The following is a 144,179-nucleotide window of genomic DNA, read 5'->3' as shown; positions in this document are numbered from 1 at the left end:
CTGTGATGATTTTGAAAAGCATTCATCTCAGACAGAGAAACTTATAAGGTCATCTTCTTCAAAACTTTTACAATATTTTATAAATATCAAGCAAAACATTCCGTTTCAGTCTTTGTTGTTCTCTTACAAGCCATTTCCCAATTAATTATGTACACTTCTTTTGGCTGTAAAAATAATTTTGAAATATGTAAGCTGTTCTGAAAACCATGGTAGATTATAAAAACATCAAATAAACAATACTACTAATAGAGAGGCTGAGACAGGAGAAGCATGATTTCAAGACCATTATGTTGTACACAACAGGACACTGTCACGTACAAACAAGCAGAAAGTGTATATGGATTGTTCAATATTGGACATATTTCTCCAATTACCAAATTAGAGAGACTACTGGGTGACAGCCAATAAATTTCTAATTCCTCATATTTTTGAATTTCAATCAATTAGGACATCTTGGTAATATTAATTTTCATATTAAGAGATATTAAGGAAAAGTGATTGTTACTTCCTGTTATTTTTGTTGTTAGAGGAGGAATTATGTTTGTGTGTGTTTGATGGAAGGTTACTTTCTTGCTTTTTCTAGGATGTAGTTTCCCTCATTGTGTTGGTGTTTTCCATCTATTATCCTTTGTAGGACTGAATTTGTGGAAAGATATTGTGTAAATTTGGTTTTGTCCTAGAATATCTTGTTTTCTCCGTCTATGGTAATTGAGAGTTTTGCTGGGTATAGTAGCCTGGACTGGCATTTGTGTTCTCTATGGTCTGTATGACAGCTGCCCAGAATCTTCTAGCTTTCATAATCTCTAGTGAGAAGTCTGGTGTAATTCTGATAGGCCTGCCTTTGTATGTTACTTGACTTCTTTCCCTTACTGCTTTTAATATTCTTTCTTTGTTTAGTGCATTTGCTGCTTTGATTACTGTGTGATGGGAGGAATTTCTTTTCTGGTCCAGTCTGTTTGGAGTTCTGTAGGCTTCTTGTATGGGGGGTTTTCAGAGGGGTAGAAAAGGGGATACCACTTGAAATGTAAATAAAACAAATATCTAATATTTGTTTTCTATTATGTGTTTTCTAATTCTAATATGTGTTTTCATGGGCAATTCTTTCTTTAGCTTAGGAAAGTTTTCTTCCTAAACTAAATTATAGAAGATAACTTCCTATAGTTATCTTCTATAATTTTGTTGAAGATATTTACTGACCCTTTAAGTTGGGAATCTTTACTCTCTTCTATACATATTATCCTTAAGTTTGGTCTTCTCATTGTGTCCTGAATTTCCTGGATATTTTGAGTTAGGGGATTTTTGCTTTTTGCATTTTCTTTGACTGTTGTGTTAATGTTTTCTATGGTTTCTTCTGCACCTGGGATTCTCTCTTCTATCTCTTATATTCTGTTGTTGATGCTTGCATCTATGACTCCTGATCTCTTTCCTAGGTTTTCTAGCTAGGTTGTCTTTCCTAGGTTGTCTCACTGTGTGATTTCTTTATTGTTTCTATTTCCATTTTTAGATCCTGGATGGTTTGGTTCATTTCCTTTATCCGTTTGATTGTGTTTTCCTCTAATTCTTTAAGAGATTTGTGTGTTTCCTCTTTAAGGGCATCCAGCTGTTTACCTGTGTTCTCCTGTATTTCTTTAAGGGAAGTTATTTATGTACTTCTTAAAGTCCTCTATCATCATCATGAGAAGTGATTTTAGATCTGAATCTTGCTTTTTCTGGTGTGATGGTGTATCCAGGACATGCTATGGGGAAGAATTGGGTTCTGATGGTGCCAAGTAACCTTGGTTTCTTATGCTTATGTTCTTACACTTGCCTCCTAACATCTGGTTATCTCTAGTGCTACCTGCCCTTGCTATATCTGACTGGAGCCTGTCCTTCCTGTGATCCTGGTTATGTCAGCACTCCTCAGAGTCAAGCTTTTTCTGGGATTCTGAGATTCTGGGATCCTGTGATCCTATGTTCCATCCTGAGATCCTGGGTGTCTCTGAGCTCCTGGAAGTCAAGCTGCCTCTGGGACCCTGAGATCCTGGTGTGACCAAGCTCCTGTGATCTTGTAATCCTATGATGTTGTCATCCTGTGATCCTGGGTGTGAAAAGGCTCCTGGGAGTGGAGCTTCCTCTGGGTGTTGTGGGACTGGCTGTGCATGCCCAAGGTCTGCTCAGATCACTGGCCCGGACAGACCAGAAGGCCTGTTTTAGGTTTTTTTTTTTTTAATCTCTGTAGGGGAAAACTCACCAATTTTATTGGCCCTTAGCATTTTTTGGGCCGGGGCGGGGGAGGGGGGTCCTTCAATTACCTCTGCCATTTTGAAAACATTATTTTTTTTTTAACTATTTTCTACAGTCTTTACTAATTTTGTTTTGCTTTGCTTGTTTATGTTTATCTTGCTTTTATTTTCAGGTGCCAAGGCAGAAATTGCAATTGTTAAGTAGAAGTCTTCATCTTTTTATGGTCGCATCTGTGAGTGGTGGTGCATGCCTTTAGTCCCAGCACTCAGGAGACAGAGGCAGGTGGATCCTTGAGTATGAAGCCAGCCTTGTCTACAGAGTGAGTTTCAGCACAGCCAGGGCTACACAGAGAAACTGTGTCTCAAAACAAAAAGGAAGGAAGGAAGGAAGGAAGGAAGGAAGGAAGGAAGGAAGGAAGGAAGGAAGGAAGGAAGGAAGGAAGGAAATAGAAAGGAAGGGAGGAGAAAAGAAGGAAGAAAAAAGGAAGAAAGAAGGGAGAGAGGAAGGGGGAGAGAGAGAGAGAGAGCTGTAGTTGTTTGTAGCCACAAGCTTCCCAAGAAGTCCACACATCTTGACATGTTTTCCTTCATCCTTATTCATCGTGAAATTCATCATAAGCTGTCTGATGATTCTTGTTTCTCATCCACTGCTGGCCTAGAACTGTTAGTGAGTTCCCTTATATACTTGACTCCCCCATCTTCCTTCCTTGTTTCTTTCTAATTCCACACTGCAAATGATTCCAATCCCTTTGTATTTTTCATGGCTTTTTTTTTTGTCTGTTCCAAAATGTTTTCTACTTGACAGAGCTGTGTATTCTAGACATTTAGTTTGTTTTAGTTGCCTTTTATCCAGCACTACCCTATAGCATAAAGTACTTCCCATTTCAATGAATTCCCTTTGGATTTGTTGATGAGGGGATGCTTTGAAAATAGGATATGAGGTTTATTCTCACCTCAGAAGGACTCTCACCATTTCTCTCTTCCGACCCTCTTCATAAGATGCCTGCCTTATCATTTGAGCCTTAACAACTTACCATCAAAATTTCTACTGTGGTAAGTTATAGGTGAGCTTGAACTTCCTTTGTTCTACTGCAAGGAAAGTTAGCTCGTCTATAAGGAATATCAAGCCTGCATTCTTACTTGCTTCTTTCCTTGGGCAAAATCTCAAGGCTCGGCTCTGCTCTGCTCACAGAGAAGAGAGGTCATTACTAGTTCTCTAAAAATGATAACCTGATTTTTTTTGTTTGTTTTGCAAGATTCTAGATCACTAGTTTTAAACCTGTGGGTTGTGACCCACATTAGGGTCCCAAATCAGACAGCCTGCATATCAGATATTTACATTGCAATTCACAATAGTGGCAAAATTATAGTTATGAAGTAGCAACAAAATAATTGTAGGATTGGGGGTTACTACATGAGAAACTATAGCAAACAGTCACAGTAGAACCACGGTGATGGAGCAGTAGCCTCTGGAACTCAACTTGCCTTTTCTGGTGTAGAATCTTGGCTCTAACAGAAAGATGGGATAAAGGCAATCCATGCCTCAGTATTTACCATGTAAGGCAATCTGGATACTGAGTCTACCCATGTATTGGGCAAGGGACAAAATAATTTCTGATCTTTTGATTGCAATTGACCAAAATTCAGATTTTGTAGCCTAGAGTCATGTGGGAGGCTAAGCAACGTAAAAGGCAGCCCCTTTAGTAAGACAGGCTACCTTTGGCTTGGAGGTACAGGAAGATGGAGCCTTGCTTGTTCACCTACAGTGACTAAACTGAGCCAGGGGCAGGGATGCTAGAGTTCTGGGTGGGGATATACAGGTTTTACTCCTCTCGTTCAAATCCTGGAAGTCACTATCTATCCTGATTTTGTATTACTTTTCTGTAATTTCTGTAGGATAAAGGGAAGGAAAAATGCAGACTCCCCTGTAGGAACTAAAGTGATAGGAAGATAAATGTAATATTTGATCATAGACCCTAAGCCCAAACTGATCTCAGATCTAGCTCTACAGATACCATTTTCTGCTTCCTGTCACTGATTCCTATGGCATGGGGTCAATAATGCATAGCTCATCTTTGTGTGTGGGAACTAAATGTCTTAACAAATGTAATCAGAACAGCCTTGAAAATTTAATCAATTCTAAGCAACATATGTCACAATTATTATTTTGTTTGGATGTTTCTCTGACTAGCTCATACATCCTAACGCTGTGAATTGCAGACATAGCTGTATATTAGGCATTTGACTGAAATAAAATAAAAAAAAAAAGGAAAAAAACACTCAGAATTTTGATGGTCCTTACAAAGTTCCTCACATCACAGGCACAAAGAAGAGGGCAAAGTCCACAGGTGATCGATCTCATTCCGTGTAAGGACCGGTCTGCAGGAAATCATATAGGACTCACATCTCAATTTTTTAAAAAAACTATTTTTATTTAATGTATACCATGACCAAGGCAAATCTTATAAAGAACAACATTTAATTGGTGCTGGATTATAGGTTCAGAGATTTAGTCCATTGTCATCAAGGTGTGAACATAGCAGCATCCAGGCAGGCATGGAACAGGAACAGGAGGAGCTGAGAGTTCTACATCTTCATCTGAAGGCTGCTGGTAGAAGACTGACTCCTGGGCAGCTAGGACTAGGGTATTAAAGTCCACACCCACAATGACACACCTATTCCAACAAGGTCACACATACAAATAGTGCCACTCCCTGGACCAAGTGTATATAAACCATCACAGGTAGTTTGTGGGTACAGCCATTATGTAAATGCTTGTACTTAATGAGGCCAGAAGAGAACTTCAGATCCCCTGAAATTGGAATCACAGATGGTTGTGAGCCTTCATGCAGGGGCTAGGAACTGAAACAATGTCCCTTGTAAGAATAGTAAAAGTTAACTGTTGAACCATCTCTCAGTCATTCCCCCAAGATCTTTTATTTTTCAATTTATTTTTATTGTATTTTTGTTTCAATTTTTGTACTATGGATTTTTATTATATGTAAGTATGCTGTAGCTGTCTTCCGATACCCCAGAAGAAGGCATCAGATCTCATTACAGATGGTGGTGGCTGGGATTTGAACCCAGGACCTCTAGAAGAGCAGTCAGTGCTCTTAACCACTGAGCCATCTCTCCAGCCCTCTACTATGGATTTTGATCACACTCTTCTCCTCTCCTAATTTATTCTATAAATTCCCCACCAACCTGTGTTCCCAACTTCATATTTTCCTCTTTCTTTCAACATCACCCCCCCCCACACCATGGAAATCAAAACAAGACAAAAGGACAAAAAAATACCAAAACAAACCAAAAAGCACACCAAACAGAACAAAACTAAACATGGAGTCTGTATTGGTTTGGTCATGAGGCCTTCGCTGGAGTGTGGTTGGCTGACCCGGTGACCTGTCTTTGGAGGATGCTGATTGCTCTCTTCCCAGCAAGTGTCAATTGAGACTAGATTCTTGGTTTGGGTGGGGGCAGTGGGGAGATGAGGAGGGGAGACTTTGTGTCCACTTCCCCTTCTCAGTGGTGGGACACCAGTTGTTTGCTTTGAACATAAGCAGGTCTTCCTTGTGTGTGTTTGTCAAGGTCTCTGTGACATGTTTATGTGAACTAGACCTGTTGTATCTGGAAGATGCTTTTTTCTTAGAATCATCTACCACACGGAGCTCTGACAATCTTTCTGCCTCTTCTGTGGTGTTTCCTGGGCCTGAGACAAGGAATTTGATAAAGACATCCCATTTAGGATTGAGTGCTCTAAGATCTCTGTGTCTGCACATTGTCTAGCTGTGGGTCTCTCTATTAACTTCCATCTACTGCATGAAGAATCTTTTCTGACGAGCGGTGAGTAGTGTGCTCACCCTAGTGTGGTGGCTGTGGATTCCTGGTGGAGAATAATTCTGCAGATTGGCCATGTCACAAAAGATAGAGATGGTGTCGAAGGCAAAGTTGAAAGGGGCAGTAAACTCTGGGTTCCTTCTAAGAAGACAAGTCCCTCAGAGGGGGAGTTGAGCTGGGAGAACCTGTTTCTCTCAATTTTTCAAAAAACTATTTACCTAATGGCATTGTTCAAGTGAAATTTATAAAATGTGGTCATTTCATTCATTCATTCATTCATTCATTCATTCATTCCATCATTCCATCATGTAGTACTCCTTTGTCAAATACTCTGATGAAGACATTTTGCCAAAAATTGCAGAGTAAATAAAATGGAGTGAATCCCTCCATAAATTCACTTATATCTAAGTATGTAGATATAAGTCACAAGTACCAGGAAGGTCATTCAGTATGAAAATGCTCCATGACATATCCTTAGAGGAAGTTCTTCTTAGAAGAGTTCCAAGTTTTCTAATAAAATTACTCCAAACATAGAATGCACTTCTTCCCGGAGGAAGATAAGAAATTCCTCTCCCCTTCTTATTTTTGAAGATTCTAGGGTCTTTTGGCTCTATCACATTTAAGATAAACATGCCATGGAAAAATGTGTTTCCTCCAAGTTTTCAAAGCAGTCAGAGATGCTTCCACCACATGTTCAGTCACATAGATTCCCCTGGCTCGAAGGCCTGGATACAGATACCATTTATTCATCTGTTGCTTAAAAAAATGATATACACACAGTGCCATGGATATTTTTAGAGAAGATATTAATTTGAGAGAACACCTATACACTGCATTACTAAGCTCCAAACAGGTTCAACTTTGATCAAAAAACCAAAAAGGTGATGTAGCTCTTGTTTGGATTTAATAGAAGGAAAACAGAGCCATGCCATTCGCATCAAGTATTCTGTAGAAAGAATGTGAAAGACAGTGAAGTTATCTGTTCAATCCTCAGCTTGAAATGCATCTTTTCACTAATCAGATATCCCTCGATCTCTCTTGTCCTTGGGGAGAAGGCAATAGAACAAATGCCCAGTGAAACCGTAGTTGTTTTAGGTTGGAAGTAGGTGGAGAGAGACTCCTACTCTCCATGTCTTGGCAGTGGACTTGCTGGGGTATGGCAGTGAGCCACCCATATATTATGTTAATAGACTGAGGCAAAGCAACAACCACATATGTGGCAAGGTCACTAACCCCAGAAGAGCTCACTGTGCCCTCAAGAGGAACATGGTTCCTCCCACGTTCCCTGGCCAGAGCCTATGTATCAGACTTTGGGGAAAATGTGGTTAAGGGCTGGTTCTTCTTCTGAAATAAACATTTTTCCTCTTGAGTTCATGTCTACTTAAGTATACACTCAGTCCCTTAGAGAGAATGCATTGCTGGTTTCAAAGAACTATGCATAAATTGTTTTGAAAGCAGAAGGAGGGAGGAGCCCCACATCTCCTCCCTAGATTAGCAATTGGACCTTGGAAGGAGTCTGACTGAGTCAAAGACACAGAGACACAAATCTTTCTTGCCCAACACTTTAAAACTGAAATGAGTTGTATGTGCCCATAGTCACCCAGAAATCTCACTTCTGCTCATTGAGAAATCCCAGGCCTTCTTGACAATTCTGCTGGTCTTTTCTTAGGTTTAAACCTCTTTCAGGATGGACTGATGTTCTTTGTAATCCAACTTCAACTGCATAAAACAGTGCTCTGAGCATCTCTTTCCTTTATTTGAAATTACAATGTATTCATTCCTTCTAGGTTCTTGCAAGATTTCATTCAGCTTAGGCCTTTTACATTGATATTTTTAATGTAGCAATCAAATTTTATTTATTTTGTTTATTGAGTTGTTGGTATCTCCATATAATTTGCTGCCAAGACCAGTATGTTGGCATGCCAATGTCCTCTCTCAGCCATGGTCAAGAGTCATAGTTCTGTGAATGTTTTATTGTGCTTTTGGAGACGTGGGGTTCTACAAATAAACTCCTTGGTAGAAGGATTGGTAATAGCGGCCTCAGAAAAGCACTAGAGTACCACTTTCTCCTCCCTGCCGCTTTGGATCTACAGAACTTTTCTAGGAATATTGTAGCCTCAAGATACACTAAGACACATTCTCCATAACATTCCTTTGTTTGGTGTTGAGCACACCAATGTAAAGTTTCTCAGCCTACAAATGCCTACAATGCAATGAAGTCCACATCTCCAACAAAACCCGTCTTATTTATTCCAAGATAATAATCTCCTGCTGGTATATGAATACTAAGCAAGCAATGCTGGAGACATTATGGAAAATGAATGATGCACCCAAGCTGAGTTTATTTTCCAAGCTGGAGACGTGGATCGTACAATAACTTTCCACTCTTGCGCTGTCCCTATTATTCCAAGTGATTGATGTGTGTTTAATGATTTTTATCTGATGTGTCTGGGAGCTGTGGAATTGCAATCACTTAGGCCAGCCAGCACAGGCTTCTTTCTCTACAATGAAACTAGCTTGCTCCACAAAGCAACGATACTGCTTTTAAAAATAGTCAGCCTGGGGCTGGAGAGATGGCTCAGAGGTTAAGAGCACACTGACTGCTCTTCCAGAGGTCCTGAGTTCAATTCCCAAAAACTAGATGGTGGCTCACAACCATAAAAAAAAAAATCAAACCCACAAAAAAAACAGCTTACCTTCTGAAGAGCTACTGTGCCGCTCCTGCAACTTGTAACAGACCTGACTGTAACAGATCAGACTGTGGTCCCTGAGCTCTCAGTAGCATCTGATTTTCTGTCAAATTTTTCTGCATGTGGTTTTGTTCACATGCTCTTAACACCACTTTACAGTATATTAGAAAGTTCTGGTTGTCTCCCCCATTCTCAAGAAAGGAAAATGGAAACATAGCTATGCAAGGCCTTTGTCAGTCACAGACTCAGGACCACATACTTGAGATTATGGCCTTTCTTAATTTTAGCTTCATGGACTCTCCATCCCCTGTCCTCCCACTGTCTAGTATTAACATATCCACAAATATGTGGAATCACTATTTAATATGTTAGTTGCACTCTAGTTTTATTGCCTAGAGCAAATCATGTCTGAGAGCTCACTTCTCTGTTTCTACTTATTTATGTGTATGGGTCTACATGAGTTTATGTGTACCTTGTGTGTGCAAGAGCCCAGAGAGACCAGGGAAAGGAATCAATCACTTGGGGCTAAGAGACACAGGCAGTTGTTAGCCACTCTGTGGGCTCTGGGAACCAACCAGGTCCTTTGCAAGAGACTGGAGTGCTCTTATTGGCTGAAACATCTCTCAACCCCGCATTTATTCTTTTATTTGACTTCCCATCTTTAATGCTACCAAGAGGCCCTCCAACTTTCAAGCCTAGAAGACTCAAAGCCTGAAGAACAGAAATACAAGAAGCTCTGTCAAGGGTTGTATACAATATACCACCTGCTGAGTCAAACCTCTTCAGCACAGATTTCCTCCAGTGTAGCATCTGTCTCCCTCTCACTGACTCTGATATCCTCCTCGGGCTCACACATTATTCATATTTAGGATGCTTCCTATGTCTTCATGTTTAATCTCCCCCGAGACCATATTTAACACTTTGCCCTCTTTTCTTCTGGAACACAATCCCAGCTGTGACCTCCAGTTCACTCCACTTATTTGCTATGGTTGTAACTATGCTCCTTGCTTCAACGTGAGTATATTGCCATGATCAGTTTATATTACAATATTCTATTTCTCAATTCCCAGCCATGAAAATCATTCTTAAATCCTAGTCTGGTCTTAGTATGTCAAACTTAATGTCAGAGATCCTAAAGTCTAGTGCTCCCGATTTTCACTATAAATCAAAGTAGATGGGGGATACTTAATATTCATGTCTGCTGATGTGTGTAGTTCTCACAACACCTTTATTGACATGTTCTCCCTGGGAATGGAAGCTGTGCAACATATACAGTTGTTTTATTTTGGTGCTCATACAGATAGAAAATGGACGATCAAAGCCAGGAATTCCTCCAAACAGGATGGGTAGATGCTCTTTCATTCTTCCTCTTTTTCTTCCTCTTCCTCCTTTTTCTTTCTTCCTCTTCTTGTTCTTTGTTGTTGTTGTTGTTGTTGTTGTTGTTGTCGTCGTCGTCGTCATCATCATCATCATTCCTCTTCCTTTTCTTCCTTTTAATCTTTTCTCATATGCTAAGTTAAAAGTCTTATAGATATGTAGTTCCAATTGCTAAGAAGCCAAGGACAGAGGAGAGAAAGCACAAGTAGAGGTGAGTCTGCACCTGTACGAGTCATCCCTCTAAAGCTTCAGAGATTGACTGAGTCATGGCTCTAGGTCTACACAATAGGTGTGTAGTCTTTACTGACTAGGCAGCCTTGTGATCCCTGGATTCTGCTCCCTCTCTGGGACTGCTACTCTCTACATCCTATTATGACATCTGACATCTAGCCTTCCTAGAAAGGAAACAGACAGTACTTAGCTCCATATGGTTAAGTGAAATACTGGGATTCCCCCATGTGAGGAATTTTGGTGTAACTGTCAGGGTAGTTAGTATTTGACATTAACTTTGGGACCACCTAGCTAGGTGCAAAAATCACCCATAGAAGTAAAAATGTATTCTCTTTTACCGATTAGAGTCTCCACAGAACTTTCTTTCCCACGCCAGCATCATTGATGGCTGACTTTCACAATTGTGAAGTTCAGGAGGATTTTGCTTTTAGTTAGCATTGCAGATTCTTTTCTCCAAACATGAACTCCTCAGATAACTGTGTCAGTTATTTCAAGAGTGTGAACCGTCGGGAATGGCACTCTGGCTCAGCAATGAACTTCAAACAACACTGTGGCTTTCAAAAATTCTTCTGAGTAACAAATGCATACTTTGCAAAAAGCTGAAACAGTCAAAGGCATGTAAAATTGAGTTCTGAGTGGTGTGCCACATGTCTCTAATCCCAACACCTGAGAGGCAGAAGCAGGTGGATTTCTGTGAGCTCAAGGCCACCCTACTCGACAAAGTGAGTTCCAGGACAACAGAAACTTCACCATGAAACCCTGTCTTAAAAAAGAGAGAGAATGTAGAAACAAAACAATGAAGTTAACTTATAACCCTAATAGCTTCCTGCTCTGAGCGCAGTTACTGGTTAGATACATCACTACACTTTTTTTTTTTTTTTGGCCACTAGTGAGCATTGAACTGCTATCTGATGTCACTATAAACATCATTACACACAGAGATTTGTGCCTGTGTCAGTTTCCTATTAGCTACAGAAGAAAATTTAAAAATCCAATTCAGAGGGGTTTTTTACTTGTTTGTTTTTCTGATTGGTTGGTTTTGGTTTTCGTTTGGAGTTTGGGCTTTTTGTTTAGTTCTGTTTTTTGTTTTTTTGTTTTTGTTTTGTTCATTTTTGGTACTGAACATTTACCCTACAAAAGGCTGTACCAGAGTATGTTCCCACCAGTTTTAAATAATCACCCAACTTAAAAAGTAATGTCAAAACAAAATAATCATATTTGATTGGTCAGTTTGGGGCTGGCTTTTCTTGAGAGGTTTCTGTTGGGGCACTTTGCCTCTGGGAAAGAATTCTTCCTTCTTTTCAAACTGATTTATAGTCATCAAATTTTAAAACTTTGCTATGTGTTTCAAATACTTTTGCTCAATACATTCTATTTGTAATTTAGTTATATACATTTTTTCCCCTTCCCAAGCAAAAGTTACCATCTTTAGAAATAAAATTTTCAGTTACATGGTGTGGTGGTCTTTGAAATTTCCTTTTGAATTAAAGTACTGTGAAGCTAAATTTGCTAAAACCACATTACATTTCAGTTCATAAATATTTGTTAAATGCCTTCACTTCTATGTTAAATACGGGGCTGCAACCTTCACTGCTGATATCATTCTTCACTCTAACATCAACCAAGAATTGTAGTAATTCATGATTTCAGTCCATCTTCCCTCGGCAGAATGACTTTAAATCAAATTTGAACTGTTTTCAACCATGTACTTCATTTTCTCGCTACTGAGATGAATCTGTTGCAAATATTTCACATTCCTCTTTAGTTGTGGACACTGAAAAGTGTGCTTTCATGCAATGAGGATAACTATTGAGTCTAACCAAAGATCACTCCTTCTTGTTAGCCACTCCCCATTCCCTCCCAGATAAAAACTGCTGCTCTCACTGACCAAAGAGAGGACCACAGAGAAAAGGCCTAGAAGAATAGACTACCATCTAGAGCCCAAGCTATGAGGCCAGCCCCTGGAGCCCAAACATAGAAGTACACCTGAGCCTCAAGATAGCTGAGGACAGGCGCAGTAAAGTCACAAGAACCAAGGTACTCTCTTCTTCATTTCCTCTCCTCTCGTCACCCCATCCTCCCCTTTCTCTCTTCCTTCTTCTTTCTCTCCTCTTTTCCCCTCTTCTCTCTCCCTCCCTCCCTCTCTCCTTTCCTCCCCCTCCTTTTCTCTGTGCATCTGTTCCTTTCCAATTTTATTCTCTTTGTTCAGACTTAACCAGATGATCACATTAAACATCAACACTTCCCTCACAATGACTGAAAGATGGGATCATTTCAAGGTTACACTTTCAGAGCTTTCTGACTCAGTATTTGGGGCTGTAAGTACTTAAGGTCAAAACAATCTTTTACTTACATATTTGTTCATTCATTCATTCATTCATTTTTAGTCATTTTTAGTATTAGATAGTTTAAGCTTTGTGCATATTATACAGAGAGGATTAACTTTTTATTAAAAGTGTTTATATAGACAATTCAAGCATTTTTTTTTAATTTCTGACCCGCAAGTAACACCAGTATAGCACAAGGCATCCTTGGTCATAGACAGTAACCAAAGTTGTTGAGACACGCTGATTTTAACAAGACATTAACGAAATCTATAAGCCAACTCATCCTCAACTATAAAGCAAACATAAATGTGATTATATTTAAGTTGTAAAATTGCAAGGGACCAGCCGGAAGTCCAGCCATCAAGGAGATCCTAAAGCCCCATGTGGTCTCAGACCACGCATTGAGAACCACCATTTTGAACCACCATTTTATGGCTTTTGCGCATTCCAGTAGCAAACTTTCTTTTTAAAATGGCATAGCTTTGCTATTTGGTCAATATCTCCTCTAGCTTTGCTTATTTGTCACCAGATCATTGTCTTTCTCTAAAGAGAAATTGAATTTAAAATGTATTTTATTGCTTTCCCTTTCAAAAATCACATACAAAATAGTTTATAATGATTAATAGCAAAAACTTTATACACATCACCATGAAGACAGAATAGCTATGGCAAAGAATACAAGGAAATGGTCAATGCACTCTGCTTTATTCCACACTACTTTTCCTGTGACTCCCAACTTTGAACTTGAAACTGAGCAGCAGAAGTAGCCATTAGCAATAGCATTGTACCAAAGGTTCACGGGCAAAAAGACACTCGGAAACCTGGAATAATTATAGCAGTGAAGAAGAGGAGGCATTTACATAGGATGGATTCCAGATCACAGCAGTGGAGCAAATTTCTAGATTTAAGATCCTACCTATACAGGCAGGAAGCTTGATCATGGAATCTGGAGAAGTCATTGATTCATGCAATGATTTATAAGTGTTCCTCCCCAAGTAGATCCTGCTTAAAGAGGAACCAGGACACCCAAGTTTTCTGTCGTCTCTGTTGTGTTAGTGTTAATGTTAAAAGAAGGTAATAGAAAGCTAACCACAAGAGAGAGACCTAGGCTAACAGGGATTACATATCTAACCCTAACCCTAACCCTAACCCTAACCCTAACCCTAACCCTAACACATAACAAGGAAATAGCAGAGGGAGATCTAGGATCTGTAGCAGACCAGTAGTCTTTTTGACTCTATATGGTCCACCTCAGAACCACATGTTTAAATCAAAACATGGGGTTTTGATAGTGAATAGTTTCCTTTAAGGCCCTCCTGGGTCTAGAATACTCTTTTATCCTTCTAAGGCATGACACACTTCCTATGATCTGAATCAGACAGTTTGGTGCTAAAAGAAGGTAGAACATGGTGTTAAAACAGTCCCTGCATAAATAACAACTTTGTTTTTCTAGCAGAGGTTTCATGGACTCCTTACTGGCCTTGAGCTCATCTTGTAGTTTATGATGAGTCTGAATTTCTGATCCCCCAGTGGTGTCTACAACCTGAAAGAGAGGGCTATCTGTGTGCTAGCATGCTCAATTTATGTTGTGCTGGGGATTCATGCACACTGGGCAGACACTCTAACAATTAAGCTATATTTTCCTAACATTTTTTTAATCCTCTAAATCCCTATCAGTCATGACGCTGATCAAATAGTTTCATTCTCCCTTTCTCAAACCCCAGTGAAGAAAAGAATTGTAGATCTAGCTATTAGGTATAATATATGTACATATTTATATAGGTTGTAATATAATCTATATGTACAACAAAAACACTAGGTTTGAACCAATAAAGAATCCCTACAAATTCCTAAAATTATTCCATACAGAAAAAAAAATGTCAAGAGACTTGAAGAGGTATATCATATATACATGAAAATGTGTAAGTAAATAGCCAGCAAAGCAAATGCAAATTAAGCCAGGTGGTGGTGACACATGTCTTTAATCCCAGCACTCAAGAGGCAGAGGCAGGTGGATCTCTGTGAGTTCTAGGCCATCATGGTCTCGAGCTCAGGTTCCAGGACAGCCTGGGCTATAAAGAGAAACCCTGGTGTCTGTGTGTGTGTGTGTGTGTGTGTGTGTGTGTGTGTGTGTGAGAGAGAGAGAGAGAGAGAGAGAGAGAGAGAGAGAGAGAAAGAGAGAGAGGAAAATTAAATTAAACCCACAGTCACAGTGAAGGGATGCATCTATTAGCAAATCTAAAAATAGATAGATAGATAGATAGATAGATAGATAGATAGATAGATAGATAGATAGATAGATGAATGGATAAAGAGAGTCAGACAGACAGACAGACAGACAGGCTGATAAGAATCTCCCATATCCATTTTATCTGAATAATCAATTATAACTGTCCAGGTTCTTTCAATGATAATACGCCTGCCTGGCCCTCGCCACTTCTGCTCACATGGATTCACATGGATCTGATGAGTAACTAGAAAATCTCAGCAGTGTGGAATGTTTTTGTATTTCTCCAACTGTCTTTTTTGTTGTTCATAGTCTGACATTCACTATCATCACCTATCACTATGGATAGATACTTATTTTCTCCTTGCAATGATTGCCTATTACATGCAAACTAGCCCTGAAAATATATAGAAATCATTCGTTACAAAAATCTTGACCTGATAGTGGACTGGCATTTTTGTAGTCTCTGCCCCTCCCCCCATCTGAGTGTGATAATCCCATCCTGTAGCCTACTAGAATGTCGCACCACATGTTGACAAAAACATTCCCGGTTAGGGGAGAAAAAAAAAAAAAAGAGCAGGCATACAGGAGAGGGAACAGACAGAAACTAAAACTGTGTCACATGTTTGCAATTCAAAACATTTGCTTCCTAATAATTCATTCCAAAAGCAGAAGAGGACTTTAATCCTGTCTGTCCTTACAAAGGATGGTTCTCATCATCCAATTTAAACTTTTATTGTGCCTCTCCGTCGCTTTCTCACATTGCACTTTGACACTTCATAATCAAACACCCATTTGCTCGAGCTTAATACGTGACATCATAAAGAATAACTGTCATACTTTGAGACAGACCATAAGACAAAGACATTTTGTTTCGGAACCTCAAAAAGAAGGAAATACAGAACAAGACTCATTAGCCGAGACATGGAATTCATCCTGAGAGTCAAAAATGCTGGTGTCAAACTTACAAGACTTCTTTTGCAGTTTTGCTTTCTTTGAGTTGTACTATCTGCCCGGTTGTTTGGTTGTTTGTTTTGTATTTTGGATTTGTATATAGTGTGTGGGTTCACTAGGTAGCACGTCCCAAAAAGATGTGTGCAGTGGGAGGAACCCAGGGAGGTGCTCTGTTCATTTCCTCCCTGAGTCTTCTAGCTGGAACTTTGGATAAAATTCTCATTGTCTGGCATGTATGATACAAGCACAAATATCAGCTTTTTCTTCTACCAACAAAGCAAGCCCTAAAGACTTTCTTAGACTTAAAATACCTAAATGTGTAGCAGGCAGAGGAATGTTATATTTCATCTGGTCATTTACTCCAGCCCTAAAACACAGAAAATTGTGTTCAGAGAAAAGAGATCAAAGAGTCTATGCTAATGCCTCCGCCAGTTTTCTGTTCATCCATATCCTGGCCTGCTTTGGTTGAATAATTCCAGCGCTCAGTTACTCTTTCACTGTAGTGCAGAGTGAAAGGTAAATTGTTAACACATCTCAGTGGGGCTTAGGATTGCTGATCTCCCCTGATCTCTGGGATGAGGCTGGGAATCCTGTAATTAAAGAACCTGGCATGATCATACTTTATCATTCCTTTATTTACTCTTGCCTTAAGAGATGGGATCTCCTCTATGTAGGCCAGACTTGCTTTGAACTCTCCAGTTTCCCTGCCCCAGCCACCCCAGTGCTGAGATCACAGTGTGTGTCATTTTACACAAATCTGCTGTGATGTGTTCTGAGCAATCCTACATTGCCGTCAGTTCCCATCCGGCCTTGCTTTTCATCTCTGACATTTTCTTCATTTCTACCACTCACAGTCACAGAACATTTCCTGTCTGGACACAGTTGACAAGGGCAGCCATCACCAGGTACACAGGCTTGGGCTGTAGTTTATGATGCTGTTGTTGAATATTTGTCTGCACAGTTGAATTTTGTTTTGTTTTTTCAGGGAATCTCTCCAAATCGACTAGTGCAGGAATCCTAGTTATAATAAGAAGATGCATATAGGCAACCTTTCACAGTTACCTCACTTGTGCTGGCTAGGACTGGATTTTAAGTGCTCTTGTGTGTGCAAAATGGAATATCATGGTTCTTTATCAGTTGTTGTGTTTATGAATTATGATGGGCTAAAAATGAAAGAATCACAAGATATGTCCTAGAAGACTGTTTTGTTGTAAGGTGAAGAGGAGGTAGAAGTGATGGCCAAAGCCCCTTTCCCCAGCTCAGGATGCACAGAAGGGAGGATCACATAAGCCCAGAAGTTCCCGACAAGCCTGCTCTAGCAAGACCATCTCAAGTTAGGTAGCTAAATCATTAATTAATGTTTCCATTACAAATTAGGTAAAGCATGGGGAAAGTGGTCAAGAAGAAAAGAAAGAATTTCCTTCAAGTGTCAGAAGATAAAGTCTTCATTAAAGCCAGTCCATGAAGTTTAATCCAAGAAAAGGCCAGGGTAACGGCTTAACCCAACATCCATACACATCTTCCGAGGGATACGGTCCTGGGCTTCTGAAGCGATTCTCTGAATTTACAGCATTTCACAGGACTCTTCGCAATGCTCAGCAATCATTTCCAGCTGTTTCTCGGACATTTCCTTTACATTCCACCACTAGGAAGAAAGAGAAAAAAATCCCTTATGCCAGTGTTTGTAGATCATAGAATTAGCTATAAATCCACTCCATAGTAGTCTGTAACCCTGAGTTGTTATTTCACTGTTTCTATTCCGGGCCAAATCATAGTAGTTTTTTTTTTTTTTAATTATAGAAAGAAACAAAAAGGCTCTTAAAAGAGTCTAAGGAACTTTCCTTGCCTATGTCATGAAAACTCACTGATTCACACTTCCTTAATTAGTGAGAGGGCTGGTTTGCAAGCCATTGAATTTTAACGTTTATACTTTTAGCATGCAGAGAAGCATATGTGCATGTCTTCATAGGAATGATGTTTTGATGTATTTGTTTGTTTGCTTACTGGCTTTGTTTATGGTGTTACAGATCCAAACCAGGGTTTTGCAAGTACTCTTATGGCCCCGGCCTCCCTACCTTAAAACAAAACAAAACAAAACAGTCTCACTAAGTTACTCCGTTTAGTCTTAAGTTCACTCTGTAGCTCAGTTGTCCTGTGACTTTTTTGGGGAAATGTGAACATGCCAAATTAGGGGCTGAGTAAGGACTAATAGACCAACAAAAGCATTCTATTCTACCTATTTCTAGCTTGGGAACTGGTGAATGCACTGGAGTCCTTACAGTTAGGTGAGAGGTTACATACAGGAGCATGGTGCCGAAACTGCAGTATATCATCAAAACCCATCTCAGAACCTGAGATAACGTAAAAGCTGCAGGCTGTAGGCAGCTCCCCCCAAGCGTTGTCTCTCTCCAGAATTTCCAGATTGCAATCTTGTGGAAAAGTTCCTTAAGTATTGTAACTTTCTAAACTTCCTGCATATTGTTCCTTTAGCTTTCCAAGTCTTAGGAGTCTTCTTACACCTCAGAGAGAATTTTTCAGTTTTGAAGAGATCGGTAAGCAATGACAAGCAGGTTTGAACTCACCATCCTCCTGCCTCAGCATCCTGAGTAGCCAATTACAGACCTGTGTAGCTAGGCCAGACTGACTGTTTACTGTAGCAGAGACAGCCTAGTGTCTGAAGTGTGTGGCAAGAATTACTAGAATAGAGTTGGAGACTCCTGGGCTCACTGACAGTCTGTGAGGCCTCAGGTAAGTTTACCTGAAGTGGAAGGCTGAACTAGATTTGGATGAATGTGTGTAGTGTGCAGAGATGCATTGCATTCCCTCTCACAGCTATTTGCTCGTTTGTACACTAAACTTTACGCTCTCCCCAGAAGCGGCTTTCTTCAGCACATTTCTTAGCACATTGTTTCAAAGAGTCTCCATCAATCTGCCAGACTTTGCACATGATCTCAGACATATTTATGGAACTAGATGACTGAAAAGATTCTTCCAAAACACTGCAGCTCCATATGTTGATAGAGTCTTAACTAACAGACTTTAAAGAAAATGCTTAAAAATAAGCAGGGCATAGCGACCCATGCCTATAGTCATAGCAGTCAGAGCGCTGATGCAGATGGATGGTAAATTTGAAGCTACCTGATGACTTGGAGGCCAAGCTAGTCTGGGCTGTGTAGGTCAAAAAGGAAATGAAAAGGAAGGGAAAGGAGAGGAGAGGGGAGAAGGGAAAATGGAAGGAGGGGATGGGAGGAGGAAAATGAAATAGGGTGAAGAGAGAAAAGAGGAGAAGGGAGGGGAGGAGAGGGGAGGGGAGGAGAGAAGAGGGGAGAAAAGAGGAGGGGAGGGAGGTCAAGTGGGGAAAGGAGGGAAGAGGAGGATAGGGGAGGGGAGGAGGAACAACAAAAGGTTGATGACGACATTGACTGTAATCTCAGCACTGAGGAGTCTGAAGCAGGAAGATTGCACTGAGTTCAAAGCTTGCCTGTGCAACATAATAATGCCAGTCAGCCACGGATCCATAGTAAAACCTAATATTTAAACAATAACAATCCTGTGTGTGCATATACATACATGCATACATACATGCATACATACATACATACATGCATATATACACGCATACATACATAATACATACATGCATGCATACATACATACATACATAAAATTAACCTGTCTCCATATCATCTTTACTCTTAGTGGCCACACACCTCTATTCTGTAATATATGCCTAGCTACTTTACAGGCAGACTCACCGAGCCTCTAATAACAGAACTAGCCTACAATGCAATTCATTGTTTTTCCTTCTCTACTAACTGAAAAACACATGTTATTGCTCAAAACCATGTATTCGGACTGGCTGATATTTGTGTAAAAATTTGAGTCTCAAGGGTCTCCTTAAAACATCAGTAAGAATCTATAGATTCTCTGGGAGGAGTTAGAAGGGGGAATGGGAGTATATATGATCAAATTGTACAAAATTCTCAAAGATTAATAATGTATTTTTAAAATAATATACAGCAAAAGAGCCATAAATACTTGGTAGCTTATAAACTACTTTCAAATTGCTTTATAAGTGTTCATGCCATTAGCTAGATTTATAAAGCTCAATGGTTTTCACCAGATAAAATATAAAAGGTATCCTCATAAACACAACAGTTCTCATTAGACTAGGAGAAAGGGGCTAGTAATGAATAGGACTAGTAACAATTATGAACCCAGTGGTCGAATCAACCAAAGAGAATTTTTTTTCAGCTTTCAAACACAGAACACATTGTGTCAAATATCCTTTAAGTCTTCAATGTGGTCAAGAGAATGTATTGCCTTACAAATATGCTTAGCAAATATGAATCAACACTGCTGTCCAAGATCCTTTCTGAAACCTCATTTGTATGACTTCCTTTCTTGAAGTAGTGTATCTATTCAAGAAAAAGCAATTTCCAGGGGGCTGGAAAGATGGCTCAGCGGTTATGAGCACTGACTGCTCTTCCAAAGATCCTGAGTTCAATTCCCAGCAACCAGATGATGACTCACAACCATCCGTAATGGGATATGGTGCTGTCTTCTGGTGTGTTTGAAGACAGCTACAGTGTATTCAAATATATAAAATAAATAAATCTTTAAAAAAAAACAATAACCAATATCATTACAGGTGTTGTCCAAATAAAATCTACACATTTTAAGAACATAAAGAAAAATAAAATGTGTTTCCTGATGATTGGATTTCCCCTCTCTTTCTGGAACCAAGAGATTGTTCTTTTTCACTTCATTCAACAAAATGCTGCTGGAGGGAAGGCAGCGCAGCAAGGATAAAGTACTTCCTGGATTGAGATAAGGACTTCCTCATTTAAGAAGGGAGAAAAAGCCAGGCTTGGTGGCCTAGACTTTTAATCCTAACACTCAGGAGCAGAGGCAGGCAGATCTCCTTAACAGGGACCACTGGATTACAGTATTACAGTCAAAAACCCTTAAAGTCACTCTTAGCTTGTCCCTTTCTCTAAATACTTCACTCAGTGTGTTTATCCGGTTCTGTTGGCTCTTGATTTACTTCTGACTGCTTATCATCACCAGCTTCTCTAATACCTGCATGGATTACACCTGTGACCTCCTAGCTTGTGCCTTCAATTCTTGCCCCCCCCTCTCTCTCTCTCTCTCTCTGTGTGTGTGTGTGTGTGTGTGTGTGTGTGTGTGTGTGTGTTATGACATGCTAGGGAGAAAACCTCTTCCTTAGGCTGGACAAATATTTTCCCTCTGAGCAATGTGCCTAGCGCTCCCCAGCATGTAGAACAGTGTTTTAGGACATAGCAGGTGATCAGTAAACAACTTGTAGAATGAAGAAATAATGGAATGGCTTAGTCAGCTGCCAGTATGAGTCAGGGATCAGAGGAAACAGCCCACTCATAAACAGTGAACTCCTAGGACAGGCTTCTCTGAGAATTTATATTAATTCTTCATAATTTATCTGAATTTGTCATAATTAAATTTCCTTTTCTCTAATGTGCATCAATGCCTCTTCTCCCCTCCCCCCAGCCAGTTTTACAGACCATAGCTTGCAGCTAGAAGAAAGGACTGCATAGTAGTGTTTCGGAAATGATTACGTAATTTCAAAATTTGTGCCACTGTCTCTCTTCTTCAGTCGCCTGCACGATTTCACAATCACCAAATAAGTTGGGATAAATGCCGATGAAAGCAATTCCATTTCGTTACTTACACACTTCTTTATGTTTCAGAGAAAAATTCCAAAAGACTGACTTAAAACAGGCAATAGTAGTGTACATTTAGAATTTATGAGAGGTTGCTGAATATGAAGGCAGTTTAGAGAAAGTGGGATGACACACACATATTTTAACAGATACAGTAGTGGGTCACATTTATAAGCACCGTTTTATCATTAGGTATTAAGATACCAAATCCACATTTCATCTTATACCCACATAAACCCTAATAAAAAAGAACATCTAAAATCCTGGCTTCAAAGCCAGGTATAACTCATAACTATAGCTCAGAACTATAATTCCTACACTCAGGAGGCTGAGGAAGGAGGCTTGGTGTGCACTGAAGCCCAACCTGGGCTACATTGTGTGTCCTAGGTGTCTACCTCATCGATAGCATAATAGTCTGCTTAAGAAAGAGAGAGAGAGAAAGGCAGAATGACAGACAGACAGACAGACAGACAGACACAGCAAAGAAAAGACAGGCTGGACATGGCTACCCATGTGATAATCACAGCAGTTGAAAGTAGGAGAAGGAAGATCTGGTTCAAAGTCAGCATTGGCTACACAGTGAAGATGAAACTAGCCTCGACTCCATGACACCTTGTTCCAAACAAAACAAAACAACAATAAAAACAAAGAAAGTAGTCACTTCAAACTAAACTCATTGGCACACACACACACACACACACACACACACACACACACACACACACAGTAGGATGGAGACTTCCCAGGGAGTAGGATTTTAGAGGAAGAAAAGAATGAGAAAGATGAATAGGAAATAGAAAGAGTAAAATTCATTATATACATGTGTGAAAGGACATAGCCAGGTTTTGAAAGTTTTGAGCAAAGCAGTGTTTAATGAAAAGACAAAGAATGATCTGATCTGGCCACCACCCAAGCTCATTGCCAAATTTGGTCAAAAACTCACTACATTCAGTGTGAAAATGGTAGATATTACTGAATTTGCATGGTAAACTAATTTCTGAGTTCTAAAATAATGATAATTAACTAAGTTTTTTCAAAGAAAATATGAAGAAAAGTTGGGATTATCATTATTTGTGTTGTTGTTGTTGTTATTACTATTATTATTATTATTAAGTTTTAAAGAACTTAAAAAGTGAGGCACCAGAACAAACTGTGAAGTACTTCTTTTCAATAGTCTATAGCAGAACTCGGATAGAATCTCAGAGCATTACAATCCAAACTCAAAATCCCCCCATCCCCCAACATCTGTCACATTATAGTGCATTTTAGCATAACTATGCCACAGAAGTCTCCTCATACTTAAAGGGAAAGATGTAAAAAAAAATCATATTAAAACAATGACATAGTTTGCTTTGTGAGGACTATTTGAAATTTGAATATTATCATCACAGTAAAGACAGCAAGATCATCAGGTGGTAAAAGTTCCTTTTTAAAGAGATGGGGGTGGGGCATTGGGTTGGGGGGAAATTGGTCCAGGTGGAAAGGTACCGTTTCAGTGAGGGAACTGCCTATGGTGTGATCTTCTTCTTGATGAGTGGTGTGATTAAGGATCTTGGGCCTTCACTTTCTTCATTTTCTGGTAGCCAGTTCCATCATTACCACCCATATATTTTATGCTCACTTTCAAGGTCTCTCAAGCCGGGCGGTGGTGGTGCACGCCTATAATCGCAGCACTCTGGGAGGCAGAGGCAGGTGGATTTCTGAGTTCGAGGCCAGCCTGGTCTACAGAGTGAGTTCCAGGACAGCCAGGACTACACTAAGAAACCCTGACTCAAAAAAAAAAAAAAAAACAAAACAAAAACAAAAAACAAAAAAAACAAAAAAAAACAAAAAAAACAAAGAAAACAAACAAACAAACAAAAAAACACCCAAATCCAAAAATCAAGGTCTCTCAAGTTTCTATGGAGGAAAAGAGGTACCTTACAAACATGCCATGGGGTGACCTGACAAAAATTTAAGTTATTAACACCCCAGATCCCAGTGTGGGAATCACAAGTGCCTATGTAAGACCTGTATGTTTCCATCATTAACTTAAGAATTAAAAATGGTTCTTTTCAATCAGTTTTTTAAACTGAGGATGAATATCAGAAACTTTTAACCAGAAAATAAATCAGGCTGACTCAATGAAACCTTGGCTTGCTTTAAGTAACAACAACAACAACAACAACAACAACAACAATGACCAGCTCTTCAGATTGAAGGACGCAGAGAGCAGTGTCCTTGTCCATCCAGGTCATTGGCCAGTCCATCCACCATTGGAGAGTGCATTGTACTGAACAATTCAGTCCACTGCAGGGATATCCAGCACTCTGACTGCCACATCTGTGCACAACAGCATCCCTAATTCTATGTAGCAGAACTGGAAGAGCATGATTGTCCTGTTTATTTTGCTTTTGCCTTCCAAAGATGGCCAAGCAAGGTGAATCAACATAGTTCAGTCGCTCATAGTGGTATTCACAGATATTCATGAATGAAAAAGCCGTTAATTCATTCTTTGGGTTCTTCTTATGGATGAAAAGAACACAAGGAACTACTGGGTTTTCAGAAGAACAAACAACATACCCATACCCAAGCCCATGCACAATGGCAAACTCTTCGCAGTCATTAACACCCAGGTACAACAGCTTCTTTTTTTTCAGAGAAATTCTTACCAAATCAACTTTTCGAGTACATGTGACAGAAAATAACGTGGTTGGACTGCATACTGGAAAAGGCTTAATAAACTGCTTTAACTCCTCTTCAAACTTGGCATCCAAGATACAACGGGCATCATCAATATCTATAAGAGCCTTGTACACAAACCCCTGAGCCCAGGATCCCACCTAGGATGGGCATGGTAATGTTGATTCCATTGATACCCTTCTGCACAACAATAGCATTAACAGGCCTGCTTCTCTAGATGAGAATGATGGGAGAAAATATTTCAGCTCAGGATAGTTCCAAAAACACTAGGTCATGGGATTAAAGTGTCTTTGTTGTTCTGAATCTCTAAGAGTTGACTATAAAAACAAAGGTTTGTTAACAAAACAAGCCAGAAAGAGAAAGGCTTGCTTTGGGACGTCTTTCACCCCAGAAAGCTGCATAGCACTTTTCGTACTCTTAAGAACAAAAGTATTTGTGGCATAAAATAAAATTGGGGTTGCCGTGTGTCCAGTTCATTAGATCCATGAGTGATAGAAACTAGATGACTCAACTCTTCGGGTGATCTTTTCTTAATTTGAATTGTCTGAATTTATGTGTCTCGAGGGCTCAGGAAGCTGAAACTAAAACCACAAAGTCCCTGCCCTACCTCTCCTGTCTTGGTGATGACTTATTTCTAAGATATTGTGTCAAATTAGTACAGCAAGATGTCTTTAATACAGCTGTCATGTGAAATTAACCACCTATTCCTCGGGGCTTTTCCTTGTGAAAGACGATAGAAGATCTTCTGAGACAATGAAGACCAGCAGAGGCATGGGTGGGGCAGGAGGGGCTGGGAGGTGGGGGGTGAGTTGTGGGTGTATATATGTGGACTGGGTAGTGAGTGGGGGTCTTCCCTTCAGGTGTGGCATGTCAACATTGGATGTGTGTGATGAGGAACATATCTAAAGCAATCTTCATTCCCCCACACTCTACATTTAACCCAGTCATGTCTCCCCCATTCTTACGGAATTAATAACGAACATTTTGCCAGATGCACACCACCAACTACGTTGTGACTCGCCTTTCAGTTTTAAAGGTGTTGCTCTCTTTCTTTCCCTGGATTGTCTGTGTGACCATCCTCTGGATATCGTGAAGCTATTTGCTGCCATGCCAAATGAGGAAACAGTGTTGTTGGTTGGTGTGTTTGTTTGTTGTTTGTTTGCTTTCTATTGACATGGCTTGTTGTAATCATTAATTCAAATCCCAAGACATCTCCCAAATCAGAAGACAGAATACAGAGACTGTAAATCAATTTCAACTGAGGAGAGGATGATGAGGAATCTTGGAAAATCTCAGAGAAAGCCAGTGTGTAGAGAGGCAGGGAACTGTCAAGGACGTAATGAGTGGTGATGGAAAGAGCCCCATGGGCCAATGGACATTTTTCTGGGCTCCATACTTGGGTCATGACCTAAATAACATAACTCCTGCTACAAAGGGGTCTGTCTAACTCAGTTGAAATGTGTACCCAAAGCCTTTTACCATGAATTAAACTTTTACCTCCTTTAGTGTGTAAGTGATTATGCTAAATGTTAGCCAAGAAAAATCAAGCACACCGAGAGAGACCTCATACTTTATAAAACACTTGACACTAGATAAACAAATAATCTTACAATTGACTAAGAGAGGAACATATGATATCTTTATAATAGAGAAAACATGGCCTCCAATTGAGGAAATGCCAGGATCCTAATACTAGTGAAAAAACTATCAGAGAATAAAAAAAAAAAATTACTGTATCTAAGGGAAGTCCATTTTGAACTAAGACAAAAGCATGTCACCAAGAACTCTTCAGTTCCAAATGTCCTTTCTTGGCCCTGCGTGAGAGACTAGAATCAGTCAAGTGGAAACTTTCCAGGGTTTCCTAGGTCAAAGCACAGGCCAAGATTTGCCCACTACGAGAAGCTTTATAAACACAACTTAAGATAAACTGGTGGTCAGTAACATCGCTCTGGTATCAGTCTGCCCAGCTGCAAATCCAGCTTCCATCACTCACTAGGCGTGTTGTGCTCAAGGAGGTTATTAATTTAACATTTGAACTGTACCTCAGCTTTCTCTCCTAGAAAGTAAAATGAAAAAGTTGTCTTCATAAAATTCTCATACAAATCAAAAGTTCAGGTATATTAAGCACTCAGCATATGGTCTTGCAGAAGTACCATAGAATATTTATTACCTAAGCAAGGCAGCAAAACAGTGGTGACATAAGGATGAAAATAAATAAATATGTTAATTAATATGTTAATTGAGTCTCCCTTGAGACTCAGACGAATTGGCAACAAATGTGTGTGTGTGTGTGTGTGTGTATACACACACACACACACACACACACACACACGAGTGTGGTTTTATATATGGAAATGACAATGAAAATTGAAGCAAGATAAAATACCCAAGGCATGGACTAATTGTCCATCTCATAGCTCTAGTATAAAGCAGATAGCTTAACAGAACAGGGAGCTCTTCGACAACAGCAAAATAAATAAATCTAAGTTAATAGTCCCAGTCCCTCGCTGCTGTGAAGTTTACTTTTTGACTTAGATGTTTCCAGCTGCAGTTATAGGTTGCCTTTTAAAAGTCTAGAAATCTATGTAGATTAACAATACATGGAATCCATCAGGTAACTTTGATGCAACGGCAAAATAAAGAATGGTGACTAACACAGCCCCATCTTATCTTTTCTTCCTAAAGTAATTAAGCTGCTATTTTAGGGCAGTTGATGCATGCCCTCTTCCCTTCCCATAACCTCCCTTTCCTAAAACACTTTTAGAGGTTTTGTTCATCAAGAGTCTATTTTAACTGCTTTATTCCCAGCATTCCTTTCACCAGCTTCAAACAATAATGCCCGCATCATTATAAAATCATCCTGTCCTGGAAGTCCTACCCAAAGCCTTGACCCTATTGGTACATTTTCAAGTTTCCATCCAGTCATTTCCATGAACTGAGACAAGTGTAGAGGATGTAGGGGACACAGCTTCTGCAAGACAGTCCCTAAGGTCTGTTTGAATGTGTTGGGCTTGATCCACTGGGTAAAGGCATGAGCCGAAAGTTATACTCTTAAAGTCATCAGCATGAATTTTTCTGTTGAGTTAAAGACAATGTTGGTGTGGTCAGGAGGTCAGAAGGTTGACAAGACCCCAGATTCAAAGCTGCTGTGCAGAGCATTCTTACATTTTGATGACATTGATTGAGTCAGTGCCTGGACAGTGCACAGTGAGAGAGTGCTGTAAAATGTTTCAGACAGCAGGCCTCACCTGGTACTGCAGGGCAGCTCCAGAAAAGAGCTAGAGTGGCCAGAAGCTACTTTTCTTAGGATAACTGAGACACCTTTCTTCACTTTCTTACCCCAGGACAGGGCTTGAGGTTTAGAGTTTCTCCCACCTACTCTGACAAGTTCTCTTCACTCATTTAACCTTCAGACCTGACAGATATACTCTCCTAGAGAGAATATGTTTTAAAAATTAAATTTCTAGAATTGGGGACAATATCTGAAAGATTCCTCAAAGCATTTGGATCTTCAGGTAAGCAATATCCTTACAAAGGACAAGAGTATATATATATATATATATATATATATATATATATATATATATATATATATATATATATATATATATATATATATATATTGTACTGGCTGGTTTTGTGTGTTAACTTGACACAAGCTGGAGTTATCAGAGAAAGGAGCTTCAGTTGGGGAAGCATTTCCATGAGATTCAGCTGTAAGGCATTTTCTCAATTAGTGATCAAGGGGGGAGGGCCCATTGTGGGTGGTGCCACCCCTAGGTTGGTAGTCTTGGGTTCTATAAGAGAGCAAGCTGAGCAAGCCAAGGGAAGCAAGCCAGTAAGAGACATCCCTCCATGGCCTCTGCATCAGCTCCTGCTTTTTGACCTGCTTCAGTTCCAGTCCTGACCTCCTTTGGTGATGAACAGCAACATGGAAATGTAAGCTGAATAAACCTGTTCCTCTCCAACTTGCTTCTTGGTCATGATGTTTTCTGCAGGAATAGAAACCCTGACTAAGACAAATGTGTGTGTGTGTGTGTGTGTGTATGTGTGTGTGTGTGTGTGTGTGTGTATGCTGGATGTGGTGGCACACACCCTTAATCTTAGCACTTCAGCAGGTAGAGGCAAGTAGATCTTTAAATTGGAGGCAAGCCTCCAACTCAAAGTGGGTTCCAGAGTAGCCAGGGATGCACAGAGAAACCCTGTATTGTAATAGTAACAATAAAAATAAAACAAAATAAATTTTTATGCAAATATTAAAATACATAATCCATAATAGTTTAGGGCTGTGAATCATGAAAGTTAATTATGTTATATAAAATTTTAAAGGGAAGGATGTCATGCTTTTAGAATTCAGATGGATATAGCACAACTCAGAATATTGGTTGGATTATGACAGTGGATCTCTAACCTGGATCCACAAAAGAATTTAATACATACAGAGATTCTGCAAAACTTACATCACAGATAACGTTAAATCAGAATTTTCAGAAAAGAAATTCCTACCATTAACATTATTATGAATATAAGTGATCTGATATGAAGCCAGGAGGGGGAACCAGTAGCATGAATGACCCTCCTTGGTGCCCTTGACCAGAGGCTACCAAGCACACCCGATTATGACATGGAAAGCAGACTCCTGTTACAGAGAGACTTAGATTTAACAGCTCTCCACTAGTGGGTACATGAATGAATTGGTAGGAGAAGCAATACAGTTATCAGGGATGGAAATCTCTATCTTTGAGAGTCTCTTAAGGCAAAACATTTCTTTTTTAAAAAGAATTATTTATTGTATGCATATGAGTACACTGTAGCTGTCCTCCCACACACTAGAAGAGGACATCAGATCTCATTATAGATGGTTGTGAGCCACCTCGTGATGGCTGGGAATTGAACTCAGGACCTCTGGAAGAATAGTCAGTGCTCTTAACCACTAAGCCATCTCCCCAGCCCAAAGCAAATCATTTCATTTGATGATCCAGAGTCATAGAAATGGTTTTGATACACATAATTTTGGTTTACTGAGCTGAAGCCTTAGCTGGGTCAGAGTACTGGATTCCAGGGTGATTTCATCTTTACTGAAAATATGACTTTGACTTTGCTTGATGCAAAACAACTCAAAGTTTGATTTCTAAATGGGCTTCCCTGGTTAAATTTACAAAACAGTGACGCCGCTTTGATGAAGATATGCCTTTGATGAGATTTTGGAATTTGTTGCTGGACATACTCTATGATTGCTCACACCAGGTCAACCTGAAAGAAAAGAGCAAAACTATTGCATCCTGGGGGATGGGGATGTGTATGTTTCATACAGGGTCCCATTATGTAGCTCAGGCTATCCTCAAACTCAAAAGCCTCCTATCTCAGCCTCCTGGTTGCTAGGATTATAACATGTACCATTGTCAAGCTTAAATGATTAGACTTTCAAACTGAAATATTGCAAGTAAGATTCTTAAACCATACCATGATCTATCACCCCCTCCTCTGCTCTCCATAGACCAATGCTTCTCAAGCTTTTTCCATTTGTGTCCATTAGATCACCTTTCTTCTCACAGGAGGTCTAACTCGCACAGTCCGTTCCAGAGTGGAGCTCAACTTCCTGATTTCCAACCTTGTCTGTTTCCACTGACCAGCAGTATTTCATTCTTTGCGGTTTTGGAGGCCTCTCGATCCATCCTTCCTCTATAATAGAAAATGTAGAAATATTCACTCTCTGCAATTTTCTTCTCCAGTCCTTCTGAGACCAACCTCACTTCCTGTTCAGGCAGGGGCTCCTCTACTGGAAGAAAATGCAACTTTTCACCTGCCCCTGACTTTGGTCAAGCTGGTAGAGTTTGAACTCACCTTGTTTTGTTCTAAAGTTAGCTCAGAATGGAACTTTTGAGAGTTCCTTAGTATTTCTAAAGTCAACACTACCAGAGATGCATGTCCCAGGGCAGAGGAGATAGTAGGTGTTTTTAAAAGTGCACTTCGATAAATACCTTGACTTCCCCTAGGACTTCTCTATCAGCCAGGACAGACATATGAATCAACAGTTGCTAGCCACTGGGCATGGTGATGCACACCTACTGCTCTTGCATTTGGAAGACTAAATAAAGGGAGAGGGTTGCATCCCAGAGCAGCCTGAGCTAGGAAAGGAAAAGAAATTTTTTTCCTCTTAACTCAGTGTATCATATATTTTTATCTATCCCAGCTAAATATTCAGCTTTTCTAGTGTGATCAAATCTGTACCCATCAACTACAACCACCTAAAATGATACTGCTGTGAATGTTGATCAAATACTGAACAAGATTACAGTTGAAAAAGAAATGGGAGCAACCGAAATGTTCCTGAGAAAATGGCCATTAGAACCAGAGAAAAAGATGCTGGACACTGAAACCTTGTCAGTCTCCTGGAAGCTGAGTTTGTACTCCAGAGAGTGATGGGTGAAAGGGGTGGGGGGAGGGTGAGGGAGGTTGGATTTGCATCTAAATGCACTCATTCTAAAGCACTGAGATAGAAGGAAGGACTCAAAAGAAGGACAAATTTGTGGAGGGACAGGGAAGGACCTAAAAGTGGTCCCTTAATTTGTCTTCGTTTAATTTACATAGTTTTTTCAATTTAGTATAGTTTATAGTTTCTATTATCAAAATTCATACTGTGTCTATAACTATACAATTCCTATGTGTAGGGGGACTCTGAAGAGTCAGTGTTGGAGCTGCTGTCTGGCACAGACTGGGCCCTAGGTTTGACCCACAGCATTGTCGGAAGCAGGAATAATAATCATTAGATAAATGTTTTAAAATACAGTCTTCCTGGAAGATAGGTCAATCATGAAATAAATATACAGTGTGCTACTTGATTAGGTTCTAGGAAATTGGAGCTGAATAGTTCAGAAGTTCTTTTTGGTAAGACACTGTCAGCAGACTAAATTTCAGCTGATTCTTCTTCAAACTTACAGAAGACTTTAAGTTGAGTAATGAATTATAAACGAAACATCACTAAGTGACCGTAGCTCTCCTCGGAATCTCACACTCGAGACGAGCAATAGAACAGGTGCAGTGTATTCCTCGGCAGCTGTTTAGAGATTTCTCCTACATCACCCGCAGTTGAGCCTAACTCTCTCTGATCCTATGCAAATCTGACTGAGGGTTGATACCAACACTCGTCCAATCAGCCAAGCGAGGCTTGTGATCAGACTATGTGACTCTGTGCATCAAGTCACTCAAGAAAACCAGTCTCATGACATCATATTAACCATTATCAGGCAGTCTGAAAACTAGATTTCAAACTATACAAACAATTTAATCTACCTTTTGAAGAAAATTTAGTAGTAAGGCTATTCAGAAGAATATATTTCAGATTATGAAAATTATTTGATAGAGATAATGAGAGGGGAGGGGTTACAGACACCCCTGCTTTGTATCTGTAATGTCTGACATAATTTTAGAAACCTAGATTTTTTTTTCTCCAAAGGTGTTTTCTATAACGAAATGAAATCAAGACGTGCTTGAGCTGACGTTTAGTCAAGGATAATGACTGAACTGTTCCTGCCTGCTTTTCCTGATGAGTCCACATTATAGAAACAGGCATCTGCATGATACAAGAACCAAGTCTCTAGAACCAGAGCATTTGTATCCTTGGTCTTGGTCTGGGACTCATCTAAGAGTAATCATAATACATAACACATACTAAGAAGCTATATTGTCTGACCAGTTTCCAATCAATAGGACTATTCATTTAGATGTCATCATTTAATACTTATTAGTTTTATCATTTTTGATCTGACTCTGGGCAAATAAGTCACTAACTCTGTCCAGACTTCAGTTGCTCTGGCTATGTGTAAGTGAAATCTTATGACACCCTCTATACATCTTCCCAATTCTAAGAAGCCCATGAAGAAAAGCACATCTGCCACTAACATTTCTTTTTTTTTAAAAAAGTGAGCTCAAGTTATGAATTCTGCTGAACAGCAGTCCTACTTCTGCATTTCACAACTTTCTTCAAGAACACAGAGCAGTGATTCGCTCTCATCTGTGCGAATCTCCAAAACACGCTGTCTAATATAGGTGCTGGATTAAAAACCCAGCTCATGAAAGACAAATAATGGTATGTTTTTGAAATAACAAAAGAACCCAAATGATTTATATAAGATTTTATTTTCACTTCTGCATAAGATATTGATGTTATTTTAGTGAATTTCTCAAACACTCCCTGTTGGTCAGGATGACAGCCAGCTAAGGGGACAAATTTGGGGAGGGGAGGAACCTGCCTTGGATCCTTAACCTCCCCCACCTACTGTGTGACCCAGGAGCCCTCTTCTCTGCTTGGGGGAGGAACAGTATGTAAGTATTGCAAAAGTCCTAGATCACAATAAGGACTTCCTTCCAAATGTCTCTCCACCACAGTTCATACATTGTAATTTTGGTTGACAGGGGTAACCAAACTAAACAACCACAGAACACACGTAGAATAACAATTCGCTGAACTGAATTGGACCCAGCTTGCTTCAGGTGTCAGCTGAGCTCCCGAGAAAGCAGTAGCTTTTCATTCTTTAAGAAGACCCTAAATAAGGACCTACAGGCCTTTTTATCCTATGGCGAGAATAGGGCTGATTAAGTTAAAAGGAGCACTGCCCAGCATGTTTGGGGCGTGGACTCTTGGGTAAAATAGTCCCACTTTCAAATGTGTTTGAAATAGCAAGTGTTCTGATGGTATAATATCCCTCCACACTTGAAGATTCACAGTGTAAAACAGCTGGTTAATGGCGGCTAAATCTGTACTGCATTCAGACATGAATATTTTCTGTATTCAAATCATCTTTCTGAGGAGAATTTGTCCGTAGAAACTTTCACCACAAATTGAGGAATGCTGTTGTTTAAAGAGACAGGAGAAGGTAGCAGCAAGCATGATCGGGTCTGTGTTTGAGCTAAGAGAAAGACATGATGGCAGTATTAGAAAAGAATGGGAAGCCAGTCTGTAGTACAGAAAGAAGTTTTGCATTTGAGTAGCCATGGTGGAGTGGACAGACATAGGAGACTGCTAGGAGAGGAAGCCATGCATAGGACAACACAGGGAAATCTCAGATAGATCCAGAGTTTACTGCTTCTACAACTGGACAGATGTGTCCTAGACATGGGGCTAAAGAGCAGAAGACCTGCATGGTATAGGAGCCCAATGCCCCAGTTAGACAAGTAGACGGTACAGTGTGAAGGGCCGATTAGGACTTCACAACATCAGAAACATCCATTTGCTTTGTTTCTTTCCATTTCAGACATGATTACTCAGCACTTATTTTAGCCAAAGTCTAATCATGGCTCCCTGGGGACACTAAGCATGTTTGTCCCTGAATGAATGGGGAGGGGAAGCCAACACAATGTCAGGCATGTAAAAAGAGAGTGTTAGCATTGCCAGACCATTCCTGTAAACAGACAAACGTGCATCTATACGTAGACCATAAGAGTGTTTTAACACAAATTCTTAGGAAGACAACTGAAACATTTTTTGTTATTGTTGATGCTTAACAGCTTCTAAAGGTTCCATTAAAAAAAACAAACAACACACACAAAAAAAACATGAAAACTGAGGGAAAATACAGAGAACTAACAGAAATATATTTATAAATTCAATTATGATAACCCCTCTAATTTGTAGGAGTAAAATCAGAAAAGAAAATAAGAAGAGAAAGAGTCTAATACAGTGCCACACACACACACACACACACACACACACACACACGCATAGTTCCAACTATGTGGGAGGCTAAAGTGGGGTTTTCACTTGAGTGGAGGGGTTCAAAATCAGCATACTGAAAAACATACATACACACCACACATACATACACACACATACATACACGCGTGCGTGCACAGCAGCACCACCACCAACATTACTACTAACCTCCTCTAAAGATATATTAATTAAATAAACAAACTAATGCTAATGGTATACACTTGACATCAACTGTTGACCTTAGAATATCTTCTGCGTATGCTCTAAGATCAAGAATTGACAAATGGGACCTCATAAAATTGCAAAGTTTCTGTAAGGCAAAGGACACCATCAAAAGGACAAATCGGCAACCAACAAATTGGGAAAAGATCTTCACCAACCCTACATCAGATAGAGGGCTAATATCCAATATATATAAAGAACTCAAGAAGTTAGACTCCAGAAAACCAAATAACCCTATTAAAATGGGGTACAGAGTTAAAGAATTTTCACCTGAAGAACTTCGGATGGCGGAGAAACATCTTAAAAAATGCTCAACTTCATTAGTCATTAGGGAAATGCAAATCAAAACAACCCTGAGATTTTACCTTACACCAGTCAGAATGGCTAAGATTAAAAATTCAGGAGACAGCAGGTGTTGGGAGGATGTGGAGAAAGAGGAACACTCCTTCACTGCTGGTGGGGTTGCAAATTAGTACAACCACTCTGGAAATCAGTCTGGCGGTTCCTCAGAAAACTGGGCACCTCACTTCCTTCCAGAAGATCCTGCTATACCACTCCTGGGCATATACCCAGAGGATTCCCTAGCATGTAATAAGGATACATGCTCCACTATGTTCATAGCAGCCCTATTTATAATAGCCAGAAGCTGGAAAGAACCCAGGTATCCCTCAACAGAAGAGTGGATGCAAAACACGTGGTATATCTACACAATGGAGTACTATTCAGCCATTAGAAACAATGAATTCATGAAATTCTTAGGCAAATGGATGGAACTGGATAACATCATACTAAGTGAGGTAACCCAGTCTCAAAAGATCAATCATGGTATGCACTCACTAATAAGTGGATATTAGCCTGGAAGACTGGAATACCCAAAACATAATCCACACATTAAATGAGGTACAAGAAGAAAGGAGGAGTGGCCCCTGGTTCTGGAAAGACTCAGTGGAGCAGTTATAGGGGAATACCAGAACAGGGAAGTGGGAAGAGGTGGGTGGGAGAACAGGGAGAGGGAAGGGGGCTTATGGGACTTTCGGGGAGTGGGGGGCTAGAAAAGGGGAAATCATTTGAAATGTAAATAAAAAATATATCGAATTTTAAAAAAAAGAAAAAAAAAGAATATCTTCCTTGTATTTGAAGAAAAAAAAAGGGAGAGAAGAAAAGAAAGCAGTGCAGAGACCAGGCAGGAGAGGAAGAGCGACACTGTGCACTTGGTGGTTTGCAGAGGCTGGTCCCAAACTCCAGTATTCCTGTGAATCACCTGCGGAAATGTCCGGTGTAGATTAGAGTCCAGGCTCCAGTTCTGTATCTCCGAGAAGCCCTGGGTGTCGCTGGTGCTGTGTGAGGTGTATAGGCATTAGATGACCCTGTCTTCACAGATCTGAAGAGCTCAGCATTCAGATGAGAGCTGTTCACTGAGTTAGCTGAATCAAGAGACAGTCAGAGCCTCAAGTCCCTTACCTCTGTTTCTTTAGGGCAGTTGGTATAAGTATTCGCTGAGAAGATTATGGTCAGGTACAGTAAAAGCATAGTTTATAAACAAACAATATTCTGCAGGATTATTAAAAGTGTAATTTAAAAACACTTTCTTGACATAACAAAATTTCATTTAAACAATCTTTTAAAACAGAAAGAATTTTTTTTTATTTTTTTATTTTTATTTTATTTTTTTTTGGTTTTGGTTTTTCAAGACAGGGTTTTTCTATATAGCCCTGGCTGTCCTGGAGCTCACTCTGTAGACCAGGCTAGCCTCAAATTCAGGCTTTGCCTCCCAGGTGCTGGGATTAAAGGCATGCACTACCACTGCCCGGCTCCAGAAAGAACATTTTGTTTGTGTTTTTTGAGACAGGGTTTGTCTTTGTAGCCTTGGCTGTCTTGGAACTCACTCTGAAGGCCAGGCTAGCCTAAAACGTACCTTTAAACACCAATTGCTACTCTTATTAGTGTCATGGAAGTCCTCATCCCAGGACATAGAAATCGAAAGCACTAAGTTGTAGGTTTAGGAAAATTCACCCTGTGGAATCACAAAAATCAAAGTGCATCAATGATTAGGCCTGAGACATATTAAAAAAAACACTGCACAAATATTGGATTTAACTAGTTAGGTCTCCTCAACAGCTGCCTGCTCAAATTCTGAACACAGAACATGTAAATTCACATAACCATCAACTTCATGTGAGGTAGCACAATCAGGACTGTCAGTGGAAGATGTTTAAACTGTGGCTGTGCACCACTTCTACAATAAAGCGATGGGTGGGCAGGTACGGGAACACTCTCATCGAGGCAGGGGAGGAGGGAGGGAATAGGGGGTTTGTGGAGGGGAAACTGGGAGGGGGATAACATTTGTAATGCAAACAAATAAATAACCAATAAGAATAAAAAGGGTAGGATACAAAAGTGGTTTGTATCCTGAAATTACAGATGTGTAAGTGACTTCAATGAAACAGCACCTAGAGTTGCGAGAATGTGTTGAAACGCAGTGAGGTTGGGAGTGGCCATCGCTCGGGTGTACTATGTATTGTGCAGGTCCCCCTGGAACGTAGGAGGGGAAATGTCCTTTAACAATAATGTAGTTATTGACGTCAGCGGGTCCGAAGTGAAACAATTCAGGGCTTTCACTTCACCCTTTTGCAGACAACTGTGCATTGAGAGCTAGGTTTATGTCAGACATTGCTCTAGAAGTTGAACAAGGGCCAAAAGTTTAAGAGTCAGTTACTGGACTTATACATGACCCACATCGACGTGAGCGTGACCGCAAAGCGATGTGAGCGTGACCTCCAAGAGGGGACTGGGAAAAGGACATCGTGTCAGGGAACTGCGCTGGACTCCAGCCTTGAGAGGGAGCTTATTGAATTTGAATTCATTTGGCCAAGTGAGGAGGTCATTTCTGGCAGCATCCACAGTAGCAAGTGTGGTTTTGGTTTTGTATCTTAAAAAAAATAAATAAATAAGACAAATGGATAGCAATATGCATTCACTGTGGTGAGACCAGGTGACGTCACAGGAAGATTTATGCAATCATATGATGATGCTGGAGGTGAGGAGGACAGTGTTCAGGAGAAATAGACATGTAAATGTATGTATATATTTATATTCACTAAAATATATTTATTGAAAATCTGAGGAAAATTAGCAGTATTCCTATTTTTAATATGATACCAGATGTTGATATCGATACATATGCATCTGCAGCAGGGTGCATATAAATTGTAGAAACACTGGAGAGGTCTAGAGTCACACTGTGTAGTTGTCTACTCTTCCACCCAAGAATTAGTGCTTAGCAATATAGGAGAAGATCTTTCACTGGGAACTTTCAGATTATGGAAATATTTACTAAAACTGACTACATCTATACACTCAAGACTTGGACTGTGTAGTTTCAGGCTGTAGGACCAGGTTTGGTCCCATCTGATTGATGATCTTCCACACGGATGCAGTGATCTAATAACTGTAATGCCGGGTTTGGGATGAACAGTCCATTTCTTGCTCCTGGGTCCTTATTTGTAGGTCCATGTTGCTGTGCGAGGCATTGCCAGCTCAAGCCATCCTGTCTCTAAACTGACTTCCCAGAGTTCTGCAGGACCCTCAAATGCTGATGACGGCTTTGCTGCGCCTTCTCTTTCACAGCTGCGTTTCCTTTGGGAAAGAGTGGTTTTCTGTCTGCTGTGGCAAGCAGTAGTCACTTCTTCTAGTAGTGAGAACTGAAACCTGAACCACCATGTGCCATTTCCTGGGTACTTCCTATTAAATATTAAAGTTCCCTTCTGTTCCCCCACAAAAGCTAGATTTAGAAGTACAGGTTCATAGACTAAGCATCAAGACGGAAGCTCATCAACTGGGCACTCTTGGATTAAACTAGATTTCAGTGCGCCAGCTAGCTTTCCTTTGTTTTGTGAGTGTGAAAGTTCTAGTACCAATCCCACAGGAAGATTGTAAAGCACCAATGCATTATTACATACAAATATCCTTACAGAGATGATTGGTGCCTGCCATTAACTTAATGTCCAGTGGCTATTGCGATTAATGTCTGTAAATCTTAATGTTTCTTAAAATCATGTAAATCTTGTATGCATTTCACTCCCCAAATAATTGTTTTCCCACTCAAAATAGATTCAAGTATTGCATATGTATTATCGTCACATGGCCACGTGTTGGAGATGTCAATGTGCTCTTACAAGAATGGCAGTATGAAGAATAAGAGACAAAGCCGGGCAGTGGTGGCACACGCCTGTAGCCCCAGCACTTGGGAGGCAGAGACAGGCGGATTTCTGAGTTCAAGTCCAGCCTGGTCTACAGAGTGAGTTCCAGGACAGCCAGAGCTACACAGAGAAATCCTATCTCAAAAAAACAAGAGAAAGGGAGGATACACTAATATTTAATTATATCTATTTCTTTTGTAGAGAAAAGAAACTCCCTGAGAACCAGGGAACCATAGAATTCTTTCAGTGTCTTAGGCAATTGACAAACCTAGAATTTCACTCTCTACTACTGGAAAAATAATAGGATAAAACCAGGCATATTTTTGCTGTTAACTTATAGAAAAAAAACCAGTCTCCTTTTTGGATTTATTTAATAATAATTCACTGAACATATTCAACTTGCCAAGTACAGAATTGGATGATATCTGATATGCATAGATAGATAGCTCATATATGTGCACATGTGTGTGTATGTACACATGAAAGGGGTAGTCACTTGAAATTTAGTACTCAGAAGAGAGAAGGATTATGAGTTGGAGGTCAGCCTGGGCTATGCAGCTAGACCTGCTTTTGTTGTTATGATCTTACAAAACTTCTAAATTATGAAATATGTCTATTATCATTGAGGAACTTCTGAGTGTGTAAACAAAAGAGAAGGAAAATTTTACAAAGCAATATGGTTTTCTCAGCATATCATGAAATCAGAAGGTTGCCTATGAGAAAGTAATGGATAAAACAAACCAAAAAGATGGAGAGTCGGAAAGAAATGAGATCAAGTCAGTTTAAACTGCAGAGTGAAGGGCATGGCAACCATACCAGGAAACATTTACCAACAGTAAATACTATTAAAATGGGTTTCTTCAAACTCTTCTTCCCCATTAAACCTAGTCCCACTGCATGGCTAATTTGGAGGCTACAGCAAAATGGTCACAATGGTCATCACAAGTCCAAAGACATCCTGAACCACAGAATGAGTTCAAGGCAAACCAGGACAACTTATAAAGACTAGAGGGCTAGTAATTTTATGAGAAAGTGGGAAATTTGTCTAGCATGTCTGAGGACCAAGATTCAGTGCCCAGTATGGAGGAAACATACACACATGCATGTGCATGTGTGCACACATACATGCACTTGTACACACACACACACACACACACACACACACACAAACTTTCCTAATAGCGTTCAACAAATATGATTAGGTACAGTTAGATGGCGTTCTTAGTTCAGTAAATCAGTGGTCACCTTAGAGACAAAGTAAAACTATAGTATTTGGTTAGAATTCTTTTTGGTCTTTGATGTTATAATTATTAGAGGAACTATAGATTCCATAGATGTGAACTGAAAATAAATGTAGAGCCCCAAGCTACAACTTTACCATTCTCTTATTATCTCGCTAGTGACCTTAGGAGCAGCATAGTCTTGATGAAGGCACTCTAAAAAACTGTTTTACCCGAGATCTTAATTAATTTTGTGCTTAAATTGACTAAGCACAAAAATTTAAATTCGCAGCAAGAAATGTTTCTTGCTGGGCAGTGGTGGTACACGCCTGTAAACCCAGCACTCGGGAGGCAGAGGCAGATGGATTTCTGAGTTCGAGGCCAGCCTGGTCTACAGAATGAGTTCCAGGACAGCCAGGGCTACACAGAGAAACCCTGTCTCAAAAAACCAAAACCAAAAAGAAGAAGAAGAAGAAGAAGAAGAAGAAGAAGAAGAAGAAGAAGAAGAAGAAGAAGAAGAAGAAGAAGAAGAAGAAGAAGAAGAAGAAGAAGAAGAAAAGAAAAGAAAAGAAAAGAAAAGAAAAGAAAAAAGAGAAGGGAAGGGAAGGGAAGGGAAGGGGGGGGAGGGGAGGGGAGGGGAGGGGAGGGGAGGGGAGGGGAGGGGAAGGGAAGGGAAGGGAAGGGAAGGGAAGGGAAGAGAAGAGAAGAGAAGAGAAGAGAAGAGAAGAGAAAAGAAAAGAAAAGAAAAGAAAAGAAAAGAAAAGAAAAGAAAAGAAAAGAAAAGAAAAGAAAAGAAAAGAAAAGAAATGTTTCTCAGTATTAGAGCATATGTGAGACCCTGGGTTATAAAATCCTCACACTGAAAAAAATCATAAATATTCTTAGCATGAATGTTCAGATACTTAAGGCTTTCCTAACTTTTCTCGATTTCAGAAACATTTATTCATAATTAAAACCACTCCATAATATACTTTGATATATTGGGGGGCTGATTTTAAGACAAAGTCTCACTATATATAACCCAGGCTGACCATTACTCTTCTTCTGCCTCTAGAGCACTGAGATTTCAATTCACCATTGTAACTGCCAAAAACATTCCATATATTCTAAAAACATGTGATACTGTCAGTAATGTTATTATTAAAGAAGAATGTTGGCACAGGAAATAAAAAACACAACTGTAAGACTGAATCAACAAGTATTTATCTAAAATATTACAATTGCCTCTGTAGAAAACAATGTAGCAGGAGATATATCCCCTCCCCCAACACGCATGCATGACTTAAGGCTTAGTCATGCATGTGTGTTGGGGGAGGGGATGTATCTCAGACTTTTATTTATTTATTTTTTGTCTTTTTCTTTTTCTTTTTTATTGATATATTTTTAATTTACATTTTAAATGATTTCCCCTTTTCTGGGTCCCCACTCTCCGAAAGTCCCATAAGCCCTCTTCCCTCCCCCTGTTCCTCCATCTACCCCTTTCCACTTCCCTGTTCTGGAATTCCCCTATACTCTTGCACTGAGTCTTTCCAGAACCAGGGGCCACTCCATTCTTTTTGGACATCATTTAATATGTGGATTATGTCCTGGGTATTCAAAGTTTCTAGGCTAATATCCACTTATCAGTGAGTGCTTACCACGATTGATCTTTTGAGACTGGGTTACCTCACTTAGTATGATGTTCTCCAGCTCCATCCATTTGTCTAAGAATTTCATGAATTCATTGTTTCTAATGGCTGAATAGTACTCCATTGTGTAAATATACCACATTTTTTGTATCCATTCCTCCATTGAAGGACACCTGGGTTCTTTCCAGCTTCTGGCTACTACAAACAGGGCTGCTATGAACATAGTGGAGCTTGTGTCCTTATTGAATGCTGAAGAATCCTCTGGGTATATGCCCAGGAGTGGTATAACAGGGTCCTCAGGAAGTGTCATGCCCAGTTTTCTGAGGAACCGCCAGACTGATTTCCAAAGTGGTTGCACCATCTTGCAATCCCACCAGCAGTGGAGGAGTGTTCCTCTTTCTCCACATCCTTACCAACACCTGCTGTCTCCTGAGGTTTTGACCTTAGCTATTCTGACTGGTGTGAGGTGAAATCTCAGGGTTATTTTGATTTGCATTTCCCTAATGATTAATGATGTTGAACATTTCTTAAGGTGTTTCTTAGCCCTCCGAAGTTCTTCATGTGAAAATTCTTTGTTTAGCTCCATACCCCATTTTTTAATGGGGTTATTTGGTTCTCTGGGTTCTACCTTCTTGAGTTCTTTGTATATATTAGATATTAGCCTTCTGTCAGATTTAGGGTTGGTGAAGATCCTTTCCCAATCTGTTGGTTGACATTTTGTCCTTTTGACAGTGTCCTTTGCCTTATAGAACATAAGCTATTGGTGTTCTATTCAGGAACTTTTCCCCTGTGCCCATGTCCTCAAGGGTCTCCCCCAGTTTCTTTTCTATTAGTTTCAGTGTGTCAGGTTTTATGTGGAGGTCCTTGATCCATTTGGAGTTGAGCTTAGTACAAGGAGATAAGAATGGATCGATTCACATTCTTCTGCATGCTGACCTCCAGTTGAACCAGCACCATTTGTTAACATCAATGGACTCAATTCCCCAATAAAAAGACAAGTATCTCAGACTTTTAATGTGGAGAATCCATAAACAAAGTTTCCCAGTTCCTGATTTAATGAAGAGTTCAGCTTTTATTTCTAGTTACAATGTGCACATATTGGAAATTTACTAAAGGACAAATTTATGTATCTTTCATACTAAAATCTTACAGAAAAGTATTTTCATTGGTTGGGTGCAAATATCTGCCTCTGACTCTTTCAGCTGCTTGTGGGGTCTTTCAGAGGGCAGTCATGATAGGCTCCTTTTTTGTGAGCACTCCATAGCTTCAGTAATAGTGTCGGGCCTTGGGGCCTCCCCCAGAGCTGGATCCCACTTTGGTCCTGTCACTGGACCTCCTTTCCCTCAGGCTCTTCTCCATTTTTGTCCTTGCAGTTCTTTCAGACAGGAACAGTTTTGGGTGAGAGTTTTCGATTGTGAGATGGCAACCCCATCCCTCACTTGATGTCCTGTCCCTCTGCTGAAGGTGGACTCTACATGTGTCCCCACTGTAGGGCATTTCATCTAAGGTCCCTCCCTTTGAGTCCTGAGAGTCTCTCACTTCCCAGGTCTCTCTGGTACATTCTGGAGGATGCCCCCAAACCTCCTACCTCCTGAAGTTGCGTTTTTCCATTCTTTCTTCTGACTCTCAGGGCTTCAGTCCTTTTCCCTCCCCCATGTCAGATCAGGTTCCCCTCCCCCACTTCTGCCCCATCCACTTTCCCTCCCAGGTCTCCCTCCCTCCCCACTTGTGATTGCTTTCTTCTCCCTCATAAGTGGGACTGAGGTGTCCTCACTTGGGCCCTTAGGCTTGCTACCCTTTTTGAGTTCTCTGGACTGTATCCTGAATATTCTGTACTATTTTGGTTACTATCCACTTATTAGTGAGTACACACCATGCATGTCCTTTTGGGTTTGAGTTACCTCACTCAGGATGATATTTTCTAGTTCTATCTATTTGCCTGCAAAACTCAGGATGTCCTTGTTCTTACTAGCTGAGGGGAATTCCATTGTGTAAAAGAACCACATTTTCTGTATCTATTCTTCTATTGTTGGGACATCTGGCTATCACAAACAAGGTCACTATGATCACAGTGCAACATGTACAGATATTTATACTCAACCAATGGACAGAAGCTGCTGACCCCTGTGGTTAGATTAGGGAAAAGCTGGAAGAAGCTGAGGAGGAGGGTGAGCCTGTAGGAGGACCAGCAGTCTCAATTAACACAGATCCCCAAGATCTCTCAGACACTGTACCACCAACCAAGCAGCATATGCTAGCTGATATGAGGCCCCCAACACATATACAGCAGAAAACTGCTAAGTCTGGGTTCAGTGAGAGAAAATGCACCTAATCCTCAAGAGACTGGAGGCCCCCGGAAGTGGGGAGGTCTGGTAGGGAGGGTGTAGGGTGGGGACATCTTTGTGGAGATGGAGGAGGGGAGTATGGGGGGGGAGGAGGTGGGAGAAGGAGGTATGGAACAGTCAGAGGGTGGACCAGGAGGGAGATAAAATCTTGAGTGTTAAAAAAAAAAGATTAAATAAAAAAAATAAAACAGGAAGATAAACAGGGAAAAAAGAAAAATGTTTCCTCCTTATTCAAAGCTTGCCAGGTATTGTACTGGACAAGATCTGGCATGCATAGATAGGCACTTAAATATGTGTACACTCACACAACACACACACACACACATATACACACACACACACTCACACACACACACACACACACACACACACATTTGCACACTTAAATCCTAGTACTCAGAAGAATGAGACAGGAGTGTTGTGAATTGAAGGCCATCCTGGACTACATATCAACAGCTTGAATCAACAGTTAATAGAATAAACTAAACTAAGGCAAATAACAATGGTGATACTGTTGCAATGAAAACTGAATGACGGAATGAGACCTGTCTGGCCAGAGGTTGGGTGTGATGGGCCCATGCTTGGCCAGATTTAGTTCAGATTAAAGTCAATGCATGAGAAGCAGTCCTTGTAAGAGTCCAAAGTCTACAAGAGTAGCTTGACCTGCTGATATAAATGCAGGAATCTCTAGTGTGTAAATGAATATTTAAACTGTGGGTTTAACTTTGCCTACAAGAATGAAGCAGGAAATGATTCATGACACACTGTCAGTGGTTGTTCTAACACGGGGTCTTGAAAGGGTGACAGTCATTAGCTATAACCACATTTTTTTTTCAAAACTAAACTTTTTAAACATCAAGCAGAATGCACGTGTGTTTAAAAATCTCATCTGAAGCTGTAGGCTAGCCCTACATAATTAATCTAATTAACATAGACAACATTTCACATAATTTAGAATGCAAGACAGATTGCCTGGATGGTCTTTGCCACTTCATATGGCCTAAATGAAATTTAGTACTAACTGGAAGCTATTCTCCTGAGGAGCCAGGTTGTCCCAAGGAATGAGTCACAGTTGGTATGTGGTCTGAAATGAATGTAAAGACACCAACTGACTCAGAATTAGTTTTTCCCGACTGCCTTCCATTCCATTCCCTTCCCTCTATACCTACCAGAGTGAAGAATGAAAATCACTCAGAGGAGAATTTCCCAGACATTCTGAATGGACCATCCACTGATTACAATAAAAGTTGTTTGTGTCTGGTTGGCCAAACTTAAGTTTGTTTTTCTGTACTGTAGAATTTGGCTTCTAGATTTTAACTCCCTGATGCTCTTCTCTCCGTTGGACCACCTGCTCTCCCTGGAAACTCCTTCTCACATCATAACCACCAAATGTGTCCGTACAGCCATTCTCAATGAAGATTCTTATTCTTTTTTCTGTAGAAATTCTAAAATATATTTGTTTGTTTGCTTGCTTGTTTTTATTTGTCTGGTGTGTTTTGTGTTGTACTTGTTGCTTTGTTCTGTTTTATTTTGCTTTGCTTTGTTTTGTTTTGTTTTATAGTGATGGCAATTGAGCCCAAGGCCTTACCCATGCTCAGTAAACACCATACCATTAATCCCCAGCCTTCCAAGGGTTTTCAAGTTTGTTCAAATTATACCCTCCATGCCTCTCGTTCTCCAAAGGAGTCTTCCATGCTTCCCTGCTTGGAATCACCGCCTTTTGGCAGCTCAACAAAACCATTGACTGCTGAAGGTGAATGACTGTAGGCTATGAGACAGCCCAGTGGGGTTCAAAGTGCTTTTTCATACCATATTGTTATATATTCAGAGAATAAAGCATTTGCTCCATTAATAAAGACTAAAGTTTAGTTTAAAGGCACATTTATAAAGAACAATTCATTACAAACCAAAAATTATCAACGTGTAGAAGAAATGGAGACTGTATAGGTCACTGTGTGCCTAACAGCTGCCTGCTCTGGTAGAAAAGAGGATCTGTTAGGAGTGGATGAGGGCTTTGAAAGCAGAGAGGAGATTCTTCTTCACACTTATTTCTTTCTGATTCTGATAAGAGAGAAAGAATACACACACACACACACACACACACACACACACACATACACACACACACACACACACACACACTCACACAGCTTAGTAATGAGATGACCAAGAGAAATGTTAGCTTCCCAAAAGATCATGAGGCCAACTCTATTTTTGAAAAGGAAGTATCAATTTTGAAAACTGGAAAGAAAACAGGAAGAAACCATTGAGAAAATTCAAAACAACCTCCAGCTACACACAAGGATGCATTTATCACAGCTGTAGAAGGTAGCTGGATTCAATTCAGGAGAGAATAGATTTTGAAAACATTCTAGTTAATTATACAAAGGGAAATTAAGTGGAGGGTAATTCTTTTTTTAAAAAGACACATTATTTTAATAATTGGTCTGCAACAGAGTTGCTCTGAATGATACAAAGAACTTTTGTTGAAAAAAAAAAAAGCTCATAAGCTTGCTTTGAGTGGGAAAACCAAGACTTCTACCTCAAAACAGTGTAGAAAAGGACTACTTTGTTAATAACTTTTAGGTAAGTTGTTCTTCACAAAAAGCTGACAGTCACTGAGTGTTTAGAATAGGGAAGAGAGGGGAAAAACAGGGAAGGAAGTGGAGAGGAAGAAGAGAGCTACGAAACAGGCAGGGAAGCAGAGCCTTGATCTCAGAGTTCCAGGAGGGATCCATTGGTAGGATGGTAGGACAGCCCAGAGGTGGTTACTAAACAGAGGGGTCCAGCCTTGACTTAGAGTCCTCTGCAATGTTTTGACTCTGCTCCCCTCCTCTACCCACAGGGAAACTGACTATCTAACTGTGGCAATGTTTCCATAAAATAATGAAGTGTCTTTATCCAAGCTTAGAATGGCCAGCAACGGACACACACAACAGCAGAGGAAGTGTGGTCCCCATGCTGCCCCCAACTTAATCCCTGAGTTTGCTAGAGAAAAGGAAACAAATGTGTCTTGAAGAATGGAGTCAAGTTTGTTTAACGTTAGAGAGACTCTAACGCCCCCCTACCAAGTCATTTGAGTTACATAAGCCTTCATTAATAGCATCTACTTTACCAGAGCATCATGGAGCAGAGGTGTGGTCCTAACTCCTGAGAAGCAGATGCAGGAAGTTCAGCAGTTTGAAACCACCTTTGGCTACATAGCCAGACCTTAACCCAGAAAACCAATAAATCATTAATGTCAGGGGGAGAAATTAGTAAAACATGAGTGCAGATATCTGGTATTGATATCTATAGAGATGAAAATATATGTTTACAGCTTGCACAAATTACTGTCTAACATTATCCTTGCTGAAATCTTTATTGTTTATTAAAGAGTTATAATCTCTCCAAGGTAAAAATGAATTAAGCCTCAGCTGGATTGTGAACTAAATGCCCTGTGTCCAGCAGTAGGCATCTAAGCAGTGTTATTGGCACACTCTTCAGCAAGAAAATCCTTATAGCCTTTCTGTGAAAGCAGAGATAATTGGTGACTCCCAACTCTATATGGTTCAGGAATGTTTGTGAATCGTATTCAAAATGTGGGTCTTCTATCCAATCAAAAGTTATCAATATTCTCTAAATACGTTTATATAAAGTTTCAAAGGCTTCAGCTCTCTTCTTTATTTTTAATTTTTTTAAGATTTATTATTTGTGAGTACACTGTAGCTGTCTTCAGACACTCCAGAAGAGGGTGCCAGATCTCATTACAGATGGTTGTGAGCCACCATGTGGTTGCTGGGATCTAAACTCAGGGCCTTCAGAAGAGCAGTCAGTGCCCTTACCAGCTGAGCCACCTCTCCAGCCCTTCAACTCTCTTCTATATTAAGAATTCCAGCAGTGTTGCTTAGTCTTGAAAATAAAAAGGCAGCCGGGTGGTGGGTGGTGGTGCACGCCTGTAATCCCAGCACTCTGGGAGGCAGAGGCAGGCAAATTTCTGAGTTCGAAGCCAGCCTGGTCTACAGAGTAAGCTCCAGGACAGCCAGGGCTATACAGAGAAACCCTGTCTCAAAAAAAAAAAAAAAAAAAACAAATCCAAACCAAAAAGAAAGAAAGAAAGAAAGAAAGAAAGAAAGAAAGAAAGAAAGAAAGAAAGAAAGAAAGAAAGAAAGAAAGAAAGAAAGAAAGAAAGAAAAAGAAAAGCGAAAAAGTAAAAAAGAAAAAGAAAAAGCTATGTTTTTGGAAATGTGGCTCCCAGGCATTTCCACATTTAAACCAAATTACGCTGTTCTTAAGGGTGAGCTCCCAGAATCCTACCTGATGTATTCCAGTGTCACAAGCTGGTTCTCTTTAAAACAAAAAATTACTGTTTTCATGTTAATGCTCTGTGGTTATGAAAGCAGTTTAAGTTGAGCTTGGCAATCTCTTCTGGAGTGTGTCTTCATTCTCAGTGGGAACAGTGTAATGGTGGACAGACTCTCCCTAGGTTCAAAGACACTTGTATCCTCCCTGTGCAGATCCATGCTACTCAAGAGATCTGAACTATATCACTTCGCCCCACTCTGTGTCCAACCGTACTCCTCAATGGGAAAGTTCAATGTTACTTTGAAACTGTTTCCAATGCTAACACATTACAGCCTGTAATACAGAGTGCTATTGGGAAGTCAGCACAGTGATGCACTCTGCACAAAGAAGGAAGAAGATTCCACTATCCTGAACAAGACAGTGAGAGTTTTTTTTTTTTAAAAAAAATATTTTGGCATGTTATTAGAACAGATAAATATTTCTTCTTCTATTAACAAGTTTCTGTTAAGCTGACTGGCTTGGAAATCCCTAATTTTTAAGTATATGTAGAGTAATATAAATTTACTTTATTAGAGGATACATAGATCTATTCCTGAATACTCTAAAATGTTTAAAATCACATCACACTATCGTACTTGAATATAGGGTAGATGAGCAATTAATTACCAGGATAATTCTATTTCTATCCAAATGTATTTCCTTCTTGTACAGCAGAGTGAGTTCAGTTTGTTAGTTCAAGGAATACAGAAAGCCACAGGAGTATGGTGCTGCATTTGCTAGAAGCTGAAGGGTCAGAACCGGAAAACATGTCCACTTCAGTCCTTTGAGATAGGAAGTTGAATCTGAAGTTATTATCATTTTAATTTTTTCTATGGAAAATTGTTTTCCAAAGAATAGAATAGAATTCTGAGCTGGGCAGTGTGGTGCACGCCTTTAATCCCAGCACTCTAGGAGGCAGAGGCAGGCGGATTTCTGAGTTTGAGGCCAGCCTGGTCTATAGAGTGAGTTCCAGGACAGCCAGGACTACACAGAGAAACCTTGTCTTGAAAAAACAAAAACAAAAACAAAAACAAAAAAAGAATAGAATTCTGATCATGGTTTTCCTGTCCCCAACTCTCTCCAGATCTTCCCCAGCTCTCTATCCACCCAGCACCATGCCCTTTCATTCTCTCTTTAGAAAACAAACAGACAAGCCAGAAATAACAATAATAGTAACAATAATACACAATCAACACACACATACACTGTAAAAGCAAAAAATTGGAAATCATAATACAAAAACCAAAGACCGGAAAGAAACAGAAATAGCCAAACAAAGCAATAAGAAACAAAAATCTACACAAATAATATTGAGTTTGTTTTGTGCTGGCCTTCAATTGCCAGGCATTGGACTTACTCTTAAGTGTGGTTAACATACCTAGTGGGATTCCATTGGAGAAAACAAATTTCCCATTTGTCAACTGGAGATATCTTTTTGGCTACAGAACGCTGTATACCCTTCTATCCCTCTCAGCACTGGAACTCCATATGACCTGACTCTGTGGAGAGCCTGTCTGTGCTGCCACAGTACCTGTGAGTTTATTTGTACATTGACCCTGTTGCATGTACTTTTGGACATCTATCCCCTCTGGTTCTAATCTTTCCACATTCTCTTCTGTATAGCTTCCTGAACCGTGAGGGCAGGGGCTGGATGAGGATATCCCAGTTAGGACTGAGTGTTTCAAAATCTCTCACTCTCTAAGCATTGTCTAGTTGTAGACCCTGTGTTAACTCTCATCTACTGCGAGTGAAAGCTTTGATGATGATCGCTGAGCAAGACCCCATCTACATAGGTGACAGAATGGTGTTAGGAGTCATTTATTGCTCTGTTTTTTTATTATTTATTTGTTTGTTTATTTATTTGTTTGTTTGTTTGGTAGGTTGGTTGGTTGGTTGGTTGGTTGGTTGGTTGGTTGGTTGGTTTTTCAAGACAGGGTTTCTCTGTGTAGCCCTGGCTGTCCTGGAACTCACTCTGTAGACCAGGCTGGCCTCAAACTCAGAAATCTGCCTGCCTCTGCCTCCCAAGTGCTGGGATTAAAGGCTTGTGCCACCACTGCCTGGCCGCTCTGTTCTTTATGCATAATAATAGTACTGAGTTTTTCTCTAGGCCCATCATCTAAGTCTCAGGTCTCAGGTTCTCAGCCACCAGAGCAGTATCAGGCATGGGTCCTAAGATAGTATTCATAAATATTGTAAGTTTTTAGCAGATAGCAGAACACTGTCTTTCTGAATAATCAGACTGTTTGAAGCCTTTTAATCTGATGTTTCAATGGGAATTTTTGGATAAATGTCTTCATGAGTCCGGACAGTGGTGGTGCACACCTTTAATCCCAGCTCTTGGGAGGCAAAGTCAGAAAGATTTCTGAGTTCGAAGCCAGCCTGGTCTACAGAGTGAGTTCCAGGACTAGACAGAGAAACCCTGTCTCCAAAAACAAAAAAACAAAAACAAAAACAAAAATACCTTCATGAGTACATTTGAAGATATGCATATGAATGGACATGACCTTCAATTTATGACCACATTAACAACATGTATGTTGTCTTCTAATAGGCCACAGATGATTAGCCCGAAGGTATTAGGACATACACAAATTACAAGCAAGACTGAAGCACTGTTCTTCGCAGTAGAATGCCCTTTGAAGTCCTGATTATGACAATAAAGGAATGCTAGAACACACTTTATAAGTGTAGCTTCTGCTATTCCTAGAAGACACAGACTCACAGCATATTCCCTGATGCTCTGGCTCTTACAGGTTCCCTTCCCCTTTCTACAGTGTTTCCTGAGCCATGGAATATATATACATATACATATATATAATAGATATATCCATTGGAACTGCACTCCACGGTTGTAATTGCAAAAATATAAAATATAAAAGAAATGATTTTTTTAAAATGCAGAATAAAATAATTTTATAAACTTTGAAAGTGAGAGAGAGAGAGCAAAACCAGGAGAAATCATGGATGTTCTACTGATATCCAGAAGAAGAGCAAAAAAAAAAAAAAAAATTAAATACCCAGAAGAATTAAGTTTGAAAATATAGGGAAAGGTTACCAAGTTTTTCAAACTTTGAAGTATGTTAAAAATAAAATAAATCTCACAGATGAGCAACCATGGTGAGAGGCACAAAGTCCTTCCTTCAGTTCCTGGATGCTAGCCCTGCCCCTGCCACCTACCCCCACTCCTCCCACTCACCCCCACCCACCCCCAGTGCTAAGAGAAGGAAAGGAATGCCTTCCAGTTAGGAAGCCATATCATAGGCCCTCGAATAATGTGCAGTGTGTCCTATAGAGTTCTGTGATGATCTGAACTCAATGTCCAGTTGTTATGCAACTCGTGGAAGCTGAGAGGGTTAAATAATAAAATATCTTTACTAGTTACATGTTCTTCAACTTCAGAAAAATTTAGAATTAGGTATCAAAATGTGTATGATGATTGAAACAATCTTATCGATGGTTCTAGTGACATACCCACATTTAGTAACTGTGCTCACAGTGTTGAAAAGATTCTGGCTCATTTATTAAGATGAAAAATGTACTTGATTCCAATTTTAAATGAGTAATGAAAGCTTAACATAATCGTGGTTTTAACTTATAAATGGTTTATAAAAACATTGAACTTGTAAAGAGGTTTAAACTTCACTATCACTTATAATCATGCCCTTTTAAAAAGACTTTTTAATGATGTGTTTTGGGGGTAGGATATTCTCTGTAGTTGAATTTGTTCAAGGACTTGGGTCTGAACCTCAAAAGCAAGCACGAAAAACAAGTTTGTTCTATATATATTATTTTTAAGTAGTATCTTACTGTGTAGCCCAGAATAGCCTCACAGCAATATTCCTCAGTTTTTCTGAGTGCCAGGATTGAAGATACATGCTACCACCCCGAGCTGAGGAAGTTTTAAGTTAAACAACTAACTCCCTTTTTAAAAATCTGAAGGCTGGAGCGCCTCAGCCATTAAGGGCTTGTGTTGCTCTTGCAGAGACCCCCAGGTTGATCCTGGACACCCACACTCACTAACTCACAACCACCTGTAATTCTCGTTCCCAGAGAGATCTGGTGTCACCAGGAATCATGGGCACATACAAACATTTAAAACAATAAAAATAAAGTCTTTAGTAAGTTAAATACTGAAAAGTCAATGTGAAAACAGCGAGAGATTTAGTCATCTAAATACACAATATAATTGCACATATCCAAATGTCCCATAACAGTAGTTAATCAAACTACGTGGTGGAGGGGAGTGAGATGGCTCAGTGGTTAATGATTGTTGTTCCCAAGCCTGATGAACAGGGTTCCAACCCCAGGACCCACATGACAAAAGGATAAGGCTGATTACTACAACCTGTTCCCTGACCTCCAGACTTACCCCCTGTCTTAGTCAGGGTTTCTATTCTTACAGAAACATCATGACCAAGAAGCAAGTTGGGGAGGAAAGGGTTTATTCAGCATACACTTCCACACAGCTGTTCATCACTAAAGGAAGTCAGGACTGGAACTCAAGCAGGTCAGGAAGCAGGAGCTGATGCAGAGGCCATGGAGAGATGTTCCTTACTGGCTTGCTTCCCCTGGCTTGCTCAGCCTGCTTTCTTAGAGAACCCAAAAGTACCAGCCCAGGGATGGCACCACCCATAAGGGGCCCTCCCCCTTGATCACTAATTGAGAAAATGCCTCATAGTTGGATCTCATGGAGGCACTTCCCCAACTGAAGCTCCTTTCTCTGTGATAACTCCAGCCTGTGTCAAGTTGGCACACAAAACCAGCCAGTACACCCCCATACTTGAGTCATAGCAAACATTTAGACACACACACACACACACACACAGAGAGAGAGAGAGAGAGAGAGAGAGAGAGAGAGAGAGAGACAGAGACAGAGACAGAGATAAAAAAGAGGGAGAGAAAGAGGAATAAGTAAAGTAAATATAATTTGAAAACAAAAACAAAAATGACTTAGGTTTACAATTAGAAATAGCCAGGGAGTGGTCTGTCATCTAGGAGCCCATTAGGACTGCAGCTCCTCATAAAACGGATTTTTTAAAATACTCAGGCTTACAAATATATAACGGGATCAGTGGGCGAGCTTTCTGTCAAAGTGAAAAAATTCAAGAGATCTCAGCTTCAAGCAGGGCCTGTGTCTTAGTGAGCAAGTGTGTGTGTGTGTGTGTGTGTGTCTAGCATGTTCAGGGACCTGAGCTCTAACACAGTACATGTCCATAGTTGCAGCACTTGGAAGGTGAAGGCAGGAAAATAGGGAGCTCAAGGGCATCTTCCACTACAAGACAACCTATCTCAAAACAAAACCACCTCACACCATCTGAAAAAGAAAGTTTGTTTGGGCTCAAGGCTCTGAGGTCTCAACTCAAGGTCACAGGCCCGCTAATCTGGATTCTTTGTAGCACAATGAATCATGGTGGGAGCGCTCAGCGAGGATCCTTGTTCACGTGATGACTTGATGGACTGAGATCGAAAGATCGAGAGAGAGAGAGAGAGAGAGAGAGAGAGAGAGAGAGAGAGAGAGAGAGAATGAGCCAGGATGCCAACCCAGATCTTTTAACTACACAGTACCCCTTTAAGACCCTGCCTCCTCTCAGTAGCCAATAGGCCATTGCTGGGGGCATTTTATTCAAATCATAGCAATGGGGATGTTATAAAATCTTAAATGATAACTTGTTAAAATTTTTTAGTAAATCACTTGTTAAATGTTTTAGCCAAAAATAAATGACCGAATGATATTTTCTGTAGAAAACATAACTTTCAGGGCAAAAACCATATTTAATAAAATGCAAAATCTTTTGGAACAAAGACCCTCACATTCAGTATCCACCATCTGTACTATCTTCATCAATTCAATAGCGCTAAGAAGTAAGCTTTTGTGTTTTAGACAGGGACTCACTGTTATCCCTGGCTGGCCTGGAAATCACAAGGTAGGTCAGGCTAGCTTTAAAGTTACCGAGGTGTGACTCCAAATGATGGATTAAAAGAGTACACCACCACCATGCAAGAGATACACTTACTTTTATTTTTTAATTTCACTTTACATCCAGGTTGTTGCCCCCTCACAGTCCCTTTCCGCCATATCTTCCTCCCCTTCTCCTCTGAGAGAGTGGAGGCCCCATTGGGTACCACCCCACTACATACACACACACACACACACACTGGCACATCAAGTCTCTGCAAGACTAGACACACCCTCTCCCACTGAGACCTGACAGGGTAGGTGAACAGGATCCACAGATAGGCAACAGATTCATGGTTAAAGGAAGACTACGTGGGAGGCCTGGGATGACCCTGTGTATGCTCTTAGGTTGGTGGTTCCATCTCTGAGAGTCCCAAGGGTCCAGGTTAGTTGACTCTGTTCGTCTTCTTGTAGAGTTCCCACCCCCTTCAGGGCCCTCAGTTCTTCCCCCAACTCTTCTGTAAGAGTCCTGAAGCTCTATCCAATGTTTGGCTGTGGGAGTATCTACATCTGTTTCAGTCAGCTGCTGAGTGAAACCTCTCAGAGGACAGTTATGCTAGACTCCCGTCTGCAAGCCTAACATCGTATCATTAATGGTGTCAGGGTGTGGTGCCTGCCCATTGGATTGGATGGGTCTCTAATTGGGCCAGTTATTGCTTGGCCATTTCCTCAGTCTCTACTCCACCCTCCCCTTCCCCCCCCCACCCACATTTCTTGTAGACAGGATAAATTTTGGGCTGAAAGTTTTGTGGGTGGATTGGTACATCACCACTGCTGAGTCTCAGCTAAGGTCAACCCCATTGATTCCTGGGAGCCTCTCCCACCCTGGGTCTCTGGCATGTCCTCAAGAGCACCCCTTCCCCCAAGCCCTGCCTCCTGCTAGCTGCAGCTGCCCCTAATGCTGGGAACAAATGGATCCCTGGAGCTCGCTGGCCACCTGGGCTAGCTACTCACTGAGGTCTGGTTTCAGGCAGAGATTGTCTAAAAAGAAGAACAGAGGTTTGCAAGTGGTAAAAGAAAGATCCCTCACACACACACACACACACACACACACACACGCATGCACGCATGCACGCACAATTGGGGGGCATGGGGAGAGAGAGAGTTTTACCTACAAATAATCACAAACCATTAAAAACTTGGCCGCTATGTAAGAAAACAAAACATAAACAACCAAAAAGATAAGAATCTAGACACTCCATTTTTAAGATTAAGAAAAGTCAGTGTCAAGTGCACTACTAAGATCTAGGGCAGGGCTTAGTAATATAACACCTGCCTAGTATGTACAAAGCTCTGGGTTCCCTCCCCACCACTCAATGTCACTGATCCAGCAATCACCTGGACTTAGCATCATCCACAGTCAAAATATCAAACAGGATGGGTTAAAGAGAAAGTCCTAATTAAACCAACCGACCTGGGTACGGCAGCATTTCTGATACCGAATTGTATAACATGGTGTCTTCAAAGTGAGAAAGATCTATCCAGATTTATCCCATTTCTTGCTCTCCAGTTGCAAATGAGAACATTTCTCTTTTTATCTCTGTAGTTTAAAGCAAACTTCTCTGATAGTAAAAGCTTATGAAAAAAATCCACAATGAAGGGTAAAAAAGTTCAACACTAAACTGAGAGTTTCGCCAGTACAGTAGTAATAGAGACAGAACAAGCATTTGATTTAAAATAACCTGTTAGAAAATGGCTGCAGTTCAGAGGTAAAGTTTATGCCTAGCGTGTGCAACACCTCAAGCTTGATCCTCAACACCACCAAAGGAATTTTAAAAAAGCTCAGAGTTAACAACTTGTTTATATATTAACGACATATCTCCGGTCAAAGCAACAAGAGATTGCTTTCCTGTGTACTTAGATGGGCTTTTCTTAGGAGGAAACACCTGATTCAGTTCCTGGGACTGAGTAGTTTAATCTCAAAGATCAGTTTACTCTCCGTGAGAAGGGATTAGCACTCAGACGTTTTTAGAATCCATGTTTTTAGCATTGCTTGTTTACTCCCCTGCTTTCATGACCTTTATTTTGGGGGGGAGAGTCTCTCATGGCTGTCCACTTAGAACTTAATAAGCCCAGAGAAAATTCTAGATTAAGAAAATTAAAATTCTTAATCCTCAACTCTGAAAAACAAATTCAGGTTCGAGATCTTAATAAAAGAGGTCTCAGTGGAGAAACACATGCAGCCAGAGTATCAGTTAAATTCTGTTTCAGGCTTGAGCTTTCCGCTCACCACTGTGTCTCCTGTAGACCACAGAAGTCGTGAACAGAAGTGCTTTTCTCTGCAGATACTCACTCTGGGTTTTCTCATGAATTGCCAATAGGAATACTTTTAATCTGGACTCCTGGGATCTCTCAAACACTGGACCACCAAACAGGCAGCACACACCAGCTGATATGAGGCCCTCAACACACATACAATAGAAGACTGCCGGTCTGTGTTCATTCAGAGATGATGCACCTAACCCTCAAGAGACTGCGGGCCCCAGGGAGTTGAGAGGTCAGGTGGGATGGGGGGTGCGGGTAGGGACATCCATGTGAAGACAAGGGGGGAGGAGGTATGGGATGTGGAACAGTCAGAGGGTGGACAGGGTTTGGTGGGGTGGGGAATAAAATATGGAGTGTATAAAAATATTTAATAAAAATATTTTAAAAATAAATAAAAACAGTTGAACGTGTGAGATTGCTACAACCTGTTCTCTCTAATAGCCACCAGTAGTTCCTTCTCCTTTAAATTGAGCATTCTTCAATTAAAAAACAAAACAAAACAAAATGTAAGTATTGGCCCTTACGTGACTGTACAGTTTGTTACTAGTAGGTTTTTGCAAAATCAGGGCTTTTACCCAGCAGTGGCTAGTTTGGGTTTTGGTTTTGGCATGGTGGCCTATAAGAACATGGAGGGCTTCTACTTTCCAAGTTTTCCTAACACATCCTGCAACAAGAATCCTGGATTTCTCTTCCCAGTATTTTTCCTCCTTCTAGCATGGTGGTTTGTGAACCCTTGTTAAGATGTGTCATGTTAACACAACCAAACACTGGGTCCAAGTAGCTTTTGCATTTCGACTTTATCATAAACTGGGTCAGTCTGGTAGAAGGCAGACTGCCTTGCCGTCTGCAGCCTGCCTTGCTCATTTAGAAAAGAGTAGGAATTGCCTACGCTGTTCTCAGTCTTCCTGCATGAACGTTCCCTCTTCATCTCCTAGCCAAAGGAAAAGGTGAAAGCAGTCGTCCTCTTGGGGTTATTGCCCTCCACACTTAGCACAATTCTCACCCAGAAATCCAGCCCCATCCTGTTCCCCTCACATAGTATAGATATCTGTTTATTTAACATGTACCACGATTCACATAGTTCTGAGAGACATCACTATTTTTATGTACGACTAAGGACCAAAAGATACCAATGAAAAATGTACGCAGAGGTGAGCGTGGAAGACCACAACCACATCTCAGCGCTCAGGAACCTGAGACACAAAGATTGCCAGTTTGAAGCCAGCCTGAGCTAGCTACGTAGTGAGACCTTGTCTCAAATCAAAGTTCCATGATTGTCATCAAAAGCATGATATATTTTAATGTAAGAGATGAATATAATCCTCTAACCTCTTCTATCGGGAACATCTTCCTGGCTGTGGTTTTCTGTACCTAACAGTGGAATGGAGTTAGAAGGGAGGTGATATAAACTAATCATTTCTGTGATGTTCAGACCTCTAGGAATTCTTCTGGAATGAGTTTGCTGTATTCCCTCCACCCTTTATTGTATTTCATAGTTTTGAACCTCTAACCACTTTCTCCATTGATTTAGTTACAAATAAAGTTCTTGTCTCTGGTGGTAAGGACTGGAAAGTCAGAGTAATTACAGTGCGCTACTGTTGCCTCTTCCCTTGGAAGGACCAGGTCCTCTGAATTGTCTCCTCAGGGAATGGAATCTACCTGATTGTCTATCCTGCCTCACCCCCGCATCCATCTCTCTAGCTGTGTCTGTGGTTTTTGCTTAGTGACCTGCTTCCGCTGGGCTCCCTACTTGTATGTGAGATCTTGATTTCTTTGCCTTAATAAAGTGACGGCTATACCATCACCCATATTCCAGCATGCATTGCTACACTCCGGTAGTTTACCTGCCAAAGCCTCTATCCTGTTCTCTTGCCTCCGAGGTTAACAGTCCTTTATTCACATCGTAAGTTTAGTGGGGGCTTGTCTCATTTGAAGAAGGAGCCCCAGTGTTGCCCATTGCCGCTCAGTTCTCTAAACGAGCAAGGCAGTCTGCAGACCCCTGAGGACCCTTCCTCTAACAGACTGACCCAATTGATGATAAGGTTCATCGGCAAAACATAGAGGGCTTGGGGCTCGAGTAAGACACGCATATGAGTTCAGTCTTCCTTCTTTCACTAAATACTGTATTTGCAATTTAAATTTGCAGAGTTTCAGCTCAAAGAATTCTCTTAGCACATACATGAAGTTGAACATATTTTCTGAGCCTTAAATTAATAAACATGGTGTAAACACATTGAGGGGTGTAGGGACAAACCCTCTCCTGTGAAAGCCACCCTGAAGAGTCGGGAGCTGACAACATTGGTTCTGATATAACATCTATTTGCGGGGGCGGGGGGGTGTTTTTGTTTTTCTGATTATATGTTGGTGGTATTCACCAAGTCTTCTAGTCAGAAGCCAAAATGGAATAGTTATGTATGAGAAAACTAGAGCCCATAAAATACCCATTTCTCCTTCCTCACTTCTCCCAGAGTGGGTTTGACAAAACTTCAATGGCTTTTTTTTAATAGAATCTCAGACTCTAATATTAAAGACTAGAACTTGCAAGCTTAGCTCAGGAGGGTGGAGACTGTGGCACTTGCAATGTCCTGGGTAGTGAGGTCCAGTGTCCTTATGCTCAATTGAACTGTACTTTTCCCCTGTAAATTCCATAAGTGAACCCTAAGTGGGGCCATCACCAGCAAGACTGCCAAGCAGTACAAAAGGTATTGTATAAAATCCTCAAAGAATTAAATTAATAATAAAAGAAATATAGACAGTGGTGATGCATACACACCTTTAATCCCAGCACTTGGGAGGCAGAGGCAGGCAGACCTTGTCTAGAGAACAACTTACAGGATAGCCAGATATAGGCAGAGAAACCCTGTCTCCAAAAACCAGATAGATAGATAGATAGATAGATAGATAGATAGATAGATAGATAGATAGATGATAGATAGATAGATAAATAGATAGATAAATGGATGGATAGATAGATAGATAGATAGATGCAATGTAATTGAGGAAACCAACATCAACCCCTGGTTGCTATACAATCACAAGAAAGAGAGAGAGGAAGAGAGAGAGAGAGAGAGAGAGAGAGAGAGAGAGAGAGAGAGAGAAGAAATGGTGGCTGCAGATGTTAACTCAGTAGGAGAGTAGTTGCTAGCAAGTGCAAGGACTTAGTGTTCACTCCCCAACACAGGAGAATGAAAGAGAGAAAAATATAATATTGATATATTACACAATGTTGGTGCAACATAAACAGCAACATAGTTATATATGATTATTTTCAAGTAATACGTAATATATATAATTGTAAGCACTATACTCTCACATAATTGGCAACGTAGTAGGTTTGCTTAAATGGTCATCACAGCCATTGGGGCATCAGTAAGATCTCCGTTATGACCGTATGCTATCACTGCTGTCGATGCAGTCTTGTTTTGACCAGAACAGCATCATACATGTCAACCCATGCTTCTATTTTAAGATATATTAAACATTAAGCTTACTGGATACATATGCACATGGGCATTTGTGTGTAGGTATTTATGCATGTCTGAATAAATACTATTTTTTCCCACAGTTTCACATAAGACTAACATTGGCACAGGTGATTTTATGTAAGGGTTTAGAGTGTACCAATGAAGAAAGGAGGTTAAGCTTGGGCATGTGGTCAAAGACAGCAAGCAAGGAAGGACACCGAGAAACACACACTGACAAAAAGAAACAGGCAGTGGTGGCGCACGCCTTTAATCACAGCACTTGCGAGGCAGAGGAAGGCAGGCGGATTTCTGAGTTCGAGGCCAGCCTTGTCTACAGAGTGAGTTCCAGGACAGCCAGGGCTATACCTCGAGCTAGCGATGTCAGGGCAGATTGTAATCGCCCTGAAGACTCCCCAGGGAGACTTGAGGTTGCCATCCATGTTCAGAGTACAACAACTGAAAATCCAGGTTTGTTTAAGTCATTGTTTCTAAGCCTTAGCAATGCAATCAAACCCCAGAAGTGGCTAGCAGAGACTGGATTTTATAATGTGTCTGCTTTGGATGAGGAGCAAACAGAAAAGTTATTTAACCTAAAGGACATACAGTAAAAGGCTTCAGGAAATCCCCTTTGCTGAAAGTCTTCAGAGCTAAGGTGGAAACGTTCTTGGAGCAAGAAACAATACTTCTGTCGATGCAAAGTGAGCTCGTGATCATGTGATGGGGGCGGAGCTTGGCTAGAAGAGCCTTGAGTTTTCCTTTCCTTACCTTTCTGTTGTTTTATTCATGTGTTTGCTCGTTTTATTTTTCCTACCTGTGGTTGTAAGGCTCCAAAGCAATGCTTCATACTTACTAGGTAAGCATTGTACCACTGGGCTATATCCCCAGTCTGACTCTGAGCTCTTTTAAGATCTCAAGAGAATGCTTTTTAGTGGCTTGGGGATGTTTTTCCCCCTTCTTTCCTTCCTTCCCTCCTTCCTTCCTTCCTTTCTCTCTCTCTCTCTCTCTCTCTCTCTCTCTCTCTCTCTCTCTCTCTCTTAATAAACTGCTTCTATTTATACCACTCTAAAAGCAAAAATATGTAATTTACCACCCTCCACCCATTTCAACTTTCTTCAAATGTAACTCCAGCTAAACTGATTGGCAATCTAATGCTCCAAAGCCTTCTTAGAGGAACTCAGTAACCACACATGTTAGTCCCAATAATACTGTCCCAGACAGTGATGGGGAAATGGAAATCTTACAAAACCAATTCCAGTATTTCCTGCTGGGCAAACTCTGTCATCCTCTAAAAACACTGAAGCGGGAGAAAGGAGGTTTGTGGAGTCTGATGTGGAAACATTTTTCAAAGCCAGGGCTGGCTGGGCCCGGTTGAGAGCACAGAGCCTGTCTCTTCCACAGAATGTGGAGCTGTTTCTTTTCTGTGGAAGGGTCCGCAGGCTCAGTTACTATTCCCACGTATGCTGCTGTCTCATCAGCAGTTTCTGTGGACTTGTATTTTAATTCAAGAAATGCTCCTTATTTGGAGGATAAATCAATAGAATTGGTCTACACGCTAACCTGCCATTTTTTCTCCTTTATTTTGAAGCTCTGTGGAAGTTAACTCCACCCTCCCATCCCCCCAAAAAAGTATTTGGAAAATTCCTGGCGAGGCCACTTGCTTGTTTTGTGAATGACGTTTGTGGTCATCTATAACATATATGGCATGTTTCTTCTTACTGCTGCCTTCTTCATGCATGTTTTTATAATTTGGGCATTTTTATGGAAGTCATTAAATCTTATTTGGCTTCAAGCTGGTGCAAAAACTGTAGAGAGACGGAGAGAGTCCTCCCTAGCTAGAACCCGGCGTGAGCATACATACCCTCATAAGCACGCACATGCACGCAGCATTCCTAACGCACATTCACACTGTTTCTGTTTGATTCAACTTTCCTGCTTGCGAAGTTCTCTCTCCTGCTCGCTTAACCCTCTCCCCTCCTCCCCTCCCCCACCTCTCTCTCAGGGAGGGAAATGAAAACAGCTATGATTTCCAGCTCACTTTAGGTTTGCTTCTAATAGAGGCAGCATTGTTCACGTGCCCAAGCCTCCTGCTCTTACCCAAAGTTAAGGTTGTATAAATGTTGTTCCAGGTCTTGCTCGGAACGATTGAAGTATTTTTGTAGACTGTCACCTTCCAAAACCATCCTTAGCACTTACAGCTTGAACAGCAAGTGGCATGGCTTGCTGACTTGTATAGGGGCATTCTTTCCCTGCCCCAGCCTACCTCCCCCAAAGGCATAAAGCTGCAGGGAAAATACTCTCCTGTATATAGCTCAAAGTTAGTGTTTAGTGGTTCCCAAATAGCAGCCCCCAAAACGAACTCCTTCTTCCTTTATTAAATCATTTTTATATAGTAGCACGGAACAACAAATGAACAATTTTAAGAAAAATCTTAATTTTCTTGTTGGAAAAAGTCTGTTAATACTGAGAGAATTGGGATTTATGTTCAGAGAACGATTAAAAGAAATTCTACAGATATTAGAAAAATAAAAATATCTATTCAGTGTTCCATGTGTGAACACTTCCTGGGTTTATTAGGTATCTGTGTTCACTGGCATATAGTCCAGTAATTTTGTCTGTATATTGCTAACAAGTAAAGGGTAGTTATATGTAAACATATTTAGATAGTATAATAATTATTCAATAAACATATATTAGGAACTCTTTTTAATCTGTTCTCATTATCTACTTGCTAAAATACATAAACTAATTATTTAAAATCATTACTGAGCAAATAATAATTTTCCTTTCATGTTGTAGGGTGTTTGGGGGTATATCTAGTCCAATGTCACAAACACAATATATAATCAATGCAAATAACCAGCATCTGTCTCTCCCTGGACTTTGATTTCCAATGTGAGTACCAGTTAAAAAATCATGAACCACTGGGCAGTGATGGTGCACGCCTTTAATCCCAGCACCTGGGAGACAGAGGCAAGCAGATTTCTGATTTCGAGGCCAGCCTGGTCTTCAGAGTGAGTTCCAGGACAGCCAGTGCTATATAGAGAAACCCTCCCCCTCCCCCAAAAAAATCATGAACCATGCCAGGATTAGTGACACATGCCTACAACCCCAGCATTCAAGAGGCTGAGGCAGGGAGACTTCTATGATTTCAAGGTGAGCCTCGTCTATATAGTAAATTCCAAAACAGCAAGACCTAAATAGTGAGACCTTGTCTGGGATAACAACAGCAGTAGCAACAATAACAATCATGAACTATACAAAGAACTATAAAATGTATAAACTTTAAGTCAGAGACTGGAGGTGTGGCTCAGTGGCTAAGCTAGCATGCAAGTGGTCCTAGATTCAATACCTGTCACCTTTTACGAGTCCATTGAATGCAAAACCCCAAGTTACAAATTCTCATACGCACAGCCAAAAGTGGATAATATCAGCTGCTTCGAAACAGAAGGTTTTACATGTGCATGTGTGTGCAGTGGGCACGCTATGTGTATGTGTGGTCGCATGTGTCTGTGGGTTTAACTGCACATGTGTGTGCATGTGGAGAATGAAGTTGAGTATCTTCTTCTGACATTCTCCATCTATTTGCTGAGGCAAGCTCTCTCACGTGAACCTATAGCTCACCAGCTTAATTCCTGCAGCTATTCATATTGTCCTGGTGATGCTGTCTCCACTTCCTCTCTGCCACAATAACACGCTGGCCACAGTAGCCTCCCAGCATGTGAATGGGTTCTGGGAATCCAAACTTAGGGCTTTACATTAACAGAACAAATCTTTTACCTAGGAGCCATCTCCCCCAGGGAAACCAGAGTTCTTCTAAGCAATGCCCTCACATGAGTGGCTTTAATTCTTTTTTTTTTCTATGACATATAAAATGGGCATTTTGCAAATCAGAAGAATGCTAATGTGATAGTAAAGATTTGAGGTTATAGATGGTCTTTTGCCATAGGATAGGCTGTGTGATGTTAGTACTAGACAGCAGATAAGCTACACCCCAGTCCAGTGTCTTTAGAAAAGAGAAAATAATGGTCAGTCACAAAATGAAGAAAGTCAAACTTTCATCTCCCTTGCAATGAATGAGTGGTCTCTTGACTTTATTTCCTCCCCAGTATTTGTGTTCTTTTGAGCATTTTAGATTGTATTTTTTTAAAAAATTCACTTAGTTAAATAATGAGCATTTTTTTCTTCCTTAGTTAACGTAATATTTTTGTTTTCGATGTGCATGATTTTATTTTATTTTTGTTGCTTTTTTACTGAGTTCTGATTTACATTACAATGTAGCCTGGAGGCTATTCAATAAAAATGAATTGCATAAATTCTCCAAAAAGAATATGTCAGCAGCAGAAGTTTTCTAATTCAAAGGGCAAGTTTTCCGCTTGATTTATATCCAGTTTTACTTTTTTATAAACAACCTTCCCTCCCTTCCCTCCCTTCCCTCCATTCCCTCTCATTCTATGGGCTGGGATGGAAGGCCACATCTCTCCATTTCACTCAGCAGTGTTCTGATTGCTGGTCATTCCTCAGCTAAGAAGAACCAGATGTCCCTCAAGTCTCTCCTAGACAAGTCTTTTACACAGAGCACAAGTATGTTGCTCTACTACCACCGAGAGCCTTACATGAGCCAAACACCATGCCAGCTAAGTCAGGAGGGGCCACCTTTAGATTACAAGGAATCTGTTTGCTTAGGAAGAAAATATTCTGGGCTGGAGAGATGGCTCAGTGGTTAAGAGCACTTACTGTCTTTGCAGAGGTCCTGAGTTCAAATCCCAGCATCCACATGGTGGCTCACAACCATCTATAATGAGATCTAATGCCCTCTTCTGGTGTGTCTGAAGACAGCAACAGTGTACTTATATATAATAAATAAATCTTTAAAACTAAAAAAGAAAACATTCTAGAGATGAGAGGAACTAAGTCATATTAATATATTCAAAGGACACCTTTGCTGACCGCACTAAAATATCTCAGGATATATATATATATATATATATATATATATATATATATATATATATATATATATATATATGTTTATACATATATAAAGGATATATGTATGTATATATAAATTATATATATGTATGTATATAAATTGTTTTATGCATATATGTACACATATATATGTATACACGTGGATATATATATATGTGTGTGCTTAAAACAATTTTTATTATAATTCCTTACAGATACTTAGAGATTACACATTCAGAGAAAAGAACATAGCTAAATCCTAAACATCTTAACAAATGAACACATTGCAGATAATTGGAAACTAGAGCAGGTTACATTAATTTCCTTTTTAAAAATTGGATTGTCCATCTGTATCTTACATTTGGTCCTCCCTCTTCTGCAATGGTCCTGAGCCTGAGGTACAGGAATTATGTTATGGATGTATCAGTTTGGAAGGGGCTGCACAACTCTACACTTTGATCAATTATGGCTTTCTGTTTTGTAAAGATTGTTAAGAACCAGAGAATATCCCACCAGCATGGCCACCTAAATGTGACTTGAACGTGAAAAAACAGCACATGGCAAGCTAACATGGAAAGGGGAAAGAGCAGGTGACCTCAACCACAGGTGAGGAACCACAGGTAGCCAGCCAAGGAACTCTAAGAGCAGGAGAAACAGTCTTCCCCGGGGAAGAGAAGAGCATGACACTTGATTATCCAATACCTATTGGTCAGCCCTGAGGAGATATATGCACAGCAGCATTATATGGACTGAGCAGATTACATACATGTACATACATACATTATGCATCATATGCATCATATACATCACATACACATACACAAACATATACATGTATAAGGTGGTTCATGGGTGGATTTGGAGAAAAGGAAGGGAAGATAATGGAATTATATTATAATTTCAAAAAATATTTTTAAAAATTGGATTTTCTGGATGCTTGGGGTTTTGTTTTTTGTTTGGTTGTTTGGGATAGGTATCTATTGTAGCTCACAGTAGCCTAGAATTCAATACATAGCCCAGTCTGCCCTCAAACTCTCAAACCCTCTGCCTCAGCTTCTTAGTAGAATTGCAGGTGTGTGCTACCATGCCCAGCTTCTTCCTCTGTGAAATGTTTTGCAGGTCACATCTTATAAGCTAGAAAGATTTTAGGGTAGGATAATAGGAGTCACAAAATAATATCCTAAAGCTGGCAACTTCACTAGCAATGAACATACTGCTAGGCAAAAGGTTCTTTAACACTGAGATCCAACTTCATCATCTGTTGGCTAGAGACATAACATTCTAACTTACAAGATATACAGAAGAATCAAACTTAAGTAAGGCTAGAGTTTGTTAAACTACAAAATTACCCATGAACAATTCAAAACTGGTGCCTTCTTCATCAAGATAAAATTGCCTGTCAAACAGTGGGGGCGTATGCCTTTTATCCTAGTACTCGAGAGGCAGAGGCGGGAGGATCTATGTGAGTTTGAGGCCAGTCTGGTCTACAGAGCAAGTTCCAGTACAGTCAGAGCTACATAGAGAAATCCTGTCTTGAAAGCTCATTAATGAATGAAAGAAAGAAAGAAAGAAAGAAAGAAAGAAAGAGAGAGAGAGGGAGAAAGAAAGAAAGAAAGAAAGAAAGAAAGAAAGAAAGAAAGAAAGAAAGAAAGAAAGAAAGAAAGAAAGAAAGAAAGAAAGAAAGAAAGAAAGAAAGAAAGAAAGAAAGAAAGAAAGAAAGACCTGTTGCCAAGTCCTATCAGCTTCCTGTTCCGGTCCCGCCATACAGAAGATTTTGACATTTATGCAACAAGAGACAAAAGAAAATGTCGGCGACACAATCAAAATGTAAAGCCCCGATGTCCAAAGATGTTTCGGAAAGCCAGGCTTCTTGGAACTTGCTTTGCACACAGGTGTCCTGACTTCCTGAAGCCCAAAAGGTGGAAAAACAGACTCTGGAATGTCTAATCAGACAAGCACGTGACACTGACACCGGCTGGCCTCTTCCTAAGGCCCAGGAACCAACAGACTTTGGACCTATTTGTTCTCCCCACTCCCAGTGGCTTAAACCAGACCGGAAAGCCTGGGTCATTTCGCAAATCACCTGACTTCAAGCTGAAATCAGTAACCCAGAGAAACAAGTCCGTCGGGAGCATAGGGGCGCCCAAGGGGCTTAGCTTGCACGTTCTGATAAGATCTGATGTTGAATGATTAATACCACCTTATTCATCCCTGACCCCAGGAGGTGCTCCTCTGCACACATCCAAACTCTGCGGGTGAAGGAGACACAGGAAAGAGCCAAAGACTGATCTAAAGAAGGAGGTTACAAATTTATCTCTAGCATCCAGCTGATAACCCAGCAGCAGCTAGCTATTAGAAAATGACAAGGAAGGAGGGAGAGAGAGAGGGAGAGAGAGAGAGAGAGAGAGAGAGAGAGAGAGAGAGAGAGAGAGAGAGAGAGAGAGAGAGAGCTTGATTAGTGGAGCTTGATCTGAATTTCCTATTACAGAATGCTTTATTTTTATAAACAAAAACAGAATTACACATTGAATCCAATACACATACATGAATCACTTTGCTTTGCCAAACTCGAGTGTGTTTTGGCTTGTTTTCCTATTTTTCTCCCTTTGCCTGTATTTCCTAGATTTGGGGTTGGGTAAACCAGATTATTTTAAAGAAACTTCAGCCCTCAGTGGTGGCGCACACCTTTAATCCTACACTTGGGAGGCAGAGGCAGGCAGATTTCTGAGTTCCAGGCTAGCCTGGTCTACAGAGTGAGTTCCAGAACATTCAGAGCTACATGGAGAAATCCTGTTTCAGAAAAAAAAGAAAGGAAGGAAAAGAAAGAAAGAAAGAAAAGAAAGAAAAGGAAGGAAGGAAGGAAGGAAGGAAGGAAGGAAGGAAGGAAGGAAGGAAGGAAGGAAGGGAAACTTCAAGGGATTTAGCTCAGTGGTAAGGTATCTTTTTAGCAAAGCCCCAGCGAGGTTCAGTCCCAGAACAGAAGTGGAATCGATATGTCTCATCTCACCCACAAATCCACTGTTTCTAATATGTAAATATAACATATTAATAATAAACCTAGTAGATGTTTACTTATATTTCTTTTTTTTTTCTCAAGACAGGGTTTCTCTGTGTATCCCTGGCTATCCTGGAACTCACTCTGTAGACCAGGCTGGCCTTGAACTCAGAAATCCACCTGCTTCTGCCTCCCCAGCGCTGGTATTAAAGGCATGCGCCACTACCACCCGTCTACTTATACTTTAATTTCTCCTTCTCAAAAATGCCTTTGAGCAATTGGTTAGATTCTACAAGACACAGAACTGCATGGTTTTACCTCCTCTCCACTCCCTTTGGTTGCAAGTGGCTGCAGGGGCAAATCTGTAGAATATGCCACATGCTGGGTTTGGCTGGGTTTGGCTGGGTTTGGCTGGGTTTGGCTGGAGTGACATGCTCCCTTACCCTAGCCTGATAGGTAAAGCTAGTGTTCAAATCAATATACTTCATATTATTTTTACAAATGACTGTGCAGTTCCTACTCTTTCACGGAAGCCATCTTTTAAAAAGCATAAGGCAAAAAGGAACAAGTGTGGCTTGTCTATACGCTCAGGATAGACCCTTGCAGAGTTGAGGCATAGCAGGGAAGTTCAGTGATACATTGCACATTTAATGCGTGAGACCCTGGACTCCAAAAAGCTTGCAAACATATATACTCCAAAGCGAAAAGAACACACCAGGTCTATATTCTAAACCGACTAGAAATCAGATTTTCAAATTGAGTAATGCTCTCTGTCTCGCTGTGTCTACCCATGTGTGTCTCTCCCTGCGTGTCTCTCCCTCCTCCATATTCCATGAGACACCACTCCCACTTTTATCTGAATTCTTTCAAGCTTTTATTGATCTACTCTGTGTTATGTGGCATGTCTGAATATCTGAACGGCTAGGTTATTACTTTTTGTATTTTAAACCACATGCGAATGGAATCATGCCTTACTTGTGTTTCCCTGTACCCACTCATTGATCTGCCCACTCATTCTATCTTTGCTAACTCAAACAACTCAGGGTATCTATCCATCTACACCACGGCCACCATAGTGAGGATAGTGAAGGTGTCTCCAGCCCGCAACACACCACAGCACCACAGTTTATTTCTGATACCACACACAAGCTTTTCTTGATTTTTGCTATTTTTTTTCCTAGTTTATTGAGACTGTATCATGTATCCCAGGCTAGCCTTGATCTAGCCAAGTGGGTAAGGCTGGCCTTAAATTCCTGATCTTCCTGCCTCCACCTCCCTGGTACAGGAACTACAAGAATGTGCCATCCTGCTCAGGTAGAATTCTTAACCACGTTTCTAGGAAAACGAACGGGAATTCTCCCGAGGCTGTTTGAAAAGTGAAATTTGTGGGTTTGGGGGTAAACTTGGCTTCAAATGTACTTGGTATTTTTAAAACTTTAAATGTTGGGAAAATGTTGTGCTATCACCAGCTTAGACCTAAGTGCTGAGAAGTACTGTTAACCCCTTAGGTGCCTTAGCTCATCTAATCTGATAGCATACTGGGAGGATCCTTCAGTATTTCTCTTTTTAGAAGTCAGTACTATTCCACAAGATTGCAAAGCCATGGAATTGGGATTCACACCGCAGCATACTGTGTCTAGAGCTATACTGAATGAAAATATAGTATAATAAAACAGCAAGACATTCTAGCTAAAGAGTAGTATACAATGGAGAAACTTTGCAGAATAGACTACAAGTGAGTCCATCCTCACAAATCATGACTGCAAAGACACTATTTCCAAAGAAGAAACATAGCCGGGCGGTGGTGGCGCACGCCTGTAATCCCAGCCCTCTGGGAGGCAGAGGCAGGCAGATTTCTGAGTTCAAGGCCAGCCTGGTCTACAGAGTGAGTTCCAGGACAGCCAGGGCTGCACAGAGAAACCCTGTCTCAAAAAAAACAAATCCAAAAAACCAAAAAAACCAACCAAACAAACAAACAAAAAACAAAGAAGAAACATTCTGAGGCACAAAGAAGATATTATTTTTAGAGAGGCAATTAGTCAATTCAGTTCATGTTTCTGTCTGTGAACGAGGAGAGGGGTGGGGTGTACTTGTCATAGCAAACCATCACCTACTCAGAAGGGGGTTTACACAGCTCTGCTGCAAGGCGTGAGGTCAGCCTTGTCCTAGCTGTCCATGCCCATTGTGATAAGGCTACACCCGGGTGGCTCTCGACAGCTCTTACTGACTGTGTCCTCTCCTGTCCAGTGGCCCTGATGTGGACACCGTTCCACTTGGCAATGTCTTTCTCATGAAAGGAAACTCTTTTCTAAGCATGGACAGCCAAACACAGGATACTGAACTCTAAAATCTTCTGCTGACCGCTAGAATTATGGTTTGTCCATAGCAGTAAGAGCAGAATAATTCTAGATCATTCAAGGATGTGGGTTATAGTCTGGCTCTGTCTTTATTTCGGTGAAAAGAAGTAAGTCAAGGTCTTTGTGCTTAGGAACAAGAATCCTTGGACTAACCTGTTTGACCATAACGTTGTGAGGAGAACAAAAGACCCAGATAAAAATCTCCCATTAAAAATGGGCAGAAAGAATGTGGAACGGCTATAAACCTTCAGTACTGTGGAATTTAACTTTATTTTATAGTATGAGGTCCTTTGATGGCCTACTAAAAGCTATAATGCACTTTTCCTAGGAAATGTGTATGCACACAACCCCCCACCCCACCCCCTCCACTTTCACCCCCACCCCCCACCCACCCCTGTGTTTCTAAACATTGGGGGAACTAAATGACTCTGGACTACATAAAGTGTCTTATTTCCACTTTCCAGTTATGAAGTGACTTTGAGTTGAGTGCAGTGGTACACACTGGTAATTCCAGCAGATGAGAGACAGGACCAGAGAGAATGCTTCAGGTTTAATGCTGGTCTCCTCCATGTAATGAGTTCCAGACCAGCCATCTAAGAATATAGAGTTGCGATCCCCATCTAAAGGCTAGTGACACATTTGGCTGGGACCCATAGTATGTCCTATAGTCTCAGCCCCGAGGCAGGAAGGCAAGGGATCACTTGAGTCCAGGAGTTTGAGCCCCATTCTGGTAGCATGGAGAGACCATTTCTCAAATTTATAAAAAAAAAAAAAAGTGTCCTTTGGGTCTTTGGATGAGTGCACCAGGTGCATCGTTTCTGGATTCAAAAGCAGCTGTTGCATTTCAGAATTGAAGTGACTAAGGTGTTGGGGTCTGTTGAAATGATTTGTATAAAACTGAAGGTCTGTAGACAATCAGGCCCCATTCTTCACAGTGGTGGTGCAAGAAGATGAGGCGGTCCCTCAGTGATGCTGTCCTTTATTTGAATATGCCCATTTCAGCAAAATTTACAAATCCCCCTCCCCCTCTGAAACCATCCTGTTGAAGCACTCATCTCGAAGGTCAGCCTTACAGTCAGTTCTAGTCCCATAAGCACATGGCTTCCTAATGATGGGCCAGATGGTATTAGTGGTGGAAATACATTTTTTCTTTTTTTATAACAAATCTTTTTTGAGACAAGTTTCTCTGTGTAGCTCTGAATGTTCTGAAATTTGCTCTGTAGACCAGACTGGTTTCATATTCAGAGATCTACCTACTTCTTCCTCCTGAGATCTGGGATTATTTCCACAACCTGGAAATAATTTCTAATAATGATAACCTTTTTCAAGAAAAACTCTGGGTTTCACATTTTTTTCCTGTGTTATTTACTTCACTTTTATCATTGTAGAATCCTTTCATGACTGTGGATTTTCTGGATTCTCACCAAAAGCCAAAATAGGATCAGGAGATAGAGTAACAACTGTTTTATAATTGGGTCTTGAAAAGTAGGACATACTATCGATCCCAGCCAAGGTGTCACTACCCTTTAGATGGGTCTCAATTATATATTCCTAGATGGCTTCCCTCTCAGAAGTAGACCTAGTAGATCAGTCCCAGATCTGATCCCAACTTTCAGCCTTCCTTGTGTATGTAATCATGGAGGCTATTGTGTATGTAATGCAGTTTCAATTTTCAAACAGCCACTGGGTACTTTGAGGTCAAAATGCAGGACAACTTCAGAGAAAGAAAAACTGTCCCCCATACTAGAAGTCTGTGAGTTGATGTCTTTTGTGGGTAGTTTTAAATTGGGAACAAGATAGAGTTGATAATTGCTTCCCAACTCTTCCCATGTCTTTCAAACATGGCTGGGAGCCCTGAACTTTGAGCTGTGTCTGCTATTCCATAGAAAGGGCCAGAGTAGGGAAACATAAACCTGTGGGTTTATGTCAACACAAATGGCTACTGTCAGCTCCTTTTCTTGAAAACAAACATTGACAGGTAAGGGAGCAGGAATAGAAGCCATCACTGGAGCCAGGACTGTGCCTGGGGCTTCAGAGAGCCAAAGAGAAATCATGGGGCTTTGATTGTATAGGAGTGTTCCTTCTTCTCCACTCTTCTTATCCGACAGAGAACAACAAAATGAATTTCCTCTTGATCTTGTGGGGGAGAAATATAGTGTTTATCAATGTGTTGGCCCCCAAACCTCAGAACCAGAAGAACCACACCAAAGTGTTATTGAGCAATAGATTCTAGGTACTTCACATACCTGGGATCCCTAAGCCTGCACCCAGGAGGCGACCTTCCAAAGCAGTTCCCGAGGTGACTCTTGTGTATGCTAAAGTCTGAGCAACCTTAGGAATAGTAATGAGTATTCTGAGAGTGTGTGTTGTGGTGTAACTGTGGTGTGTGTGTGTGTGTGTGTGTGTGTGTGTGTGTAGAATGTGTATATGTGTGTCTGCGGATATGTGTGCCCATGGACAGACATAAAGAACTGTAAACTCTGTTTCAGTTAGGCTTACTGGCCACAGAGCAATTAGTATCTGCCTGTCTTTTCTCCAACCCCCCCCCCAGGCTTTAATAACAAGCATGCACAGACATACAAACCTTTCTTCTTGTTATTGTTTGTTTATTCTATGGATTCAAACTCAAATCTTCATGCTTACATAACAAACATTCTTATCCACTGAGCTATCTCTCCATCCCTCGTTGGAAAACATCCTTCATAAGGATGTTTTGGGGGGGGGGGAATTTCTCCTGTACCCCTTCTTTTTTGTTTTGTTTTGGGTTTTTTTTGTTGTTGTTGTTGTTGTTGTTCTTTTTTGGATTTGGTTTTTTTGAGACAGGGTTTCTCTTTATAGCCCTGGCTGTCCTGGAACTCACTCTGTAAACCAGGCTGGTCTTGAACTCAGAAATCCACCTGCCTCTGCCTCTGCCTCCCAAGTGCTGGGATTAAAGGTGCCTTCTTTTTCTTATCATAAATCACATCATATGCATTTTCCTGGATTGCACATATGCCACTTCTATGCACCGATGCACCTCTGTCTGTGGACAACTCTCATTTCTCCACTTCCGTAGCTGGCTCTCATCCATCTCTCTCCCTTCAATGACTTCCCTCTCTACCAGAGCTCTGGCATCTACAGATCTATATTTCAACCTAGTTTCTATTCCCTTATAATCTTCAGCACATATCCATATCCATATACAACATGGTACATATAGGTGTTGCTATTTTTATTACTAAAATAGAAATTCTTAAAATTTCTCTGGTTTCTGGGTTTTTTTTTTTTTTTCACCTCACAAAACCTGATAGAAAAGCTTCTACACTCTTAAGTCTCAGCTTCAATTTGCTCTTTTCAGAGGTGGCATGTGAGTGACTCAGCACCGTGGGTGAATGGTAACGTGATTCCTTCCTGCTGATGGACACACTTTGTTCTCAGCTTCATAGTTTTTTGAACAATAAAGCAATCGGTGGGCTGTGGTGGCACACACCTTTGATCCCAGCCCTTGGGAGGCAGAGGCAGGCAGATTTCTGAGTTTGAGGCCAGCCTGGTCTACAGAGTGAGTTCCAGGAAAGCCAAGGCTACACAGAGAAACCCTGTCTCAAAAAACCAAAAAAAAATAAAAAAATAAAAAATAAAATAAAAAAGCAATCGGCATCTTTGTATATTGTCCTTTTGTCTGTCTGGTTCACAGGTTCTTCTTCATAAGCTAGAAAATGGGCGAAGTGGTTGCTATCAGTGTCCTTCCAGGACTGTGTGTGCTCTATCATTTTATTTGCATTGTTCAGTATATGTTTTGATAACTTGCAGTAGCTTACTTGCTAAATAAAACGATATTCATTTGAGTGATAATTCATATTAAAATACTCTTCCTTTACTGCTAGTCATTAGGTACAGGTATGTAGGTGGTGATGTGTGATCCGTTACATAGATATATGATATTGGATTGTATTTATTGTACTGTGTGTGTGTGTGTGTGTGTGTGTGTGTGTGCACTTGTACATTGTGTAGAACCAAAAGCACAAAATTAGTTCTTTGCTATCTTGTGTGTCCTGGGGCTTGGACTCTAGTTGTCCGGCTTTGCAAACAGCACCATCTTGCTGGCCCGATAGCGAATGTTAAATGTCCTTCATTTCATGGTGTTCCAGCTTCTCCAAGTAACCTAGTGTCCGACATCAGAGGCTCACTATTACTATACGCCACATGCAAAAACATTGAATCCTGTGGGTTTGTAAGGAATGTAACAAGAAAACAAATGTCAGAAAACAGAAAGACAAACAAAAATAAGCCATCTCGTAAGGTACAGATATTGTCTAAGAGAGAGAGACAGAGACAGAGAGACAGAGGGAGGGAGAGAGGAAGGAGAGAGAGGGAGAGGGGGAGGAAGAAAGCAGAGAGGGACTGGGATGAAGGAGTAACAAAAACAAAGACCAGCTCCCAACATTTGGTTATCCCTGTCAGCAGCTCAGTCAGATGGGATCTGTTTTCCTTCAGGGTTAAATATGTAGGATTAGTGGAAGGAAGGGACTTTTTGTAGAAACAACAGCCTTTTTGTTTGTTTGTTTGCTTTGGGGGATTATTTTTCTTTTCTTTCCCGATCTCACTTGACAGCCTTTATTTAAAAAAAAAAAAAAATGGAAACAAAGAAAGAAGGTCCTTACCAGATGAATCTCAGTCAATTCTTCTTCGATATTTTTTCCTCTTGGATGTAATTATCCTCCTGCTTCAGCCTCCAGAAGAGGTAGGACTGCAGGCATATCCCATCTTGCCATGCTTGCTTTGTTTTTGTTTGTTTGTTTGTTGGTTGGTTGGTTTTTCCCAGACAGGGTTTCTCTGTACAGCCCTGGCTGTCCTGGAACTCACTCAGGGTGGCCTTGAACTCAGAGATCCGCCTGCCTCTGCCTCCCAAGTGCCAGGATTAAAGGTGTGCGCCACCACCGCCCGGCTTGCCCTGCTTGCTTTGTTTGGTTTGAACATCTCTAAGTGTCCAACGAGCATAGAAGTGGACAGTGTTCTTGAGGCCAATACGATTTATAGTTTATGGAAAAATAGTGCAATTCAAAACGGGCAGTTTAAGGAGGCCTGGGCCGCAGGGGAAGTGGCAGGGGTGAGGTATAGAAGAGAAAGGGCCTGACTTTTGAGCTAAGAATCAACAGTTTAATCATGGAAGAAAAGACATACATAGGATAGCCTGCATAGGCAGAGCTGCTTCGAAAGCACATTCCAGGAAAATCTTAAGAGATTACTTTAATAATAAACCATGCATTCTTCAGCAAGCTGTCACGGGATTAACTACCCCTTTCTCGGCTGGGAGCACAGTCCAGACTCCACTGCACGCACCCCACCACAGGCAGGTTTTGTGCAAATGACTGTTCCTATGTGGGGACCTTGCTTTTTAAAAACACTGCATTTAGTTCTTTCCTACCTTAATTCTCTAAGTAAATCTTGGTGCTGATGAACATCGGGGTGGACTTTGGCATGGTTTTTTTTTTCTTTTTCTTATGTGGAGATGTTCGTTTCAGACTTATTGAAAAGTTAACAACTTAGATGTGGCAGGGAAACGGCACCTCCCCGTATAAAAAGAGTTAAATTTATTTTTATTTCCCTACATAATGTGAGCAGGACATTGAGCTACTGCCAAGACCAATATCAGCACCCTAGAGATATAAAAATACACTTCAAAACCAGAACTCTCACTTGCGGGCTCTTTAGGTTTCTGTTTAAAACAAGGGTGTTGGTTTTAAGCAGCCGCTTGGAGCCCACGGCTCACAAGCGAGCTCTTTGGGTCCATATCTTCTCTTCACACTGCAGTTCACAGCAGATGAAATCATCTTCTCTATCTGTTTCTAAGGCAAATCCCTTTCATCTAGCAGGGACAAGTTAACATAGTTTGATAATAATCTTTCGACTATATGGATAAAGATAGAGGGCACTTCCATGTTGAGAAATAATACATGTTTGTGTTTAGTCTTGCTTCTTTTGTGTTCTCAAAGCCCCTGTTTGCTTGAATGAACTACTTTTCTTTTTTTTCCCCCCTAATTTTTGAACCTTTTGAAATGACACCATTTCTCCAGACTTCTGGATTTGAGAGTCAAGGTGTGATATTCTCAAAGCTCACAGAATTTAAGTTCACGCCTATGTCTTGTGCCTTCACAGAACTGAAAAGTAGACCTCAGAAAATCTTTTATTTTTTTTTTTCAATCATAGAAAATTACCTCAGAGGAATATTGGAAGCACCACACACACACACACACACACACACACACACACACACACACACACACACACGTCTACTCTGCACACCCAGGTGTGGAAGGAATCCAGAGGTCAGAGGTCAGGAGGGGCAGCATCCTGACCAGCTGTGCTGTTGTGTCCCTTGCTCTCCCTGCATGAGGGCTGTTCCAAGCCTGACCTACTTGCAAGCACATTGAGCCACCTCAAATTACAGTGGCTTTGCAGCTGGGGCTAGGCATGGACCACAAAATGCATTCTTGGTGCGCCATAAGCCTGGTTTGAACCCTCGGTTCTCAGCGGTAAAAATGCAAATCCATTGTGTTGCTTACTCAATAAAATCAATTCGTTTCCATCCGAATCACAATTTGTCATTTTCATAGTCAGTTGGAAGCACATTCTGCTTCCAACGGGGGAGGGGAGCAGGAGAGAGAGGGAGGAAGAGGAAGAGCAGAAGGAAAAACAGACAAGAGGAGGAGGGATTAAAAAAAAAAGAACTAAATAAGAAAGTGGACAAAAACAAAACAAAACAAAAAACAAAACAAAACAAACAAAAAAAAAGATAAGAAAGTGGAGAAGCCGGGCGTGCACGCCTGTAATCCCAGCACTTGGGAGGCAGAGGCACTCGGATTTGTGAGTTCAAGGCCAGCCTGGTCTACAGAGTGAGTTCCAGGACAGCCAGGGCTACACAGAGAAACCCTGACTCAACAAACAAACGAACAAACAAAAACAAACAAAATACAAAAGAAAGTGGAGAAGAGGAGGAATCAGGGGAGGAGGGGGAAGGGGGAAGGGAAAGGAGGAAGTCAGGGAGGAAATCCTCCAAAAGCTTAATTTCTTAAATCCTAAAAAAGCACCACTGTCTCTGTGGATGTTTAACAAATGCCCCGGGCTTTATGCAGAAAAGAAATTGCGAGCGTCTATTAGATTCCCGGGGTCTGCTCTGCCAGGTCGTTCACAACTGAGCATCGCTGGAACAGTTTCCAATACTTATTCTCGTATCTCAATATTTTCATGAAGGGATATGAAATGCTGTAGAAACTAGCAGACAAAATCATGTTATCTACGTGTGGATGGATATACCCTGAAAGGAAATCGAGCATATAATGTGTTTATATCCCAAATGTAGATCATTTATATGGGCTATATGGATGTTAACTTGTGTTTAGGCCAGTTTAACAGAGAGAATATGTTCGTGCGTGGTATTAAATTTCAATATAAGTGAATCTTTTTACACTGGGCATACATAGATTTCCCTCCTATTTAAGCACATTCACATTTTCAATTAAAGAACAGTGCCTTTCTTTAAAGGTAACAATCCAGTCGCATGCCCAGCTTTAGATAGGACAGACTGGACCTGGGAAGGAAAAATCAGAAGCAAAGGGACCTCTTTGTTCCAAAGGCTGCAGGCCGTTTAGGATGAGTTCGCGTGCCACGCCACTCGAAGTGGCAATCCAGGGAACGGATCTGTGAAACGCAGCTCAGAGGATCCCATCCCTTTCCTCCAGAGTTTCCCTTTTCCTGTCCTTATGTGCACCCTTTCTGGCCCGAGGCAGTGTGGGGCTCCTGGCCCGGGTTGTGTGCACGCTCCTTTCTCTGGGTCTCTGCGATCGCCCCCAGCTGGCCGGGCGCACGGAGCGCAGGAGGCGTTGGATCTCGGTGGCTTGTAGCTCGAGTTAATAAACAGTTAAGTTTGGAAGACTCGGCAGACACGTTGAGGGGGAGTTACCAAGCCCAGGCAGCAAAAACATCCCGCCGCTGCATTCCTGGAGAGTCCTCAGCGCCAGCATCTGATTAGAACCATATCTCAACCCGGGAGTGGCCGCGCGGCTCCGAGGCTCCCGGCCGGCGGCTATTTAAGCGGGGCCCTCCGTGTCCTCGGCGCTGCAGCCTGGAGGCTCCGGGCGCGGGGAAGTCATGCTGGCTCCGCAGAGGCACTAGCTAGTCAGTCGGTGAGTAGCTCTGCCGTCCCCCCCCTTCCCTTCGGTTCCCTTTCTTTCTTTCTTTCTTTCTTTCTTTCTTTCTTTCTTTCTTTCTTTCTTTCTTTCTTTCTTTCTTTCTCTCTCTCTCTCTCTCTCTCTCTCTCTCTCTCTCTCTCTCTCTCTCTCTTTCTTTTTTCTTTTTTCTTTTTTGCGTCCCACTTCTCTCCTTTGCTGGCTCCTCTCTTCCCATCCCTGTCTTGGCTGCAGACCTTGGGCGCTGGGGAATCTTACAAATGAGACAGTGTACTCTGGGGAAAGCAGCGGGGTTTTGTGGCCTGACATCTGTGGAATGCTTCCAAGGAATGCGTTTTACCTTTGGGGTCAGACTCAAGGCGCCCATCCTGTGACATTTAGTGATCCCTTCCGTGTGTGTGTGTGTGTGTGTGTGTGTGTGTGTGTGTGTGTGTGTGTTGTATACACGCGCCCTAGTGCTTCAGGGCTTTGGGGACATCCCAGGGAAGACAGCGGTGTGGCTGCTGACCACCAAATTAACTCCTGAAGGATGTTCAGTTTTACTGTGCGACAAAGGCTGGGGACGTGTGGTCTGTGCCTCTGAGGAGCTATTTTCTGCTGACTGACAGCACGGGGCATTAAAAATGTGAACTTTGCCTTATATCAGCATTCCTAGGAAAGTATCTGCCCAAGCAACTTAACAAACTTGTTTTAAATCCCAAAGCGTTTAAATGCTGTTTCGTTTTGTTTTGTTTTGTTTGACTATTGTAAATTATTTGGAAGGATTAAGTAAGAATTCAAGAAGAGGGACTAAAATGTGTTTAAAACCTTGGAGACCCTGCCAGCCTAGCGGTTCTCTTTGCAGCATAGAGCTGACTGTTATTTCTGCTGCCTGCGGCTCTCCTCCACTTAATCCTGAGTCTGGAATTTAGCTCTGGAGTTGGTTTCAGATGGAAGCTTCGTGAATCCGAAGGGAAATTTAACTGGATTAAAAACGGTTTAAAAATATGGATGTTATCTCCACCCCCAGCACCCCCCTCCCACCCTTTCCTCTTTCTTCTTCGCCTGTGTTTGGAAGAAAGGGGGGGCCCTCTGTAAACGGAGAGGGGCAGAAACGAGCTTCTAGACACATGGAAAGCTTTAAAAATTATGGAGGGGCAGCTTCATGAATAGTAAATGTAGCTGTTGCTCTATAAAGCAACTGGATGAAAAAATTTCTGGCCCTAATCAGGCAAAGCGGGGAGTAGAGGGGTAGGAAGTGGAGGTAGATATAACCCCAACCTAAGGAATGGCAGAAAATTAGCCAAAATCACTTGGAAATAACTGATAAGGCTCCAGGAACGGTTCTGACGGGGTGTATATATAATCTACCTATTTTACAATCTCGAGCCCTGGGCTCTGCACACAGAAGCAGTGATTGGTTGTTCAGAAAGGAAGGGACTAGTCAGGACCGGGGAGCCACTGCTATCAAATGGCTTTTCATGGTGCTATCTTGTCAAGGATTAGGCTGCCCTGTTCTAGCTTAGGTACCCCACCCACCCACCACCGAGGCAGGGCCCAGCAGTGGTGAAAGGTTACTGGCTTGAGAACTCAGGAGTGTTGGGGTCTCAGGCGTTCCAGAGGAAAACAGCTGAGCATCTGGATAAAGCTAGAATGAACGCAACTCAGCAGGCGAGATTAGCAAGACCCCTTGAGAGAGCACCAGAGAGGTGCTGGGGTCTCTTCCAACACGTGCTTCGGGCACAGACCACTACTTCCGGAGTTCGTAGTCACTTTCTCCTACAGCGCACTAGACCCTTCTCCGTGCTTCCCTTTTCTTTTCGCTTCTTTTCTTTCCTTTTTTAACTAATCACAATCCCCTTCTTTCTCTACTGCAAACCCAAGCCCTTTTGTCCAACCACTAGCCTACAGGCTACTGTGCTCCCTCCATCCCTGAGTCCTGCTGAGGGAACCCAGGCAAGCCAAGGACTGAGCTGCTTCTCCAGTTCCTGGTTCCTGCACCCCAATCTAGACTTAAACTCACCATCCTCCTGCCTCTGCCTCAGGAGTGCCAGGATTGTAGGCGGAGGTGACCACACCTCGCTAAACTGGGCCTTTTTTGTTTGTTTGTTTTGTTTTTGTTTTTTTGGTGGGTTTTTTTTTTTTTGGTGTTTTTTTTTTTTTTTTTTTCCCGAGACAGGGTTTCTCTGTATAGTCCTGGCTGTCCTGGAACTCACTCTGTACACCAGGGTGGCCTCGAACTCAGAAATCTGCCTGCCTCTGCTTCCCAAGTGCTGGGATTAAAGGCGTGCGCCACAACCGCCTGGCTGGGCCATTTTTTATTGTGGCAGAAAAGAGAAATAGTGGAGGAATGGGAGGAATGTCTTCTGCCTTTACCCTCGAGCACACATGTATTTATAGAGCTGATGATGTTGGTTGCATTGATCTCCACCTGAGGATGTAAAGGAGTCTGGGAAGATAACCACAACCATGCTTTTAGGTCTTGCTGACTTGGGAACAAAATTGAAGTTAGATTTCTCTTCTCTTCTCTTCTCTTCTCTTCTCTTCTCTTCTCTTCTCTTCTCTTCTCTTCTCTTCTCTTCTCTTCTCTTCTCTTCTCTCCCCCCTCTCTCTTCTCTCTCTCTCCTTTCCTCTTTTTCTTTTGCTGTTTTGACACTGAGTCCCAACACATATCTCTCTTCTCAGGGGGACATTGAACCCACCCCCACCCCCAGTCAGCCTTCAGAGTCCTGGAATTCCAGGCGAGCACCACCACTCCCACCCAGCTCAGAGTTAGCATTTCTGCTAAAGACTTAAAAATTTTCAAGGTTAAACTAAGTCTAAATTCCTGTCCTCAGGCTTATTTCTTGTCTTCCTCTAAGGGTTACGTGGAATTTAGCTCCCTTTTAAGACAGTTGTTGACGTGGTGATGGTGCAAGGGCCCCGGAAGCTGCGGACCAACTGGTCTGAACTGCTCAGGCATACTTCTGTCACCTGAAAATTAAAAGAGCAGGAAGACCGGGCTTGCTGGGTGGCCTGTGGCCACCAGGAAGTTTTGTGGGAAGCTGTGCTTCTGGTAAGACCATGAGGAAGGTGCTTCACCTCTCTCCTAGCCTAAGCCTACCACCACTTTGATGAAGCCAACTTGGAAGCACCGTGTGTTTCTTCACCTCTTCTCTCTGTTGGGATTTCATTCCTTTTCTTGGAGACAGAGCTAGGAGACTGGAATAGAGGCTGCTGAAGGGAACTCACTAACAACATAAGTTCCTCCAGCCGAAGATTTGCAAGGGTCTGCCATTTAAAGTTCCCCACCCTGGGCAGATTTAGAATGGGAACCAGATTGGCAATCTGAAACACCTGAACAGCAGGATGTGGCCATTTTGTTTTTTGTTTTGTTTTGTTTGTTTTGTTTTGTTTTGTTTTGTTTTGTTTCCTCTTCATTCTCCCTGGAATTGTAATAAGGTTGAAATACTATTACAAATTGCAGAGGTTGGCCCAAGTCTCATTTAGATGACACAGTATTCACATCCGATGAGTGTGTTTAAGGGAAAGCTAAATTATGGTACGGTATCCTAGTGGGTTAATCATAGCAATCAGAAGGGAAGCAAAAGACCAGATCTCCTGCTAGAGACAAGGCCCAAACAAATTCCTGATTAGGGGTACAAATGGTGCTGGATATCTTAAAGGCCTAGCAGTTCCCATATTCATGTGCTAGCTGCTGTCCCTCCTTCTGCCAACACTGTCCAGTTGGGTAGTGGGGAAGCATCCACACAACTGTTAGTAAAATGACCGTGGGCAAACAGAATAACCTCTCAGTAATTGTTTTCCTATCTGGGGAAGAACAATAGGACTTAGGGCTGCTGAGAAGGTAAGTTAATCTATATCCTTAGAATAGTTTATTCTGTTTGTCTATTTGTTTCTGCTCCATGAACAATTAAATTAAGTGTCTTTGCGGCCACTGAAAGCAAGTAGAGAATTTCTTAATCAAAGCGGAATACCACCCACCTATCTGAAAAATGGTAATCGTTCAAGTATTCAATACTAAAAAAGCCTGTGTGTTTGCTTGTGTTCACGCTAGAACAGACAGTTACTCTCTGTTCTCAGTGTGGAGGACTGCTATTTGGTTTGGTCAGAATGACCTCTGGTCTCATTTGAATCTTCCCCACACTCAATCCGACTCCCTACAGAGAAAGAATGACCCTTCTCCTGAAGTCAGCATTCTAGCCAAGGAAGTGGGAAAGGGAGGGACAACCCTGGCTAAGCTAGTGACCAGGCCGGGACATGGGGCCCCCAATACTATCTTGGTCCACGTAGCTGGGCGGTTGCCATGGTTATTCCTCTTCCTGCATCTTTCCACCACCCTGGAAGGAAACTTGCCTACTCTAGCGCAAGCAAAATCTGAACAAATTGCTTCCTGATCTAAAAATGGAAGTTACTAAGTGAAGTAGAATCTTTCTCTACTTGTATGGTCCTTCCCTCACCCCTCAAACTTTTTTTAATTCCAGTATAAACTTTCTATCTCTGCTAGCTCTCACATCATCTAGACAACACATGGCAGCTTAAAAATTTTCAGTTATCACCTCAATACAGAAGTTGCCATTTCAATCCGCTCTTAAAACCTGCAGAAACTAGCTGTGGGCAAGTGACCTGTGGCTGATGGAAGTGGGGAGAAATTCTCGGTAATGGGACATGCCAATTTAAGGTTTAGTTCTAGGGAAGTTACCAGGAAGCAGAAAGTCTGAAGAACATCTCAGAGTTTTCAAGAAATATAGGAGTAGAGGGTAAGGGAAAAATAGGAAGTAAGAATGCTAGAATGTCGGGCCTACGATACTGTAAGAGGTAAGGGTTGTTGTAACTGTGGAGCGTGTGCCTGTGTGTATAAAGCCCTAGGTTCAACCACCAACACTACAGAAAAGAAGAATTAAGTTAAAATGCTCTTAAACCTGGAAGAAACTTGAATGGCAAGTTAGGTTTAAGCCTTGCTAGAAGGTAAAGCTAGTAAAAGCTAGTCTGTTTGACCACAGTGAAATGATGTAACACATTAGACTGAAAAAAACCCTGGTCTCTGCAGAGGACATAAACTGCTACCGGCAAGCTGATTTGTAACAAATGAAGTCACCCGTACAAGACTGGACACTTGGGGTGTGTTTCACAGCTAGAGAGAACTCTTCTGGGACAGGTTCTCAGAGTGTGGTCTCTCCACTCGGGATTGACTGAACCAAACTGGCAAAAGGGCTCACCCAGCTGCATTGTCCTCACCTCTCATTTGATCTGAGAGTAACATTTAGGGTTCAGCTTTGTGATCCAGTCATTCAGCGGCAACCACAGCAGCGTACTATCATGGAAATAGTAAAGCAAAGCTATTTAAATATGTTTAGCTGCATTTTGGGTTGCGAAGAGGCGAGACAGCGCATACCTACCTATCCCAACATTGCTGTCTTGATCCAAGGAAAACTAGTATAAACCTTAGTTTTATGACATTGCTGCACTTCTAAATCCTTTCACCTTGGCTGAGATTCTTTAAAGAGTATAATTAATCTCATTTAGGAGACTGTCTCAGCCAACATCATTTTTCAAAAGAGGACTCCAGTAAACTACATCATTACCCTTAAACCAGATGGCTGTCTCTAGCTCATAGCTTTGATATTTGTTTTCCATGTCATGTTCAGGAACACAGACACGCGCCTCCACTGTAAATCAACCTACTGCACTTGAGTTTTAGAGAGCTGTGTGTCTTAGGAAGGATCAATCCATTCTCCCATTTAACTTCCATAGAATATAACTCATAATTTAAAAAAAAAAAATTCTGAGCTTCAGGTTTAGCTCAGTTGCTACAGTGCTTACCCAGCATGCACACGACCCTAGGTTCAGTCCCCAGGGTGGAACTAACTGTAGCTCATACCAGTAATTCCAGCACTGGGTAAGTGGAGGCGGGGACAATCCGAATAAAGGGCATCCACATTATACTCTGAGTTTGAGGCCAGCCTGGGCTACTTACTGTCTCAGAAAAAGACGTCTCCATTTCTTAGCTCCAGCATGATCAGCTTACTCCACATCAGCTCCTAAAGGTGAGGTTTTAGTGTTTCTCTGAATGTTTATGAAGAACCTATGTGGTCCATGATGCTGGGTTGGCAATGGAGAAACAACAGTCCCAGCAAGTAGCAGTTAAGGAAGAAGTCTGCATCAGGTGAGGCCCTACACACAAAGTCTAGGGTTCTGCCAACCTTCAATGGAATGGCAGTTCCTGGCATTTCTCAGAAACAACACTAAAAGCCAGGCAAGTGACTCATTGGTAGAGCTTCTTCCGAGCACATATCAAGTCCCTGGATTTGATTCGCAGGTTTTAAAAAAAGGTGGCTCAGTGTCCTTAACTTTTAGTTATCACATTCACCTTGCAAAATAGTCCTAAGAATGATTGGTGTATAGGTTGGAGAGATGGCTCAGTGGTTAAGAGCACTGACTGCTCTTCCAGAGGTCCTGAGTTCAATTCCCAGCCACCACATGGTGGCTCATAATCATTTGTAATGGGATCCGATGCCCTCTTCTGGTGTGTCTGAAGACAGATATAGTATACTCATACATAAAATAAGTAAAATAAGTCTGTTTTTAAAGAAAGAATGATTGGTGTGGGTAGAGATAGATGCCACTTGGGACTAAAGTATGTAATGGTGTCATCCGGAAGTAAATTAAAGAACTCTGTTTCTGAGATGGATGAGGTTAGTGGTTCAAAGCTCCTACAAATGTCCTTGTCCACAGCCCAACTTACATAGCACAGGACGTATAACATCTGAATTTCCTTTTTCCCTCTCAGTAAAATGAGTTGACTCGAAGTTACAAGTAAAGGGAAATGGAAAGTTCCGGAGAGTGTCTGCTGACACAGATGAACAACTCTTCTCAAACTGTCATTCCCGGTGCAATAGTTGGGCTGATGTTTGGGAAACAGTCTTATTCTTGTGGTTGTGAATTTTACATAAGCTAAATTCTGATGCAGAACACATTGAGGCTGAGAATTAGACCAGTTTTCCTCTATATGTTGAATCCATTAAATAATGAGGGTCAAGCAGTAGAATATGGCAATATTCCATAAACTGGTAGAGACCTACAAATTCTAATTTTCATGTTTCCACTTTGGTCTGGTCAAGACAATACAGTCTTTTTAAAGTCTAAAGTCGATCTCCCTCTCTCCTTCCCTCACTTCTTTCTCCTTTCCTCTCTCCCTCCTTCTATTCCTCCCTACTTTCTTTTATGGGACAGGGTCTCACTCAATAACCCGATCTGGCATCAAACTTCTTGTCCCGCTTGAGCCTTCCAAGGATTCCGTAGGTATGTATATCACATTCAACTTTTACATTTTAGGTTTCAGCTGTTTTGTTTAGGGCTAAAGTCTGTTCTGATTCCTATGATACATAATTCAGAAGTTAGTAGGCTTTTATATTATCTTCTAGAGCTATATAAATAAGCCAAATGCATTTGCAACTATGACAGAGGCATTAAATAGACTGGTGAAGAATGCTGGACCTGTTTGGCTTTGGGTTGTGACAGTGAAGTCCTCTGAGTTAGGATTAGAAATCACAATGGATATGCACACTAGGCCTCCCAGGATCTGTGCTTTAGGGGGAGGTTTTAGGTGTGCTTTAGTTACATCGCCATTCACTTTGTTGCTATTGCTGTCTTCACATGTGTTTGCTCTCCATCCCCTCCAAAACTAAATACTATAAATGCAACCCCATTTTTGAAGTAGAAAACAAATGTAGAGCTGACAAACATGGTTCTTCCATTAATAGTTAATGATATTCAAACATAGTTCTTTCACTAATAGTGATATTCTGTATTGACTTCTACCAACACAAAGGTTGAACTATAGATAGGATTCTTCAGAAAACATCTAGATAGATAGATAGATAGATAGATAGATAGATAGATAGATTCAAATTGAAATGATAACTAATTTTACTTAATACTCAAATTGTCTTATTATCTTCTGAAATATAACTTGATGCAAAAATGCTTAATTAATTGCCTGAAAACCTGTTGAGGGAATGAAATTCTGATTTATTTAGCTATCTGGAATTAAATTACTAAACTTTGGTTAACATTCAAAATTGGACACAGCTATTTGTCTTGTGCATGATAATGACCATCCAGAAAAAAAATTTAACTGGGTATGGACACACACACACACACACACACACACACACACACAGAGAGAGAGAGAGAGAGAGAGAGAGAGAGAGAGAGAGAGAGAGAATACCCACATGGTGGCACACACCTATGGTCTCAGCACTAAGGAAGCAGACAAGAAGAACTTGAGTTCAAGGCCAACCTGGACAACATAGTGAAATCCTGTCTGGATAAAAATAAAAGAAATTTAGAGAAAATGAGAATCCACTAGCAGGATTTGTTTCAATTGAGTGGTGTAGGGAATTTACATGGGTCCGAGTGAAGACAAAAAGTCAGTGGTTGTAATGATGGAGTTGGCCTTTAAGTGACTAGATGAAGTCAATATGCAAAGATAAAAATGAGAAAAGACATTGTAGGAAATAGAAAACAAGGGAATCATGTAGGTTGGAAAGAACAGAGTATGCTCCAGTAACTCTGACCAAGAGCGTACAGGAACAGAGCTAAGAGATTGTAACATGTAGAAGAAAACCACACAGTAGGTAGGAACAGCATTAGGGTTACTAAGTTAAGGTTTTTCTAAAAGCATCTCTTCGTTTAAGCAGAAAAACATGTTGACTCAAAACAATTAACCTGTCTAAGCTAGCAAGGTGAGTGTGAGCAAGGATTGTTCAACGGCTGAAAAAAAAAATCCTACCAGCAAAGTAGGGCAAAGGTTTGCTTGACTTAATATCAAGGAACAAAGGGGAGACAGGTATGGCTGACCTATATTTCTTTTGATTTGTCTGAGACAGGTTCTTGCTCTGTAGCTCAGGCCAGCAGCTGGGCACCAGTTCACTGTGTAATCTGAGCTGGATCAAACCCAACAAACCCTCCAGTCCTTGACCTCCTCCACCCCAACCCTGTAGCGCCGGAATTACAGGCCTGCATTACCACCATCCTTCTGCGCATTAGTCTTAACGTTGTAAAGTGCTGTGCTCTTTATCAGACTGTATAAAGCCTAGAAAAGTAGAGTAGCTAATTCCCTCACCTCAAAGGCTTTTTTGAGTTGAGGGAAGATTTCTCCATGAGTCAGAGAGCAACAATAGGTCATGATCATGGTGGGGGAATGATGCAGTGAATAAGAGATGTCTGAGGTCATACACTTGAATAGACTGAGTGGCATGATGGGATTTAAGCGGGAGAAGGCCATCGGGGATGCAGACTGGGACTGCAGCATCAGAAGCATGGAAGGCGTAGTACATATCCCTGGGAAAACAGAAAAGAATGGCTTCTCTAAGCCAGTAGCCAAGAAAGAATCCACATGTCTACAGCCTAGGTGAGGACTTTGAAGCTCAGCGCAAGTACAAATGTAGGTATTGATCACTGACACTTGATTAATACCCAGTCAGAAAGGCTAATCCAGTAGGCTCTTCTACATTATGTCTCCATAGAAGTTGGCCTGGTACAGTTAGAATCACTTAAAACTTGGGTTACAATTGGAATTGTTTGGAAAGATGGAAAGTATTTAACAGTTGCATCTTTTGACTTTAAGTATTTTAAGTATATTAGGGAATAGTATAGTATTTATATAAAAGAGGTAACATACACATACCATGAGCCAGACACTCATAAGAAGTAATGTGACAATGAGGTGTGATTGGTAAGGATGAGGATGAGAAGCATGACAAAGACAACTGCAAAACAAACAAACAACAAAACAAAACAAAAAACAACAGTGAGTCAGAGCTTTGCTAGATAACTAGATACACATACAATTTAGGATGAAATCTCAGCTTCATTCCAAGCTACAGACAATACTCTCATAGATTTTGTAGGTATATCCAGGTACAGAATAAACTCTCTCAAGTCTCTTCATAGTGGTGCAAACACTCAGCTCCTGATGTGAGAACTCTTCTTCAGCACAATGGATGCATAATGTCCTGTTTGAAAGTCTGGATGCAGAGGCTTCCTGCCGTCAGCTTCTGTGGAAGTTTCTGTGAGGTGCCACTGCAGACTATTTTCTTGAGAAGGCCATCCTAACTAATGCTTTTGTAACTAGGTAGGAAAAGTAGTTACATTTTCATGATAGCTGTTTCAATTAAATCTCAAGTCAAGGGTTTGCTTCGTCTGAAAATGACTTTAAGATTTAAGATTGGCTAGCACATTTGGTACTAAGATGGGGACATTGACATGTCCTCTGAGTCATTTACACTTTTCTGTTGGTTGAAACTGATTGCCGGATATATGTAATGTTTTCTTCAGGTGTTTATGAAGCTGGTGGTGAATCAGAACCTTGAGTTTTAAGTTAACATTACAGAAGATACCACTGGTATTCTTTAATGACTCCTGCCTTGTACAGTTCTTCCTTCCAGTGGTCACTGCCACAAAGGTGTACCTTGAGATTATAGAATGGCTACAGGAGATTTTAAAAATTATTGGACAGATAGTCTATATGTTGTGGTGGTCTCATATTGAATTCTTTGACATAGTTCTAGGTTTTTTTCTCCTTACTAAATGTTTATACCAAAGAAGATTTTCATGCTGACTAGAAACATCTCCTCCAAATCACTTAGCATCAACTTAAGCCAATAATTCCTTATTCTATGCTATGGGTACCTTAAGGGTAACGATCATGTCTTCTTTGTCGTTGTATACACAGCCTAAAACAGTACTCAGCACATAGTAGGTGTTAATAAACAGCCAGATGGCCAGGTGGATAAGTAACTTGAGCTACTCTCATTTATGATTTGCAATTTTCTGTAGACTGGGCGAAAAATGAGAACTCCAGCTTCCCTTTAGCTATTAGTATAAGCCAAAACTTTTCTGAAACCTGTCCTAACTTTTAAGTAATTTATAATGATCAATATCCACATGTTCCTATCATTTATGTCTGTTCAAGTCCTGAGAAATACAGACAAGGTGTTACTAAAATTCTCCAGATGATGTGGCATTCCCAAGTCATTGGTTTAACTTCTGTTGTTGGAGTTAAGCTGCAATCCATCAGTACTCAAAGTCTGCATCACCTGGTGGATTTAACCACCTGGCTAATAACAATTACACTCCACGGTTCCCAGGCTGCCATTCTATCCAAGGACAGCTTTTAATTCTTCCTTTGTTTCCGCACCTACATATGTTCATCAAACTATCAAACTTGCGAATACCGGCAGTCAGGGTTGATAATTGCTTCGATGTAACATAATTTCTGCCCAAATGAGAGAAACTTAAATGTATTTATTTTGTTTTGCTTTGCATTTTTGAGATCGGCTCTATAGGGCACTAAAGCCAGGATGGCCTGGAATTTACTATGTAGCCCAAACTGTGCTCCTCCTGTCTAAGCTGATCCCACCCCACACCAGTGGAGGGATTGTAGCCATGAGCCCGCCACCACACCCAGTGAGAAACTTATTTTTGAAAATTTGCTTATACAGCTGGCTTGTGATTTAAGATGTAATTTCCACAAGCCTTTCTAAATGTTGGCGGCATTAGCCTGCCAACTCATTACTCTCTTCATTGCCCCCAGTGTATCCAAGAACATAGCTGGAAACCAAGAATAGGTCATAGCCTGGCCAGCTTCGAAAATCCCACCATCAAAGCAATTTTTCAAAGTTTAATTATTTGATTCAAAACGTACTGCCCAGTGATTAAGCTGCTTGTTTATTCAGCTGAAGTCCAGATCCTGGAAGCCGTATAAGCAACTCATAAACACCTGTAACTCTAGGTACCAGGACTCAATTCTATGTGTCTCCTGGTCTTCCCAGGCATTTGCACACATGTGTTCAAACATACCTACATACATGAGACATGCAAATAAATCATAATGAAATAAATTTAAGCATAACTTTATTGATGAATTAATTTTTTTCTTCCTTTCAGTTTTTTTGACGCAAAGTTTCTCTCTGTGTGTAGTCCTGGATGTCCCAGGACCAAGGTGACCTCAAACCAGTGCTGAGATTAAAGGTGTGTGCCGCCACCCCCTGACTTGAATTTTTAATTTATCAGGAGATTTTTCCCAGAAACTTTACATAGGCATCAGTTAATGGGGACCAAGATGTTATTGTTTTAGGCTGCCTATGGGCACCTCTCGATACCTTCAGATGTTCTCTGTAGATGTTACTGGATCCCAAGAGACCTACCTAATTTCCTTTGTTGGGTACTAAAGCTTGAGCCCAGCCCCTCACACATGCTAGCATTCTAAACAAGTGCCTCATCTTTGCAATGTCCCAAGTTCTACCTGAATGTTAAATACTGCTCTCTGTATAGTAACACATCTCCTGGAAGTTTAATTTTAAAAAAATCAAAGCACACACTAACCCAATGTCACATTCTGACTGTCTAAAGATTAGAAATGGCTTAGCCTTCTGAACCAGCCTTTTCTCAGCACTGATGTTTCTGGATTTTCAATAGTTATATGAGAAACAGTAGACAGGAAAACATGATACTGCTTCAAATAAGTCACAGTGATGTGGTTATTTCAGTCAGTTGTTGCCTTTGACAAAAGATGTCCTTGTTTTGTTTGCTAAGTTGACACTTCAAAATGTCATTTCACTGATAAAATAGGCATTAAAGGAGACTTCTTTTTAAAGATAAGATGGATCAGAGAATAAAGAGTGCACAATATAATGGCCTTTGACTTTTATGAAAGCCACATTTGGGACACAGTTTATTTGAAGTTTGAGGGTCACTGGCATCACTGCCTGCCTAGAAGGAATAACCTTGAATCTGACATTTGAGATCATTAGACCTTAACATTTTGGTTAAAAGGTTTTGTTTCCAGAAGATTAGTCAAGTATTTAAAATAAAAGAAACTGGCAGCGTCGCATAGCTCCAAGTGGCAAGTCCACGCAGCTATCGATCATACTACAAAGCTATCTGACTCTTTGAAGCCTTCCTGCACGTACTCAGATTTGTTGCTACCCAACCTCGACACCATCACTCATCCCCAGTCTCCCCAGTACTGTCTAGACAAAATAGAGTACCGTAAACTCAGTAATCCAGCTTGACCTGACTCTCAACCCTCCCCCCAGCATCACCCCCAGCACCACTCCTGTATCCTTCCTTGCTTAGCTGATATAGATATTCTTTATTCCTTGCTAAGAGTTTTTCTTTCCCAAATAGATTTTCTGTCCTGTGCAAATTACACCTAGCTTTTAAAAAAAAGGCTTTTGTTTTTGTTTTTGTTTTTATTTTTTAAAAAAGGCTCATTTTTCTTTGCCAGTGTTGCCTCATAGCAAAGGTTTAGGTAAAGGCATCAGAAACAAGGATGCTTAATTCTTTCAAGTCAGCTTTTCCCATCATTTTTTTTTCTGATGGGCCTAATTATTTGCATGTTTCTACAAAATGTTGCTTACCGAAGACATTACCAGCTAACGCAGCAACTGTGGACATTCACCAAATTTCAGATGCCCCTCAAAGTCTCTGTAGAGTTTGGAAGAGTTCCATCATAACCATTGAGGATCTGCCTTAACTTCCTAGTCTACAACTTTGAGCCTTTTTAATAAAGATTGGATTAGGGACTTAATAATGGCTTTCAAAAAAAAAAGACTTTGAATAAGGCTATAGAGTTCAGCTAAGGAAACAAATCATGGAATTGCATTTTTTGATATTAAAAGTGCCAACAAAATGAGTGAAATCAGTAGCTTCACCTAATGCTTGCAGAACCACCTCAAGTTACTTTGAATTGATGACTTGAAAAAGGGACCACAAAGAAACCCCAGTTTAATCCAGGATTCCACCTCACCAATGTTTTTGGTGAATATTGAAGTGTCATTTGATTAATAGGTACCGAACAGGTCCTTAGAAATGCAAAGAGCAAAGGAGAGTGCTCCAGAAGAACATTCCGGCTAATGAGCATTTGTTTAAACACTGCATTTTTCCCTAACCGAGGAAACATCCATTAAAAGTGACTGGCTGAGGTTGTTGTTCCTGTGTTCTCTAACCAGAAGTCCTTTTAGTTTAAAATAGACAGGAATGTCTAGATCATCAATGGCCAGATAGGTCTCACTCAAAACCCGGCAAAGTGCCCTTTTTATCAGTTCATCTTGTGCCGGAGATGCATACTAAATAGACATCCCCCATGGTTAGTCCCTGGGCTCCCAAGAAGGTAGCAAACCTGGTCAGAAGAGTGAACACTGAACAGAGAAAAAGCACCTCATCCTATCTAAAGCATCTCATGCTATCTGCTTATTGTAGAAAGGCACTTAGGGAAAAGTGTGTGTGTGTGTGTGTGTGTGTGTGTGTGTGTGTGTGTGTGTGCTTGACTGTGTTGACACAGAGTCTCATTGTAGACTGGCTGTCCTGGAACTCACCAGATTGAGCCCTCACTAGCTTGGCTCCACAGCTATCCTCCTACCTCCTTCCCAGCGATAGTTTAAACAAGCCTAGATTAAGCCAGGTTTTTGATGGTTCTTTTGCCCTAAAGTCAAGCATCAAGCTTTCATCATTTAAAACATTTCAAGGCTTGAAAAGTTTATAAAGAATAGCATAATAGACAAGAAAAAATACTCAACACAATTTCTAGCTAATCATTGGTACCTAGAAAACCTAGGTCTTGGTCCTCAGTCCCCTGTTAGATAGTAAGACTTTGAAACTCTGCAATTGATGGTGACTTTGAATAGCACATTTTAAAACAGCACAGGCCTATGTTTAGAAAACTGCAGAAATGGATTTCATGCACACATTTGACATTTCAAGTCTGTTAAGCATTTTGGGAACTAGCAATCCCTTGATGCTATATGATCTAACAGGCCAGCAGCATAAGATTTATTAGAAACCTCATGTTTTGTGGACATTTTTTTTATTTTAGCAAAGCTAAGACACTCATCATATTATGCATAGTAGTGCATGCCTTTAATCCCAGCACTTGGGAGGCTGGTAGGTAGGTCTCTGGCAAGTTCCAGGCTAGCCTGGTCTACAATAGTCACTTCAACTTGAAGAATGCTATCTAGATGAACAGGGAGAAAAAGAAATCACATTTTTCTAGGATCTTTAAAGTTTTTTGGCTAATATCATTTCAATGGTTTTTCATTAAAAGCAATAAACAAACAAGCCCACAGCAAATAAAATTAATATTTAAGAACTAAACTGCTGAACTGTTATAATATCCAGTGATATAACCAGGTGTGTGTGTGTGTGTGTGTGTGTGTGTGTGTGTGTGTATTTATGAGAGAGACAGAGATAGACAGACAGACAGACTTGGTTATTTTATTTTGTTTTGTTTAGAGAGAGAATATCACTATGTAGTCCTGGCTGACCTGGAGCTCAAAGATTTGCTGTCTTCCAAGTGCTGGATTAAAGGCATTTGCTATTATGTTCAGCAGATAATAAAACAGTCAAATGGATAGATAGACAAAGTCCTCTCATATATATATACGCATATAAATATGATATATATATGTATATCTATAGTCCATTTTTTTAACTCTAGAGCAAACTTTTTGAAGCCATATAGAATAAAGTAATTTTTAACATTCTTAGAAATTTACAGTCAGAAAAGAAAGCCAGTGGGCTCTGTCTGTCTTTCCTGGGAAGTCTTAGTTCTCTGAAACACTTCCATTCACTTCCCTCTTTCTTGAGATTATGCAACCAGTGTGCTTAAGGTGACGTAGAAACTGAGTCCCGGAAGGCGAATTTAGATGACACCTATTATTTTAATGGTTGAACCTCACAGGTATGGCTCTGTCCTGAAATCACTCCTAGGATCCTTTGAATTATCTTTCCACACTTAGTAATTGTGCTCATATGCCACCTTGTACTTCATCTTGTATTCAGTCTGAAGAAGTTTAGTGTGGTGTGTGTGTGTGTGTGTGTGTGTGTGTGTGTTGTTATTGTTGTTGTTGTTTTTAAATAACCATAAACACAATTTGAAGGCAGGTAGGTTACCTATTTCAGGATATTTTTGGATCATACATTCTAAAATTTCAAGACTGAAATAATATTAGCATATTACCTCAAGAAGCAAGTTTCTATACCAAATCCTATAGCAGAACCTAGTATTACTAGGCATTTCTTATCTAGTGACCTCCTAGTTTGCCCACTAGTCAGGGTGTATTAAATGAGACTACACGTTCTTATTTCTTTAGGGAGAGTTCTCCTGGCTTTTTAGATAACTGTGGAAGCTCCTAACCTTCAACTTGCTGGGACACTAGTATTAATATAATAGGAGAGAAGACTGGCCCTCAGGTCCCTAGTTCCTCTATAAACCTAACACTCAGCAAATAAATAGAAAGTCTCGTGATATTTTTGTTTTGTTTTATTGAGATAAAAGCTCTTCATTGCCCAAGCTGATCTCCAACTTTTGGGCTCAAATAATCTTCTCTTGACCCCAAAGAAGCAGGAACTAAAGGTACACACCTATTCTCAGCTCCTAGATATTTTTAGATGACCTCTTTATATGTTTCTTTGTATTTAAAAGCAACAAAATCTGCTCAAAACAAAATCAGCTAAACCATTAAGAACAATCTTTAAAGTGATATTTAATATTCTGAGCACGGGAAATGACAGTAAACAGTAGACTGGGTTTAATAAAAAATAAAAATCAGCCATTGGAGTTAGCACAGTCACCAGGGTTCTTGGAGATGAAGTTTTATTCCTGGTTGGCAAAAATCTTATCCAGATTGAATAGATTGTATCAAGGAAATATGGGCCGGTAAGATTCTCATGCTTAGTGCCAGCCCTGAGGGCAGTCTGAGCACCAAAACAAAGGGCTTCTTCTACCAGAAAGGCAACCTGGAACCTAGAGACAGCATTTCAGAATTACAGCGCTTAAACCAGTCTTGGGTTGAGTCTACGGAATCCTAATGCTGCTGCCTTCTTCCTGAAGTCTAGTCTAGACATAGAAATGTAGCAGACGCATGAGTTAGTCCCAGTGACTATAAACAATTGTTGCACACACCCTAGTGTGACTGTTCTGCGGTGATGTGACAGGGCAGCTGGGTTCTTCTTCCTGAAACCCTTAAAACCTCAGCATGTGTCTGAAACCTGAGTGGGAGAAAGGTGGGGCCACACTCAAGCATCGGCTTTCTGGATTATGTGAGGGTGGGGTTCTGCCCGGGAAGGGAAATCTCATTGGGGTTTATATCATTCAGCCAGAAAGAAACCAAATATCAGGCAGTATTTCTTGCACTGGTTTGTGGAAGAGGAAAAGCTTAAGATTATTTTCCTCTTTTAAAGCACCCTGGTGTGGTCATAGGATCATAACGTAATTCTGCTGGGGTGTGTGGCCCTGCATTTATAACCGAAAGTTTGAAATACAGATCCTTATAAATAGCATTCTTTCTTTAACTCGGAACATTGTGTAGAGGTGAGTAATGGTACTTGACTAATGGGAGAGAGTGAAATGTTTTTACTAGGATTGTGTGCACGCACCATAGGAGAGCAACCCGAGAGATGAGCATCGATTGTGTCCACACGGATGGGCAGCACTTTCTTTGGGGTTATCTCCCATGGGAACAGACAAATTCAACTTGGCTAGCCTTGAAAACAAAGTACTAAGATTTTTTAATATGCCTTTATTTAAAAACTAGCTGAGAGTTAGGAAAACTAGCTTTGGTAGAAGCATCTCACCTAACTTAAAGAAGGATAGCCATTGAACAAGGAAACGCTTGGTATGTGAGAGGCTTGTAACAAACACTCTGATTTCTTCCCAGAAATCCAATGGTTATGTGGTTGAGTCTTTTTCCCTCATCTGAAGCTTCAGTTTTATTTTGTCGAATTTTTAAAATTGTAATTTAATTCCCCTCCTTTCTTCCCGTATACCCTGTCCACTCACATTCATATTTATTATCTCTTTCTTCAATTGTTATTGCATCCATGTAAGTATTAGTATATGCATATATATTTCTGAATACATCCTGTTAAGTCCACATAATGTTACTTACTATGTATGTTTTGGAGGCTGACCATTTGGCACCAGACATCAAATTAGTGTGCTCCTCAACGGGGAAGACTGCTTCTCCAGCTCCCAGATTTTCTTGGTTTCCTGTAGTTCTTTGTGTAGGATTGAGGCCTCATGGGCTGCCCTCAACCCCCTTAAGTTTGTCATGTTTATTGGTAGCCTCCTGGTTCAGCTCAAGTTTGGCTCTCATGTTGCTGATACTTTATATGTATAGCTTCTTATGTGACTAGGAGGCGCAACCTCCTTGGTTTTTCAACTCTTACGACATTTCCGCGCCCTCTTCCCCAGTGTTTCCTGAGCCTTAGATGTTGGAATGTTTTGTAGATGAACCGGAAGGGACTGAGCTCCACAATCCTGCATTTTGATTGGTTGTGCCTTTCTGTAGTAGTCTCTGTTGCAAAGAGAACTCTTGCAAAGTTCAAACATAACCTCCTTGTTTCATGTAGATGCCAAATATAAAGTGTGTTTTATGTGTTCTCTATGGTTTTGTATCTGATCCGTGAGACGTCTGTTCAAATTACTGCCCCAAAGCCCTATGATAGGTTCTAGTAATGTGCATGTCAGTAGTTACATTTTTTAAAAAAGTAAGCAAACATTACAATTATTCATGTAAGCTGTTCATTCTTTAGAAAACCTTCTGCCAGATTTTACGATGAGGAAGACATGAGAAGAAACTCAGTATCACTATCTGATAATAGAAGATGGAGTTTTTCTGATAAAGTTTGTTGTGTTGTTGTTGTTGTCAATATTATTGCTAATATTGTTGTTCTACCTTGAGATGGAGTTTCACTTTGTAGCCCAGGCTGGCTTCAAACTCAAAATCCCTATCTCAGCCTCCCACAAAATAGACTTTTCCTAAATCAATATTTCTAAAGTTGGTTTATTTAACTCACCTATCCTAATTTTCAGAAGGGAGGGGTTGTTTGAATGATTGGTTGCTTGGTTGGTTTGGTTTTTGAGACAGGGTTTCTCTGTGTAGCCTTGGCTATCCCACCTCCCAAGAGCTGGGACTAACAGGTATGAGCCAGAACGCCTGGAAAATATTTTTTAAAATCTTCTTTTCAAATCCGGTTGGCGCCCACTTCCATTGCAGTTGCTGTGGCATAGTGTTTTGAGTCCTATCACAGATACCAATTACAAGTGGCATGGCTAAGTTTGTATTCCCTGTGGAAAGCATTCAGTTAACAGAAGTAGGCTTGCTGTTGCTGGTCCCGCAATAGCTTCACAGGGTGGAGGAGAAGGACTCGGGAGCATTCTGACACAGTCCCATGGACTTTCTGGTCAAAAGACATTCACACTGTGCTTCTCATGCACTAGCGACTATCTTAGAGGCCCAAAGTACTAACGTCTCAATTCATGGGGGTTAGAGAGAAGGAAACCTGACATCTGAGCCAGGTCTTCACTGTTCCCCATCCTCTCCAAAGGAACTCTTCCTTCCCAATCCCCTACCTGACTCAAACTACTTTAATCCATTGGCTTCTTCCCAGAAATGCTTTGGCTCAAGGTACAAACTTGCCCTTCAAGTTCCCAGCCACTTTTGAGCTGCAGAGTTCACAGGATGCAATCAAGTCCCTTGCCTCCCCGGAAAGCCATGTTCTCCTTTCTCCCAGAATCAGAATTCTTTCTTATAATCAATCCTTTCCTCAGAATTCGAAGAAATCACTCAGGGCTTGCCCCATGAGTGAGTTTGAATAGGTCTAAATGGAAGACAAGAGCTATTATGGAATGAGATAGCTTAAGATGGGTCTCAGTACTATGCCCCTGAGCTTCAAGATACAGTGGGTACCCTACTGAGCTCTTCTCCTGCCTAGCTCCGATATACAGTGCAAAGGGGAACAAAAGTATACAGGAAAATAAATACAACCTTATGAAGGAAATCTGTGCCCAGTAATCCTAAGTGCAGAGCTCTGGTACAGCATACAGTTCACTAGAGAGAGCCCCGGGATGCCCTCATTTGAAATGTGCAGGGTACGTGGCGCACAGCCTGGGTGTAGGGACAGCCATGAAAAAACTGAGCCCAAACAATCAGTGTTAACAACATGAAGCAAAGACAAAGGTGATTTCTGAAGCTCGCTGATTCCCATCAGCCAAAATTCCAATGCCACTTCCTTCTCCTTGTAGAATTGAATTACAGGACAAGGCTGGATTCTGGATTTCCTGTCTCACCTAAGCTACAGGAGGTCATACTTGGGAGGGGTGAATGGTTGGCTTCCACAATGAAGCCAAGATGCATGCATGTTTTTTGTTTTGTTTTTTTTTAAATTTACATTTCAAATGTTATCCCCTTTCCTGGTTTCTGCTCCGAAAGGCCCTATCCCATCCCCCACTCCCCCTGCTCACCAACCCACCCACACCCCCTTCCCTGTCCTGGCATTCCTCTACACTGGGGCATGGAGCCTTCACAAGACCAAGAGCCTCTTCTCCCATTGATGCCCCACAAGGCCATCCTCTGCTGCATATGCAGCTGGAGCCATGGATAACTCCATGTGCACTTTTGGTTGATGGTTTAGTCCCTGGGAGCTCTGGGGGTCTGGTTGGTTGATATTGTTGTTCCTCCTATGGGGCTGCAAACCCCTTCAGCTCCTTCAGTCCTTTCTCTAGCTCCTCCATTGGGGACCCTGTACTCAATCCAATGGTTGGCTGCAAGCATCCACCTCTGTATTTGTCAGGCACTGGCAGAGCCTCTCAGGAAACTGCTATATCAGGCTCCTATACTGAGGAGCCTGACTCCTATAATGTCTGGGTTTGGTAACTGTATATGGGATGGATACCCAGGTCGGGGCAGTCTCTGGATGGTCTTTCCTTCAGTCTCTGCTCCACACTTTGTCTCTGTATTTCCTCCCATGGGTATTTTGTTCCCCCTTCAAAGAAGGACTAAAGTATTCATACTTTGGTCTTCCTTCTTCTTGATCTTCATGTGATCTGTGAATTGTATCTTGGTTATTCTGAGCTTCTGGTATAATATCCACTTATCAGTGACTGTGTACCATGAGTGTTCTTTTGTGATTGGGTTACCTCACTCAGGATGATATTTTCTAGCTCCATCCACTTGCCTGGGAATTTCATGAATTCGTTGTTTTTAATAGCTGAGTAGTACTCCATTGTGTAAATGTACCACATTTTCTGTATCCATTCCTCTGTTGAGGGACATCTGGGTTGTTTCCAGCTTCTGGCTATTATAAATAGGGCTGCTATATATTCATGTTGGCTTTAAACTCAAAGTGATCTATCTTAACTGGCCAAGTGCTAGGATAACAGGCACCTGGCTGTGGATATACTTTCTAACATCGAACTTAAGCCTCATATCCATATTAAAAACATTGTACATGAGTCAAAAACCAGAGAGATATTCCACCACCACTTTCTTTCCTAGAATCTCCGTATGTAAAGCATCTCTTCTTGGTTAATTTTATTAACCAACATTATTAAATATTAATAACCTGGATATTATCTCTATCCAGGTTTCCCAAAGGACTAGAGCAGCCTGTAGTTAGCAAAACTGTTTGTTCTGGCTTTTCCCTGCTAATGCAGACAAGAGATTGAGTGTGAAAACAACAACCAGGGTACTGAACAATTGACAAATATTACATTGGAAAAGTAACCATAAACTTGAGACTTTGGTCTAAGCTGAGAATACTTTTCAGACACTCCAGGTGAGTTGGGTGGAATGGCTAGTCTAGAGAATGGGCCTAAATATGGGTACACAAAGCTCCTTTAAAAGTTAACACCCCCACCCCCAAACACCAATTATGTTGATTACTTCCTTCAACTCTGAGGGAAGATGTCACTAATACAAAATTCTTTTTAAAATGAAAAAGGCAGGGGGTGGGCCCAAAGTCAGGAAAGGTCGAAATGAGTCAATAACATTAAAAGTTACTAGTTTCAAAACTCTGTACTTTTTTATCATGCTGACAGAAAGAGAGAGAGAGAGAGAGAGAGAGAGAGAGAGAGAGAGAGAGAAGACAAAAGGCCAAGGTACTACATAGTAGAGAGTGTACTGAACTAGGACCTAAATTTAAAGTCTTTGATCTGTGAAATGTGTCTCAGACCTAGCCAAAACAGCCAGATCCAAAGGCTAATTTGACCCAATATGATTTCTGCTACTTGGGTGGGGGTGTGGGGTGGGTGGGAAAGAATCCAGTGACATTATAGAATGAGATGGTACAAAACCCTCAACCTTTTCTTCTGCTTGGATTCAGAGAAGACTATAAAACACTTTGCTAAGTTGTTTTCTTCTTTTTTCCTTGCTATGCCTACTAATCGAATTGGTTTGGTCTGGTCTGGTCTGGTCTGGTTTGGTTTGGTCTGGTTCAGTAGTACAGGGGGTGGACTCAGGGACCACTAGCAGCATTGTCTGGCTGAGGCAAATTACACCTCTAGCCCCAGAAGATTTTCTTGGTAGAGCCTCCATGTAATGAGCTTTGCATAGTCTGCTTTAAAAAACAAAGTTTAAAAACAGACACATATACTCTCTAGGAATAGTCCAATTGAGTCTCATTCAGGGGACTGGATTTTTCCTGGTACTAGCTGTATCCCAGCCAGCTTTTAATGCTTATATTTTCTTTGCCCTCAGGTTCCTAATTATGAAAGAGAGAGAGAGAGAGAGAGAGAGAGAGAGAGAGAGAGAAAGAAAGAAAGAAAGAAAGAAAGAAGGAAGGAAGGAAGGAAGGAAGGAAGGAAGGAAGGAAGGAAGGAAGGAAAAGAAGCCAGCTAGGTGACAGTAACTAAGGATAACTCCTGTCTCTGTATCCCACAAGAACACCCAAGTGAGGCATGGGGTGGCTACCTGGTACTTTGGTATACTCTCTCACCCTTTCACTTAACTAAAGTGCTTCCCTTTATTTTTTAAGTTACTGACCATTGAAACTGCTGTGGAAAAGCTGTGCTGACTGCCATTAATGTGGCACACAGCATGTGGATACCGGGCTGTCCCTTAACCATTAACTGCATGTGTTAAACATTGGTTGTTTTCTTTCTTTTCTTGTTTTCTATTGTCTTTAATTTTTATTTACTAGTTTTTCTAGAGTCCTATATATCTCTGACTGTCCTGGTCCTCATCATGTAGCTCAGGATGATCCCAAACTCACGGTAATCCTTCTGCCTCAGTTTAAAAAGTACAGATCCCTAGGTAGATGAGACATTGCTTTTGTTTTGTTTTGTTTTGTTTTGCTTTGTTTTATTTTTTCAAGACAGGGTTTCTCTGTGTAGCCCCGGCTGTCCTGGAACTCACTCTGTAGACCAGGCTGGCCTTGAACTCAGAGATCCACCTGCCTCTGCCTCACAAGTGCTGGGATTACAGGCGTGCACCACATTCACAACCCAGCTTAAATGAGACTTTGAATGTTAAACTCTCACCTGAAATGTCTTCTCCCCTATGACTGCCTGAATATCATATTAGATATGACTTCTAAATATCAGAAAAAGCTTCTTTTAGTTCAGGGCTTTAGATTCTGACTTTGCCTTACACCATCAACTCTCCAAGTGTATGTGAGGTGCCAATGCATAACCTGTATGGAAATGCCAAATGTATATTACTCAGGTATGATACAGTAGCCAATATTTACAAGAATGTCTTCCCAGGATTCTTTTTAAGTGCACATTAACATAGTCTAATTACCCAAACAAGATGCCAAAATCTTCTTTTGTTATTATATATGTGTGAGAGATGTGGTGTGGTGTGTGTGTGTGTGTGTGTGTGTGTGTGTATGCATGTGTGTGTGTGTTAGAGAGAGAGAGAGAGAGAGAGAGAGAGAGAGAGAGAGAGAGAGAGAGAGATGTGTGATGTGTGTGGTTGCATGTGTCAAACAGTGTGCAGCATCAAAGATCAACTCCATGGAGTCATTTTCCTCCTTCTACTTTTCCGTGGGTTCCATCGATGGGATTTTAGGTCCTCAGGTTTTCTGAGTAACTGCCTTTCAATGAGCCAACTTTCTGATCCTCAGAAATCTTACTGTCTGCTCAGCTGGCCCTTGCAGAATAGTCCCATTAGAATCATAAAGATGGAAGCAGTTAGAGAATAAATCATTCAACGAGTGTAAGACGTTAGAGCAGCATCTCAATGTGTTTTCTCAGAGGTTACTTCAAAGGCAATGGAGCGGGTATTCACTGCCATTGGTCCCGAGGTCTGGTTTACAGGTTAATATTTCACATGTCCTGTCCTGTCCTCCAGCTGGGTCAGACAGAGTGTGATCACGCACAGGGAAGCACGGTCCCTGTCCAGGACAAAGTGCTAGGCACTCAAAGCAAAGATGCTTGCACCGCTTTCTTACATCTCCTTAATTCACTTCACCAGGTCTACTCCGTGGAGTGCTTTGTGAGAATTGTAACTAATAAGTTAAAAAAAAAAAAGTCCTTGGAATTGTGAACTTTTGAAAATGCAGGTTAAAGGTTGGGGAGAGGGGGGATTGGGAGCAGCAAATGACAAGAGAAAAACCCGTTAGAAGGAGGAAAACAAATTCAGTTTTGACCTCAACAGCTTATCATGGTTATGTCTTGTGTTGTTTGGAGCATTTATTATTCCTAATATAGAAACACTTTTAATATGGTTTTCAGGATAAAGGTTTTAGGATTTTGGTATATGGACACTCCCTTGTGTCCACAATGGGTTGATTCGAGAACCCCCCACAATTCTAAACAATTCTTTGGTGTTCAAAATCCTACATATATGGTTTGCCTCAAGTCATGTGCCATGTTTATTTAGTGTATTTCAAATCATCTCTAGAGTATTAATAATATCTAATATAATGCAAATGCTAGGCAAATAGTTTTATTCTGTTATATTTAGGGAAAAGTAATTTTTAAAAAGTCTGTATTATATTCAATACAGCTAATTTTCTTCTGGCTATTTTTTATCAGCATTTTTTTTAACTCACAGATGTAGAACATTTGAATAGGGAGTGCTGACTTGATTAGGTGTTTATACCATACTACCCTAAACTTTGAAATAAGATTCTCTACTATGTGTGGAAAGGGGCTACTGTCAAGTCCCTAACTCCGAGTTATTCTAGCATCTTGAGATTGACCAAATTCCTGCTTGTTCTGTATAATTGGAGTAAGAGGTAGATTAGGGTGCCGGTCAGAGGACCTGTGAAATTGTGTCACGATGTGTCTTCAGAACTGCACAGACACTAAGGAGTACCACTGAGACACCAGTTCAAGTCCTCCTGATGGGAAGGAAAAGAAAACAATTTTAAGGTGTCAGGCTTCCCCCCAAGTAAAGCCTAGGCTGACTATTGTCCGCTGTGTTGGCTTTTCCAGGTTGCAAAATGGCATGAGTCACTTTAAGGACAAAACAAACTATAGCTGACTTTTATTAGTGCAAACGGCAGAGTCATTCAAAGATGACTCATGCATCCTTCCTTTGTATGTCTCTTAGAGCTTCTCAGAAACCAAGAAAGATGTTGCAAGCTCCAAAATCATCTGACTTCAGAGCCACACAAGGGGGCCATTTTCAGGTTACTTCAGGAAGATTCCGTCTGGAGTTCAAAAATCCAATTCAGATGCTTACACTTGAGTGGAAGCTACTCTTACTGCCTCGCAAAGCTTCTTTCTTACCATTTTCTGTTTTGCATGATGCCTTAAGGAGCCCAGGACATAGGCTAACTTTCGATTCTTCAATTTTTTTCCCTGCAAATATGTGATCTTACTTCTCTTTTCAATCTTCTAATGAAGGAAACATCCTGCTCTAGAAAACTAGAAGAAAAAATTCTACTTAGAGATGATGCTTGTTGTATATATCTTGGGGAATGCATCTGTGCCATTATGTGTAGTTCGTAGATAATGTCTTCCTTCTTTAAACATAAGGGCCATGGAGCCATGCAGTAAATGAAAGACTATATGAATCCATTTTCTTTCAGAAGTTCCTAACAAAGTTTTTCTTCCATGTTTTTCCCTTCGGTTACTGTAACTGTTTATCCCTAAACAGTAAAGGATATGTAATCAAAGGAAGCCAAATACCTTCAGGACAATAACAATGTCATCAAAGTCGTACCTTATCTAAGCGTGGTAGCACAAGCCGTTCAACACTTGGGTAGCTGAAGCCAGATGGTGAGTTTCAAAGCCTACAGTGTGTTTGAAGCCAGCCTGAGTAACTCAGTGAGACTTGGACTCAAAAATACTACAGTAAAAAGGACAAGGAGGCAAGGACAGAGCATGAGCGGAAGACTTTCCTGGTGTGTGTAGGTTTAATCTTTGGTGTTTCCTCCACACAAATAGTTGTCTTTGGTGTCTGAAGGAAAGGAACTGTTCATTAAAAACACATAATCCCGCTCAGCTTCTGCCCTTCCTAATTTGACCCAGGAAGCCAACCTTTGATATGGTCACTGGCCTTGAGTTATATCCTGGTATGTCTTGTATGTTATGACTAAAGCCACATGCCAAGCCACCACCCCCCACTCTTAGGTGTATCAGAGCGCTTAGTGGCACTTCTCAGATTTCTTTAAAATAGTAAAACATTGGAGTCAAAATTGCTAAATTGAATAAGTAAGTCTTTAAAAAACAACAACAACAACAAAAATGTTAGGTTAGGTAAGTCTTTCCTTCTCAGAAATACTATCCTTTTGGAGGATGTGACATGGACTTCTGGGATGGGCAATAAACTCTGATATCTATAACAAATTCTCAGCCTATAAATCTACATACTTTGGATCTCTTACTTCAGCTGTCCACATGAGCACTGTTGAAGTCAACATGACACTAGCCTGAGCAAGGCAGATTGGAAGGGATAACCCACAGGTGCTCCAGGTGCCTCCTATAAATAGAATAATACGCATTCTATTCTGGAGACCATTCTTAGGGCTCATGTTCTTGGCCTAGTAAATGAAAAGTATACTAAATACAGATATACATATTAAAATGTGGATATATTTACACTGCTCCAACAGCCCAGGTTGCTATCCACATGGATGGCTCCCACATGCCAGATGAATCTTCTCCCTTCGAGGAGATTCTGATCCTGAAGGTTTGGCAGACAAGAGTAAAGTTGATCTGTGTGAGGCCCTGTGATCAGGATGGGTATTTAGAAGGGACAGAGGAGAGCTTCAGAGAAGACCTACCCATGTTCAGGGACAAATGGACACCCAAGGATATAGGGCCAGAGGTACCTCAGCAAATGGGAAAAATCTAAGGACATAAACCAAAGGCCATTCACAAAGAAACAGTGAGCTTGGATCATGCATCCAGGTGGGAAAGAGTAAGGGATGAAGCTGATCAGGAGTAAAATATTCAAGAGCATTATATAGGAAGCAAAAATAGCAAATCTTTGTCTAAATAGAAAGGGGAGGAGTTGGGCTCCCACAGGGGATTTTCCAACTTTTATTTTTTTGATTTAGAGAAAATGTATCATTAAAAAAATTCCAATGGCAATTGAAGCCAGCAAACACAGATACAAAGCTTCAAGAAAGGCCTAGATGTGTGATGTGTATGGTAGGAATACTCAACTGGAAGCAAAGCAAAGTAACTGGGTGTGTCAGGAGACCATCAGCAAGCAACTGGGACAGAAGAGTCATATGATGACTCTTTATAAGATGAGGACTGAGCAGGTTTGGTGACTCCGTGGAGAGAAGAGGAGCATGTGGGAGCACCTGTGCTCCTCAGAGAGGAACTTAGCTTCACCCCTGCTTAGCTTGTGGTAAATCCTCTGAGATGAAGAAAAGACCTTTGAGATTTGAAGGTCATAGATATAACTAAAAGAATCATTTATCATGCCACCAAGAACCTCAGAGACCAATGAAAGCACACAAACTATAGGTGGCATTCATATGCACCACTCGTGGCTGCTTCATCAAATTCTTAGAAATGGGTGAGTGGCTTAATGCAAGAAAAGGTGATTATCACAGTTCTTCTGAGGGCAAGAAGTCCAAAATCAGGGCAGGACATGCTTGCTTGCTTATGGAAGTTCTGAGGTAGAGCCCATTCTGAGTTTATGCGCCTAGCTTCAGGTGGGTATTAGCTGTCCCTTGGCTTTCTTTGATTGACAGACACATCAAATCAAGCCCTTCTTTTGGATTCTAGTTTCCACCTGCTTTGCGAGTCTCTGTCCCTCAAACCTCTCTCTGTCTTTTAACAATAAGGGTGTGAGTCATTGGATTTAGATCCCTCCCCAAATCCAGGACAATCTAAGACTCAAGGAACTATCTTAGATATACATTTATGGGCTATCACATGTATACAATAAAACACCTTTTGTAACAAGAATGCGATTTCTAAGATAAGATTCATCAATGGTATGTCAAAGGATTCTGACTGTGAACCTTACTGTGTAGGACAGAAACTGGTTCTGTTACTTGGCAAGTAGTGAAACCTCTGTGCCTTGGGAAGATTAATTAATCCCATAATACGGGGATGTTGAGGATTTCTAAGAGTTAAACGAGAAAAACTCAAGACTTTTTTTTTTTTTAAATCTTCCATAACTACAAAACAGCAGGTATTCCTATGTGGTAGGTCTAGTCCATAGTGTTGCCACACATCGGGGACATAGTACAGAATGAAGAAGGCTTCTGTAGTGACAGAGTGTCCCAGACCAAAGACAGTTTAGAGTAAGCTTCTAAACCAAATAGTGTGTCTTCTCTACCTTTGGTCTATGGTTTTAGAGTGTCCGCCCTTTCAAGTTCCTCTAGATTGTATAGAAACTGAATACCATGTGGTAAAAGAAGCTTTGCGACACTAGCTTACCCCTGTGTGCTTTGCAGTGGCTTTTTTTCTCTACTGTAATACACAGAGAGGCCTTAGAAAGAGCCTGTGAAGCAACTGTTTGGAAAGATACTCATGCTGAATAATACCATAAAGACATTTATTAATATACTTAATGAATTGTACAAGAGACACCCATAAACTCTCAGAAAAACAAGCATATTGATGGAAAGAAATGGAAGTCATTTATATTACTGATTTTTTGAAATAGTATCTGAAATAATGTGTTTTATTATGACAGTTTTATATGTATAGATTGTAACACTTTGCTCATAGTTATTCCTACCACCTTCCCCCTCACAAACTTCTGCAAGCTACTTCTCTTCCTCTTTTAGCTATTCCTCTTCAATATTTCATGCCATATATGCATGATATATGTGACCTAGACCTATATATATTTATTTAAAGCTAGACTCCACATAAAAGAGAAATATTTGATATTTTCTTTCTCCCCTCATGTTTCCTTCTGTTGTTTTCCCCTCTTCTCCTTCCACAAAGAAGTCCCATTCTTCTAATATATCATATCCACATATGAGAGAGAACATGCAATGGTTAACTTTCTGAGTCTGACTTACGTGCCTCATCAGATTGATTCCTAACATTACTGTCCCCTCCACACACACAACCATGGAGGTATTTAAATCACAGTGCTTATATGGATGGCATTGGAGGTCATATGTAGAATCCTAATAATAGATTCTTAGATCTATCACTAATAGCTCTGCTCTTTTCTACTTCGAGGGGTCCTGGGGATACAAGCCAGGTGGCAAGTTCTCCTCTGTCTCCCTAGACCACAATTGCCTAATCTAAGCAATTTTATGCATAAGGAAACTCCTAACATCCACTTCCCAACATCAGTTACAATCTTATCAAGCTCAGGAGGTATGTTTCCATTTTGCTATGAAACCTAACCAGTTTGCGATCCCTATCTTTGATTATAGATTCTTATGCCAAAGTTCTAACACAAGTTGCTGAGCTAGGTAATCATTAAATGCTACCAGAAAATCAAATGCTTGAAGGAAAATTTACCAGACAATCCTTTCCCATTCTGGGAGCTTCAAAGGGAACAGCCCTGCTTTCCAAGTTCCCTTCTAATAGAGAAGGGTTGGCAAGCTTCTCAAGGGTGTGCAGTTAACAAGCATGGACAGACAACAAACTGGCCCCTGTGGCCATGGGCGGTTGGAGATCAGGTTTGTTACATTTGTATATCGCCATCTCTCTCCTCTACCCTCAGGTGTGCATTGTGTCCATTTGAGACCTGCCCATCGGGGACTGCCTGGTATTTGTGAGTGTCTGCTGCTGGGTTTTCTGCTTGCCTTCCTGTCATGTCTAACGAAGCAGAAACAAGCACAACCAACGGTCAGCCTGACCAACAGGCTGCACCGAAAGCACCATCAAAGAAGGAAAAGAAGAAAGGTATGGACAAACAACTCTTGTCTGTTGTCTGGCTGCCACAGGAGCTCAGTCTCAAGTTATAAATGTTTGTTTTTTCTTTTTGGCACAGTGATTAGTTTGTCTCATGTATAGTTGTTTCTCTATCTCTGGTTGTACCAACTTAGGTCTAGTTAGGAAATTTTCATAACGTTCTGTTTAATATGTCTTTCAAATAGTTATTTTGTTTAAATATATGATTGATTGTATAACCACAACTATTCTCAATTCCCTATTCATGCATTCTCAAGAATTTCTCATGTATTTTGTATCTTGAGGAAGTGATTTTTGTTTGCTTTGATTTTTTTTTTGTCTCCTGTTACTCTCAATTCTACACTTGATATTATGAAAACATGATTCTGCTCAAGAGAATAAGACAGTGGAATTCCCATCTATGTTCAAATGTAGTATAATCATGATCTACAGTATTCAATTTGTGGGTGGTAGATGGATACCAAGCACATGAGATCGTACCTAAGGGTGACATTTAAATATAAGCTATTTATATTTAATGCTTCATTTTACCTCCTAGGTTCTGAAAAGACAGACGAGTATCTGTTGGCCAGGTTCAAAGGAGATGGTGTAAAGTACAAGGCCAAGCTAATCGGTATTGATGACGTGCCCGATGCAAGAGGAGACAAAATGAGCCAGGATTCTATGATGAAACTCAAGGTAAGCGGAAGAAGTCATTGTCTGTCCACCCAAGTGTCTGGAGGAAAGGATTCTATTAGCTCTCACCAACACATGTCTATGTTATTGGAAAAGATTTTCTATTCACATTAATTCTATTCACACATTGATCCTCCAGTGTTTTCTTTTCAGAGAAGCCAGGGTTAGTCTGCATCTTTTGAGTCCTGTTCTAGAATCCCTTTTTTCACCAAGGATAGCAAGATTCTGGGAACCTTTTCCTGTAGGTAAACTCAGCACTTAGATAAGCAAAGCCCCATCCCTAAATTTTCCATCCTGAAGTGATTTTAAACACTGCGGGCAGTTGTAGGGATAGGTCTTCTGCATGGAAGACACAGCCTAGGGCCTAAGATGCTGACACCATGGATAAGGAAGGCACTTGCCTTCCAGGAGTAAAGACAAGGTTTTAGATTGCCAGCACCCATGCAAATGTGGCAGCCCATCTACATCCCAGTATCTAGAGACAGAGACAGTATCCCTGTGAGAAGCTGGATTAGACCAGAGAATCAGTGAGCTGTGTGCTCAAATGAGAGACCCTACCTCAGTGTAGAAAGGAGAGAGCAATCAGGAAAGATATGTAGTATCATTCCCTGACCTCCACTCACATGTATAGCACACACATATACATATTCCAAAGCAATAAAAACTACATAAAAAATTAAAAAGAAGTCACAGAGTGCCTATTGACTGAGAAAGTATTTAGATAAAATAGAGGTGTCTACTCGTGAATTTATTCTTGTGCATGTGTGCACCTGAGTATGGACAGGTTGGCAATGAATCCCCGCCTTAATTTTCCTTTACCTTACTCTTTGACACAGAGTATCTCATGGAACTCAAAGCTTCCCATTTAACTTTGATTGAACTGGCTGCCCAGCAAGGTCTGGGCATACCACCTCCCCAGCCCTGAGATTCCTTGTGTATAACACAGCATGCAACTTTTTAATGTGGGTTCTTGGGAGATCACACTTGAGTGCTCTTGCTTGTGTGACAATGCTTTACCAACTCAAGCCATCTCTCCAGGCCCAGTGCTTCAGGATTTCAAGTTCTGTGCTATGCTACCATGTGAACCTAATTAAACAGTACAAGGTTTAGGTGAGCCAGTGTCAGTGTGTGTGTTTGTGTGTGTGTTAGAGATATTAAATTTTTGAGTGCATACATATTAGGCAAGCACAGTTTCACTGAGCTACATTCCTTAAAATGGCATCTTTTAAAAAAGATATTAATTTATTTTATGTAAGTACACTGTGACTGTCTTCAGACACACCAGAAGAGGGTATCAGATCCCATTACAGATGGTTGTAAGTCACCATGTGGTTGCTGGGATTTGAACTCAGGACCTCTGGAAGAGCAGACAGTGCTCTTAACCTCTGAGCCATCTCTCCAGCCCCTTTTCTTTCTTTCCTTTAAGATTGATTTATTTTATGTATATGAGTATACTGTAGCTGTCTTCAGACACACCAGAAGATCCCTTTACAGGTGGTTGTAAGCCACCATGTAGGTGCTGGGATTGAACTCAGGACCTTTGTAACAGCAGTCAGTGCTCTTAACCACTGAGCCATCTCTCCAGCCCTACATTCCTATTCCCTAGAAGAAATCTATATATCTTCTACACCATCCAATAAGGTGCTTGCTCCTTTCACAGATGCCGTCCAAGCTGAAAGCAGAGCAGTTTGTCTTTCTAAGTTCTGTCATCAGAGTTATTACAGAATACTTTAAAATACATTTCTTTTACTTTTTCAATCTCACCAGGGAATGGCAGCAGCTGGTCGCTCTCAGGGACAACACAAGCAAAGAATCTGGGTCAACATTTCCCTGTCTGGCATAAAAATTATTGACGAGAAAACTGGGGTAAGAATGTGTGCTTGCTCGCAATGGGTGACCACCTGAGTCTGACCATCATTGATTTCCAGTAAGAAATTTCCTTTTCTTCCTCAAAGTATTGAAAAGAAAAACACCACGCACTACTCCAAAATAGACAATAAAAACAGAGGAGGCAAGGTATCCTATTTTGAACTTCATTTCCTATGAGAGACATGAATGAGACTCTAATCACAGGTGCTACCTCTGTTGCATGGTATTTGTTTTGAACTTCAGACTACACTAAGTTGATCTTAATACCTAGCTTATTTTAATATGTTGATCACACATGAATTTGGCAGCTAGTTCAAAACCTCTAGAAGATTTTTCATCTCTCTTTCTCCTGTCCTTCCCAACCTGCAGATGTAGCTTTCTTGGCTGGCTGTTTAGGGTTTTTTCTTTATTTCTTTTCCATTTGTGGTAGCTATTGTTCTATCACTGAATCGGTGTTGCTTCTTCTTAGTTTGTTAACTTTACTCTGATCAGTACACAAAAGCTATAGTATTTCAAATCTTCGGTGGCACTTTTCCTTTATTCTATAGAACATGGTAGATGTTCTATAGAATAAATGTCATTGCTAACTCTGCTATACATCGCAAGACTATGACAAGATGCCTTTCCAACCCTTCTGAGGGTTACCCATTATCTACACACCAGAAAAAGACACTGGATCCCTTTACAGATGTTTGTGAACCACCATGTGGTTGCTGGGAATCGAACTCAGGACCTTCAGAAGAGCAGTCAATGCTCTTAACCACTGAGCCATCTCTCCAGCCCTGTTACCCATTATCTAATATGCAACATGTCTGTAAGACTTAGGGCCAGACTGCCATTGTAACTGTCCGTTCAGCTTGCTGGTCCTTAAGTTCTCAGGTATCATTATCCTTATCAATATCCTTCAGCCCTTGATAACTTTCTATCTCAAGTCCTCCAGAGAATGGAAATAGGCTTCTCTCATAAGCATTATTCCTTTCTTCTTCAAATATGAACCCTTTTAGCAAGTTAGTTTTAATATATACATAAAATGATAAATATAGATTAATAACACCTATAAGAAACCATATAACATGATTTTGCTTTGCAAAAAAATCTTCTTTTGACAGCTCTAAATGTCTTGTAGGCTAAAGTGTAGCTGTCAAATGGAACTCAACACTTGAGAAGTATCACATGACTACCTTTTCAGTGATTGTAGGCATTTGGAAATAAAATTCAAGACACATTTTGCCACCTACAGATATCTTTGAATAGTTAAACTCTGATGTGGGCTGAAAAGGATCAAGAGAAAGGGTGCTTGGGGGAGAGAGGAAATAAACCAAAAGAGTATCTGTCACCTTTGACTTCTTAGAACAAGGTCCTTCTAGGACGGGCTAAATGTGCTTATGGCCTTTCCTGCCTCTAGGATTTACTGGGTTCCGCCATTTTACTGAAAACACAGGAAGGGTCTTTGGTTGTTGTCTAAGTCCCTATGGACAATCCACCGGCTTAGTTAAGCTGTTCACTTTGTGATTTGCTCAGAAAGATAGGCCTCCTGAAATTTTGTTTTATTTTGGTTTTTCTTCTTGTCATTCTTGTATTGCGGGGAGTGGCTCTGATACAGGTGTTTGCTCACTCAGTTGGTTGTGCAGCTGGTCAGCTGGTTTTGAGATACTATCTTGTTGTGTTGCCTGAGTTGGTCTTGGAGTGATAAGGTATAATAATGCCCTGCCTAAAATTCCCAGGGACTATAAAGGCCACATCACACCCAGCTCAACTTGGGTTGGTTCAAGGGTTGCCTGCTCCCCCTTAACTTCACAAACGATTGAAGCTCCCCTCAGTCCTCCCTTGTGGCTTGCATTTTATCTTTTGGGGTGGGAGAGAGAGAGAGAGAGAGAGAGAGAGAGAGAGAGAGAGAAGTAGAAAGTATGTTTTTCTCCTTTTGCTTTCTATTTATCCTTTCTTTTAGCAAAAAAAAAAAAAAAAAAAAAGAATCTAGATGTAGTCTTGAACCAAAGACTAAAATGTCTTTCTTCAAAAGACATTTAAGCTCTTTGTATTTCCCTTCACATTTGTTGCTGACAGCCAGCTGTGATGGCCAACAAGTCCATTCTTTACGTCTCAGTGTTGTTCTTTTACGTTCCCTTTTAAGGTAATTGAGCATGAACATCCAGTAAATAAGATTTCCTTCATTGCTCGTGATGTGACAGACAACAGAGCATTTGGTTATGTCTGTGGAGGAGAAGGCCAGCATCAATTTTTTGCCATAAAAACAGGGCAACAGGTAAGCTCTAAAACCTACTACACCTAGGAACTGGTCCTCTGTTGAGAATACAAGTGTTTGTTATTTAATGACATATACTGGAAATAATTCATCAGACCAACACTAGATCTTTAGGTCAATTATAATTCAGAGAATGATGTTTGTCTAAGAATCTATTTAAAATGTTACTGATACTCGTGTGTGGCAAAAGAGTTGTGAGTATAGACTTTCTATTAATGCTACCAATGAATTAAGAACAGTATTGAATTATTCCCAGAAACCTTAAAGAAGCTTTAAAAATCAACATGGTACGTCTTGTTTCGTCTGAATACTTGAAAAATTTTATTGTAGGAGCTATGTTTTTAACATTAATGAAACACTTATTAACCCTGTGTCCTTTCGTTATCCGAGGATGGTAGTCCTCTGTAAATCAGGGAAGGGATGTAGAAATTACTTATAAATATAAATATATATGCATATATATAAGTATAAATGTAAATATATATACACATATATATTTATATATATGAACTGAATATAGGCAAGGAAAGACGATGAAAACTAAATGTTGCCAGGCAGTGGTGGCGCACACCTGTAATCCCAGCACTGGGATCGGGGGCAGAGGCAGGAGGATTTCTGAGTTTGAGGCCAGCCTGGTCTACAGAGTGAGTTCCAGGACAGCCAGGGCTATACAGAGAAACCCTGTCTCAGGGAAAAAAAAATGTTGTTAATGCTTTCTGTTTCAGGCTGAACCATTAGTCGTCGATCTTAAAGACCTTTTTCAAGTTATCTATAATGTAAAGAAAAAGGAAGAAGATAAGAAAAAGGCAAGTACTGTTTGATAGACTCTCTGCTGGATTGAAAACTATATGCAGGGCCATGTTTAGTGGACATGGTAGGATTTTGTGTTAGGAACATCTGATCTGCTGTCTCTGACTCCTTACAACATTTGGAGCAGTTTCAGGACTTGACAGAGCGACTGTCTTAGTTAGGATTTCTATTGCTGTGAAGCACTGCAACTCATAAAAAAAATTAATTGGGGCTGACTTAGAGTCTTAGAGGTTTAGTCCATTAACATCACGGCAGGAAACATAGTGCCGTGCAGGCAGACATGGTGCTGGAGGAGCCATCTTGATTGGCAGGCAGCAGCAGGAGACTGTCACACTGGCCAGACTTGAGCATCTGAGGCCTCAAAGCTCACCTCCAATGACAAACTTCTTCTAAGAAGACCATAACTGCTCCAACAGGCCACACCTACTAATAGTGCTACTCTTATGTGTCAAGCATTCATACATATGAGTCTATAGGAGCCATTCCTATTCAAACCACCACAGCAACCTAGCTTAATTTTAGAAAGTGTTCAAATCCAGTATCTATGTGAAAGGGGGAGGGGGAACACAGAGTAAAATAGACAAGATTTTCTTCCTTTTACCTATGAATAAAGATGTGTTTGTTTCTCTATCAACTATCTTCCCAAGCTCATTGAATCTGCATCTTTCCTTTTAGGTTGAAGAAGCCAACAAAGCAGAAGAGGTAAACTGCTCCTTACTTCTTGTAATGAGTATGATGTGTAGACGCCATATTTGCTATCCACAAGAGCACTTTTCCCTCATGACTTAATCCTCTGGGCTAGGGGCCAGTCTTTTCACAGAAGATAAATAGTTACAGTATTAGAGACCAAGTTGTAACAGCTTAATGGGGGTAATCAGGCGGGGAAATAGATTCAATGGGGCTACTTCATCAACTAAACCCTTTAATATTTGCCTTTTATTTTCAGAATGGGAGTGAGGCTCTAATGACCCTTGATGATCAAGCTAACAAACTGAAACTGGTATGTTTGGGATGTTTTGTGACTCTTACGCATTTGCACATGGGTTTCTACCTCCTGTAGATGTTGCTAATACTGGACCTATATTGAATCCATAGGAAAGTTCAATTGGGATGCTGTTTTCATGTAATATCTATATTAATCTACAACATAGTATTCCCAGTAGGTCACCAGAATCTAATGTAGTATTTTAAGGTGTTGAGCAGAGATATATGCTTGGGAACAAGCCTACACTTCCTGACATAAGTAGCTTAATATCAAATATGTATGAAATCAACTACAATCCAATCATGACAACTATTTTCTATATTTTAGGACACAAACAATTACATTGATAGACAAAGTAATCGTTTTTTAGTAGACACATCTGAATCTAATCCAAATACTTTTTTAAGGGTGTTGACCAGATGGATTTGTTTGGGGACATGTCTACACCTCCTGACCTAAATAGTCCAACAGTAAGTGTCTCATTTTTAAATTTGCAATGTAATTGAAATAACATCTATACTCCAAATTTACAATGAACCAGAGAGCTTGAACATTTCATGAAAACTTGGAATGTCTTGATTTTTCCTCATGAAATAGAAGTGATTACTAGGAAAATAATTTGAATCTTAAGTGACCATAGGAACCTACTATTATATTACTAATTCAGGTATATTAGTATAACACAGAGGTTAAATCTGTGCTACTATGCAGTCAATATAATCCTTCTTGGTAATAACTTGGGATCAGAAGGAGGAGCTGAATTGTAATTCTTGGCATAAGTCAATTTGCAGAAGGTATACTTGTTAAAAGATAAATCCTAAACTGCCTTAGCTTCTTCATTTTTTTTTTCTGTTTTTCTTTTTTTCCAACTCAGCAGCATGAGTTTGACATTAATAGTTAACTAAGATTCATTTGATGACTAACAAAAGTCTCTTTGTTTTAGAAAATTGCCCATTATTATAGAGAATTATGATATAGCAAACCTACTTATCGATGAATCTGTGACTTATTCTTCAGATCTTCTATAAGACAGACCTCAGACAGAAATATTCATGTCTTTGAATGACTTCCATCAGCTTCTACTATTTATTTCCTAGTTTCCTGAGCACCTGCTTTGGCAAGGCATAGCAGCAATCAAGATACACACTGGTCTCATCATCAACCATTCTGGCTAACAGGGAGCTCGCTAGTGACAGGGTCAACTAAATTATGCTAATTTCAGTATGTTCACCCAGAGTGCAGATTCGGATACTGATTCCAAAGAAGGGAGTTCCTAGACTTGAGCCTCAAGGTTGACAAGGCAATAACTACATGATCAGAGAGTTAGTACATATACAATAATGGGGGAGAGGATTAGTATCTATACAATAATGGGAGATATGGCTGGCTAAGACTTCCCACATTAAGAAATTATCGAGTAAGTCTTCATGATTGCAAAAGATTTCAGGAACTGAAGTGAGTCAGAGAGAGACTGGGAAAGATCCTCTCTTCCCAGAGTGCTGCAAACCCCACATCTCAAGCATGGACTGTGTACATTCTACTATGTATACCTGTGTGGTGCCATCTCAAAGTCCTTATAGAGCCTACAATAGAGGAGTTAGAACTACTGGATAGTCTTACAAATAGTGAGTCCTTCCTTACTCACTTGTCCACGGGGACTTTCATTTTTCATAATGCTTCGTAACTGTTTGCAGGGTAAGATTTTTGACATGTTAGGTTAGCTGATGATACCAGAAGGACCATTGTAGTTCTGAGCTCTTTCAGATTCTTCAGCAGTCTTGGCATTCTTTATTAGTAGCTCCTTTCTTGAAGGAAATCGATATCTGTGGGAGTCTACTTCCTAAATGTCACTCTGAAACAAGCACTCCAAGGGAGAGGAAGGTTCTCAAGACATGAGTGGAATTTCAGAGGAAGAAGCAAGAAGGCGCTGACTGCTTAATTGGCTTTTGTGTACTTCTGAAGCATTCCAGTAGTGAAAAACAGCTGGGAGGAGCCTTATTTTTATATTCCATTCCTTGCAAACTAAAAATGTTTTTAATTTGTAGAAATTCAAGTTTTAGTTTAAAAAATAATACAGTTAATCAAAGTAGGTAATATCTGGTAAGTTGTTGTTGCTGTTGTTGTTGTTGTTGTTGTTTTAAGCTAACAGGGCTAATTGTGTGCTGGTTAGATTTTGGCAACATGTTCTTTCACTTTGACTCCAAATTCAGAGGTCACAAAATAGATGTTTCTTTGAGTAGTAAAACTAGCATACTCTAGATTTTTTTTTCAATTCTTATAGCAACTGCTCTGGAAAATGTGAATTGTAGGGGGAAAAGTCTAAATTACTTAGACTTCCTTAGTTATTCCAAGTGGCTGTAGCTTCTCCCAAATTGGTGAACAGAACTTTTACGCACTTCAAATAATGTGTTGGCATCCCTTAGAACATAACTTTTTTGTAAAATGATAGAAGCATCATCTTTCACACTGTTTAAGAAATAAAGAGAAAGGGAAGGGAGGAAAGAAGACACAGAGACACAAAGACAGGTCAAGCAAAAAGGAGAGAAAACAGAAATGGAGGAGGTGAGTGATCTTGAACTTTAAAAACCAGACCACTTCAAAGACTACAGGAAATGATCCAGCATCACAGAGATTAAGCATGACATGAGAGGATTAGATTAGGGTAAAATTTAAATAGTAAATCTATATGTATGTGTATAGCCATCATAACATGATACAGGGTAGACACAGGTATAACAGAAACAGAAGTATCAATAAGAAAAGAATAAAGAAAAATCTGAATTTGAGCCGGGTGATTGAAGCATACAGGACACAATGTAGTGTCTAAGGTAAAAGCAGGTGAGGTCCTGCCATGCAGCAGTCTGAAAACCAATGTGAAGTAGATGATTTTAATGCACATAAGGAATAGCAGGAAGCCAACAGTGGGTTGAGGCCTGGGTTAATAACCATTGCTGGGAAGCTAGCTACCCCCTTCTCACCCCCTTGCTGAAGTGACTTGATTCGCTTTCACAGCTGTCTGAAGGTGCTCAGTGGTAGGCAAGAATGCCGAAGGTTCCGACAGTCCAACAAAGCGCTGATGAAGCTCTGACCTCAGGCGCAGATAAAGGGTCTTCTGGCCATCCACTCTATCTAGTCTTTTAGACTCTTAAACTTGGACCAACAACAGACCTAACCTGAGGAGAGCCTTATATACATTTTGCTTGTAGGGTGACTATTCAGAAGTCTAACATTGGCTCCTGTTTGGTGTCTTAAGAACTTCTTCTGAAGTGTCTGGAAAGGAGAACTCTGCCAGCTGTGAACACCCAACTATGCTGAGAGGTGGCTCAAAACAAATAAACTCTGAAATCAAGCTCCCTGAATGGATCTTACCCCCACCTTTTGATTGCTTAAAGATCCCCTCATTAAGAAGTCTCCCATTCATTTGTTTGATTAAAAGCTTTTAAATTTAAGCTCTTTCTTGTGATGAATACTTCTAGTTGTAAAATGAAAACCAGCCTTAAAAAAAAAGAAAAGAAAAAGAAAAGAGAAAATTTGATTTTATATTTTCCAGTTAAAAAAGCCAAATTGATTAAAAAGAGAGACTATAGTTTGGGCCTGATTTTGTTGCCTCTTATATGGTCACAAAAGAGAAATGGAACATTTTCTTTGTTTAACAGACAGAGACATTTGAACTCCTTTTTGTCCTCATTAGTTTAAAAAGTTGTGATTTCTTTTAAGTTGTGTTTGTCCCAGAGATCAAAATAGTACTCCACCCAGGTTAATGCTAGATGTCTACATAAGCTTCCTTTCCAGCCAGACACTGTTTATTGCTTATAATCTATGGCTGACATAATTAAGTATTTAATGGATCAAAGTCAGTTGAAAAGGTCTTTCCTAGGGTAAGTCATAATTAGTTATGAATTGGAATAAAAACATGTCAAATCAATTCAATTGGTAGCTTTGATGGTAACAATTTTCATAAGACAAATGAAGAAACCAAACAATTAACATCTATATTTTTCCTCATATAACAGAGAAGAAATGGGATTAGTACAGTTATGTGTTTTGCATATTTTGAAGATTCCACCCTAAACCCATATTTTTTTCTTAGTTATTAGCTGATTTTAATGCTAAATAGGTGAGACCACTGCTACAACGGAGGAACCAGGAACTATGCAAAAATATGTAGGTTATGTATGTAATATATGTCTGTAATAATGTGAGGTTAGGGTGTGATTGATTAGATGCCATCCCTATTTTGACTGTCTTGTTCAGAAGAACACACATGACAGGTATGTCCAAGATTGGATGAGAATGGTAAACATGAGAGGTCCCGCTTGGCTAGTACTTTAGTAAGGTCTTTGTCTATTCAAAGAGTCAGACCTACAGATCAAGATGAAAAGGGAGAATCTTGTTTTCCCCCAGAGAAAGGAAAGAGATAACTTCAACCCAACCATAACCATGAAATCTAGAGCTGTAAAATATAATTCAGTGGTAGAATGTTTACTTAGCATAATCAAAGCCCTGGGTTCAATTCCAGGCACTATACACATACACACGTGATGAACATTTGAGTATTAACCATTTAATTTGTTCCTTGAAAGAAGTAATTAGTTAGAGACTTCCACAACTCAAAGGACTGTGGACTGTGTTTCTCAGGTAGGAAGCTGAACCAGGTTTCTGAAGTCAGTTCATATGTTCAAACAGAATATTCAGACCATTTAGAGTAAATTTTAATTAAATCAAAGATAAATTTAAATCAGTTGGACCAATGCAGATAATGAACCCAACCCGTTTGAAGGTGTTGGGCTTTTAGGAATTTAACATGATTTCACCAAAGGAAAGACAGACCCCATGGAAATTTACAGCTCACAAGCCTGGTGAGGAACTAACTCATAGCTAGTAAATATGTAGGAGGTTGATGGGAGATGGTAATAGTCTCAAGTTCTAATAGGAATCCTAGAAATCCTTGTCATTTTGATGTAGTTTTCTCATTTGGATTATAACATGGACTAACACTTTCTCTTTCTTTCTCTCTCTTTTTTCCCCCAAATGTGCTAGGAAAGCAAAGATATCCTGTTAGTGGATCTAAACTCTGAAATCGACACCAATCAGAACTCTTTAAGAGAAAATCCATTCTTAACAAATGGAGTCACCTCCTGTTCTCTCCCTCGACCAAAGCCTCAGGCACCCTTCTTGCCTGAAAATGCCTTTTCTGCCAATCTCAACTTCTTTCCCACCCCTAATCCTGATCCTTTCCGTGATGATCCTTTTGCACAGCCAGACCAATCGGCACCCTCTTCGTTCGATTCTCTCACATCTCCAGATCAGAAGAAAGCGAATCCGAGTAGCTTGCCTACTCCACAGAGTAAAGGGCCCCTGAACGGTGATACTGATTACTTTGGTCAGCAATTTGACCAGATCTCTAACCGGACTGGCAAACAGGAAGCTCAGGGAGTCCCATGGCCCTATCCAAGTTCGCAAATGCAGCAAGCAGTGAGAACTCAAAATGGGGTATCTGAAAGAGAACAGAACGGCTTCCATATCAAATCTTCCCCGAATCCTTTTGTGGGAAGCCCTCCCAAAGGACTATCGGTACCGAATGGCGTCAAGCAGGACTTGGAAAGCTCTGTCCAGTCCTCAGCACATGACTCCATAGCCATTATCCCACCTCCACAAAGTACCAAACCAGGAAGAGGCAGAAGGACTGCTAAGGTGAATTGTCTTTTCCGCATATCCATTAGCAGAGTGCATGCTCGGTACCAAAGGGTGGTGTGACGCAAGCTCTCCTCCTTGCTGCTTTTTTAGTTTCTTGTGTGGCTGTGAAGTAGAAGGTGGGATGAGACACAGCGATCCTTCAGGAATATGCCCCTCTAGCCAACATCCTTCCTTAGCTTCCCAGCAGTGTTTGCCATATCTGCTTTCCGTTTGCATGCCTTGCCACTTAATACTAAACTAAACACAAGTTGTTTTTTTTTTCCATTGTTAATGCTGCTATGCTTCTGTTCCTCTGGTAAGTTTAATTGTCACGTTTTGGGACGGGAGGGCGAGAGTTCTTGTGATTGCCTTGTCCCTTGTCCGCACACTAACGACACGTCCTGCACACCCCTCGTCACTGGCATCCATGGTGGTGGTGTAAAATTCTCAAGTCTGTCTCCTCTTTTAAACGTAAATGTCGATTGAGTAACCCATTGACTTGGAAACTCTCACGACCACTATTGCCAACTTCATTCGGAAGTGACTCCAAGTGCAGCGTCTGTAGGAGATTTTTTTTAAAGCGCTCATAGGGATGTGCAGATTGATCTAATGATGAAGGTAGTGTCATCTCCATGGAAACCGATACAAAACGGAACGATTGCAATGACTTAGGAAGTTTATCTTACCCTTTCTTCCCCAGCTTCAAGTTTTAGCCAATACGGAGACCAGACAGACACAAAAAGGATAAAATGAGAACAGTAGATTTCATTTTGCAAGTCCAAGGTGGTTTCTACTAGTCTATCCCCTGCGGTCATGTGTCTTCTCCCTGTCGCCCCCGACCCCCACCTCACCTTTGGTCTGTTATTTACTTTGATAGAGGTAACCACTCACCAGTAATAGTAGGTTTTCCTTTCCATGGTTGTTAGCTTTGGGTGAACAGTAGGAGACAGACGGAAGCTGTGTTTTCCTCCTTGCTGAATAACCCTTCTCGCTCCATCTCCATTTTTGTCAGTCTTCAGCAAATGACTTGCTTGCTTCAGACATCTTTGCCTCAGAACCTCCAGGCCAGATGTCTCCCACAGGACAACCTTCAGTCCCACAGTCGAACTTTCTGGATCTCTTCAAAGGCAGCGCTCCTGCCCCAATGGGGCCCCTTGTAGGTCTAGGTAAGTTGCGAGAGTTGGAATTAAATGTGATACTGCTACCACCACCCATAGTGATGATGTGGGGGAGGAAGGCGCACTTACTGTGTTGGTGGGCACAAAGGGTAGATGTCAAGCAGCACCCCTCACACCCCTGTCAGCTCTCTGAGACCGCAAGTCCATTTTCAGTAATGCTTGTCCCGGAACGGCTTTGCAAAGGATTCTGAAGTCTTACTGGCTTCAGTGGTTAAAAGGAGCTAAATGGAGGGAGCCTTGGGGACTGTCTGAGTAGCACACCTAGGAGGATGCATACTTTCTATGCCATTTGGGATGATAGATAGAGGTCTATCTCCTCTCAGACCCCCCTTATAAGCCCCAGAGTGGGTATCGGTTAAGCTTGAAACAAGGCTAAGTCATAAAGAAAAACTCTGCCTGACTTCTGGGCTCTGCTCCCCCACCTAGGTCTGAGTAAGCCTATCTGGCTTTGAGTGCTTATATCTTAGCAACTCATAATCAATATTTTTTCTAGAAGAGCGTCTAAGTAGAAATAGAAGGTAAATTACTACAAAAAAAAAAAAGCTGACTCTAGAAGGAGCATGGATGGAGTTTTATTAGACAGTGGCATGTGCTGGGTTTAAGATGTATTTCTGGCTTGCCAGATCCACTGAGCCTCTGCCACAGATACTGATGAAGGGACATTGATTGAAGGCTGGTCCTGTTACTCTTTCTCCACAGCCTTTGGCTCTTTTCAGGCTCCATAGTTCAGTTTCAGAAACCCTAGCAATAGTCTTTGCCATCCTGCTGGGGATTCCCTTTGTCTGCTTGTTCCTTGGCACCTGTGCAACCTCAAACAGGATCCGACTTGGGAAGTGGGGGACCATGAATCAAGAAGGACTCTCTGACCCTTTGGTAAAATTGGAATGGTGATCATGGCTTTACATATGTTCTACATAATCAGCCACCGCGATGTATTTTTTTCTTCCTCTTTCTTTTGTTCTCTCCTTTGCCATTTTTTTGCAAAGGAGAGCAGCTTGTGTCCACCATGATGTCCGTCTAAACATGCTAGGAGTAGGGATGAGGAGATGTTACTCCTGCTGAGTGACTGAAATCCAGGTGAGTATGAGAAGCCAGTAGATTCCAGGCTTCTGCTGGATGCTACAGCACCAAGAGACTCTTTAAATGCTTTGTACCCTTTGGAGGTCTCCCTTTGGACATTGTTCTTTTCCCCATACCCATGGTGAAACAGCTAGTGTCTTTACTCCATAGAAAGGCAAGAGGACTTGCATTCAGCGCCTGTGACTAGATCATATCCCGGGGCTCTGTAATCTAATGGCAATGCCTTGAAGAATTCTTAGAGCCAATATTTAACAAGTCAGCCTGAAGATACAGCTGGACCTTATAACTGTTAATTTATTCAGACGAAGTGAAGCTTTTTGGCGAGGTGCCCCTGTTGAGGCCTTGGGGTATACAACTGCAGAATACTGATGATTCTTCCAAGTTTGGACATGGAGCTCAAACTGAGCCCCACAGTGTAGCCCCTGTCCATTGGCAGTGATCCTCAGCCAAACCATGGAAGGTTGTAGGTCTGGCTTCCGCTGGACCCAGCTGGGGAACTGTCTCCTCTGGAGATCTTGGGGGTGGGTAAAAGGCTTACAGGAAGCTGAGCCCTCGGCTCTGACTTGTACCCTGTGTTTGGATCTAGCTTCGGAAGGTAGTAAAATTAATGCTTTATGCCCATACTCTCATTTTTCCTCAGTCCTTGCCCGTACTTTCTCTAGCTGGGCCATAAATGTCTTAGAAGCACAATGGGTTGCATCTGGGAGATAGGAATGAAGGCTGGCACAAATGCAGACTTGCCAAGTGCTTACTTCCTGGCAAATATTGTAATATTGTTCTTTAGTCAGAATGGCACTCCCATTGATACTCTCTATGGCTAAACTTAAGCAGTTTCACAAGGAAAGGCAAGTAGTTCAGGATGAAGGGTGATAAACGGATACTTCCTCTTATTTATTTATTTATTTATTTATTTCAGACAGGGTTTCTCTGTGTAGCACTGGCATCCTGGAACTCACTCTGTGGACCAGGATGGCCTCAAAACTCCCAGAGATCCACCTGCCTCTACCTTCTAAGCACTTGGACTAAGGGTATGAGCCACTACCTCCCAGTTTATTTATTTACATCTAAATGGCTGAAATGATTAGTAAATGACCCTTCCTTCCATTCACAATATTAATTTATTTTGAAACATTGTCAATAATTTTGTTAAAATTAAACCCACTTTTAAGGCTTATAGTAGAAAATCTAAGACAGGCCATGTCTTGGTCTTTCTGACTCTTCTGGAATGCAAGCAAGCCCTGGCTTCTGTGTCTATGAAGTTAGTATGTGGATGAGCTTATCACTGCATAGTAGTTATGCTTGTGCCTTGCTGTGAAGAGGTCAGAATGGGAGAATAAGGTGCTGTGTGTGTGGGTTTGCCCGTCTAGGCTTGGACTGCTAGCTTCCTGATCTGATTATGTTCTTAGTTCCCTCACTGAGACAACAGTCATGTTGATTGAGTGAGGTGGTGCTTCTATGTGAACGGAGCAAATGTGTTTCTAGCCTGATGCCAGCATTCATGGAAGAATCAAATGCCAAAAAGATTAAGAGTGAGATCCCTAGAGCAGCCCCTGAATCCCACTTTTAAAGTTCTCATTCTGAAAAGAAAAAGCAAACCCACAACAGCCATTCTTTCCTGTCCCCGATTTGAAGCCTTTTCTTGATGGAAGCAGTTAAAAATGAATGCAGTGCTCTCACTCTCAGAACAAGAAGCTTTCACGAGCAGAACAGCAGCATCCGCGGTTGAGGATGAGGCAGGACTGTGCTCTGTGGGATGCTTTCCGCGTTGGTCTTGCTCCACGGTGGTTTTCTCTGATTCATTAACGCAGACGGGAAGAACAGAGAGAATGTCCTGTGTTACAGCAGGATGCGGGATGTGAATCTGTCTAGAGAACAGAGGTCGGACAGGCCTGGGTTGTCATGAGGTACCTACATCCCGAAGAACACAAGACAGGGAGGCAGACCCTGGAGATAATATTCATTCCCTGACTCAGGTCACTGCTCCCCAGGGAGAGGCTCTGCTTTATGCTGCTTTATCTCCTCCACATTTCTTATAGCTGCTCTTCCCTGACTTCTGGCAAAGCACAATGAGTGACACATGGCAGGAAGCACTTTTATTTGCAGCAGGCTTCCCAGGATAATAGCCTTTCCGTCATTTCTGTATGTAAAAGTCTATAACTATGTCAGCCTCAACATAATTTTATCTTCCCTTTATATCGCTCCATCAACTCTGGCAGGGTTCAAAAATCAGGGAGACTTTGAAACAGGAGAGACTTTTTGAGGTCCCATGTCCATTCATGACAGCTGGTTTCCATAAGTGCTCACCAGGAACCAACCATTAAATGCAAACACAAAATAATGACTGGACACAGCCGGTTATCTTAATCAACTACTTAATATTCATTGTAATTTGCATATTTAAATCTGTCCACTTGACAAATCCCTTCTTGCTATTGGCAAATTCTATTCAGGGTACATCAATACATGTTTGATAAATGTTTTTGGTTTTCATGATTAGGATCTTATTGGGTGTATTCCTCTTGTTAAGAAGTAAAGTAAAAGGTGTGGTAGAAAGAATATGGACCCAGCATTTGAAGGCTAGCTAGACAGTGCCAAATGAGCTAAGCTTCTGAGTCGTTTAAATGTCTTAGAGCCACTATTTCTGAGCCAGCTTCAAAATGTCATAAAGTATTTTGCCTTGGGAGTGCTCTACAAATACGTCCAGAAAGCCATGCTTTTTAAACTTTAAGAACCCATGTCAAAGGATGAATACAGTCAAAGCACGTTATATAGATGTTTGAAAATGCCCACAATTAAGCCCATTATTTCATGCAATGAGCTGTCGTCGTCATTGTCGTAAAAATAAAATAAAAGAATCCTCCTCAAGCTTGTCTCCTGATAACTTCTTTCTCCCTCTTCCTTCAGGTACTGTCCCAGTAACACCCCCCCAAGCAGGACCTTGGACACCTGTTGTCTACAGTCCTTCGACAACTGTGGTACCAGGAGCCATAATAACTGGCCAGCCCCAGGGTTTTGGTCAGCCACTCGTTTTTGGTACAACCCCAGCAGTCCAAGTCTGGAATCAGCCTCCATCATTCGCAAGCCCAGCTTCCCCTCCCACCCCTGCAGTTTGGTGTCCTACCACATCTGTGGCACCCAACACTTGGTCATCCACAAGCCCTCTGGGGAATCCTTTTCAGAGTAATACTATCTTTCCACCTCCCACCATGTCCACCCAGTCCTCTCCTCAACCTATGATGTCCTCTGTTCTGGCCACACCTCCTCAACCACCACCCCGAAATGGCCCAGTAAAGGACATTCCCAGTGATGCTTTCACTGGCTTAGACCCCCTTGGGGATAAAGAGGTCAAGGAAGTGAAAGAAATGTTTAAGGACTTGCAGCTGCGGCAGCCACCTCTTGTACCCTCAAGGAAGGGAGAGACGCCTCCCTCTGGGACTTCAAGCGCCTTCTCCAGTTACTTCAACAATAAAGTTGGCATTCCTCAGGAGCATGTAGACCATGATGATTTTGATGCCAATCAGCTGTTGAGCAAGATTAATGGTAAGTTGGCTCAATTACCTGCCAACATACAGACCCATCCAGAGCTCAGAGGAAAGTTTTTTCAATAGTCTACCTCCTGCTTCCTCTGGCACTCAGGGCTGCGGAAGTAACTTGACCTTTCACCTTAGAGCCCTTTACCTCAGCCAATCCCAGGGACTGGCCCAATGCTCTAGTGACTGTTCTCAAGAGGGCCTCCAAGAGCCATAGAAACGTGGATTGTGACTTTTGTAGAGCTGAATGATTAACCCATATATCATGGCTGTAAGGAAGGGAGTTGTGTCTTCTGCTTCAGATAGTATACATATGTAGCTTTCTGTTCTGGGATGAATAGAGAGAGTCCTGGTATATGTGGTGATTTCTAGCTCACTGGTGTAAAGAACTAAGTTTCAAAGCTAAGCCAGCCAGGGAGCATGGGCTGTGTATGAGCAAAACTTGTCTACTAATGACTTGGGTTCTTTGCCTTCCAGAACCACCAAAGCCAGCCCCCAGACAAGGTGTCCTCTCGGGTACCAAGTCTGCTGACAACTCACATGAGAACCCTTTCTCCAAAGGGTTCAGCTCATCAAACGCCTCCGTAAGTAGCAAATCCTAGAAGCACATGCCACGTACATTAACTCTTTGATGAGAATGCCTATTTGGCCGTGACATTCTTAGGAAACTTCACAGTATAAACATCCCATCAAGCTGGGGTGAGATTACGTTTCACAGGCACTGTCATCCCCAAACTTGAGGAATAATACAATCAAAATCCCTCCTATGTGCTTCATTTAATCTGTCTTAGGAAAACATTGATGAGAGAAGCTGAATCAAAATAGTCTCTTGAGAAACTTTGAAGATTAAAATTCTTAATCTCCCATTGATCATTCATCAAAAACAATTCTTCCAAGTTGAAGAAGACAAATTAAATTCTCCCCTGCCTTGACTTTGAACATTGTCTGATTGGCTTACCATCTAACTGATGCTTAAAGGAAGCTGAGGTTGTGTAATGTGTTATTGCTATGGCTATAACAGTGTTTGTTGTGTTGGCTTCAACTCCTAGGTGGTTTCTCAGCCTGCATCTTCTGATGCCCACAGGAGCCCTTTCGGAAATCCTTTTGCCTAGCTTCTGTAAGTGGAAGAATATACTTAGTGTTGTCCTTGCAGTGGGTGGATGGTGAGAGACGGTGATGTAGAGGGGAAAGTGTGAGATTTTAGTTTTAGAATTGCCAAGATGTTAGGTATGTGTAATTTAAGAGTAATAGATATAGAAGTCAGTGCTCTGGTAAATTAATAATAATGAGTACTTTAAAAGTAATTTTTACAAACAATAGTCTAGTAAGGAGGTATACACTTTTAGCTTGTGTTGTTAATACCTCAGTTCTATATGGAAATAGATTCAATAGAACATATATTTTTAACTTTTTGGGGTTTTTTTGTTTATTTTTTTCATTTTTCATTAATTCATTGTTTTTAATTGCTGAGTAGTATTCCATTGTGTAAATATACCACATTTTCTGTATCCAATCCTCCATTGTGGGACATCTGGGTTCTTTCCAGCTTCTGCTATTATAAATAAGGCTGCTATGAACATAATGGAGCATGTGTCTTTATTGCATGCCAGGGAATCCTCTGGGTATATGCCCAGGAGAGGTATAGCAGGGTCCTCCAGAAGTGTCATGTCCAGTTTTCTGAGGAACCGCCAGACTGATTTCCATAGTGGTTGTACCATCTTACAATGGACCAGCAGTGAAGGAGTGTTCCTCTTTCTCCATATCCTCACAACACCTGCTGTCTCCTGAGTTTTTAACCTTAGCCATTCTGACTAGTGTGAGGTTTTGTGACAAGGTTTCATATTTCTTTGATTGGCCTCAAATTCTCTCTGTAGTGACCTTACTCTGATCCTCCTGCCTCCACCTCCTAAGTACTAGGATTACAGCCATGTACCACCACACCCAGTTTTCTCTAGTCCTGGAGATAAAACCCAGGGCTTCATGAATATAGTCCTCTCCCAGTTAAATTCCCAGACCTGCCTTTAAAAGGATTCATGTTCAAGGGGAACATACTTGTCATGTCACTGCAACACAAAACCTGACAGAAGTGACCCAAGAAGTGAAAGACTTGTGGTTCAAGTCCATCAGGGTAAAAAAGGTCATAGCAGCAGGAACTTGCATTATCAGCCAATAAACAAAGAGATGTGAAGGCTGCTCAGTTTGCTTTCACGTCTTTACTTTGGGATCCCATCCCAAGGATTCCTGTCCCATATTTAGGGTGGCTCTTCCCAGTCCAGTTACTTGGATCCAGATAATTCCTCACAGATAGAGATGGCCTAGGGCCACACTCCATCCTTTAGGCTAGCCTTGATCTTATTATATAGTTGTGGCTAGCTTTGAACCATTCTCCTCTTTCCTTGGCCTTCTGAATGTTGAGGTTATCCATATGTGCTATCATATCTGGTGTATATTACTGTCTTGTTCAATCTTCAGATCAGTTCTAGGATATAGTATCACTAACATCTGGAAATAACATTTTATTGTGTTGTACATTGATAATTCAACCCAAATATTCTAACCATTATTTTCCATGTTTCTCTAGGAAGCCATAATGCTGACTATGCAGATGGGCAAAAGACTGGCTTTGGTCAAGGACAAAGCAGAGAGCCAGCACCGGGCTGACCTCTACCCTTGCTCCAGCTTTGACGTATTACCTGTTACCCTGTGTGTCTTGGCCTCTTGTACTTGTAATACGCCTTTCACTTTCTGTCTAGGCTAAAACTAAACTGAAACTATGGCTTTACATAAATTAAGTTCCTAAACTCTCTAGCTCCAATATAAATGAAGTAGCTTCCCTACCAAATCCTTGTCTGTTGAGCCCCCTCGAACCTTCCAGAATATTCTCCATTCTACCCTCCCCTTGAGAGGTGCGGCCATCTTTACCCTTAATACCACACTGCCTTGAGTAAGTGTCCAAATCCTCATAGCTCTCAGTTGGGGTTCCTGGCGTGCAACATAAACCTACATCGTTTCTCAGCTCATTATATCATCTACCAATCTCGCCCCAAGTGGCGATTGATTACATTTGTTTGACTTGAAGAAGAAAAAGATCTAACTCAAAACATAAGGGATTATTCAAAGCTAATAAAACAGTTTCTCCCCGGGACCCCACATTGTTATCATTCCAGACATTTTGCAGCTGTTTGACCCTGATGACATTATGCCCTACATTTTCCTTGAAGATCCTGATTTTATTTCATGTGATTTTTTTTCTCAATAAAGATGATTATTGTGTGCATTACTTTAAAAAAAAAGTATAATTTTTCTTTCTTCTGGTGATTTTTCCCAGGACCTAGGCTATACCATTTTTAATCTCTTGCTGGCTGTTTTAAATGAGAGGAAAGCATAATTTATCTCTCCCTGTCTTTCTCTCTCTTTCTCTTTCCATTCATTTTGCTCCTGGGTTTATATAAACAATACCCACTCTTTACCAGGAACAGATTTTTCACGAGGCAAAAAGCATACACCCACTCCAGTCACTGTTAGTCCAGGGGTAGACTTCTGGAAGGTGCACCCTCTTCAGCGTCCCTACGACTTGGGGGACTGTTTTCTTAGATTGAAGTTTCATCGAGCAATTTAAAACAGTATAGGAACTGGACTCTGCTCAGCAATAAAGGACTGTATTCTGAAAGCTAAATGTGACTGTGACAAACACACCCACAGGCTCCTTACTGGATGACTAGGCCTTTATCCAAGTAACCAGAAAACTTTCCTGAAGCCACAATTATGGACAAATATTTGGGGTTATCATTAAAATCTACTGGCAATATTTTCCTCATAACCTCAGAGACATACACAGTAGATTTTCATTTTCAGGCCTTTTGGTATACGGGGCTGAAGGGTTTGTTCCTGCCAAGTTGTGTTTTCTTTAGTTTATGTTGAGGGTTTTTTTTTTTTTAATATTATCTCTTGACCCAAAATGCTCAGGTTCTTGTGGGTGTGAGTGCAATCTTACCTACCTTTCGCTGGAAGAGAATGACTGCTCAGTCTTTAAACAAGGAACCAGCCTTGTGAGCCTCTGTTGATTAGCCCCAAGTAATCCACGCTGAAGTCCTGTGGGTTTCTGTTGAACGCTAATCATTAATTATCTATGATATATGTTTCTTTTATTTTCCTGTCTGACTTCCTACTCAGTTGTTATAAACACAGACTTGAAATCATACTTTAAAAATTCCAAATACCTGAAGATGTGCTAAACTGGAGGTAACTCTTTCTAGATAGTTGAATTTTTTGAAAGTGATGATCAGCCACACAACAGTTTTGTACGTACTTGTCTTCCTGTGCACTTTTCTGTATGCAAATAAAGCTATAAATTTACTCATTCAATAAACTGGAATGACAAAAATCTCATGTCACTGTTAAGCTCATTCTGGTATTTGACTCCTGCTTTTGGACCAACTGTTCCAAGGTATATAACACAGCAGGTAGAAGAAGAGAACCTGCTAATCATCCACATTTGGGGTTGTCACAATAAGAGAAAGCGGAAACCTGTGATGTAAAAACACAAGTAAATTATCCAGGCTTTTTCAAGGTCAGTCCCTCTCACACCCACAGCACGAATTCCCTTCCTGTGACTTTATCAGATGTGGTAGGTAGGCGTGGCTCCAAACCCTGTCATATGATGGTCACTGGACAGTATTGGCTCATGCCCTTTGTCTTTTGCTTCTCTTATTCAGTCATGTTTCACCCCACACAAAACCCATATGTAGGGGTCAGTCTGAGTGGGTACTAGCCATTTCAAGGACCTGCAGTGGCAGGCAGGACAGTGGTCAGCTAAATACACTCTCTGCCATGGTACTCTGGTTTAAATTTGGGAATCTTATTTCAACAAAGACCTGGAACATATCCTAAAGCAGGTTCTAGTAAATACCAAAGACTGAATATTGAACCTATCAATTCTGGGGGTTTTTTGTTTTGTTTTGTTTTAGCTTTTTGTTTGTTGTGGGGGATTGGGTTGTTCGTTTTTTGTTTTTTCGAGACAGGGTTTTTCTGTATTGCCCTGGCTATCCTGGAACTTACTCTGAAGACCAGGCTAGCTTGGTCAGAACTCAGAAATCTGCATGCCTCTGCCTCCCAAGTGCTGGGATTAAAGGCCTGCGCCACCACTGCCCAGTGAGCCAAACAATTCTAAAGAGTAAGATACTAAGGAGGAACATCTTTTTTTCTTCTTTTTTTTAATTAGATATTTTCTTTAATTACATTTCAAATGTTATCCCCTTTTCTGGTTTCCCCTCCCAAAAATCCTATCCCATCCCCCATTCCCCTGCTTACCAACTGACCCACTCCGATTCCCTGTCCTGGTATTCCTCTATGTGGGGCTATGAGCCTTCACAGGCCAAGGGCCTCTCTACTTACTGATGTCCAACCAAGCCATCCTCTGTTATTCATGTGACGAGCCCTGGGTCCCTCCATGTGTACTTTTTGGTTGGTGGTTAAGTCCCTGGGAGCACTGGGGGGTACTGGTTGGTTCATATTGTTGTTCCAGGGAGGCACATCTTTTTGGTGCATACTATCATGGGACATTTGGTTCTCTTTCCGTGTGGCTCAATATGGAAGCACATGCTGAGGGCCAACCATTGCTCGTGTACAAGAAATCATTCTTGTAAATGTTGGACAAAGAGTGGTGTGCTTACTGAAGTAGCCCTAAAAAAATGGGCACAAATCTACCACATACACTCATTAGTAGACATGGTATTTCAACCTGTCCTGAAAATTTGATGGTTTATGGGAACCCTGGAGTTTCATTTAAGCATCAAATGTGTCTAAGCAAAGAGTTGAAAGTTAACAACCAGAAAACCCTAAGGTTTCTTACATGAATGGAAAAAAATGGAAAATGTGTTCGGTTTTCTTAAGATAATATCTCTTTAGGGAAATGCTACACTAGTTATGAAATCATAGTTCTGCTCTACATAACCCAGTGAGGGAAATCCATAATGATCACAGCTTGTATGAAGTTAGCCTCCAGGTTTTAAAATGGCTGCAGTGCGCTCAGCCAACCCACTTGGGTTACCTCAGAGTGTTTTTCTATTGGGTATCTTGTGGCAGCACTGTTGTAGCAGAATCTCTTCACCCACAATAGCCAGACTCTCCCATCAAGCCAAGCAGCGTTGCTCTGTCTTCCTGTGCTGAAAGCTGGGTGGAAAAGGACAGGACATAGCTAACTCAGGAATGTGGTTGACCCTGGAATTACCTGATGAGTGAGGACTCTGACCCCAGTGCCTGGAACTGGTACAAAATAGTCCTCTACTGAAAGAGGGGGGTTGCCCACAAGTGCCTGGTAAATATTTAAGCTATCACCATCTAATGAGATTGCTCAATAACAAAGCCCCTAATGTGTTCTGGGAAATGGCATGGTTTTTAACTAATTCTTTTCTACTAAAAATAACCAGAACACATGTCCTAAATCTATCTGACACACGTAGATGTGAACAAAGCCATACACCAGCAGCAGATCTGTTAACATGTCCTAATTACAGGGATGTGGATGGACCCAGGCCAGCTACTTGTCATTCTTACTTCATGAGTACCCCAGCTTCGTTTGACCTTGCTTTGCTGGAGTAATATGCCTAATTACGAACTTCCACCTTAGACTAAAGTCATGAGTGCTGGTCTCCACAGAGAACGCAGTGTGGCCTTCTCAGTAACCAAGAAACCAGTAATAATTAAAGGGGAAAAAAACAAACAAACAAAAGACAAATTATGAAAATCTTCATGACTATATTTTCCTTTCAGTGGTGTTTATTTAGTTGTATTCAATCCTCTTTCCAGTCACTGATATTTACAATGGTTGACTCCAGTTATTATTTTAGCTTCTTGTTGTTGTTGTTGTTGTTGTTGTTTTAAGAGGAAAAGAGTAAAGGGTAACCCAAGTGGGTTGGAGTAGAATCACAAATAGAGTATGTTTAGGTATACTCCCCCTTATATTTACTGAACATCACAAAAAATTTCATTTACAGTCAGGGGAGGCAAGAGTATTAGACATAGGAAATAATAGGGAAGGAAAGAAGAGACTGGAGGGGTCACCTGACAGTTGCCTCTTGCATCCTTCACTGACCCCAGAGATTGGCTTGGGACACAAGTGGTAGGAAATGACAATGCTGGAAGCTGGAGAAGATATCTAGTTTAACAAACGAGAATAAACACTATGGGATCTGGACGGCAGTTCTCAACCTGCCCTGGGAATGAAGCTACAGGAATGGAACTGCTCAGAGAAGCTACAAGAATGGGCATCTTGACCTCGGGGCAAGTAATTTACACACACACACACAGAGAGAGAGAGAGAGAGAGAGAGAGAGAGAGAGAGAGAGAGAGAGAGAGAGAGAGAGAGAGAGAGAGAGAGAGAGACTCGGTTGCCACTTTGAAGAATCTACCTTTAAAATAAGAACCTTTAAAGTAAGAAGCAGCTTTTGGTAAAGGGAGTTCAATGTGCCACACCCTGAAATGCCTTCATCTGAAGGAATGGAAGTTATCAGAGAAAATAAAATAAGTAGTGAGAACAGGCCAGCTCCCTGAAGTGTGTGTATCTGTGTGATAGTCAGGGAAGATGAACTGGCAACAGAGGAACAGAATGGAGTTCTTGACCGCCAAAGCTGAGGGAAGTGCAGCCCAGTGGATCTCTAGTCTTTCATTCATCTGTTAGTTCATGTCATTCACAGGTGTGTTACATTTGCTAGGCATTGAGAATGACAAAACACAGGCCTACCTAAATGCTGAGCTTTGTGGTGACCCCAGGTTCTTTGTATTCTGTGATTTGATCGCCCCACCACCACCACCATCCCAGGCATGTGTTGCAAGTAAAGGAGAAGAGTTCCAGGGGTCACTGAGGAGAAGCTTTAGAATGAACAAAGGAGCCTTCACAGGATCAATGGCCTCTCCTCTCATTGATGTCTGAAATGACCATCTTCTGCTACATATGTAGCTGGAGCCATGGGTCCCTCCATGTGTACTCTTTGGTTGGTGGTTTAGTCTCTGGGAACTCTGGGGATACTGCTTGGTATATATTATTGTTCCTCCTTTGGGGCTGCAAACCTCTTCGTGTCCTTGGGTCCTTTCTCTAGCTCCTCCATTGGGGACCCTATGCTCAGTCTATTGGTTGGCTGTGAAAATACCATGGGTATTTTGATCCCACTTCTTTTTTTTTTCCTGAGACAGGGTTTCTCTGTATAGCCCTGGCTGTCCTGGAACTCATTCTATAGAGCAGGCTGGCCTTGAACAGAAATCTGCTTGCCTCTGCCTCCCAAGTGCTGTAATTACAGGTGTGCACCACCACTGCCCTGCTTGATCCCACTTCTAAGAAGGATCAAAGTATCCACACTTTGGTCTTCCTTCTTCTTGAACTTCATGTGGTCTGTGAATTGTATCCTGTGAAGGCTCAAGGCCCCAGTGTAGGGGAATGCCAGATCAGGAAAGCTGGTTGGTAAGCAGAGGTAGGGGGAATAGGAAAGAGGATAACATTTGAAATGTAAATAAAGCAAATATCTAAAAAAAAAAGAAGGAAAGAAAGAAAGAAAGAAAGAAAGAAAGAAAGAAAGAAAGAAAGAAAGAAAGAAAGAAAGAAAAAGAAAGAAAGAAAGGAAGAAAAAGAAAAAAGAATGAACCAAGTATACCCAACCTGAGATCCCTAGCCCTTGAGAGAACCCATTATTACCAATAAAAAGTTTTTTGAAAACAACTCTTATACCTTTAAAAAGGCCAAATGGAAATAATCCTGAACCACATTTTTTCACATTAGGAAAAACACAACAACAACAGAAATAAAAAACCAAAACAACAACAACAAAACCTTTTCATGATGCTGGTCAGAGTACCCACAAGTCTCTACCAGTTCAAGTGGGCAAAGGTGCTATATTACTGTGTGAAAGTACAATTCAGCAACGTGAGATTTAAGAAAAGAAGAAAAAGAAAAAGAAAATCTCAACTGAGAGAAAACCATGAGTTGTCATCAAGGCGGAAACCCCTAGAACTAAGAGTGAGCCTGCTTGTTGCCTTCCACTGAGGTCCTGCAGCTGAGGGAACAGATGGGGTAGGTGCCTTCACAGAGCTCCTTGGAAACAGCATGAGCTGATTAAAATATTAACAGCAGTCCTCGAAACTATGGTGGGAAGCCTATGCACTGCATGCCTCGTGCCTGGATGAGACTGAAGGGTAGAAATTCCATATCCAGTGTTTCTTCAGCTCTGTGATGGAGACATTGAGAAATAAATTTTTTTGCATATACAGATAAGTCAGCATAACATAGAGCTCCCATTTTCATCTCTGGTGGCTTTTATGTATTATCCCAATAAAGATGTGATTCTTGCTACTTCTGTCTAACTCATCCCAGCCCTCTCTTTCTCCAACACACACACACACACAAGGCACAAGTCTCACTTCAAAATGTGTCAGGTATGTGATAGATGTCAGGAGCCTCGAAGAGTTAAAGACACTGTCAAAGAAAAAGCCATGCTGTTCATATAGTGTATAGATTATAGAGACTATATCATCAACTTGTAGGTTGTTATTATATTTTACTCATACTGCTGCATTGTGTAGCCTGATGATAAAATCAAGTAGCAGCCGGGCGGTGGTGGCGCACGCCTGTAATCCCAGCATTCTGGGAGGCAGAGGCAGGCGGATTTCTGAGTTTGAGGCCAGACTGGTCTACAAGTGAGTTTCATAACAGCCAGGGCTACACAGAGGAACCCTGTCTCGAAAAAAAAAATTTTAAAAATTTAAAAAATTAAAAATTAAAATCAAGTAGCAATTTATAATAGCCTCCCATTCCAACCAAACAACAACCAAGATGTCCTCTTCCCTTCCACTCCTCTAGACAGTCAGTCTCCTGGGACAAAGGTGATTCTGCAATGTCTAGATGTGACAACTTACCAAATTAAAGACTCACAGTCTAATCAACTATCATCACCTCATTAACATAGAACAGCATCCTAGGCTAACTTAATTCATGCCCTTGGGGCCAAAGACATGACAGTGTCCACAGGGACCATATAAGAGACCCTCGTATACTGTGACAGAACTATACTGAGTCCAGATGCCACCCACCTAAGGCTCATGGAAAGTATCCTCCTGGCATGGATTCAGTCACTGACACCTTTAAGAATCAGTCTTAGGACTTGACAATTTTACATGGCTTACACATCAAGCAGCACATGGTCTCTCCACAGTAAGCTGAGAAGTCTGTGGATTTAGTTCAACTAGTTCTCAAGCTCTGTATGAGAGAAGGAAAAATTATTAAGAAAAAGGTAGAGATTTTAGACTTTACTATCATTGGCATAAGTAAGACTGTCCTAAAATAACTAGCTCTGTCATCCCACCAACCAGACATCTATCTGTTTTACCTTTGCCTATGCTGATGCTCAAGATTTGCTCTGCTGTAATTAGTAATTTTCTATGACTGTCTCTTAAGAACTGTGCCAGGCAGCCATGCAAAGTAGTGAAAACCTGCAGTCTCCACCCCTGGGAAATGGATGCAGAGTGATCAGGAGTTCAAGGTCATCCTCAGCTTTGACATGGGAGGGTCTGAGGCAAATCTGTCTCCACGGAACAAAACTGTTGGGAACAGCTGGGTATGGGCTCATACCTGTGATTGTAGCTATTGGGTTTCGAGAGAAGTGCTACAGCAAGTCTCAGGCCAGCCTGGACTGCCCTGTCAGACCCTGCCCCAAAGAAGCAAATAGAACAATAGGTAAGAAGAGTGTCACTAGACAGAAAGTCATAATACATTACCTAGAAACCTCCAACACATCAGATATCTCTCTGCCCCCATTGTGTATTAAGTCCCAAGCCTGGCCACACATTAGAAAGATTGGAGAAGCCCTGCTGCTTAAATTTGAGTGAGATAGAGAGTAACAGACTTCCATCTTTACACCTCCCCCAGGTCATTCTCCTGTGTAACCAGTGTTCTCAGAGAGGTCGCAGGGTCCACATTCCTCAGTGCTTCCAGAGCCTCTCCTTATCCACAGCCCTGGAGAAGGTAGAGACGTCAGGCAGGACAAGCAGTGTTCTTCGTGGCAGAGGAAAATTCCGTCCTTTCGGTGCGTGGCTACCATCACAGCCATGACAAATCCATTTGGTGGCTATCACTAAAGCCTTGTGGCCCTTACTTTGCATTTTGCAGAAGAATATACACATTTATAAAAAGGTGTGTAAAGTATAAAACGAAAAGCTTACGTTTCCACCCTTTACCTTGCTCGTATGGAAACAAGCCACAGTTGTGACTTTCAGAGGGAGAGGTGGTTAGAATATCCCCATCTAAGCCGCAACTTTCATCCTGCTGTTTCTGGAGTTATTCTGAGCCAAGGTCTCCATAAGAATAATCCATAGGCCTCTCCCATAAATTATGTCTCTTTATCTTCCCTTCCAGAGAGTCTCCCAAGGAAAGAACTGCTAGGATTTTATTTAGTTTCTTGCTTTATTTTTACACAGCCCTGCTCCTAATTTTTATCCACCTTACCTTTTTTTTTCTGGTTTATTGCACAAGACACTTTGTCAATAAGGGAAAATAGCAGTCAGGAATTACAATAAATGACTCTCCAGTGGTTGGACTTTGACACTTAGTTAGCACAAACCAACACCTACAAACAAAACCCTGAACATACACGAGCAATAATTTGTCCCCTTCCAAAGAAAAGCTTTGCAAGACTCCAGGGCTGCCTAGGAGGAGCAGCATGGCCTCGGGCGTGACCATCACCTTAGCCATTGCAATCTTTGCCTTGGGTATCAGTGCACAGGCCCCAGGACCCACTCCCAGGTGAGTCCATGGCTTGTCTGTTTATCTCTGGAATTCTACTGTGGAATCTGCTGTCTCAGAGTCCAGGGCTTAACAGCAAAGTAGGGACAATAAAGGTTGAGCTAAACAGTGATATATAAAACACCCAGGATTTAAACTTTCTATACAAGTGTAGTCACGCTTCTGGGTCTTTGTTCTAAAGAAGGAACTGAAATGTTAATACTAAGATAGTCTGTTTAAACATTTAGAATCAGGAGGAAAAGAAAACGTTTGTTGCCAGTTTGTGATAAATCAGTGTTGATCAGTGTCCATGGGCTAAGAAATTTACAATGAAAGAAGTTAATCTTTCTGTCCTTTATCTCAAAACCTAGTACTTTTTAACTGTTGATTGCATGGCTCTTTGGTTCCCACATTAAGCGAAGGTTAACTATTTGTCTTGACTTTTCTTCTGTGACGTCCCATTTTGTGCCCCACATGCTGGATCCTGGGTCTTGGGGTCTATTTGCTCTACCCAAGAATTGCCAAGGTGCAGCTTCAACGGCTGTGCATCCAGCACAGACATCTTCTCCAAGCACGACATCTTCTTATCTGATGCTACTTGGGCTTGCAAAACCCATGAGGTGTGGTTTGCATATGGTATAAGGGTATCCCCAAGGTTGTATGTTCTGGAAACTCTGTCCCCTGTGTGGCAGCAGAAAGAGGTGGTGGCGCCTTTAAGGAGTAGAAGGTCTCAGGATTCCACAGTCGTAAATGAACTATCTCTGAGGAATGGGCCAAACCTCACAGGAGTGTCTCCTAGCAGGTCTGTCCATCTAGGCTCTTCCTCCAACTCATGTCTCCTTACACATGTGACCCTTCTGAATACAGGGACTTTCCATTTTGCTTCTAGGGACCACATTAGGATACAACCACAGGAATCCTCTCCAGATGCCTAGGTCATGCTGTTTGCAATTTGTAGTCATGAGAATCGTGAGCAGAGTAAAATTCTCTTCTGTATGCATCACCCACATCAGGCATTCTGTGTCAGCAACAGAAAACAGTGTGATGGTCATGCCAAATACACCCAGCCCCCCCCCCAAAAAAAAATCAACCGGACAGACAGTAAAAGCCTCCTGCGCATCACCGCACCCAGGACTGCTAGAGATTTTGATTGCTTTAGGTTCTCCCTTCCTTTCATGTAGACATCACAGGAGAAGACACAAAGCCGTGTGGTCCAATACAGCTTGTTCTCTGAGGACAGAGCAGAAAATTGCCCCCAATGCCAACATATGTCTGGACACTGTTCCTCTGTCTGCATTAATCTTGTCCTGTGCCCAATTCCCCTAAGTTTACCCAGAATCTATTTTGACTTAGCTAGCCAGCTTATGACACGTTTGCCTGCCTTCTAGAGGTGGTAGAGGTGATTTGGCCTGGGCTCCCCCTACCAACGTGGGATGTGGTTCCCTTTCCAAGAAAGAACTCTGAGGAGATAGGCAGACCCACGTGAGGTCTGGGATGAGTGCTCAGTCAGGCCTTCCTCCCTTCTCCCCTCCCCATCTGCGGACATTACCTAATCATTATCTCTCGGTTCAGAAAATATTTTCACTTTCCGGGTATCTCAGCTCAGAAGGTGTGTGTGTGCAAAGACAGTTGCGGAAGGCAACTTTGGCATTCTTGTAATTAACCTGACCCTCTCGTAGGGTTTTAAAACATTAAAACAGCTCAAATTTCTGGACCGAGGCTCCAGACCGCAGTTGCTTTGGCGTTCACACATCCTGGGTCTGGTTAGACCGTGTTGCAGGCAGAGCCAGGAAGACCTCTGGCTGGCCCCAGAGCCTGGCACTTGCATTCTCCACTTTTGCTGAGTGTCCTGCATTCTCACAGACATGCCCTTCGGCCTGTGCCAGAATGGCCCCACTCGGAACGCTCTGTGCTATGTGCCCTTTAAGAGGGAAGGTTCAGAGACTTCAGGTGCTACATGAGATCATTCACATGACCAACAGCAGCAACATTTCAAATGCTTTCTAAGCATATATATTCTTCAGAAGTTCACAGCTCACACCAAGCTACCTTTGTCTACCAGTATTGCAGGTCAAACCACCTTTGACTAGCAGCTGTGCAGGCTGGCATGAGTGGTCTGAGTCTCTGTACCTTAGTTCCCTGACCCATAGGACACGGATTATGGCTTCCTGTGGCTGCCATAGCGAAGTCCTTACAGGAATTGTTTTAAACAAGTTATCTGTCTCCCTGGCTGGAGGCTGGAGGTCTGACATCAAGATGTTGAGAAAGCCAAAATCGCTCTGTCACTCTGGGTTCAAACAGGCGTCCTCAGGTTGGCACAGCAAGCATTTTACCTACCAAGTCATCTCGCCAGCCTCCAGGTTTCTCCTTTTGTATGAACACCAGGAGTACTGAATTGGAATGATTTCACTGTTCTTTTTGCTTTCAAACAGTTCCTTGTTCAGAAGGATTAGAGATAAGGTAGCTTTTGGGGGATGTCACAAGGTTCAGCAGAATTTTGACAACAATAAACTGTGGGTATTTCTAACTCTTACCTCAAGGTGAGAATAGGTCCCAAGAGAATAGGTCCTGGGGAAATCATCATCTCAGATGTTCCCTTAGGTAGACTGGACAGTTTTACAACCTGTATAAAAAGGAAATTACAGCTCAGAGTATAGATTCAGGAGCCAGGCTACCTGAGAGTCCAGCCTCTACCACTTCACAACTGTGCACCCAAGGCAGATGCTATTTCCTCTAAGCTCATTTATCTTTTTTTTGGTTGATTGGTTTGATTTGGTTTGGTTTTGGGTTTTTTGGGGGTTTTGTTTGTTTGTTTGTTTTGTTTTTTCAGAGACAGGGTTTCACTGTGTAGCGCCTGGCTGTCCTGGAACTCACTCTGTAGACCAGGCTGGCCTCAAACTCAGAAATCTGCCTGCCTCTGCCTCCCAAGTGCTGGAATTACAGGCGTGCACCACCACTTCCAGGCTCTAAACTCATTTATCTTAACAGATACTTCATATTACATGAGTGTATGCTTACTTTTCATATCTCGCCCACAATGAAATATTTGTCTCATGCCTGCTGCTACTAGAGCTAGTCCTGATGTGTAGCACATCCTAAGTAAAGACTCATATACCGCGTCATTAAGAATGCATAAAAATAAGTGTTATAAACTCAGGGAGGTGCCTTAAAATGTTAACTCTGGGCCTTTTATTACCTTTTCTTACCTCCGTGAACTATGGGAATTTAGCATACAGTCCCAAATAGCTGAAATTTCCCCCACAGCTAAAGATTCCTCAGAGAGCAAATGTCTTCCTGCTTGGACCAAGTCCACTGTTTTGACCATGAGCGGCTACAGTGGTTTTCTTTTTTCTGGAAACTTCTCTTCCTGGAGGGAAGACAAGACCTTCCTTTAATGCATTTCTGGCCCAGAGTTAGATCCCCCATGGTGCTAGTGTGCATTGCTTTGACCTGGGGAGGAGCTCCTTCCCAGCTGAGATCGAAACACTGGGAGATGGACTATAGTTGATAAGCACATTTTATCTGAGAACCCAGAAAGTTCTTGGCAAACAGAGCCTTGCTCTGCCTAACAGCTCAGCAGGATGACAGGCAGGCAGTGACTCCCTACACAGGCAGTCCTTAAGCTACAGAAGATTATCTGCTGAGTGAGTCAGAGAGGCTGGTGAGGCAGTGCTGGGCTTGGAGGGTGGAAGAAAGGCAGAGTTATTTGAGGTCGCTGGTCTCCTGTCCCAATATTTGTGCAGTGTGCTTATTCAATAACATTCTGTTTGCCTAACCCTTTCGTCTCCCCCACTAATTCCTCAGAGTCCTGCTTTTACTGTGCACTCAGGAAACCAGAGACCTGACAAAGTGAAGACAAAATAACCAGGGACTGGTACAATGTTCACTTTACTTTTTGCGCCATTGGGCATCAGGTCTCTTTGTAAGCTTGCTGTAGATCTAGGCAAGAATTATGCAGTCCAATGGATGCATTATATAAAAAATAAATTGGGTTCTTACTAACTCGCTATGTCTCAAAGTGTCTAAAAATCTTGATGCCATTCCATCCAGAAGTCATTGAACCAGCTCAGCATATTTTCAAGGATGATTTGTGTTGAGGGCGGAAGCAAACAGGAGCGACAGGAGCGAATGGCACTAAACCGAGGGTGGCTGTTCCAATTCGTTGATTCTGAACCAGTAATAGTTTGACTTGGAATAAGCAAGTGCCCTTTTCCATTTGCATTTCCTGCCTGTAAGTCATAACAAATGACACTTATTACTCAAAGTCAAAATCAAATGCTTAGATGGAAATGAACTTAGAAAGGAGTAGAATAAAGCCAATCGTGGGTAAGCAAGCAGGTAAAGGCACTTGACACCAAACCTAATGACCTCAGTTGGTTCACCAGGACCCACATGGTAGAAGAAACCAACTGACCCGAAGAAGTTGTCCTCTGACGTCATCTGCGCACTGTGGCAATCCCACTCCTTGATAAATAAATAAACAGACAGTCTGTCTAACACTTGACATAGAGAAGTAAAAGTTAACAGTAATTAGTTAACACTAATTTGAGGTTTAAGTAGGGTTTTTTTTTTCTTCATTAAAATCACTTAAGGTTCATAAGCTGAACTGTGTTCCTGATACTTAGTGCTTACCAATGTAACTATATTTGATGCATTTAAAAATTTATTATTATATTCAAATGTAGTTAAAAGTGAGATGCTATCTGATCTGACTAACATCTTTTTAAAAAGTCAGTTTGAGCACAGATGGAAGACTACATAAAAATACAGGGAACCCAATCCCAGAGGATAAAACTTCAATACAATTCCCAAACCTAAGGGTCAGGAATCATTGAAGAACAGGGGCAGAAAGATCCTAAGATCAAAAGGAACAGGGAGTTTGATGAGAGACCAGGTCTCTTAAGAACATTAGAAGCTACACCCATAAATAAATAAATTTTCACCAACACGACTCCCTTACGAAGGAAACCAATAGACGTGCTGAAGATCATAGGGGAGTGCTCCTGTGGCCTTAAACCTGCACCAAGATCTGTAGGTACCTAGAGAATGCTGAGAGGGGGAGAAATAGTCTTACCCAGGTAAGAACATGCCAATGGTTTACTCAAAACCAAGTAGTCAGTCCTGAAAACTTACACTATACAGATTGGGCAGGTTACATGTATTTACATATTTAGGGATATATATGTATATATGTTTATGTATGAACCAACAATTACTGAAAGCAACCATGAGGAGCAAAGGGGAATGTATGGCCTGGTTTGGAGAGAGGAAAGGGAAGGGAAAAGGTATATAATTATGTTATGATCTCAAAAAATAGAAGAAATAACTAATGAAAGGAGATACAGGGAACAGAATATGAGCATCCACCATCCAGAAGACAATGAGTGATGCGTCAGTAGAGACCAGTGCCACTTCACCTGCTCTCAGATGCTCCTTCTCTAGAATTGTTGTGGGGGATGGGAGAGAGGAGTAGAATTAAATTTCCATTGTTTGAGTGGTCCAAGCAAATTACTACACAAAGTCTAAGACCTAAAGTGGGGTGTAAACACTGTGCCCAGGGCAAGCATGTGGTCTTCAAACATCTTCCTTTGGGGATGGGATGTGTTATTGAAGGAATGAATTCATATCGCAGTCCAGGAGGGCAGGAAAAGATCAAAGGTAAAGAGCGGGTGCTTTGTACTAAGTCCCAACTGTGAGTTGAACTGTTAAAATGGAAAGAGTCCGTAAGGGAAAGAAACAGCAAGTGCACGTGCAGTCACTATGAGGCGATTAGTGCAGAGGGTGATGGAGAAAGCACACAAGCAAGGCCAGGATCACTGCAGCAGGATTTAGTCACCAATGTGTGGGCAGATGAACAGAGCTTCACCTTAGTCCCGGTCCCTACCAAGGATCTAGTTTTACCCAATCAAAAACTATATTTCCCTTTGGAGTACTCCAGTGGGCTGGACTTCCCAAGCATGACTCTCCACTATGTGCTATAACAGGCAGTTGAGAGATAAAGATCTCAGAGCACTGGTCTATAGGGTGGTTTCAGAAAACAAAGATGTGATCACCCTTGGGGAGATGCTGCTGGAACAAAATGCTACCGTGTTTGCCTAAGTGAGTAAGGTATAGATAAAAACCAATTGCTGCGTTTCAGGCAACAAGATGTTGAAAGAGATCATGGAGTTGTAAAAAAGACAAACCCTATTGTAATTTGTGAAACCACTGATAGGCC

The 144,179-nt window shown here is 41.1% G+C and overlaps 1 protein-coding gene across 4 annotated transcripts; it reads left to right on the top strand.

Moving 5' to 3' along the window:
* The first annotated feature begins 77,774 nt into the window (after positions 1-77,774).
* On the top strand, positions 77,775-130,587 carry Dab2 (DAB adaptor protein 2). 4 transcript variants are annotated; one of them, XM_052159667.1, is made up of 16 exons: positions 77,775-78,065; positions 103,943-104,064; positions 107,942-108,123; positions 108,671-108,810; positions 110,575-110,673; positions 112,808-112,939; positions 113,665-113,745; positions 114,425-114,451; positions 114,696-114,749; positions 115,142-115,204; positions 119,775-120,428; positions 121,423-121,576; positions 125,573-126,208; positions 126,676-126,782; positions 127,248-127,315; positions 128,780-130,587. In XM_052159667.1, the coding sequence occupies exons 3-15, from the start codon at positions 108,033-108,035 to the stop codon at positions 127,308-127,310; spliced, it is 2,301 nt and encodes a 766-aa protein (XP_052015627.1). In that variant the 5' UTR covers positions 77,775-78,065; positions 103,943-104,064; positions 107,942-108,032; the 3' UTR covers positions 127,311-127,315; positions 128,780-130,587. The 4 variants fall into 4 exon arrangements, with proteins under 4 accessions (XP_052015627.1, XP_052015628.1, XP_052015626.1 ...); XM_052159666.1 differs by lacking the exon at positions 103,943-104,064 and having other exon boundaries at positions 77,776-78,065; XM_052159668.1 differs by lacking the exons at positions 103,943-104,064; positions 115,142-115,204.
* Positions 130,588-144,179: the final 13,592 nt, after the last annotated feature.

The sequence above is a fragment of the Apodemus sylvaticus genome, chromosome 16, assembly GCF_947179515.1.
Source record: "Apodemus sylvaticus chromosome 16, mApoSyl1.1, whole genome shotgun sequence".
NCBI lineage: Eukaryota > Metazoa > Chordata > Mammalia > Rodentia > Muridae > Apodemus > Apodemus sylvaticus.
This window is presented reverse-complemented; position numbering and strand designations above follow the sequence as displayed.

Excerpts from the sequence above, each read along its gene's own strand:
- Dab2 (XM_052159667.1), top strand. The coding sequence starts at position 108,033 with ATGTCTAACGAAGCAGAAACAAGCACAACCAACGGTCAGCCTGACCAA. Across the intron at positions 108,811-110,574 it reads ATTCTATGATGAAACTCAAG|GGAATGGCAGCAGCTGGTCG; the intron begins GTAAGCGGAAGA and ends CAATCTCACCAG. Across the intron at positions 110,674-112,807 it reads TTATTGACGAGAAAACTGGG|GTAATTGAGCATGAACATCC; the intron begins GTAAGAATGTGT and ends TTCCCTTTTAAG.